Source organism: Maylandia zebra, linkage group LG6, assembly GCF_041146795.1.
Source record: "Maylandia zebra isolate NMK-2024a linkage group LG6, Mzebra_GT3a, whole genome shotgun sequence".
NCBI classification, from domain to species: Eukaryota; Metazoa; Chordata; class Actinopteri; order Cichliformes; family Cichlidae; genus Maylandia; species Maylandia zebra.
The window spans coordinates 15,113,618-15,252,674 of record NC_135172.1 but is presented as its reverse complement, the minus strand read 5'-3'; the positions used below and the strand labels follow the sequence as shown (position 1 = coordinate 15,252,674).

At 41.5% G+C, this 139,057-nt stretch overlaps 14 protein-coding genes and 2 long non-coding RNA genes across 27 annotated transcripts; 12 read left to right on the top strand and 4 right to left on the bottom strand.

The window, feature by feature from the left end:
* Window positions 1-10,510: 10,510 nt before the first annotated feature.
* Window positions 10,511-16,117, top strand: LOC101486373 (kelch-like protein 10). Its single transcript, XM_076885382.1, has 5 exons — window positions 10,511-10,719; window positions 11,808-12,291; window positions 12,704-13,318; window positions 14,225-14,374; window positions 15,755-16,117. Exons 1-5 carry the CDS (start codon window positions 10,568-10,570, stop codon window positions 16,115-16,117), a joined length of 1,764 nt encoding a protein of 587 aa, XP_076741497.1. The 5' UTR covers window positions 10,511-10,567.
* Window positions 16,118-21,682: 5,565 nt separating this feature from the next.
* LOC143419171 (uncharacterized) lies at window positions 21,683-23,527 on the bottom strand. Its single transcript, XM_076885468.1, has 5 exons — window positions 23,441-23,527; window positions 23,265-23,350; window positions 22,734-22,870; window positions 22,206-22,265; window positions 21,683-21,891 (listed from the first exon to the last, which is right to left on the bottom strand). The coding sequence occupies exons 1-5, from the start codon at window positions 23,501-23,503 to the stop codon at window positions 21,707-21,709; spliced, it is 531 nt and encodes a 176-aa protein (XP_076741583.1). The 5' UTR covers window positions 23,504-23,527; the 3' UTR covers window positions 21,683-21,706.
* Window positions 23,528-24,739: 1,212 nt separating this feature from the next.
* Window positions 24,740-26,563, top strand: LOC112435754 (uncharacterized). Of its 4 annotated transcripts, none has more exons than XM_076884741.1 (5): window positions 24,740-24,863; window positions 25,028-25,085; window positions 26,004-26,203; window positions 26,296-26,367; window positions 26,468-26,563. In XM_076884741.1, exons 2-4 carry the CDS (start codon window positions 25,056-25,058, stop codon window positions 26,309-26,311), a joined length of 246 nt encoding a protein of 81 aa, XP_076740856.1. In that variant the 5' UTR covers window positions 24,740-24,863; window positions 25,028-25,055; the 3' UTR covers window positions 26,312-26,367; window positions 26,468-26,563. The 4 variants fall into 4 exon arrangements, with proteins under 4 accessions (XP_076740856.1, XP_076740854.1, XP_076740853.1 ...); XM_076884739.1 differs by having other exon boundaries at window positions 24,973-25,085; window positions 26,022-26,203; XM_076884738.1 differs by having other exon boundaries at window positions 24,973-25,085.
* Window positions 26,564-26,578: 15 nt separating this feature from the next.
* On the top strand, window positions 26,579-33,429 carry LOC143412329 (leukocyte elastase inhibitor-like). The gene is made up of 8 exons (XM_076885381.1): window positions 26,579-26,589; window positions 26,683-26,794; window positions 29,462-29,579; window positions 31,471-31,613; window positions 32,399-32,476; window positions 32,622-32,711; window positions 32,783-32,963; window positions 33,091-33,429. Exons 1-8 carry the CDS (start codon window positions 26,579-26,581, stop codon window positions 33,315-33,317), a joined length of 960 nt encoding a protein of 319 aa, XP_076741496.1. The 3' UTR covers window positions 33,318-33,429.
* Window positions 33,430-33,780: 351 nt separating this feature from the next.
* Window positions 33,781-44,674, bottom strand: LOC112433492 (uncharacterized). 5 transcript variants are annotated; one of them, XM_076884728.1, is made up of 7 exons: window positions 44,638-44,674; window positions 44,415-44,527; window positions 43,297-43,496; window positions 35,357-35,513; window positions 35,114-35,221; window positions 34,968-35,001; window positions 33,781-34,856 (listed from the first exon to the last, which is right to left on the bottom strand). In XM_076884728.1, the coding sequence occupies exons 2-7, from the start codon at window positions 44,442-44,444 to the stop codon at window positions 34,111-34,113; spliced, it is 1,275 nt and encodes a 424-aa protein (XP_076740843.1). In that variant the 5' UTR covers window positions 44,445-44,527; window positions 44,638-44,674; the 3' UTR covers window positions 33,781-34,110. The 5 variants fall into 5 exon arrangements, with proteins under 5 accessions (XP_076740843.1, XP_076740846.1, XP_076740842.1 ...); XM_076884731.1 differs by lacking the exon at window positions 44,638-44,674 and having other exon boundaries at window positions 33,781-34,754; window positions 44,415-44,601; XM_076884727.1 differs by lacking the exon at window positions 44,638-44,674 and having other exon boundaries at window positions 44,415-44,599.
* LOC112429807 (serine/threonine-protein kinase pim-2-like) lies at window positions 38,359-40,587 on the top strand. Its single transcript, XM_024801668.2, has 4 exons — window positions 38,359-38,538; window positions 39,566-39,746; window positions 39,833-40,003; window positions 40,093-40,587. The coding sequence occupies exons 1-4, from the start codon at window positions 38,359-38,361 to the stop codon at window positions 40,182-40,184; spliced, it is 624 nt and encodes a 207-aa protein (XP_024657436.2). The 3' UTR covers window positions 40,185-40,587.
* A 4,618-nt stretch (window positions 44,675-49,292) lies between the features above and the next one.
* LOC143419170 (uncharacterized) lies at window positions 49,293-56,578 on the top strand. The gene is made up of 5 exons (XM_076885467.1): window positions 49,293-49,392; window positions 49,498-49,575; window positions 55,226-55,382; window positions 55,612-55,680; window positions 55,874-56,578. The coding sequence occupies exons 2-5, from the start codon at window positions 49,525-49,527 to the stop codon at window positions 55,981-55,983; spliced, it is 387 nt and encodes a 128-aa protein (XP_076741582.1). The 5' UTR covers window positions 49,293-49,392; window positions 49,498-49,524; the 3' UTR covers window positions 55,984-56,578.
* Window positions 56,579-56,710: 132 nt separating this feature from the next.
* LOC112433494 (leucine-rich repeat-containing protein 31-like) lies at window positions 56,711-62,103 on the top strand. Its single transcript, XM_076884726.1, has 5 exons — window positions 56,711-56,987; window positions 57,194-57,377; window positions 58,638-58,740; window positions 59,066-59,230; window positions 59,403-62,103. The coding sequence occupies exons 3-5, from the start codon at window positions 58,686-58,688 to the stop codon at window positions 59,564-59,566; spliced, it is 384 nt and encodes a 127-aa protein (XP_076740841.1). The 5' UTR covers window positions 56,711-56,987; window positions 57,194-57,377; window positions 58,638-58,685; the 3' UTR covers window positions 59,567-62,103.
* Window positions 62,104-65,774: 3,671 nt separating this feature from the next.
* LOC143418975 (uncharacterized) lies at window positions 65,775-68,419 on the top strand. Its single transcript, XR_013098920.1, has 5 exons — window positions 65,775-66,102; window positions 66,632-66,851; window positions 67,339-67,435; window positions 67,556-67,787; window positions 67,886-68,419. It is a non-coding gene; the product is annotated as an uncharacterized LOC143418975 (long non-coding RNA).
* A 59-nt stretch (window positions 68,420-68,478) lies between these two features.
* On the top strand, window positions 68,479-76,428 carry LOC106676165 (leukocyte elastase inhibitor). The gene is made up of 10 exons (XM_076885380.1): window positions 68,479-68,505; window positions 68,600-68,758; window positions 69,046-69,167; window positions 69,261-69,372; window positions 72,040-72,157; window positions 74,875-75,017; window positions 75,398-75,475; window positions 75,621-75,710; window positions 75,782-75,962; window positions 76,090-76,428. Exons 1-10 carry the CDS (start codon window positions 68,479-68,481, stop codon window positions 76,314-76,316), a joined length of 1,257 nt encoding a protein of 418 aa, XP_076741495.1. The 3' UTR covers window positions 76,317-76,428.
* A 2,899-nt stretch (window positions 76,429-79,327) lies between these two features.
* LOC112431919 (serine/threonine-protein kinase pim-1-like) lies at window positions 79,328-83,244 on the top strand. The gene is made up of 9 exons (XM_076884732.1): window positions 79,328-79,551; window positions 79,965-80,207; window positions 80,342-80,494; window positions 80,616-80,710; window positions 80,848-80,895; window positions 80,999-81,217; window positions 82,221-82,401; window positions 82,488-82,658; window positions 82,748-83,244. Exons 1-9 carry the CDS (start codon window positions 79,491-79,493, stop codon window positions 82,837-82,839), a joined length of 1,263 nt encoding a protein of 420 aa, XP_076740847.1. The 5' UTR covers window positions 79,328-79,490; the 3' UTR covers window positions 82,840-83,244.
* On the bottom strand, window positions 80,952-88,587 carry LOC112434910 (uncharacterized). 4 transcript variants are annotated; one of them, XM_076884733.1, is made up of 7 exons: window positions 87,295-88,587; window positions 87,075-87,187; window positions 85,955-86,154; window positions 85,791-85,862; window positions 85,571-85,690; window positions 85,324-85,477; window positions 80,952-81,163 (listed from the first exon to the last, which is right to left on the bottom strand). In XM_076884733.1, the coding sequence occupies exons 1-4, from the start codon at window positions 87,341-87,343 to the stop codon at window positions 85,847-85,849; spliced, it is 378 nt and encodes a 125-aa protein (XP_076740848.1). In that variant the 5' UTR covers window positions 87,344-88,587; the 3' UTR covers window positions 80,952-81,163; window positions 85,324-85,477; window positions 85,571-85,690; window positions 85,791-85,846. The 4 variants fall into 4 exon arrangements, with proteins under 4 accessions (XP_076740848.1, XP_076740849.1, XP_076740850.1 ...); XM_076884734.1 differs by having other exon boundaries at window positions 85,955-86,136; XM_076884735.1 differs by having other exon boundaries at window positions 87,075-88,587.
* Window positions 87,373-93,582, top strand: LOC101464608 (somatostatin receptor type 3; the record flags this gene model as incomplete). The annotated part of the gene is made up of 3 exons (XM_076885379.1): window positions 87,373-87,393; window positions 90,329-91,072; window positions 93,486-93,582. Coding segments are annotated over 3 exons (786 nt in total), but the record flags the coding sequence as incomplete, so codon positions are not given.
* Window positions 93,511-95,019, top strand: LOC112433801 (ras-related C3 botulinum toxin substrate 2-like). The gene is made up of 4 exons (XM_076885378.1): window positions 93,511-93,585; window positions 93,672-93,779; window positions 94,178-94,337; window positions 94,644-95,019. The coding sequence occupies exons 1-4, from the start codon at window positions 93,511-93,513 to the stop codon at window positions 94,772-94,774; spliced, it is 474 nt and encodes a 157-aa protein (XP_076741493.1). The 3' UTR covers window positions 94,775-95,019.
* A 5,883-nt stretch (window positions 95,020-100,902) lies between these two features.
* On the top strand, window positions 100,903-104,219 carry LOC101463836 (uncharacterized). 2 transcript variants are annotated; one of them, XR_013099147.1, is made up of 4 exons: window positions 100,903-101,019; window positions 103,294-103,527; window positions 103,801-103,938; window positions 104,025-104,219. It is a non-coding gene; the product is annotated as an uncharacterized LOC101463836 (long non-coding RNA). The 2 variants fall into 2 exon arrangements; XR_013099146.1 differs by having other exon boundaries at window positions 103,801-104,219.
* A 7,513-nt stretch (window positions 104,220-111,732) lies between these two features.
* LOC111501183 (perforin-1-like) lies at window positions 111,733-121,898 on the bottom strand. Its single transcript, XM_023154186.2, has 10 exons — window positions 121,654-121,898; window positions 118,886-119,172; window positions 118,720-118,799; window positions 118,337-118,382; window positions 117,842-117,966; window positions 116,757-116,895; window positions 116,579-116,659; window positions 112,996-113,492; window positions 112,804-112,897; window positions 111,733-112,185 (listed from the first exon to the last, which is right to left on the bottom strand). The coding sequence occupies exons 2-10, from the start codon at window positions 119,153-119,155 to the stop codon at window positions 111,973-111,975; spliced, it is 1,545 nt and encodes a 514-aa protein (XP_023009954.2). The 5' UTR covers window positions 119,156-119,172; window positions 121,654-121,898; the 3' UTR covers window positions 111,733-111,972.
* Between the last annotated feature and the right edge of the window lie 17,159 nt (window positions 121,899-139,057).

Genomic DNA, 139,057 nt, shown 5'->3' with positions numbered 1-139,057 from the left:
TCTTCGATGGATGTTTCCTCTGTAGAGATAAATATTATCATACGTCAGGTTCATACATTACTTCATAACATCACTGTGATTAACACTACAGGAAAACATTTTTAAAACATCATTCAACTAGACATGAGCTAATCTTTGATTGTTTAGCACAGTATAAAAGAGTGGTGAATTTGGTCAAATCTTGCAGATATATTGCTGTATTTATTTACAAATGTAAACCAATTTTGAACGATCATTGCAAAAAACATGAATTTCTGTATACATTCTAAGTTCTGTAATCTGTATACTATTTATAAAAAGAGTATTGACCAATGTATCAGTATCTAAATTTTTAACTCCTTTTTATTTATTTATTTATTTATTTATTTATTTATTTATTTATTTATTTAGGACAGTGCATGTTAATGAACATAAATGTAAAAAAAAATAAATTACATGAATGTAAACATACCAGATTATAGCCAAGGGCTAATTTCCATCTGTTGTCCTTAAGCATAAAAATAGACATAATAATTCATAAAAATTCATCATTCATTCATAATAAAAACTCCATCACCAAACTTACACATACACACCATTCTGTTCCCAAATAAAACATTAAAACTATACAACTTATACATGATCACACACTTGATTTGTCCATAACCAGTTTTTAACCTTTGCCTTAAACAAATTGAATGTCGAGCATTCTCTAACTGGTTGAGGAAGACTGTTCCACAGATGGCCACCCTGGACAGAAAGGACGTTCTGCCCAAATGCTGTCCGTCTGTGGGGTATAAACAAGTCTCCTCGGATTGTAGCTCGAGTGGTCCTGTCTGAGCTTTCTTTATGCCTAATGAACTGCTTTAGTGGTGGTGGAGCAAGGGAGTGTAAGACTTTATATATTAAACTCACTCTTTTAAGTTTCACTAAGTTATTGAAGTTCAGTAATTTATGTTTTTTTAACACATGACAGTGGTGGTGGGAAGTCGGTTTTTTGTCAAGTAGTTTTAAACTTCTTTTATAAATGTTTTCAATAGTTTTAAGTGTTGTTGGACAAGCAAGTGACCAGGACGTCAAACAATAGTCCATATGAGAGATGATCATTGAGTAAAAATAAGTTTTTGCAACATTCATATTTAAATTATTACGTATATGATTAAAATTTCGATTATTAAATTTAAGTACCTGGGACACTTTATTTATGTGACTCTTGAAGGATAATGTTGGGTCTAGAATGACCCCAAGATATTTAAATTCTGGAGCTAATTCAAGCTCTGCTCCATCCAGGAATATGTTTGACTGCTTCAAGTTTAAGGGGCGTTTTGAAAAATACATACCGACAGTTTTTGAGGTGTTCAACATTAGGCATGAGTCCTCCAGCCAGCTATGCATTAATGCTAAAGCAGCTGTAAGATCTTTTGCCACCTGCTGGACACTATTTGCTTGCGTATATATAACTGCATCATCTGCATACATTTGAGCAAATATATTTGGACAGACTTCAGGTAAGTTATTGATAAAAAGAGAGAGAACAATAAGGGCCCAAGAACAGATCCTTGAGGAACCCCTGTATCACAGTCTAAATATAGAGATTTAACCCCATCCAACACCACACACTGTTTCCTGTGTGAGAGATATGAGGCAAACCACTGAAGAGCCTGACTGGAGATATTAAACCGAGTCAATCAGTATCACCCTAAAGTTTTCAGTATTAGTCAGGTTCTAAAAATACTAAGAGAGCAAAATATGTGTATATAGCAAATGTAATTTAAGAAAAGGGATCACATACACAAAAATGCTGCCCATACAGCTAACAAATAAAAACAATCCACATTATGTTCTTTAAAAAAATATATCATATTGGGAAACATATAACCCTACTGATTAAGAGCCACGTCACTATGATAGACCTATATCAGGCCAATGATCCTGATCAACTGATCCATCAATCGGGCTCTGGTACATGTCAGCTGAGAGCTGGAAGATTAATTTGAGATGCAGCTCAGCACTGTGTTCAAATTTTGTTTTTTATATAGGCCAGCTGATTGTAGGCCTGTGAGTTTTAAATGACTACAAATTTAATTTATTGTAATGACGGTGGTTATCCAAATAATAAGCTAAAACATTCCTACGAATTTAGCTCAATTATGCATGCACACACGCACATTAGCTAGCTCCGTCTTATTTTAATATCAGGCTAACCAATGGCGGTGACAATATCTTAGCCAAACTAATAACCTGTGTAAGCAGACTGCTTTAACCTGCAATTTACTGCATGTTGTTAGGCTGCATGGTTCAACCACAGTCTGCTAACCACCCGTGGTGATCGAAGGTTTTGAGGTCTTGCTTGAGCTACTGATGAAGTTTTATCAAAGCTTGTTAAGTTTCCCAACCACATTTTATCCTGATGGTCCAAGGCTTACATCTTTATGCTCACAGACGTACTTCTGTAATTAATCAGTGACCGATTTATTACTTTAAGTTACAGTGTGAGGGGCATTAATGAACATAAATCAGATTTAACTGGATTATGTGTTTAGGTCAAGAGACACAGACCTTCATCTTTAAGAGGCTCTTCTTGAATGTCTAATCACGATGTTTGCCATGCAAGTACACTGGGCGGTTGTTTTTAACAGAATCATTTGATGATTCTGATGAAATGAAGTATTGTTTCAATGAGCTGTGGCACCATTCTTGCTTTAGCAGTGAAAGGAGTCAGGTAGGGCTCCATCAGGAAGAGGGCCCCAGAGGTCCTATCCCCCCGCCCACTTCCCTGGGGCTTGAACATCAGTGGATTTCCACTTAAGCAAAGCCTCATCAAGTTCCTGCAAACAGCACCACACACACACTATCATGTACAGAGTGTGGATGCTGTGTCTAAGACCACGATCATTGTGTTTCTACCATCTGGTGCAAGCTTCATCTGTCTCACTGTGTTCTCCTAAAGGCCAAGACAGCAGGACAGTGAAATCAATCTCACTTATAGGTGCCAGAAATCAGTGGATATGAGATTAATGGTGGTAATCAGGTTATGCATTTGTTGTCTTCTCAGCAGGTGGGAAACATCTCTCTTTATTTGTTTATGTACATGTGTATCAGAAATCTATTTTCCTGTACAGCTCAGGTTTAAGGCACAATGTTGATCTAATCTAATGAAGATCAGTGCCTTTTTAGAGTCAGTGAAAATATTGACATTAGTGACATTAACCCTTGACTAAGAGTTTCTTAGTCATTTGTTAATGGGAAACACATTTCCACACCACCATCTTCCAAGCTGTGATGCTACATGTGCAGCAGCAAACATTCAATTAGTACCGATCAGAAGGTTGGAGGTTCGATCGCTGCCTGATCTGGTCTGTATCTCAAAGTATCCTTGGACACGATACTGAACCCCAAACTGCTCTTTCATGTGTCCATCAGAGTATGAATGTTAGATAGAAAGAACTTAGGTACAGAAAAGTGCTTGTATGAATGGGTGAATGAGGTGTATAAAGTACTTTGAGTGCTTGAGTAGAAAAGTGCTATTTAAGAACAAGGATGTGCAAGAATTTGCTAGACACGCTCTTCTTTTTCCAAAACTAAAAATGTTATTTCAAATTTGGCAGCCTGTGTATCAAAGAGACTGAAGAGTAACTAAAGGGCAAAGTCCAGGAATACAGCCAAACTCAGGAGATCAGTTAGGAGCACAACTGAGCAAAGGTGATTCAAAAAAATGGAGAGAATCTCTGCCATGCAGTGCCATGCTGAGCAGACTGGTTTACAGCCACAAGAGAGACTCAGCGTTCACAGATCATAAAATCTTCAGGGAGCAAAGCTCTCAGAGAAGCTATAATGCAATCCACAGATAGAATACAGTCAATAAACTCCAAGTGAAATGTTAAACAGTGCATGGATAGCTTTTTGTTCAGCTTTTTCTTCGTATCCTTTTTCCCCCTTTCTAAAGTTTCTTCAGAGGCTTTGCAATTTGTCAAACAGCAGCTGGTAAAAAGGCTTTTGCAGTGAGGCAGGGAGCCTGTTCAAACCAGATTATGCTTGATTTGATGACTGCAGAGAACTTGGGGCTGACAGCTCAGATTAGGATCGGTTCTCCCTTGAAAAGGCATTAGTGTGTTCTGTCATGGCAGGATTTCTGTTCAATGTGCAGGTAGATTGAAATCAAAGGGCACCAAAGACACCCAAACCTGAGGGATCATTACGTGACACCCAAAGCATCTGAGCAGTCTTATTCCTTCATCTGTACCAAATTACTCAGATTCACAGACGTCGTGCACAGCAGACCTGCAATACAACGATGAATAACAGGAGTTACGCCTGCGTTTGACAGGTCAAAATGTCACAGGGAGCAGTTCAGTTAAGTTTCATTCCCCTCCAGAAATCACTTCATGCATAATTAACAGGAACCTTTGAGTAATGACAGCACTTAAATGAGCGTTTCCTTACCATATTCCACTTTGTCACCAAGTTTTAGGATGAGAACATTTTTTTCTATTTCTGTTGTATTTTATTCAACTTTTAATAAAACACAACTTTTATTCATCCGTCAATAGAAAAAACTTTTGCAGTTTTTTCTATTGACGGGTGTTTTCTTCAGGGACACCATATTATCATTATCTTTAAAACTGCATTTGAAACTTAATGCTGAGTTTTTACTTTCTGCAGTTGAAGTTATCTAAAGAAACTGTGTGTGGGTGCAGCTGAAAAAACGTCTTTTGGTAAATAACACAGAAATTCTGAAATCCTCTACTGCTTATATCAAACAGAATAAAAGAAACCAAAGCTAAACTCTAAAAGATTATTTATTTCAGCTTGTTTACAGTTATCCACACCTCACAGCTTTTTATGGGTTGATAGTTTTCCTGATCCAATCTGCATACTCAGGATCACAGAGGTCCATGAAGGCAGCCGGTGCTCTGCATACAAAGTCTGGATCTCCCACAAAAGAAGAGACCCCATAAATCCTGCCATTATGAACCACTCCTCCACCAGAGTCTCCCTGCAAGACAGAAATACAGTTTCCCAGTTTTATAAAATCTTTCTGTATTTTCAATGTTTAATAAATGCAGCTGTGAGCTGAGGGATCATGCAAACTCACTCGACATATATCTTTCCCAGGACTTTGTCCACAGAACCAGTGCTGATAGCTCCTGACTCGGTGGACCTCGGGGAATTTTTTCAGTAAAATATCATTGAGCTCTGTACAGCTGACAACCTCAGTCTCTGCACAGTGAAGAGAGGGTGATTCACCAGGTTCTAGAAAAAAGGGACAATTAGTTCAGCTTAAAGCACTTTTTTAAAAAAATGATGCAGATTTGTATTTTATGCAGAAATGCAGCAGAAAGAAATAAAATGGTCTGAGCTCACAGGAAAAGCTTGTTTTTGCTTTGAACACATTAGAAATGAAGCAAAATACAATTTCAGTACAAATATCTGCAACATCTCTTTACTAATAAAGTAACAGTTTGGATGGTTTGTTTTCTTTTTTCTTAATACAACAAATTTGTTAAAAACCATCTTACTTCTTTTCTCTTTTTTTTTTTACTTCTTTTCTCATTAGCTAGTCCAGTGGTGGCACCACAACCTGCGACCTCAACTCTGGAATGACACAAGAAGTGTTTGGACGCTTTTCTCTCCTTTTTTTGTCAGTTACATACAAATACATATATTGATTGTTTTGCACGTTAACTCTGAAATGTTGCCCTGAGGCCTGTACTATGAAGCAGGATCTCATCTCTCCAGGTAACTTCAGAGTTCTATATGAAGGATTTTGACTTCTTACCAGAGAAAATTGTAAGAGTAACCCTGACCTGCTGTTATATTAGTTATGTCCTTTATAGAGTTAGTCACCCCTTTATCATCACGCACCACACCTGGCTAGCATGCTTGCACTGTGCTTGCTCAACGCATTGGGAAACCATTCAAGCTCACTGCAGCACGTGCTACTTCCTGTTTTAAAGGGCCTTGTAGCAGCCCTTGTTACATGCGTGGGCACGGAGTGTGAAGCAGAAAGCACAGCTTAAAAGAGAAGTTGATATACCCGGCGGCGTGACACTGACTGGTGTTTTACACCCTTTTTGGCTCCTACTGTCACAGTCTGGCGAGAGCAGACTGTATGTATTGTGAAGAGTGGACCCAAAATGCAGACACCAAGGAACTTGGATCAAAACTTGAGTAACAAAAAACGAGCCGTTTAATGAGGCTGGCAGAAAAGGTACAAATAACGGGCAAGGCAAACAGAAATAGAACTAACATTAACCTAAACTGGGAGAACTAAACAAACAACATGGAAAAACCTGGACATGAAACCTAGAAACATGGCATGGAGAACATGGCGTGAACAACAGACGACCTGACAACCACACACTGAAAACAGAGGACTTAAATACACAGGAGGTGATTAGGGGAAGTGGAGACACATGAGGAAACAGCTGGCACACATGAACATAATGACGTCACAGTGGGAGAGTAAAACTGAACATGATGAACACAGAACACCAGACCTCTTCACAATAAAACAGGAAACATAATGAGACATAGACATGACAACCCGAACTTGACAACGTAAGACACAGACATGAAACGCAAGAAGAGCAGGGGAGATTTAACATGGTTGGAAACACGAGGGGAAAATAATAACTAGAAACACTTAGACATGATAATACAAACTTGATAACAAATGACACGCAGCATGAAACACGAAGGTTGAGGGGAAACTTAAATACAGGGGAAGAAAACACAAGGAGTCTAATAACCAAGTGAACTTAGATAACCTAATGAACAAAATAAACTCAAACTTAAAACGCTGGGTCAAAAGACCCAGGATCATGACACCTACCTCAAAGCACACTGTGCGCTGTCGATCTTACGTGCTGCACAATAATGTTTAATATTTAGTATTTACAGTTATATTCCCATATATCATCGTGATGTTTATTCTATTGCTCTCGTTTTCTTCTGCTTGTTTTCTTTTTTCATTCTCAGCAGGTGAAATTAAAAAATTATCTATTGTTAGCTAGTTTATTGTTTATTGTTTATTTATTGTGTCAATCTTTCTCCCTGTCCTATCCCCCAGTCATGTCTGTCCCGTCTTTAAAAAACGAAAATAAAATAAATACATAATTATAATAAAGGTCAATCAAATGGACCAATATGACAAGGACATGATGATCCACTTGGTAAAGTAAATCCACTTGGCATCTTTCTTGGCCTTCAGACAACAATTCTGATTGCTAAAGATCCAAACGGGACAACAAAAAAAACAAACAAAAACAAAACAAAAACATTTCTACGAAAAAAAACAAACCAAAAAAAAACACAGAAAACCGTACATTTGCACTTAATGCTTGAACTTAACACTGCTACTGTATTTGTTTTTGTCCCTGTTAGCCTTTATGAGCAGTGGCTCAGGAAGCACAGACCATCTCCATCCCAGTATCCAGAGTCAAATGCTCCTATAGGCCATAGCAGTGAATACCACATGGCACCATTCCTACCTCTTCATAGGAACAGAGACTTCTTCATTTCCAGCAAAGACCTGGGATATGAATACACCCACCTGCTAGATGCTAGTCAAAAGCTAGCAGAATCATTGTACCCTTCCCTCGACGAGTTGCGGGATGTGTGGCCGTGGCTGCTTCTTGCAGGGCTGGAGGAATTTTGACAATAGCTGCTGCGGTCCTAACTACAAAACTATGGTACAAAGGATCATCCTGGTTGCGTGCTAGAAGCTGGAAACATGCATTTGCTCTCCCTGAAAGACAACCACTTTTCCGGAGCGATGAAATAGAGGAGACCAACCAACATAACTACCAAACAACTATGTGAAGGCAAAGCCTGTCTAGCTTAGCCTTATCGATCTATGAATTTTAATATAAAAGCACAGTGAATTTTTACTTTGAACTATATGCTAACTAAAAACAACTTCTATGATATCTGATATTTCCAATATATTTAACTGTATTACAAGTGGGAATAAAAACCTGTGCATGCAGTAACTTTCAAAAATGGAAAAAAAAAATGTTCAGACCGCAGAGATCAAATGTAATATTAGTGCATTCCATAGATTATCAGCCAACAGCCTTGAAGACACACTTACTCTCTTTTAGTTTTCAGCCTAGAACGAGGAACCACCAGCAGGTTTCTGTCAGAAGACCTCAGTGACCTGCACCTTATAGATGGAAGCAAATGAAGTTTGATCTCAGCTTCATGCTCTTGTTCTGCTCGTGCTTGGATTTGAATTACATGTTCTACACACTTCACTGTATCTCACTGTCAGTTTGTCAATTTGTGACATTAATTCAGAGGAATATGGTGTAAACCAATGATTTATAAACCTAAAACAGGCCATGATCACTAACCAATGCTAACTTTGAGAAGCAATGCAGAACATATTGTGCCCTCTGTGTGGCTAATGGAGCTCTTAAGAGTTGAAGAGCAAAACAAAAGAAAAAAACCCCCTCACTCACGAGTGAGACTGCGTGCTGACAGAGAGCGAGTGGGTTACCTCTGTGTGACTTCAAGCTGCAGAGGGTAAGGCTCTGACTGTGGTCGGCGTATATGTGCCGAGCAGCAATTCAGAATACCCACCGTGCACAGTTTCTGTGAGGTTTGGCATAACTCGATGCATTAAATCATTTTCATATTATACAGACAGAATTATGCAGTAAGAACCAGCAGTTAAATATAGAAACTGTTGTTGAATACTCACTGATACACAGAGGCAAGAGAAGAGGCAGCAGACACAGTGTTCCTGCCATTCACCCTCAACAACTGCCTTTCTGTCTGAATGGTGACCATTGTATAGTCACCAGTGTCATGATGAAGCCTTATCATGCTGCATGAAAAGCTGCAATACTCCACACATTGATGCAAAGTTACTCATCAGCAGTTTTTGCTTTTGCCTTTCATAAAGTGCTGGGAGGGAAATGAAGCTGAGAAATGAAACTTTGAGTATTGTGTAAACCATCGATTTATTATAGAAGATCTACAGTATGAACTGACCATAAATGTACTTTGGTCAAGACCTGAATCAAGTTTCATCCAAAGGCTTGTGGCTCAAATTTGAGCAGGGCCTGACAGCTTCAGTAGAAAGACGCTGAGGGTCCTGTCACTGTTGTTGATGTCTCTGTCCTGAAAGATCACAGACTGCCCTGTGATTTGTGGTGTTTCTTGTGGACTCGTAAAATGATTTATTTATATGATATTGTCATGGTCCTGGGTCGTTGACCCAGCGTTTTGTGTTTTGTGATTATTTTCCTCTGTTCTAGTTATTCTGCGTCCTCCCCCCTTGTGTCCGGTTTGGGTTCTAGAGTTCCTGTTTTGTTCTGAAAGGCTGTGTCTGTTGTCATTGTGTTCAGCCTGTCTCCTCCGGTCCTCATGTGTATTGGGTTCAGCTGTTCTTCCCTCCTGTGTGTGATTAGCCGATTACCTTGTGTGTGTGTGTGTGTGTGTGTGTGTGTGTGTGTGTGTGTGTGTGTGTGTGTGTGTGTGTGTGTGTGTATTTAGTGGGTGTCGGTCTGTGTTGATTGTCGGCTCGTCTGCGTTCATCTAGCAGGTGTATGCCTTATACTGTCATCACTGCCACCCTGCTGCAACTGACTGAAGCATCCTGATGCCAGGCTGAGCATGCATGACGCATGATCCTGCGTGATCCCTTGCATGACCATCTGACTGTTCTTGGTGGAAGTGACTTGACAGAGCTATCGAGATGAAGTTCTCTAACCTGTACAACAACCCGGCCTGTGGCAGTTTGCGTGTCGCCTCCACATTGCCAGAAATCACTAGCATATCCAGAAACTTCCTTGGCCAGCATTTAGTGTTGATGTCTCTCCCACTGAATATGCCTGGGTAATTTTGGGCTGGCATGTTCATTAGAGGCAACCAGAACCCATTGCAGCTGGATGCTGCATTTATCTATGAATGGAAAGAAATTGCTCAACAACAGATCTGCAGTCTGTGCTCAGACAGGTGACTGCTTGCACCTGTCTGAGGTAATACTGTCAAGCACCGTCATTATAACAGTCTTGTACTATACATACAGTGTATATGTGTTTTGTTTCTTTCTTTCTTTCTTACTACTATTGTACATCAGTCAAGTGCAGGAGCCCATTTTTCCAACTAGATAAAAGTCTAATACAACCCAAGAAAACAGCTTAGCCATGAATCACACTTTGTAATATCTGTGTTTGGATATTACAAAGTGATTTTATTAAACAAAATGGCCTATTAAGGTTAAATATGAGCTAAATATGATATTGTAGTCCATTCATAAGAGTGTTTTGAAGTGCTTATTTTACTAGTTGACCTCTGTGAGGCAAACATACAAAATGCTGTATGCTATCTGTGAGGCTCATATGCAATTTCTTAAATCCGAATCAAATCAAAACAAAGCTTTTATGCAATGAAAGGTTTATTAAAACAATGTAAATATACATTTCAAAACAATTCTATGGGGCAACAGTTGCCAAGGCATGATGATGTCATAGGCTCCATTCCCCAAATTCCACAGTTAGGTTTGATTTTGTGATCTGAACACTTCAAGACAAACTTCAGACAAAAAAAACTAAGAAAAACAGTCACAAAACTCAAGATGAGTGAAGAAGGCCAGCCGCCATACAAGTCCAGCTCAATGTATAATGAACTCCGTTTGGAGGGACAATTTTGTGATGCAATCATCAAAGTGGAGGATGTTGAATTTCCGGTCCACAGGATCATCCTATGTAACTGTACGCCGTACTTCAGGTGAGTTGCTTACCTGATAATGTGAAGGACAGTTGACTGATTTATACCTGTGAAAAACGTAATTCATGGTCTTAGTTGGTGAAACAGTGCCAACAAAAAGGAACGGGTTGAATCATAAAACTTTTCTGATAGAAAGACTTTGTCACGGTCAACTGACAGATACACCCAAAACATAATGCAAACATTTGCAGATTTCATCTTTACCTTCACAGAGCTCCAGATTCCACTTCAGTAAATGTGCCATTTAAAAAGCACTGTGAATCACTTGGTGATTGTGTGAAGTCTAATTGAAGTGTTTTATTAAGTTACATTAATATCTTCCCCACTGTTATTGAGACAGTAAGACACACCAGACTTCCTGATACTAAAAAGGTTGAACTTTGTTATACAGTTATACGCTGAGCAAAAGTTTTGAGTTGCCTCTCATTTTTTTATATTTTGCTTTGAAACAGATGGTTTTTTAAAAGTCCACTTGAGCAATAGTTCTGTGTTTTTTTGAAGACTTATAAAGGTTTCGTTTGGACATTTTTCACCCTTTTTAGTCCAGTGCTTGTACCCGATCATTTTCAGAGGAATGGTTTCCTCATCCTCATCAGAAATGGTTTCATGGTTCATGTAAAACCTGTTAAAACCAATAAATAAATGTTAAGAAAACAAAAAGAAAAGAAATGGTTGTGGAAGGGAAACAGAGACTGTAATTAAGCAACATGCACTGGAACTTCCATAAGGAAAGGAAACAGACTGAGGTATGCCAAATTACGTAATAACTAGACTAAATATCAGGGTAAACTGGCCCTATGGAGTTGATTTCAATATTTGTCATAGAGGTACAACAGTGAGTGTTTAGAGTTAACTTTAAAGCACGGTGGAGGCTCTGTCATGGTGTGGGACTGCATTGTGTTTGGCAATAGCTTCATAAACATGGTGCCAATGTAATAAAGACATTGAAAACCCAACAATCAAGTGCACTAAACATGTACAAACTCTGTTTTGGAGTTACTTGGAGTACTTGTGCATGACATAGTTTATTATCTTGTTGCCTCCACACCTTTTAATATTCTCTACTCTGTCTCCATCTCTACCCTCAGGGCTCTTTTCACCCACTGCAGCGACCCAGACAAACAGGTCTTCAACATACCTGGCTTGTCTTCTGAGATGATGGCACTCATCATTAACTTTGCTTACACCGGCTCAGTTTCCATAGCAGGGGAAAATGTAGTGGAACTTCTCATGGCAGCTGATCAATTCAAAGCAATGGACATTGTGAAACTCTGCTCTGACTTCCTCGGGGAGCAACTGTGCCCAGAGAACTGCGTTGGCATTTGGCAGTTCACAAAAGTATGCTTATCACCCGAACTACGCGCCAAGGCCTACCACTACATCATCAGTAACTTTGAGCAGGTTGTTCTTGAGGAGGAGTTCCTGCAGCTAACTGTGGAGGAACTTACTGACATCCTTGATAGAGAGGACCTCAATGTGCAGTTGGAGACCACTGTGTATGAAGCGCTTACAAAGTGGATTAGCCATGTACCTGTACAACGGAAACAACACCTCACCGCTCTGTTGTCCAAGGTCTATAAACTTTCATTACTACATTTAGTTTGGACTTAAATCTTCAGTATTTAAGTCATAGATTGAGTCGATCCATCTGGGTATAAGGATGCTTTAATATCTTGAGATGTTGCTCTTTTCAGGTGTAGCCAAACCACATTTAAGAAATTCTCTTCAAGAGCATTAAAACCGTATCAGATCTCTACATACATACTATAGAATAAATTATATTTATTAAGTATAGTTGCTAGGGCTATGACTAAAAACTGTCCCTGTTGACGAAAAGGCTAATGGTGTCTGACTTTGGTCTCTCTCTTGCTAGCAATAAGAAAATTAAACAACATTAGGAGCATTATCCTAAAGAAGCTTGAGTTTACTAAAACTGATGTAGTTGAAATTCATAGTCACATTCTCTTCTGTCATCTCTCTATAGGTCCGACTGGGATTGATGACGTCAGACTACCTGAAGGACCATGTGCTGTCTAGTGAGCTGGTGGAGGCCAATTCTGAGTGCCTGTCCATGATAAGTAATGCCATCTTAGACATACATGATCTAGGAAGCAGACCCTTCATATCTGCCTTGTATCACCCTCTTGCTCGTCCGCGCCTGCCTCATTCCATCCTGCTGGCCATTGGGGGGTGGAGTGGTGGTGAGCCAACTAACGGCATCGAAGCCTACGATTGCCGGGCTAACCGCTGGGTCAACGTAACGAACAACCTCGAGTGTCCTCGTGCTTATTATGGAGCCGCATTCCTCAACGGGTACGTCTACTCCGTTGGTGGCTTCGACGGGGTGGAGCATTTCAACAGCGTCCGTAGGTTTGACCTGACCACTCGCGCCTGGAATGAGGTGGCGCCCATGCACTCCCGCCGCTGCTATGTGAGCGTGACTGTGTTGAACGGGTTCATCTATGCCCTGGGAGGCTACGACGGGCATGTACGACTCAGCAGTGCAGAGCGCTATCAACCTGAACTCAACCAGTGGAGTCTTATTGCACCGATGCACGAACAGAGGAGCGACGCCAGCTGCACAACACTTAACAACCGGGTGGGTGAAGTAAAAGAGTAGCAGAGAAATAGAGTAGGGTCTCAGGCACACAGGCCTAGAGACCTGTCAGCAACCTTTGGTAACAACCAGTTGCTAGGGAAAAATGTGTACTCCTCAGCTGGTTAGGCAGTGATTGTATGAAAGACTACAGATTTCTACAGCAAATAGTTTGAGTATTTGCAGACAAGTCAGAATACTCCATGCAAACCTCAACAGTCTGCTTACGACCAAAGGAAACACAAGGAGGCTTGTGGTGCAACACCTTCCTGGTTACAATTTCACAGTAGTGACAGCCATCAACCTCCAGCAACCACTTGCCAACCAGTCAGGGAATACACATTTTTACAGTGAAGCGAGGTGCAAGATAGGTCACAAACTGGTTTCTATGTTCATGTTTTCAAATTTAAAAGTATAGTTTAAAGTTGAAAAATATACTAATATATATCTATTTTGTTTCTAACTGATCACAAGTGCATCTTTGCATTTATGTACAGTACTTTAGTTGAGTTGACTTGTCAACTAAAATATAACAGATATTACAAAAAATTGTAAAACACATCATTCTTTTATTATATTAAGATCCCATATTACAGTTATTTATCTGCATTCCTGAACAGAAAAATTAGCCTTATTGATTGCATGTTATGTTTGATTCATTTCTGGCTTTCTGACTCAAAGAAGTCCCACATACTCAGGTAAAATTTGGGTACATAAACATGTTTTTATGAGAGGTAATTGTAAAACACACACATTTGTTAATTGTCATATTTTTCAGTTGGACACTTGGGTACTGAGTATCGGTCTTACTTCACAAATGATGTGGAAACATTTCACTTACAGGTAACATTGTTTCCAACTGAAATCTAAGAAATGTAAAAATTTTTAATGTCCCTTTTTTGTTTTCAGATTTACATTTGTGGTGGACTCAATGGCAACGAGTGTCTGCAGACAGCTGAATATTACAACCCAGAGAGCAACCAGTGGACGATGATCAGTCCCATGAACAGCCGCCGCAGCGGGATAGGTGTCATTGCATATGCGGATCATGTCTTTGCAGTAAGACCACAAAGTAGTGCTGACACTCACGTAACATACAAATCAAATCTGTAATGTGCTTTGATCAGTAAGGTTTAACACAGATTTGGCTGACACAGAATTTGGCTAACTTTGTTTTGTATTTATCAATGATCAGATTCCTATCCTGACCACAGGTTCAGAGAAGGCATTCTTACTCATTCTATGTATTAATTTAACTGATTGGTGATGTTTCTGCCTCTCTCTTTTTTTTTTTTTCATGTGCCTCATTCCCAAAATGTTGTGTCTTTGATGATTTCACATTTCACTCAGTACAACAGAAATACTTATTCAAAACCAACATTGTCATCCTCATCGTTCCATAAAGGACATATGTTAGAGACAATTTCAAACTTATCCTGCAATACCTTTAGAAAAATGAGGGAATAAGCCAAGTGATTAGAACTCATCCTCTGGGGACGGTAGGCATTTTAGCTGTAAATTTATCTTGCTATTTGCCTTAAAACCACTTATTTAGTTGTTTTGCAGCTGCACCCTTTGGTAAAAAGCAAAGATTTTAGTCTCACCTTCTGAGACACACTTCTTTATTTAGCTAGCTACCGTTTAGTATTTATTTTAGTCTCTATTCAAAAAAAGGAAAAGTTATCATCAGCAGAATGCAGTGACCTTACCCTGGTGCTGACCTCAGGGTCTTTGATCAGGCTTTTAGGCCCCAAGGCCTATCAGGGCTACTTTAATCTGTTATAGGAAGAAAGGACTGGAACTCAATGTTCCTTTTTGGACTAAAGGCAAAAGAGCTTTGAAGACATTTATACTGAAAACACAAATACTTTGTCGAGGGCTATTCATCTTTGTTGATAATAGCGTGGTGTAATAGACAACAGTGCTTTAATAGCTGTAGTTGAGGCTTGAGTGAAAAAAGGTCTCATACAGACTTCCACAACAGCTGGCTTCTACTTTATTTTACTTTTTCCTTTTAATTCAGAAGTCATTTTCACACACCACTGCACCCTGATCTTTTCTAGACATTCCCAACAAATGTGGGCCTGTGAGAATGCAAATACTGGGACGTTAATGAGCCTTTTTTAAACAACTTTTATGTGTAAACTCCATATAACAGCATGAGAATATGTCAGGTAGGTGTTCGCTTTATCCAGGTAAAACCCTAAACCAATCAGAGTATTTCCAGTAGTCAGATCACACCTAAGGTAAACAATCTCCTTGTATCTGCTACATATTAAGGGCAACTTGGGACAATATTGCAACTTAATTCTTCTGTCACTTTCTGGAGTATCTGTGCAAAAGCAGCTAAAGACATATAGCAGGTGCATTTTCTTACAGGGGTACGGTGAAGCTGGTTACACTTACATTCAATCATTTGAGCCACGTATTTACTTTTAGGTTGGTGGCTTCGATGGAAACAACCGTCTGCGCACCGCTGAGGCTTACAACCCGCATACCAACACGTGGAACCTCGTGTTCTCTATGCTGACCCCGCGCAGCAACTTTGGCATTGAGGTAATTGATGATCGCCTCTTTGTCGTCGGGGGTTTCAACGGCTTCACCACCACTTCGGACGTCGAGTACTACACCGCTTTAACCAATGAGTGGTATGAGGCGTGCGGCATGGATATTTTCCGCACAGCCTTGAGCTGCTGTGTGGTGTCCGGACTTTCCAACCTGACTGAGTACACCTTTCCTCGTGACTTCCTGCCACTTGAAAATGTTCTAGAATTAGCAATGGAGTCAGCAGAGTCCACGTAACATCTTTAAAGTGCAGTACTGCCATGTGTCAACATCTGAGTCTCCAACATGAAGGACTGAAATAAATCTTTAGAGCATTAAACTGCTGGTGAACTGGACATTTTTTGTATGTATCTCAAAAACTTTCAGTAGGAGAGCCTGCACTGTAGATACTGGGTTTTATTAAGAGAATGCAATTGCAACAATAACAAATTGAAAAGATTTTTTCATTCCCTGTAATGTATGGCTGCTGAGTAGCCATACCAGACATGCACACAGGGTGACCAGATCACAATAAGCCGCATGTCGGACTTATCAACTCTTGCTAGGTAAACACCATAAGAATAAAGGGAAGTTTTCACTCTCCCTTGTTATTTCAGCTGCGGTTCTGTCTGGTAACAGTCTATAGGTTTGAGTAAGGATGTATCCAATATTTTACAGTTGTACTAGCCAATACCCAATAAAGCAATTCTTACTTTTATACCAAACTAGTCAGTCTCAGCTTAGTCAATTTACTCTTTCACAGTAGAGCCTATTTTCTGAATAGTCTTCTGTCTAAACTCAACATATAAAAAAAAAAAAATCTTAAAATTAACTAAAAGCGAGGCTGTCTCTGCACTGCACAGACCAAACACAAAATGTCGGCATGTTAGCCAATATTATCGTGCACCCTTAATTATAACACTGGGCTAACCTGGCCAAATTACAAACAAAAATCAATCACAACCAACATGGACTGTAGTAGCCGTGGAAGGAGAGAGGAAGTGCTTTCCTATAGTCCATCTGACCATATTGGCTTTACTGGCCAATAAAAGCAGTCCACTCAGCCATGCCAGAGGGGCCGATGGCGCGATATGGCCACCTCGCTTCTGTCAGTCTGCCCCAGGGCAGCTGTGGCTACAACCGTAGCTTGCCTCCACCAGTGTGTGAATGCGAGAGTGAATGAATAGTGGCATTGTAATTAAGCAAACTTCCTGTCACCCACACCATTTCCTGTCACACACACAGCACGCAGCTTCTCAGAGCAGCTCAAGCTGCTTTTCTGTTTCTGCAGGCTAATCAAACTTATTTTGTATTTACAATCTACAAACCCTCTGTAATTCTACTAACTTTTGATCCAAAATGTAGCATCATTCACACAATGATTTCATAATCCTCTCACACCTTTATTTATCATTCAAAACCTTCTACTCACCACATTCACACACTTAAACTGTGACCAGAGTTGAGGAATATAACTCAAAACAAGCTTTCCTAAAAGTATTTTAGACATGCTTGTCATAATCAGAAAGAGCAAGTCAACAAAAACAAAGAAAAAAACGATTGAAACCTCTATTAATTCTCACAGCACACACAAGAAATTGAAAAAATAAAACACACCAGCAACTATTGCTGGAGAGAAGTTACTACTGAAAGTAATATGTTAATCTTAAGTATATACAATGCACTCACTATATTTATATATCTACATCCAAACTCAGTCAATTACTATACATCCACTACAGCAACTCAAAACTTTATTTATAGCCCTCTAATGAACATAAATGGTGTCTTAAACACACATTCAACAATGTTTGCAGCAGTATTTGTAAAACCAGCTGTGGCTTAAACAGTTCACTGCTTACTAATTTGCATTTTCACTCACACACACACAGTCTAAAAATAGCTCCAGCATTGCCTCAGACTCCTTTCACACAGAGATCTCTTATTTTATATTACAAAGACGTCTTATATTTACAACCACTGTCAGATCTGTCAGCTTCAGCGCCTAAACAATTTTGACAAATTTAAGTTAACGGTCCAACCGGTAAAGTCCAACTTTTTTGTGATCAATTAACCAGTATCAGACTAACTGTTTCTGGCCTCATCTCTAAAATCCCTAAGTTAATTTAAAAGCGTCAACCAACCCAAACTTTGCCTGAAGCTCTATTTTTTGGCGTTTCACAGCCAAGGCTTACCCAGAAGTTTTAAGTTAAAGTTACACGCCCGAAGTCCAACTTCTGCTGGCCAAAAAAGCGCAGACTACCGTTCCAAACGGTAAGGAGACTAACTCCTAGTTTAATTCCAGGATGCCCTGTACCCCACAGTCAAGCCAAACTGAACTAACCCTGTTCGCCGACAGGTCAATGTCGCGCGTCCACGACAAGGAGGGAGCGTAACCTCCGGGCTCTGCGCTTCGTAGCAGACTCTAACTGCCGTCCTATAAAAATTTATAACACTTTAAAACAACAATCAACACCCAAAACAAGTGTATGACAGAGGCAGATCTACCCTGATGGACAATGGGGACTCCAACCCACAAAATGACCAACAAAGGTCTGACCTAATGACCAACCAGGACTTTAACCCACAAAATGACCAAATTCCCTAAATCCTACGTGAGCCTCGAACTCACTTTCACTGTTTTCTTTTTCCTTGGGACTCCAACCCAATTTCTTAGCAGACTCTAACTGCTTTAACTTCTTCGTAGCAGACTCTAACTGCTTCAACTCATGAGATTTTTCATCAAAATCAAAACAGACATCTACCAGTAATTTCAGTGAGTAGACTTAAATTTTATCATGTCCAATTTGGCACACTTTGGAAATAATTCAACAGGTAGTGTCTTACCTTTGGATAAGCCGGCTTATGCCCACTCACTTCGACCACTGGCACTCATGTCTGCCCGTCCGACCACCTCAGACCACCGAATTTCTCCGTCTACACCTCCAATTCTCTCCCTCCTCAACCACCGGACGAAGCCCCCAAATCTTAAGGTTCACATAATTGAGGAAGGAGCGTACAAACAACCATTGGTCAAACAATTGATTTTAATGAATACACGCGTGGGAAGACCACTCTGTACGCAGACAGGGATTGATCTTCGACTTAATCAAAGCATACACAGATTTTTATAGCATCAGGGTTTGAATTAAAGACGCCCCTTCATACGTCACAGACAGAATATATATACCGGTATACGTCAAATCAAAACCACAATGACTTTTAACACGGTTTAAAAGAACATTGTCTTCTATCTCGTCTGAAACACGAGCCCCACATCCTGCCAGACGCTGTTCCTCTTTCCAGAGACAAACATGACCAACTTCTCACCTATACATGAGTCTCTCTGAGTGTGTGTGTGTGTGTCTATGTCATCCTCAAATGCTCTCTCAATTCACCCGTTGCACTTCTGACCTTTTACCAGACCAGAGGCTCATCCTTATGTGTAATAACCTAACTGAAACTACATGTACTATGTTGAATAAATGTTTTAATCAAGAACCTCTACTAAGAGCTTAATAAAAGAATATAAAAGTATAACAGACAATTTGAATAACCTAGTAATTCAAATAGCCTCGTCTAGCCTGCTCCTCAGAATAACTTAGACTCTGCTTTCACTTCTGCAAACTCTCTGCAACTTCCTGTCAACTCCTGCAACTTAGTCTTTCTGAAAGACACACACACTGTTTAAACCTCGGAATACAATATCAATGCTGCAGATTATATTATTAATGCAATGGTAATGATGATGATTATTTAACAATAGCAGTAAAATAATTTCCCTGCTCCACAGCGCTTTGGGTGCCTTGAAAAGCGCTATATAAATCCAATCCATTATTATTATCATTATGCTCTTCTTGTAAGATGATGTGAGATCTTTCTCATGGATTTTGTCCAAGAGAACCTCCGTCTGTATGACGGAAAGCAGAGTGGCTACACATTTTGGGTATGTAAGGTGAAGGGTGTAATAGTAGGCCATAAGGTATAAAGCACCCTCGGTAACCAAGTCTTTTGGAAATGTGGTTATTGGCACATCTCCTACCGCTAGGATGCAGTTGGATGGACTCACAATCAGGACTGGGCAGGAGAGAGGACGTTTCATCAGATAGGTATTAGGGTCTTCTTGGTCCTTTAACAGATAACACAGACATACTTTTGTAAGGATGATGCACTTTTGTTTCAAACACATAACTAAAGCTAAATTACAACAAAAGTTGAGGTTCTGAGAAAACACATCTGAAATTGCTACTTTTAATTATTCTCGATGGAATTACTGTTCACATCTGTCTAGCCTTCCTGAAAAACAGAAAACCAAGGCTACATTTAGTTAGGTATCATTGAGGTGATAAAAATGTGCTACCACGTAATGCATCCATGTTTGTATTTACTGGTCACAGAGATCTAACATGTGAGAACCCTCATTCCAAAAATGTGTTTTAGGTGCCTTTTGAAGGCTTAGAACATATAATATGTGAATATAAAATACTTTGGCACTCATCAGAAGCATTTTTTTAATACTGTTGTCCCAAAAAGAACAAAAACAAAAAACAACTACTACATTTTACACAACTCACCTCAAGGACATGCACCAGAGCCTCACTCGCATCCCGTGCCCTCTTTGGAGGAGCAGAGGTGGATGGGAACAGTGATGGCAGCACATGTAGCATCTCAAGAGCCTGTTCAGCTATACAGAAAAAAGAATCATCATCTCATTACCAAACTTAAACAAAATCCTCAAGATCAAAAAAACAAACAACAACAAATATTTGGCCAGTGACAACCATCGTGGATTGAAAAGGTGAACAACAAGACACTAGCACATGAAAGTTAAAGCTGTAATCCATAGTTTAAGCTTGTCACAGTAACCTAAAAAAATGCTAAATGGTGTAGATAATTGTAGTATACTGTGTTTACAGTAGGCTAATATGACTTATGCTTGAATGCTAACTACACCTACATTGGCCTACATTGCATTAATGTCAGTCTGTAAAACTTAATGCTCAAGAGGGGAGGGAGGGGGAACAAAAAGGGATTTATCTTACATTGTATGTTGTGTAGTGAGCCTACACAACAACCTTTTCCTAAACTGGCCTGTTGGTTTGTATTTTTAGCCTTTTGTAGTGTTGAGTCTGTTTTCCCTGCGCGTAACTAGCATCCAGAAATGCATATACTATTATATATTGTACATATATTTATTAGTTTCAGATGTAGCCATTCTTGTATTTTGCTTGTTTACATTATTGTATTTTGCACAACTCTGTTGCTTGTGAAGCTCGCACACAAGAATTTCACTCACATGTGCTGTACCAATGTACCTGCACATGTGATGTGACAATAAAAGTGATTTGATTTGATTTGATTTGATAAAGGTGCGGCTTTCAGCTCCTTCAAGAAGGAGAGGGGGAGTGGGGGATTAGGCCTTTAAAATTTCAAATTCTCCTCCTCCTGTCCTCAGTGACATTACTTTACAGACTACTGCTTTAACATGCTTAAAGATCCAAACTATACTCTGATGACCAATAACACCAAAACATCATTGCTTACCTTTATCCATTCCCATTGGGGGCTTCAGCGTCTTTTTCCATACACCAAAAAACTGCACCTTCTAGTCAAAAAAAAAAGAAAGCTTGCCATCTTCCCTTCAGTTCATTGATGAAGTTGGCATTTTCTTTATCCAAAATGTGATGAAGCTCCTCCATCACCTATAAAATATTCAGCATACCAATACAAACATGTCAATGCATCACTGAGGAGCAAGAAGTCGGTATGATAAACATTGTTTGGCTTGAATCACGTGGATTCAACAATGACTTACATGTCCAATGTCCTTGAAGCAAGGATATGCTTCTAGAAGCTTTTTGTGTCTGTCCTCCTCGCGAATAGTATTTGAATCAATGAATGCTCTTCTGGCTGAGAGACATCCTGGTGGTTTGTGTTTTTTCTTTTAAACAAAGTTTGTAGGGTCTTGTAGTGTTTGGCCAATGTTGCTGGACAGTGGGTGTCTGGACTGTTGATATCTGCAGGCTTGTTTGCTGCAAGACACAAAATTATAATGTCTCTCACTTTAAAAAAAAAACTCATGTCATTAAAATGACAAGTGTCAGAAATCTGCCATAAAAAAATATAGACTATACTTTAATGGAGTTAAATCTTAAAACCCCCCAAAAAACTACAGCTCTGAACTTAACTATTAAATACTTATTCATTTTTCAAAATATTTACCATGTAAATGCCAATTTACATATGGTCATGCAATCATATACAATTATATGTAGGCACACAAGTGCACCACTATAAAGATGTGCCCACACACACACACAGCCATGAGGCAGTTGGATGGACTCACTATTAGGACTTGGCAGGGTAGAGGGTTCTTCTTCAAGTAGGTTTTGTGCTTTCCTTTTTCCTTAAAGACATAGCAAAGAGATATTTTGTGTCAGGGTAATACATTTTAAAAAATTTGTTTGGAACCTAAATTAAAAAAACAGTTAAAAAGAGAAAAAAAAAGCCTCTAGTGAGGCACATTGTTTTTAAAAACATTACTTTACATGATATACTGAGTGGTTATAGACAGTGATGTTGCACAGACTTATACTATAAACACACCACAGTACCCAGCTCTTTAAATTTATAATATACTGGCTTTTATTAATACCAATACTTTAGTAACATTCATTTCCACAGAAATGTTAACAAACTGATGATAAAACAGGAAAAATGTGATGTAGTTATCATTTTCTGATGCCCATTTTAAAGCCTTTTACTTCTGTCATGTCAGGACTGCCATCTTGACTCAACATGCAGGTATATTTGTTTTATTTTTTTTATGATGACCACACAGTGACCGGTTTGTAAATGTAAAGTTGAAACTCACCTTCTAACTCACTTGTTTTACTGGCCGACTCTGGGCTGCTCCTCCCTTCTGTGGACAGATCCAGAATGATTGTTGAGTCACTTGAATCCATTTCTTCTACGTCACTTGGCTGATCAAGACGTCGCCTCTTGGCAGAGCTGCAAAGATTAGTCAGTTAATCAATTAGTTATCAACTATAAACTCAATCAATTCATATCTTTATTGTATAGCCATTTTCATATATACAAAGTGCTTCTTCCTTTCATGCTAAAACAGGTGAGGAAACTAAAGGCAGGTCACCAAATACTTGATTGATCATTTTGGATCACTTCTTTCTTTCCTTAATAAAATGCCCAAACATGATTTTAGCTTTTTTGTTTGTCCTCTATCGTGGAAATTAAAATTGTCAGGTTGTGGACAAAAGAAGACTTTTGGGGAAAAACTTTCACAACTTTCAGACATCGTACTGACTAAACATCTCATCAATTAATGAGGAAAATGAATAACAGAATTATCATTGCTAAAATTAAAATTAATTAGTTGCAGCCTTACCTCTTTGAATGTCTCCCATCTGGAGTGGCTTTTTGGGGGGATCTCACATTTTGCAGTCTTTTGTTTAGCTGTGTGTACACAGTAACCTGTATAGGACATTTAATACATTTTTCGAACCACTACTAAAATGTCCAACATGAAACACTTTGGTATTGAAGTGGATGCATTTCACTTACCCATGTATTCTTGATGCCTTGGTCCTGTAGCATAGGGTAGTACTGCACTATTCTCTTTGCCATTGCTGTAATTTCTGGTTTTGACGGGTATCTATCAATCAATCAATCAAAATCAATCAAAATTTATTTATATAGCACATTTTTAAAGACCGAAGTACACCAAAGTGTTTTCCAGTAAAATCATGATACAGATAAAAATCACAATATAAAATATAAATTACAGATATAAATAAAATATAAAATAATTACATAATCCAAATGCAAAGCCAGATGTAAATTACCCTAAATCGCCTTGAATGCCAGGTTAAACAAATACGTTTTTAAACGTGATTTAAAAGACTGAATGGAATCTGATGCGCGAATATGAAGAGGAAGAGTATTCCATAACCTGGGTGCAGCAACGGCAAAGGCACGGTCTCCTCTGGTCTTCAGCCGAGACCTAGGTTGCACTAAGAGCAGTTGGCCCGATGATCTTAGTGCTCTCTGAGGGCTATACAGACAGAGGAGATCAGCTAGGTAGTCAGGTGCCATATTGTTTAGAATTTTACAAGTAAACAATAACATTTTAAAATCAATTCGGTATTTAATAGGAAGCCAGTGTAAATTTTCCAGAACAGGGGTGATAGAATCGTACTTTCTAGTGCCGGTCAAGAGACGTGCTGCGGCATTTTGGACCAGCTGCAAACGCTGAAGAAGAGAAGATTGTAGGCCCAAGTAGAGAGAATTACAATAATCCAGTCTTGAAGTGATGAAAGCATGAATGAGTTTCTCCAGATCTTTGTGTGGTATGTAAGGTTTAGCCTTAGAAATTAGGCGTACTTGGTGAAAGCTGGTTTTTACCACAGTAGAGACCTGTTTATCTAGTTTGAAGGAACTATCCATGAAAACTCCAAGATTCCTAGCAGCATCAGTAAGGTGGTTAGCAACAGGCCCGAATGTGCCAGTCAGTTGTCCCAGAGGCATATTTCTATCAAAAACAATAATTTCTGTCTTCTTTTCATTTAAAGTAAGAAAGTTACGTCATAACCAGTTTTTGACATCGCTCAGACAATCAAACAGAGGATGTAGTGAAGATGAAACATCCCCAGTCTATGGAAGAAATATAGTATCATCAGAATTCAAGTATTTTTAGACATTGAATTTATGACACTGAATTTTTATCCTCCAAATTTCCCTGCAAAAATATTCACCTGCAAAAATTCACCTGCAAAAAATTCACCTGCAAAAATTCACCTGAAAAAAATTCACCTGCAAAAATTCACCTGAAGAAAATTCACCTGCAAAAGTGATGAACTTTAATGACCCAAGCCAGAGCAATCAGCACCAGATCGAGTCGAGTGGCTCTCAGCCAATTAAATTACGCTGTTTGATCACATGACACCGTTAGCCAGCAGTGTGTCTCCTAAAAGAGAGCTGTTTAAAGGTGAGTGATTAAGTTTTTCTCCTAAATAGAGATCATTACAGAACGCCTAGTCCTACTTAAAATCCCATTTATTATTATTATTTTTTTTTTATCATCTACTCGAACTAAGGAAAACGTTTGACTAACTCAAAGACAATTTCCACGCCTCCCCTGCCTGACTGCAGAGGCAGTTTTGAATTTAGGAGCGCCAAGATGGCAGCGGCAAACCCTGGCGGCTCTCCGGTGAGTATATATATATTTTTTTATCTTCAAGTTTGTCTTTTGAAACCTTAATTTTATTTAAATCCGTTGCTCACGTATAAAGTACACAGACGGGGTCTTTGCTCAACTCGTCTGAGGCGTGTCTCACTAAGCGCTACATGCTAGCATCCTGCTAACCGAGCTACCCTTTACATGCTGTGCTTTAGAAAATGGGATACTCGTTAAAAAAAATACTCCGCAGATATTGATAGATAGACGAACACTGCAAATATAATGTTGGAAACGAGAACGGCCTTTGGTGAAGGGGTAAAATACACCATGAATAGAGCCATAGAGTGAATGGCTGCCATGGTTGCAGAACAGCCTGATTTAATGACAAGAATGGGGAAGAGTGAGGTGAAGTGAACCAAAGCCACAAAACACGGTCAGACAAGGCGGCAAAAGGGCAGTGATCTGTCCGTCAGTATGAAGTTGGTGTGTGCTTTGGTGAACAAAAACTCCAGACTGGTAGCAGGAAGATGGGAGACTCGTGTTTCACTGGAATAGTGGTGAATTAAAACATCCTTTGTTGGGGACATTTCGGTGTAAATGCATCCATACAGGCAAGACAGAGGCAGACTAGACAGTGAAGAAAACAAGGCAAACATTAGAAATATAAAAACGGAAATATAGGATGAGTCGGGGATGAGTTCCTGCCCCAAGTGGAGGAGTTCAAGTATCTCGGGGTCTTGTTCGCGAGTGATGGGAGAAGGGAGCCGGAGATCGACAGACGGATTGGGGCTGCAGCTGCAGTAATGCGGACGCTGCACCGGTCCGTCGTGGTGAAGAGGGAGCTGAGTGTAAAAGCGAAGCTCTCAATTTACCGGTCGATCTACGTCCCTACCCTCACCTATGGCCTTTACATGACTAACGTCCCCTCTTCTCCCTACCTCACATTAGCCCCCATCTTTCTTCCAGGTGGAAAAGACCCGTCACCTTCTGGGAGAGGCGGCTCCCGTGGGAACAGCTCCCACCACCAAGTCCCTGAGCGAGTCTCTGTCCCCCAGCGTGAGCTCCAGCACTCTGTCCACGTCCACCTCCGCCTCCTCGCAGATCTCCAGCACCACCTTTGAAAGCGTGAGAAGGAGCTGGCCACCAAGGTGAGAAAAACGTGGGCTTAGTGGGCGTTCTTGTTGCTGCCTTCTTCCTTCTCTGCTCGGAGCTGATCGGTCTTGTTCCTGTTGTGTTGTAGTGCCTGCGCCTTCTGACACACACCTTCAATACTGAATACAACCAGCTGGTGAACAGCATCAGTGACTGCAAGGTGAGAAATAATACAAAGAAATAAAAAAATAGCCTTTCTGTGTCACATCAGGGAGTTCCTATATTGACGTCTACCTCATCCTGCTGTTGTTTCACTTCAGCTTTCTCTCATCTCACCGATCGGACGTGATCCATCCGTGACGAGCTTCAGCAGTGCCACCCTCACCCCTTCCTCTACCTGCCCCTCTCTCTCGGACTCCCGCTGTGGCTCCATGGGCCAGAAGTAAACATATTTTTAGGAACATTGACCTCGATCTGCAAACGGTTATTGACAGGTTATCCATTTGATTCTAACTTGGTGTGATTTGTGTTAAAGGACCCCTGAGAACAGCTCACGTGCCTCCAGTCCCTCCTGCTCAGACTGTGAAAACTTCCCGATGGTTCCCACTCTGGAGACCTCCTTCCTTGCGCGGGCTGCAAAAGAACGAGTTCCTGAACTTGGTGCCTGATATTGAAGAAATGCGACCAGGGTGAGTAATGCCATATTAACCCAAATACTGTCACTATGACATGTGTCTCACAGACCAAATGTAAGTCGACACTCATGTTCTCTAGTTCAAGCAGAAATGATGTGGATCGATTCAAATTCCTGAGCCTGGATGATTTCAGCTGGAAACAAACCAACTCTGCTTCTTCCTCAGATAATTCAATTCAATTCAATTTTATTTATATAGTGCCAAATCACAACAAAAGTCGCCTCAAGGCGCTTCATAGATAATAATAATGGATTGGATTTATATAGCGCTTTTCAAGGCACCCAAAGCACTTTACATTTACAAGCCATTATTCATTCACTCTCACATTCACACACACTGGTGGAGGCAAGCTACGGTTGTAGCCACAGCTGCCCTGGGGCAGACTGACAGAAGCGAGGCTGGCATATCGCGCCATCGGCCCCTCTGGCTAACACCAGTAGGCCGTAGGGTAAAGTGTCTTGCCCAAGGACACAACGACCAGGACAGAGAGCCCGGGGATCGAACCGGCGACCTTCCGGTTACAGATACAGAGAAAAACCCAACAATCATATGACCCCCTATGAGCAAGCACTTGGGCGACAGTGGGAAGTAAAAACTCCCCTTTAACAGGAAGAAACCTCCAGCAGAACCAGGCTCAGGGAGGGGCGGGACCATCTGCTGCGACCAGTTGGGGTGAGAGAAGGAAAACAGGATAAAGACATGCTGTGGAAGAGAGACAGAGGTTAATAACAGATATGATTCAATGCAGAGAGGTCTATTAATGCATAGTGAGTGAGAAAGGTGACTGGAAAGGAAAAACTCAATGCATCATGGGAATCCCCGGCAACTATGCAAGTTGTAAACAGTTGTAGGATTAAAGATTATTGAATGTACAGAATGATTATTTACACAGAGCTATACAGTAGTGCAGTTAAGATAAGTGAGGGTGTAGATAGTTTCTACAGAGGCTATATAAAGTGCTAGTGGTTGTGAGTGGTGGTTCACTCCATGTTATTATTGTGTGTTTGAGGGTACAGTTGTCCATTGTGGGTGTGTGTATGTTCAGTGCATGAGTTTAACGTGGGTCAGATGTCAGGAGGCAGAGTTCAGGAGTCTGACAGCTGTGGGGAAGTAGCTGTTCCGGTACCTGGTGGTCTTAGTCTGGAGGCTCCTGTGGCGCCTCCCAGAGGGCAGGAGGGTGAAGAGTCCATGTGATGGGTGACTGGGGTCTTTGATGATTTTCCCAGCCCTTTTCAGACACCGCTTCCTGTAGATGTCCTTTATGGCAGGAAGTGGTGCTCCGGCGATGCGCTGGGCAGTTTTCACGACCCTCTGCAACGCCTTCCGGTCCGAGGCAGAGCAGTTCCCGTACCAGACTGTTATACAGTTGGTCAGGATGCTCTCGATGGTGCAGCGATAGAAGTTCACCAGGATGTCTGAGGACAGGTGGTTCTTCCTCAGAGTCCTCAAGAAGAAGAGGCGCTGGTGAGCCTTCTTGACCAGCTTGGAGCAGTTGGTCGTCCAGGTGAGATCCTCGGAGATGTGGACTCCCAGGAACTTGAAGCTGCTCACACGCTCCACAGCCGTCCCCTTAATGTGGATGGGTGGATGTGGGTCAGCATTCCTCCTGTAGTCCACGATGAGCTCCTTGGTCTTCTCGGTGTTAAGCAGCAGGTTGTTTGTGTCGCACCACTCAGCCAGACGATCCACCTCCTCCCTGTAGGCGGCCTCATCGTTGTCACTGATGAGGCCAATCACCGTGGTGTCATCTGCAAACTTAATGATGGTGTTGGAACCATCAGCAGGTCTGCAGTCGTGGGTGAAGAGGGAGTAGAGGAAAGGGCTCATCACACAGCCTTGTGGTACACCGGTGTTCATTGTGATGGTAGATGAGCAGTGGTTATCCAGCCGGACATGTTGGGGGCGGTTGGTCAGGAAGTCCAGTAACCATTTGCAGATGAGGGAACTGATGCCCAGGTCTGTCAGTTTCCTGATGAGTTGTGAGGGGTGGATTGTATTGAACACTGAACTGAAGTCTATAAACAGCATTCTGGCGTAGGTGTTGTTGTTGTCCAGGTGTGAGAGGACAGAGTGCAGTGCGATGGAGACTGCATCCTCTGTGCTCCTGTTCTGGCGGTATGCAAATTGGTGGGGGTCCAGGGTGGGGGGGAGACAGGATTTGAAGTGTGCTAGGACCAGCTGCTCTAAGCACTTAGCTATTTACAGTTCATAACAAGAGACAAGGCACCATTTCTCTCCTTTGTGTTCCAGTCATCACAGCAGATTAAACTTTTAAAATATTTGCAAATAGTATAAAGAAATATATAAAGAAGTAAAACAGTAATTTATTAATACTTAGAAATACTAAAACTTACATTTGTCAGCAAAAACTGCTGCCATCTGAACCGAAACGTTACAAACCAGCTTACCCACAATCTGTGTATTTTTCTATGCTGGCTACTTAAATTGGCATCCAACAAGCTATTTGCTTTAATCTTTTATTAGACAAAGGCTGACTGGTTAGTTCAAGCTTCAACTGCATCCAAAGGACTGAAAATGTTTTAACACAGTGACTGAACTTGATTGAAGTCTCCGTAGTTTGTTGAATCTGTTTCGAGTGACTTATTTTCACAATTCCAGGAATTTTTAAAAGGCACCAAAAAGCATTACAACGCTGAGCTCGAGTCTGTGGACTTCAAAGGAAATGCAGAGGAGGCCAGGGTCCACATCAACAGCTGGGTGGAGAAGCAGACACAAGGTAAGCATAATGTAACTTTAAATGATCTCCACTGTAAATCCTTGGGGATCAGTTGTGTTGTGTTCAGTTGAGACATTATTACCGGATTGTCCACCGTCCACATTATTTTCTGTTTCCAGTTCTTCCAGTCTAATTTCTATTCAGTATTAAGCAGCACTATCTCTGGGTTTTACTGTTTGGTTTCATGCTATTAATAAAACCATCACAGCAGTATGTTGCTGTAAATAGCAGGCCAATTCTTCTATTCTTATTATATTATGTGATGGGTACTTCTACTTTGATCACTTGTGTCTTTAACATATTTTTATTTTTCAGGCCCATTTAGGATTGGCTGCTATTGATTCTATATCTTTATATTATCTTAAGTGCAGCAGGAAATTCATTCATTGTTTTTATAAAAGCGCGATACAAATACAGGCCATTTATAAATCTACCATCTATAATAATAGGATACAAGGACTTTCCATGAGGGTTATAGGACTGTGGTGCCACCTGCTGGAAATGAGACAATCTTAATCCCATTATTTTTGTAGGAGCCATTTTTGGGTTGATACCTCATGTTGCCGCTAGAGGTAACCTTTTTAAGTTTCTTTTTCTTTCTTTTTTTTTTTTTTACTTTATTTAACAAACAATGAGTATACAACATACGAACAGATGAAGTATACAAAACAACAGAACATGAACACAAAAAGCCAAGGGTAAAAGAAAAGGGTAACAATTATAAGAATACACATACATGTATTGTTTTGAGAGCCTTTGTGTTGGTGGAGTCTGATATTGATTGTATGTACATTTCCACATCCTTAAAATAATGACAGAAATATGGTGTTTTGTTAGTAAACTTACATTTATGGATAAAAAATGTAGCTAAAAGTATGAACAAATTCATCATAAAAAACATTTCTCATACTTCTTGGGGAACTTAAACAAACAGAATAAAACATTTTCCCATCGTAAAGAAAACTCCCTTAAAATATGGACAATAACAAACCTGCTAAATTCCTTCCAGAATCTCTGTGTAAAAGAACAGTACCAAAAAAGATGCGTCACAGTTTCTGGATGATCCCCACAGAAAGTACAATTAGTATTTATGTCCCTTTTAAATTTTACCATGTAGTGACTGGCTGGATAACATTTATGTAGAATTTTAAATGAGACTTCTTTCACCTTATTTACAATCAAATATTTATGGGGGACCATCCAGACTGTCTTCCACTTGATATCTGGAACATATCGGTTCCAATAAGATGTTATATATGGGAGAGAGACGATATCTTCTTGGAATAAACTACGTATTCTCTTATTGCTGTTACCAAGTTCCTGTGAAAAGCAGATTTTTCCTATTGGTGACTCAGCTGGATCAGGGAGAGTGACTGAGGTAGATATTGAGCTGTCAGTGTTTTTATATAACATTAAAGTCCCTGAGGGTGTGGCACCAAGCACCACTGAGGATTCCACCTTTTTAAGTTCCTGTATGGTAGGTTTATGTAAGGTATTTAAGGTGGACGCACGTAATCAGCGTCAGGTGTGTTGTTAATCATAAGAAGGCAAAACGTTTGTGACCGCTGCGCTTTTATCTTAAAATGTTTGGAACAAAGACCAAAAAGGACAAGATAAGTACTGCTGGAGTTATTGGACTGTTTAATTAATTCATGCATACCAGAAGCATCGCGTCACCCCCGCTAACAACCACCTCAGTGGCTTCAAGCCTACGCTTGAATTTTTGTTTTTTGTTCCCTGTTATACTGATCATAAAGCTTTTTCCCCCTTTTTTTAAAATAAAAACCATCTTGCTGTTGCCCTGTTTTCTGATTTTATAGCTGAAGATGTTGTACAGTAACTAGTGCATCTTTGGTAATAGTTAATAGTTTTCATAAATTCTTTTTACCAGATAAAATCAAGGACTTGCTAAGCCAGGATGCAGTGGGTAGCCTGACGAAGCTGGTTCTCGTGAATGCCATTTACTTCAAGGGCAGCTGGAACACGCAGTTTAAGGAGGAGAAGACTGCTGATGTGCAGTTTCGACTGAACAAGGTAACAGTGCAGAAAGGCAGCATAGGATGGTGCAGTTATACTTTGATCTGTCATACTACAAACGAGCTGTGGATTTTGCTGAATGAGAACATAAAGCGGCAGCACGGTGGCACGGTGGTTAGCACTGTTGCCGCACAGCAAGAAGGTCCTGAGTTCAATTCCACCATCAGGCCGGGGTCTTTCTGTGTGGAGTTTGCATGTTCTCCCCGTGTTTGTGTGGGTTCTCTCCGGGTACTCCGGCTTCCTCCCACCGTCCAAAGACATGCAACTTGTGGGGATAGGTTAATTGGATAATCCAAATTGCCACTAGGTGTGAATGTGAGTGTGAATGTGGGTGTGAATGGTTGTCTGTCCCTATGTGTTAGCCCTGCGACAGACTGGCGACCTGTCCAGGGTGTACCCTGCCTCTCGCCCTATGACAGCTGGGATAGGCTCCAGCACCCCCCGCGACCCTGAAAAGGATAAGCGGAAGCGAATGGATGGATGGATGAGAACATAAAGCCTGGAGCTCTGAGGGGATAAAATCGTGCTTTTAGGACGATCACTTTCCAACTTTATGCAGTTATGCAATGCAGTTTATTATTCATGTAATATCCAATAAGTTCTCAAATAAATCTCAAACAACAGCACATCACAAACTTCGGCTAACAAGAACAAATTGTGTTGTGACGTGTGCTCTACATCCAAATCCACTCAATGGCTGGAATAAAACCATGACAGAACTTTTTGAGATCATTTTGAGACTAAACACAAAAAACATTTCTCTTGTCTCCCCTATTTTTCAGAACGACACTAAGCCGGTGAAGATGATGCAGCAGAAAAGTAAATTTCCTTTTGCGACCATTCCTGAGGCCAACTGCAAGGTAACATCCATCACTTTCAGCTTATTACAGGATTTCACCAGCATGATCTAAAACTTGTCTTTTACAAATATCAGCCTAAATTTCTAGATTAGGAAGTCAGATCATCTTTGATGGAGTAATAAATAAAAACAATGTTTCTGGACAGATTCTTGAGATGCCGTATAAAGGAAATGACCTCAGCATGCTCATATTCCTGCCTAATGACATAGAAGATGATACCACAGGCTTGGAAAAGGTAAGATGCACTTACCAGTACTTTAATGTCCAGTTTCAATCAGACAAGCTAGTGACACTGTATCCACACAGCTGGAGAAGGAGCTGACCTATCAGAACTTTGTGGACTGGACTCGCCCAGACATGATGAGCCCCAACGAGGTTGATGTCAAGCTCCCTCGATTTAAGATGGAGGAGAAGTATGACTTGGAGAAAATCCTGACCAACATGGGAATGGAGAACGCTTTTGACATCTACAAGAGAGACTTCTCTGGTGAGAAATATTGCACCAATGAGACACACTGAATCAATTATACAGTTATATTGAGAGCACAAAAACTGCAAAACATCATCTGGTAAAGAAAAAAACACAACTGATTTCTGGGCTCTTCATCTACTAGGAATGTCTCCAGCAAATGACCTGATAGTGTCCAAAGTTGTCCACAAGGCTTTGGTGGATGTAAATGAAGAAGGAGCTGAGGCTGCTGCTGCCACTGGGGTTGACATGGAAGTCCGCTCTATAACGATTCCTGCTGAGTTTGTTGCCGACCATCCCTTCATCTTCTTCATCCGACATAAACCCACCAAGAGCATTCTCTTTGTGGGCCGGTACTGCTCACCCGAGTAAACACGAGCTGACATTGACATGAATTAAACATAAAACATTATATACAGTATAAGATTTTGTAAGGTAAACCTAGTTCATACAAATGAAGTAAAGAAAAGTTATTAAAACAAAACGTGCCTTGCTGTTTATTCTTTCAGTGTCCCACAGTAGCACATTTCCTGCTAGGAAAATGTCAGAAGTCACATCATTTCTGTAAATTGGGAAGTAACTGTAATACATCAAGTCACCTCTGTCTCTTGTTACCAGGACTTTTTAAAATGAATGGTGCAACATGGAAAGAGGCCCTACACAAGAGTTTAGCTTTGAGCTCAATATGCGATGATCCTTTCAGCCATGACATCTCTGACATGGGAAACCAGGAATTTGATTAGAAAATGGTGAAGGATTTTCTTTTCAGTTAGAAACTGGATTTGTGTAACATGGTGGTGAAAAGCCCCCAAAGAAACCAGCATATGATCAGTCGCTATATTGCATTTAATACAAACGTCCTTCGTGTATCCTTTGAATACAGAACAGATCATTTCTGATATCTATGAGTAAACCCAACCAGCACGTGTCCCAAAAGACCCCACAGTGTTTTTATCTGGCTTTTCCCTGACAGTTAGTGGACACTGACAGATGTGTGCTGAATATGAAAGGAAACAAAAGAACTAAAGAAGGTTTGCAGTGTTAAAAACAAGAACTACATGAAGGTTGTTTCATCCTGCTGTAACTTATGACAGAAGCATCTTTTGTTTTTTTTCATTTATTTACACAAAGACAGATGTTGAAATAACAGGAGTAACAGTTTAATTCAATTGAAATCAGTCCAATAGTCTATAATGAAATTATTGTTTTTCATTAGTTGGCAAAAGATGGGGGTTGTTGACGGCAATTCAGTGAATGCAACAGGGGAGGACGCCAGTTTGGATGGAGGGGAATCAGCAGGACAGATGAGATTTTGTTTAGGAGTCGAGTAGTTGTGTGAATGAGGAGAGGAGAGCACATTAGACTGCTGAGAGACGGGGAGGTAGTCAAGCACTGACCACATGTCTTCTTGGATTTCAGCAAAACAGATGGGCTCATCTCGGTCTTGAAATAATTCAACTCGGGGTTGAACTGATGCAGTTTGAGAGGCATCTACAGGAGAGGCAGGGGTGGGTGAGGGCTGCTGAGACTGCGCAGTGATGGGGAGGGGGTCGAGCTCTTCCAGCACTGACAGCAGTTCTTCCTCACTGTCTGCGACAAAGGCTTCCTCTGTCTGGAACTGAAGGGCTGCAACAGGGGAGTCCAATGAGGTGTCCTCAGGGAAATTCATGTGAGAGGCAGGGGAGACCTGATTTTCTTGACAGAGAGGTGTGTAGGGTGATGCCTGTGTGTTTGGCAGTTGCAAACACACTGGCTGCTGGCGAGGCACGCTGCTGTCATCTGGCTTTGTCTGTGGCTGCTCATGTGGCTCTGTCAGAAATGAATGAGAAGAAGAAGATGGCTGTGACTCAGCTGGCCTCATACGCAAGTTGTTGGCTTGTTGAACAACTTCTTCATGTACAGATGCAGATTCTGCAACGCAAACAAAAATACATTAAGTCTTCTTTTTTTCAACACATTTTTGTTTCGTTTTCATCACATTTCTTATGTAAGATGCTGTGATACCAAGAAATCTTCTTTCACCTTTTCTAAGTCTGATTCTCTTCCTCTTCTTGCCCTGAAAACAAACACAGAGTTTTCATTAGCTGAAACTCTGTGCAGTGACTGTTTCATCATTCAGTGCAGTGATGCACACATGTGTGAACTGCATGTTGGCACTTTGGACATACATCGTTTTCTTTGGTCGACCAGGCTGGATGCTCTTTGGCATGATTCTGTCTTTCTGTTTCAGCCTGCTTGAAATATCTGGCTTTCTGGTCGTTTGAAAGCGACTTCCACTGTGGACAGAAGATCATAAGAACACACTGTGAGCACTGCTACTACACATAACTACAGGACAGCTGGGACACATGCAAAAACATGAGCAGACAACATTAACAGATGCATAAATGTATGCAGAGTTACACACTTACTCTCTGTCCCACCACTGCATTTACGGCTGCACTTCCAGGGATGTTGAGTTCAGCAATGACCTTTGGCCTCTGCTCTTTGAGATAGAGCATGAAGGCATTTGGCGGCTTCTTGACGTATGGCCCATCTTCATCCTGCTGGGCTGGGCACTTTCTTTTTCTTCAGGAATAAAACACAGAGTAAGAGCACATGTTAGCACTGTGTACAACTGTGAGGGAAGCAGTTCAAAAACACGAGACAAGCTGTAAAACTGAATGAAATCAGGCACCATTAATGGATCATTACAATAATTCCTGCAGACATCTGCAAACAAATGACAGATACTTGCAGATCAGTGAACCAAAGCAGCAGAGCAAACTTAGTTTGGAGTGGAGGTGTTAGGTGGAGGAGCAGGAGTGACATAATCATACATCTGTACACCGTTCCTACACAGATGAAGGGAGACAGATATGAGATAACAGGAAGAAGTTATGAATATAGAGATGTTCAGCAGCTGTGTTCACTCCAGTGTTTGTGTGTTTTACGTACAGTACTCCAACAGGACGCAGGTTCTGGAGCACACAAAACACACAACAGGTGATGAGACAAGCTGCAATACTATCATCTATCCACTAGGTGGAAGAATTGATCAGTAGAAAGAGGAGATGTGCTCAAAACGACATTCATACATAGATTTATTCTTCTTAGTTAGTCTTAAGAATTAGGATTCACTGACAGTGAAGAAGTTTCAGACGTGCACTCGCGTTTCCCCTTTTGCCTTTTCCTGCTCCAGCCAAGTCCTCCGCCTGCTCGACATCTCTCCTATTACCTTTTATTACGCTTGCACTCATGCCTTTGCCTTTCACCACTTCAAAACTGCGCCTTCTTCAATATTACCTTCATATGCTCTCTTTGCTTTTCGCCTTCCTCACTACACTAAGTACCATTTTTTAACGCTGTGTACTCACTCTTGCTAAGTACATGTGAACAGATCTTGAAGAAAAAAAACAAAACAAAACATACTTTTCTTTTCTCTTCTGATACTATTGAATGATCCTAACAGAAAAAAACAGAGTTAACACTGACTTAATAAAAAAGTGTTATATTTTATCTCAGATAAACTAGTCAGTGTTTATTAGTGTTTGCTCAACTAGAAGTCTTCATAGTAGCATCCACACATCAAGTCTTTAAACAAATAATGAAAGGATAATGAAAGAAAGTTTAATGTGAAATTACTGAATTATATGAAATGCCAGAGTGTTTTTCTTTAAACTACTTGGGACACTGCCTTTTAGTGATGTCACTAAAAGGCAAGGTTCTAATGTTGTGTTGCCATAGACTCCGGAGTTTACTTTTAAAGCTCACTTACAGAACTGACTTATACAGCTTAGTTAGAAAAGTCAAGCATCCAGACATTTGAAGGACTATTCACTCATTAAGGTGACATTTTCTATTTTAAAAGTTCTCAAAAAATTAAGATGAAAAAGGAAACAAGAAAAGTTACGACTGAGGCAGATAAGAAAGATCCAGGAGATCAAAGTAAGTAAAAAAAAAAAAATCCCCCAAATAACAGAATGTACATTTCTAACAATGTTGAGGCTCTGTGTATAAAATGATTCATTTTTAGAGGATTTAAATCCTGGTTTTGATTGAAACTAACCTGAGTGCAACATGTCTAATCAAAGAAAGGTTACTGGGGCACTTTGTCTTTTGGTAAAATAATGTGACAAGTTTATTCTTGGACTGAGCAGTGAAAACAGAGCAACAAGTGTCATCAGTATCTAGACTTAGTAGACCTAATATGGACTCGTGTTGGTGTGTTTTTTTTAATCAAAAGGATAAACTTGTTGTTATATTGTAAGCAATACTAATTTAAAATTCAATGACATCAAAATCCTTCTAGTCCTGATGTCGAGCGCTCTTTTTCACTAATGTGTTGTTGTTGTTTATAGATTGTAAGAGCAGGATGGCTAAAAGAAAGGCCAGTCCTGAAAAAACGACCCCCATAAAAAGAAGGAGGGTCACTGAGCAGGCTGGTCCTTCCACCAGCTCAGATGCTCATGTGGTCGGGGGAGTTAAGCGAAAGGTCCAACAAGATGAAGCGGGGACAACCAATACAGCAAAGAAGCGTAAACTTCTTGAGCATGTGAGCGGTGACAAGGGGCAGGCATCTTCCTGGTTGGACACTGGTAAAGGTAGGCTAATTAGTTGAGTGAGGGGTAGATTAAGTGTACATCTGGTTGCTAGTTTGAAGATATTAGTGTTTGGGAGATATTTGTGTCTATTATCTAATAAGCTGACGTGCTTTTGGTGTTTTCCACATCTGCAGACTGCAGCATAGAGATTTCAGAGAGCTGCAGTAAAAACAAAAAGGCTGGCAAAAGGAAAGCTGCGGGAGACACCAGGGACCCACCTAAGAAAAAGAACGTGGACCAGGACAAAACCAAAACCGTTGCCAAAAAGTCAGTGGCTGAACAGAAACGTAAGTAGCAAGCAGCTTAGCTTTTATATTCAGGTGAAGAGCAAAATGAACATTTAGGGTACAGCAGAGAGTAATTTGTGTGACAGCTGTAGTAAAACCCAATTTGTGTTTGTCTGTTTAGGTGACTTCCAAGCGAGATACGTGGAGGAGCACCGGCTTGGAGAAGGAGGATGTGGAGCAGTGTTTTCTGGCTACCGCATAAAGGATCATTTACCAGTAAGTGTTCAGATGGTGGTAGTAAGACAGGCAGTAATGCAGATAAGGGATAATATCGTAAGCTGAGATGTATGCTGTTTTACACCTTTAATGATGTCATACTGAGGAAATGCTCATCAATGCCCTGTGTCTTTTAGGTGGCCATCAAACACATCCCAAAGGGGAAAGTGTACTGCAAAGTGAAGGTAAATGTGCAAGACTTGAATTGTTTTTACATTAGTGGATTGCATGCAGCGTTCACCTGTGGAACGTCTGTGCCTCATCATCCACTTTGTTGAAATATTTCAGGATGATAATGGGAAGAATGTGTCAGTGGAAGTTGCCATCATGCTGAAGCTTGCAGCTGAAGCAGATGGATCAGTGGAAACATCAGCCCCAGTGTCTCTGTTGGAGTGGTTTGACTTTGGCAGAGAGCTGATCCTGGTGATGGAGAGACCTGTCCCCGCTGTGGACCTGGATAAATACATAGAAGAAAATGGAGGATTTTTGCCAGAGGACAAGGCCAAGGCAAGTTGACTTGCCTTAGAAGAGTCTTAGACTGTACATCATTCAATCAAAGCACAGAGTATTAGAGAAACATTAACCCATTGATTGATTATTGTCTTTTTCATCGTTTCCAGGTAGGGCTGGGCTATATCATACCATTCACGGTAATACCGGTGTAATTTTGGGCAACGATAGGAAAATGAAATATCGCGCTAGAATAGGTAAAACGCGCATGCGCAGTGCCTATGTTTACATACGCAGATGGCGGTGACGCAGAAAGAGAAGAGCAAAAGTGGATCGTTGAATGAAACGGATGAACCAGAACTGGTTTGTAAAAATGCTGCAACTTTAGTGGTGTGGAACTGGTTTAGCTTTCGTCCGTCAGATACACAACAAAGCACGATTTTTGGTAGCGCATGCTAGCGGGCCGCCGTTATTACCGTGTTGTTTGGAAAATACGGCACACTTAAAATCAATCCTTTGATTTTTCTGAAACTCGACAGTGCCCCTTATAATCCCGTGTGCCTTATGTATGAATTCTGGTTGTGTTTACTGACCTCAAAACGATTTTATGTACACGGCGACTTTGCTAAGCTACAAAGCCGCACCGCTCGATGGATTGTCGGAGCATTACGGCTATCGTAGGCAGGCGCCTCGCGGAGTGATACGTACTGCACCTCAACGTGATATTACCGTATTGTGTGTGAATAACCTCTTTTTAAGCTTTGTGGATATTTTACATGGTTATGCTGAGGATATGTCGGCCAATTTCCACTGGAAATGCCTTTTGGTTAAACTGTCAGCAAGGAATTTGCATTTGCACTGTTACATTTTTATATAACTTTAATGCACATAAAAAAACAGCTGCTTGTTTAAGTGAAAATACATTTATGGGGTTTTTTGCACTAATAAAGTTGTGGAGTTGTAAAGTATTTTGTCTAGTGTCAGTTATATCGTCAGTTATATCGTCAGTTATATCGTTATCGCAACTTTTCAAATGTATATCGTGATAAATATTTTTGGTCATATCGCCCTGCTCTATTTCCAGGTCATTCTGAAGCAGCTGGTTGATGCTGCGAAGCACCTGGAGGATAAACACATCTTTCACCGGGACATCAAGAGTGAGAACATTCTAATTGAGACCGGCTCAGATGTACCGTGTGTTCGTATCATCGACTTTGGACTGAGCTGCTTTGTTAAGGAGCAGTCGCAGTACCGCGTCTTCTATGGTAACATATTCTGCTCTTGCTCTTCACAGATGTCACAATTTTCGCCTTTTGTTTTAGAAGAAATTGCAATTGTGTCTGTTTATTAGGTACAGAAATTTACTCCCCTCCCGAGTGGTACGGGCGCAGTTGCTACAGGTGTGGACCCACCACGGTATGGCAAATGGGAGTGGTTCTGTACGAAGCGCTTCATGCCGGGGACTTTAACACCACGAGCTTCCTCAAAAAGCGCCTGAAATTCAAAAGACATCTGTCCAAAAGTAAGAAAACGTCACACTTCAAGACTGACTGATGGCTTGGACCACTGGAACTATCATCTTCATGTTTTTTCTCTTTCCTTTCTTTCCAGACTGCCGGGATTTCTTGGACGCCTGTTTAACCAAAGTCCCGGAGACGCGGCCGACGCTGGAGGAGCTACAGCATCACACTTGGCTGAGATAAGCCTATCACACACACACACACAAACACACACAATTCAGACGTTATCATTTATGTGTGATGTATGAATTACCTTTCTTTTTTTCAGGAAATAATTTTTTTTAATTGGCCCACTTTAAATTTCAGTGTTTTGGAATTCCTGTAACCCCCCCCAGCCATCCCAGGAAAGGGGATCTCTCTTTGAATGGGCTTTCCCGAGGTTTCTTCCCGTCAGTCTGGCCCCCCCAGGGGAGTTTTTCCTCGTCTTCATAGAGAGCTTGGGCTGGCTCAGGAGCTCCATCAAAACTGTCTTTATTTAATTACTCTAATGTAATCATATACTTTAAAGTAATCAAATAAAAGACAGTAAAAATCTGAAGACTTGAAGTAAACTTCCATTAAAATAAAACTTGTTTAATTCATCTTTGCTGAGGATACTGTGTTATTACTATTTCAAGGATTATGTCAGAACACCGGATACTGGTACCCATCCCTACCCATCACTAGGGAACAGAACAAACCAGACATCAATTACAACAAAAATGACACTGACCCAGCCAGCATAACTTGTCTGCCTTAAGAAATGTTTAGCAATATTACAAATTGGGTGATATGCCTTAAAGTAGCTTCTCATGTGTTCAGCATTGTCAAAGGCTACATTTTAATTAAAACCACAATCTAGTAATGTTCTGTCTTTAACCTTCCTAATTTGTTTTTTGTCCTAACCTAACACTAAATTGCCAGTGAAAACAAAAGTTACATAAATAAAGAAGAGTAAAGAAAATTACGGTCTTTTTTATTGTAACAGTTTACCAGTGTACAGTTTGGTTTGTGACATATCTATCTAATAGACTCCAATTTGTGCATGTAAATGGAGAGTCCTCTTCACACACTGAGGTTAATTATGGAGTTCCACAGGGTTCAGTGCTAGGACCAATTCTGTTTACATTATACATGTTTCCCCTAGGCAGCATCATTAGAAGACATAGCATAAATTTTCACTGCTATGCAGATGACACCCAGCTCTATCTGTCCATGAAGCCAGATAACACACACCAATGAGTTACACTGCAGGAATGTCTTAAAGACTTAAAGACCTGGATGGCCGCTAACTTTCTGCTTCTTAATTCAGATCAAACTGAGGTTATTGTACTCGGCCCTGAAAAGTTTAGAAATATGGTATCTAACCAGATTCTTACTCTGGATGGCATTACCTTGGCCTCCAGTAACGCTGTGAGGAACCTTGGAGTCATTTTTGACCAGGACATGTCCTTCAACGCACATATTAAACAAATATGTAAGACTGCGTTCTTCCATTTGCGCAACATCTCTAAAATTAGAAATATCCTGTCTCAGAGTTCATGCATTTATTGTGTGAATGTGTGTGTGAATGGGTGGATGACTGGATATGTAAAGCGCTTTGGGGTCCTTAGGGACTAGTAAAGCGCTATATAAATACAGGGCATTTACCATTTATTACTTCCAGGCTGGACGACTGTAATTCATTATTATCAGGATGTCCAAAAAACTCACTGAAAAGCCTTCAGCTAATCCAAAATGCTGCAGCAAGAGTCCTGACAGGGACTAGAAAGAGAGAGCAGATTTCTCCTGTTAAATCCAGAATTGAATTCAAAATCCTGCTCCTCACATACAAGGTCTTAAATAATCAGGCCCCATCTTATCTTAATGACCTTGTAGTACCATATCACCCTATTAGAGCACTTCGCTCTCGCTCTGCAGGCCTACTTGTTGTTCCTAGAGTATTTAAAAGTAGAATGGGAGGGAGAGCCTTCAGTTTTCAGGCCCCTCTTCTGTGGAACCAGCTTCCAGTTTGGATTCAGGAGACAGACACTATCTCTACTTTTAAGATTAGGCTTAAAACTTTCCTTTTTGCTAAAGCATATAGTTAGGGCTGGACCAGGTGACCCTGAATCCTCCCTTAGTTATGCTGCAATAGACGTAGGCTGCCGGGGATTCCCATGATGCATTGAGTTTTTCCTTTCCAGTCTCCTTTCTCACTCAGTATGAGTTAATAGACCTCTCTGCATTGAATCATATCTGTTATTAACCTCTGTCTCTCTTCCACAGCATGTCTTTTATCCTGTCTTCATTCTCTCACCCCAACTGGTCGCAGAAGATGGCCCCGCCCCTCCCTGAGCCTGGTTCTGCTGGAGGTTTCTTCCTGTTAAAAGGGAGTTTTTCCTTCCCACTGTCGCCAAAGTGCTTGCTCATAGGGGGTCATATGATTGTTGGGTTTTTCTCTGTATCTATGAAGCGCCTTGAGGCGACTTTTGTTGTGATTTGGCGCTATATAAATAACATTGAATTGAATTACCTGAGGAAGAAGCAGAGTTGGTTTGTTTCCAGCTGAAATCATCCAGACTCAGGAATTTGAATCGATCCACATCATTTCTGCTTGAACTAGAGAACATGAGTGTCGACTTACATTTGGTCTGTGAGACACATGTCATAGTGACAGTATTTGGGTTAATATGGCATTACTCACCCTGGTCGCATTTCTTCAATATCAGGCACCAAGTTCAGGAACTCGTTCTTTGCAGCCCGCGCAAGGTAGGAGGTCTCCAGAGTGGGAACCATCGGGAAGTTTTCACAGTCTGAGCAGGAGGGACTGGAGGCACGTGAGCTGTTCTCAGGGGTCCTTTAACACAAATCACACCAAGTTAGAATCAAATGGATAACCTGTCAATAACCGTTTGCAGATCGAGGTCAATGTTCCTAAAAATATGTTTACTTCTGGCCCATGGAGCCACAGCGGGAGTCCGAGAGAGGGGCAGGTAGAGGAAGGGGTGAGGGTGGCACTGCTGAAGCTCGTCACGGATGGATCACGTCCGATCGGTGAGATGAGAGAAAGCTGAAGTGAAACAACAGCAGGATGAGGTAGACGTCAATATAGGAACTCCCTGATGTGACACAGAAAGGCTATTTTTTAATTTCTTTGTATTATTTCTCACCTTGCAGTCACTGATGCTGTTCACCAGCTGGTTGTATTCAGTATTGAAGGTGTGTGTCAGAAGGCGCAGGCACTACAACACAACAGGAACAAGACCGATCAGCTCCGAGCAGAGAAGGAAGAAGGCAGCAACAAGAACGCCCACTAAGCCCACGTTTTTCTCACCTTGGTGGCCAGCTCCTTCTCACGCTTTCAAAGGTGGTGCTGGAGATCTGCGAGGAGGCGGAGGTGGACGTGGACAGAGTGCTGGAGCTCACGCTGGGGGACAGAGACTCACTCAGGGACTTGGTGGTGGGAGCTGTTCCCACGGGAGCCGCCTCTCCCAGAAGGTGACGGGTCTTTTCCACCTGGAAGAAAGATGGGGGCTAATGTGAGGTAGGGAGAAGAGGGGACGTTAGTCATGTAAAGGCCATAGGTGAGGGTAGGGACGTAGATCGACCGGTAAATTGAGGGCTTCGCTTTTACACTCAGCTCCCTCTTCACCACGACGGACCGGTGCAGCGTCCGCATTACTGCAGCTGCAGCCCCAATCCGTCTGTCAATCTCCGGCTCCCTTCTCCCATCACTCGCGAACAAGACCCCGAGATACTTGAACTCCTCCACTTGGGGCAGGAACTCATCCCCGACTCATCCTATATTTCCGTTTTTATATTTCTAATGTTTGCCTTGTTTTCTTCACTGTCTAGTCTGCCTCTGTCTTGCCTGTATGGATGCATTTACACCGAAATGTCCCCAACAAAGGATGTTTTAATTCACCACTATTCCAGTGAAACACGAGTCTCCCATCTTCCTGCTACCAGTCTGGAGTTTTTGTTCACCAAAGCACACACCAACTTCATACTGACGGACAGATCACTGCCCTTTTGCCGCCTTGTCTGACCGTGTTTTGTGGCTGTGGTTCACTTCACCTCACTCTTCCCCATTCTTGTCATTAAATCAGGCTGTTCTGCAACCATGGCAGCCATTCACTCTATGGCTCTATTCATGGTGTATTTTACCCCTTCACCAAAGGCCGTTCTCGTTTCCAACATTATATTTGCAGTGTTCGTCTATCTATCAATATCTGCGGAGTATTTTTTTTAACGAGTATCCTATTTTCTAAAGCACAGCATGTAAAGGGTAGCTCGGTTAGCAGGATGCTAGCATGTAGCGCTTAGTGAGACACGCCTCAGACGAGTTGAGCAAAGACCCCGTCTGTGTACTTTATACGTGAGCAACGGATTTAAATAAAATTAAGGTTTCAAAAGACAAACTTGAAGATAAAAAAATAAATATATACTCACCGGAGAGCCGCCAGGGTTTGCCGCTGCCATCTTGGCGCTCCTAAATTCAAAACTGCCTCTGCAGTCAGGCAGGGGAGGCGTGGAAATTGTCTTTGAGTTAGTCAAACGTTTTCCTTAGTTCGAGTAGATGATAAAAAAAATAATAATAATAATAAATGGGATTTTAAGTAGGACTAGGCGTTCTGTAATGATCTCTATTTAGGAGAAAAACTTAATCACTCACCTTTAAACAGCTCTCTTTTAGGAGACACACACTCATGTGATCAAACAGCGTAATTTAATTGGCTGAGAGCCACTCGACTCGATCTGGTGCTGATTGCTCTGGCTTGGGTCATTAAAGTTCATCACTTTTGCAGTTGAATTTTTGCAGGTGAATTTTTGCAGGTGAATTTTTTTCAGGTGAATTTTTGCAGGTGAATTTTTTGCAGGTGAATTTTTTGCAGGTGAATTTTTGCAGGTGAATTTTTGCAGGTGAATATTTTTGCAGGGAAATTTGGAGGATAAAAATTCAGTGTCATAAATTCAATGTCTAAAAATACTTGAATTCTGATGATACTATATTTCTTCCATAGCAGAGCGCCCAGAGTCGGCGATTAGAAGAAGGTCATTGAAGACTCTTAGTAGGGCAGTTTCGGTGCTGTGACGCGGTCTAAATCCAGACTGGAATTTATCACTTATACCGTTTCTCTCTAAGTGGGTCTGTAGTTGCTGAAGCACTATTTTCTCTAAAACTTTTGACATGAAGGGGAGTTTAGAAATCGGCCTGTAATTTGCTAGAGTGTTACGATCAAGGCTACTTTTCTTGATAACAGGTTGCACGACTGCATGTTTAAAGACAGTCGGAACATAGCCAGATGACAGTGATGAGTTCATTAAAAATAAGATACAGGACCCGATTGTATTCAATGCATTCTTAATGATACGAGAAGGAATAATGTCATGCAGAGAATTTGAGCTTCTCAGGTTATTAATTATTTCCTTTAAAGTCGAGAATGACACAGGTTCAAACTGTTGAAAAACCGTTGAACATTCAGAAACTGGGGCTTGATTTACTACTGGAGAATGTGGGGCCCTTAACACCGAGATTTTATCTATAAAATAATTTAGAAATTTTTCGCAGAGGGCCGGGGAGGCACCCATCGAAACGTCAGAGCAGGGATTAACCACTGAGTTAAAGATTTTGAACAGAACTCGAGGATTGTGACTATTAGTCGCAATAATGTTTGACAAAAAAGAAGTTTTTGCCATTTTGGCAGCCTTCTGAAAGGTGTGTGTCAGAAGGCGCAGGCACTACAACACAACAGGAACAAGACCGATCAGCTCCGAGCAGAGAAGGAAGAAGGCAGCAACAAGAACGCCCACTAAGCCCACGTTTTTCTCACCTTGGTGGCCAGCTCCTTCTCACGCTTTCAAAGGTGGTGCTGGAGATCTGCGAGGAGACGGAGGTGGACGTGGACAGAGTGCCGGAGCTCACGCTGGGGGACAGAGACTCACTCAGGGACTTGGTGGTGGGAGCTGTTCCCACGGGAGCCGCCTCTCCCAGAAGGTGACGGGTCTTTTCCACCTGGACGAAAGATGGGGGCGAATGTGAGGTGGGGAGAAGAGGGGAGGTTAGTCATGTAAAGTCTGTACTCTAAGAAAAAACTTTTTAGAATAGCACTTTGTTCTTTGAGTTGAAAAGTCATTTTTCCCTCTACGATATTAAACAGATTTATTTCTTTATGAATCTTTTAAGGCCCCACCTCCTGCAGCTGCTCCATCTTCTCCAGCTCCCACTGGTGCTCTAGGATGAGGCTATCTCCTCTGGGCCTCCAGCCGGCCAGGTTCTCCTCTCCACGCACATAAGCCACTGATGTGTCCAGGACCTTCCTCCTCCTCCGCATCCCTGCTCAGGACATGAGCCCTCATTAGGATGAAGCTCTCCACAGAATCTCCGGTCAAACCTCACAAAATTTCAAGAACCACCAAACAGCTAAAACAGTAAATGAGAGAAGGAACACGGATTCTGCACAAAGACGTAAACACAAAGACCCGCGAATCAGAATCGGTGAGACGTCGCCTTTCTCACCCGACGGCACGACACTCGGGGCTGAAAGCAGACAGCTCGCTGATTCTGATGTTTCGGCGGCTCCGCGCTTTGTGTTTACGCCCTTTTTGCGCTGATTCTAAAGCTGTTAGTTTGATGTCTCTCCAAAACAATATTGACTGAACCAGCAGCAAAAGAAGATCCAAACTACGCTTCACAAAAACATCATCATGAATTCACTCTGACTTTTGCTGTTTTGCTTCCACCACACTTCATGCACAGCTCTCTCTCTCTCTCTCTCACACACACACACACACACACACACACACACACACACACACACACACACACACACACACACACACACACACAAGCTCAACGTTAACAAGTGGGAATTTTTCTGGATTTAAGAGAAGATGAATAAAAGTGAGCAGTATTTACTACATGCTTTGGGTGACTAAATGGAGGATGGATAGGTGACATGAAAACACTACTGACCCTTTATACTGAGCCAATAGCTCACACACTTCTACTAAATCTGTCTAAAGAGCCAGTAATCACAGAGGATAGATACTGGAAGCAAACTGAAATGTTAGGAGGAACTAAATCACACATTACAACACCAGTGGCAGCACCCTGCTGTCTCACACATCGGGATCACGGTCCTGTTGAAACGGGCTAATCGCTAAAGCCCACAGTTGCATTCCTCTATACTCAATATGATGGAAAAAACTATTTTAACAAACAATTAAAAAATGAACAAGTAAAAGATCTACTATAGCCAAAAGAAGACCATTTACAGACTATAGCCCTGTGAACAAGTATTTGCCGCCTTTCTCATTTCCTATCTTATTCCATATTTGTCACACTTACACCTTTCACATCAATACATTTATAACATTAGACAACAATGTCTAATATTCAACGGCAGTTTTCAAGGGCAAAACGCTATCCAAACATACTTGGTCCTATATGAAAAAGTAATCACACAGAAAACCTGATACCTTGTGTGTCACCTCTGACACCAACAACTGCAGCAAGCGTTTGGTGCTAGAGGTCACATTTGGACTCTGGACCTCTGTGGAGTGTGCACATGATCTCATTACTGTCTAAAAATCCAAGGAGTGCTGAATCATTGAAAAATACACAGTAACAGGTGTGTAGCATCGCTAACTAGGTAGCAACAAGCCTCTAACACAGTGTATGTATGCTAGCGGCTAATCTAGCAAACAAATGAACAGAGTGCTTTTAGCTGTTGCACAAGGATAAGATGATAAACTGTGTGTCTTTTTTATAATGACCTGCTTCAATTTACCTTAATCCAAGGAGTGCTCAGTGTGGGTAAATCTGCCATGAGCAGATAAAGTGGATGAGTGGGACTAGGTAGGTGTGCCGAAAACAGGCAACAAAGCTGACGCTGAAGAGTGTGCTGAGAACATAGTGGCGCCGCCAGCAGGTTTCCGGCTAGCAGGAAGACTTTGGCGCAGTAACACCTCCAACATTGGCAGTCCCATTTTGTGAAAGCCAGTAAAAAAAAATAGCTAGGTTTCCATGTGTCATTTGTGTGGAACAATACTGCACAACAAGCTAAATAGATTTTAAAAAACGAAAAAAATTGTTGAACAACAGAAGATAAATGTCCTTTTTTTCTATTTTCAACTGGCCGGCTGTGTGGTGCGCAGCGTTAAGAGGCCAGCATTCAGACCCCAGAGTTTAACGGCCAAGTTCGAGTCTCTGACGGTCTGTCTGCTATAGCGGGGTAGGCCGAGCGAAAGACGAAGCTCCGGGCTCCTCCTTTTTCCAGCTTTTTTTTTTTTCATTCACATTTATTTAGATATCAAGCTGCAAGTAAAAGCTCAGGGAAACACTTTTAAGGCGCCCTTTAAGGTACCCTATATATGTCCTTTCACATCTTATCACTTCATACAGTGCTATGGGCCAGTCTACACCTGCTACTTTCTGCACAAGCTTTTATCACACAAGACCTGCTGTTTACAGGTAAGAAACACAGTGTCAGTAATGTTAAAGTGGCTGTGTGGAGTAGCACAACCACTGCTAATATAACACTTTTCACATGCATTTCTACATATTACAGTGTCTTTTACCGTCTTTATGGTGCTAGCTTAAAGTCATGCTGTAAATGTTAGCTTGTAGTCAAACATATTCAGACCATGTTAGGACAGAAATATTGGCTTCTATCATGACTAGTTAACAGAGATGTTAACTGCCCACGCGTTACTGTAATCCGATTACTTTTTTCAAGTAACGTTACACACTGTTTACAGCAACACTGTTTACAGCGACAATACTGCACAACAAGCTAAATAGATTTAAAAAAACGAAAAAAATTTTTTGATTTAATGATTGTGTTTAGGATTATTGTGTGAATGTGAGAGTGAATGAATAGTGGCATTGTAAAGCACTTTGGGTGCCTTGAAAAGCGCTATATAAATCCAAACCATTATTATTATTATTTCAGAAACATGTTTAGAGGATCTTTGTAAGCCTGTATTTACTTTAAAAGAAGGGAAGCACTTCTTCATCCTACAGAAAAGGTGACACATTACAGATGAGTTCATAAAAAGTGTCTCTGTCACTCTTTCAAGGCTCTGTCACTTTTTCTTTTTTTACTGGAATAGCATGGTAAAGTAGGCCTAGGCTGCCATCTTGTGGCAGTGTGTTGTTACTACAACATATGACATTGTGTTTCTATTGGAAATATAATTCAGCACCACTGAGCCGCTCTCTGTTACAAACTGAACCTGTTTTTTTAGACGTATAAATCACTAAGTACAGTGAAGCTTTTGGTTTTGTAAAAGTGTTTCTTATTCTAAATGCATGTTGATTTTTATCAGGGTGAAGAGCAGTTAGCAGTGCATTCATGGACATCTTTAAACTATTAATTGAAGAATCTTTGGTGATGATGGCATGAACTAGAAACGTGAGCTCCAGGTGAGACTGCACAGAACAACAAGTGTCCTTAAACTGCATCAACTGATGACTTCTCACAATTTTATTCTACTGTGTGTTTTTATCATTGAACGTTTCTGTCTTCAGGTTTCTCTCAGACCAAGATTGAATGTGATGACAAGGGTGATGGATGGTGTGACATGTGCTGCTGGCCCACAGAACCAGGTGAGTATGCTGTCCATGTGCTCTGCAACAATGAGGACATCCAACACTCTCAGTTAAGATTAGTTTTCGTGATTGTTGCCTCAAGGCCTGAGATCATGGTGGTGGGCTTGTGATGGACACACATGGCTGAAACCTCTCCTGTAGAGGCTAAGCCCAGGCTTGAAGCCACTGGGCTGTTCGTTGGCGGGGGTGACGCGATGTCACTGGTATGCATGAAGTTATTAAACTTGATACAGTCCAATAACTCCAGCCTTACTCATCTTGTCCTTCAGATTCTTTATTTTCAGGATTTAACAGCAGCGCAGCGGTCACAAACTGTTTGCTTCCTCCCGATCAACAACACAGCTGCCGCTAATTACGTGTGTCTACCTTAAATATCTTCACAAACTCAAAATGTGACCTCTAGCACCAAACGCTTGCTGCAGTTGTTGGTGTCAGAGGTGACACACAAGGTATCAGGTTTTCGGTGCGATTACATTTTAATATGATATGAATGATAATGATAATGATAGAAATATTACTAACATGAGAGATGTGGTTAATGAGTTTAATAAATTCTTTGTAAGTGTTGGGCCAGACTTGGCTGAAACAATTCCTGATATAACAGATTCTGCAGAGAAAGAAACGAAACTCATTGACTGCAATCCTCATTCAATGTTTTTAACGGTGGTAGAAGAAAAGGAAATCATTGATATTGTTGGGAAATCACAAACAAAAAATTCTACAGACTCTGATGACATTGATATGGAAATCGTTAAGAAAGTGATAGATGGCATCTCCAAACCCTTAACACACATTTGCAATTTGTCTCTACAAACTGGTGCATTCCCAACACAAATGAAAACAGCTAAAGTAATACCACTGTTTAAAAATGGAGATAGACACCAATTTACAAATTATAGTGTTACGTTTCGGTGTTGTCAGTGTGTTGTTTTTGGCGTGACTGTTATGTGTTTCCTGTTTTACTTTGAAAGTCTGTGTTATCTTAGTCTTTTCAGTTTACGTTTCCCTGTCTCGTCAGTTCTGAGTTGCCCCAGCTGTGTTTCCCTCTTGTTGTCCATTTTCCTGATTGCTCCCTCTAGGTATTTAAACCCTGTGTTTCAGTGTGTCATGGTCGCGATCTCCCCCGTGTTGTAAATAGTTTGTTGTAAATAGATTTGTCGATACTTTCGTTTCGGGATTTTGGTGGTGAGCTTTAGTGGGGGGTTTTTGTGTGTGTGTGTGTGTTTTTTTTTTTTTTCCTTTATTTTTACTTTTTTCGTGTTGCACTCCGGTTGCCTAGGCCGGGGTGTAACATATGGGGGCTCATCCGGGATTGCCTTCGCTGGGGGGTCCGGGGACCGCCCCAGCCTTTGTCGTCGCTGGAGGGTCCGTGGGACCGCTCCAGCCTTCATCCGCCTTCGCTGGAGGGTCCGTGGGACTGCTCCAGCCTTCATCCGCCTTCGCTGGAGGGTCCGAGGGACCGCTCCAGCCTTCGTCGTCTGTTGGAGGGTCCGAGGGACCGCTCCAGCCTTCATCCGCCTTCGCTGGAGGGTCCGAGGGACCGCTCCAGCCTTCGTCGTCTGCTGGAGGGTCAGTGGGACCGCTCCAGCCTTCATCAGCTTCGTCTGCCTTCGCTGAGGGGAGGGTCCGTGGGACCGCCCCAGCCTTTGTCGTCGCTGGAGGGTCCGTGGGACCGCTCCAGCCTTCATCCGCCTTCACTGGAGGGTCCGTGGGACCGCTCCAGCCTTCGTCGTCTGCTGGAGGGTCGGTCAGTGGGACCGCTCCAGCCTTCATCGGCTTCGTCTGTCTGGATCAAACTTTTCACTTGGTGTTAAATGTTTGATTTTTGGGTGGGGGGAACTGTTACGTTTCGGTGTTGTCAGTGTGTTCTTTTTGGCGTGACTGTTATGTGTTTCCTGTTTTACTTTGAAAGTCTGTGTTATCTTAGTCTTTTCAGTTTACGTTTCCCTGTCTCGTCAGTTCTGAGTTGCCCCAGCTGTGTTTCCCTCTTGTTGTCCATTTTCCTGATTGCTCCCTCTAGGTATTTAAACCCTGTGTTTCAGTGTGTCATGGTCGCGATCTCCCCCGTGTTGTAAATAGTTTGTTGTAAATAGATTTGTCGATACTTTCGTTTCGGGATTTTGGTGGTGAGCTTTAGTGGGGGGTTTTTGTGTGTGTGTGTGTGTTTTTTTTTTTTTCCTTTATTTTTACTTTTTTCGTGTTGCACTCCGGTTGCCTAGGCCGGGGTGTAACATATGGGGGCTCGTCCGGGATTGCCTTCGCTGGGGGGTCCGGGGACCGCCCCAGCCTTTGTCGTCGCTGGAGGGTCCGTGGGACCGCTCCAGCCTTCATCCGCCTTCGCTGGAGGGTCCGTGGGACTGCTCCAGCCTTCATCCGCCTTCGCTGGAGGGTCCGAGGGACCGCTCCAGCCTTCGTCGTCTGTTGGAGGGTCCGAGGGACCGCTCCAGCCTTCATCCGCCTTCGCTGGAGGGTCCGAGGGACCGCTCCAGCCTTCGTCGTCTGCTGGAGGGTCAGTGGGACCGCTCCAGCCTTCATCAGCTTCGTCTGCCTTCGCTGAGGGGAGGGTCCGTGGGACCGCCCCAGCCTTTGTCGTCGCTGGAGGGTCCGTGGGACCGCTCCAGCCTTCATCCGCCTTCACTGGAGGGTCCGTGGGACCGCTCCAGCCTTCGTCGTCTGCTGGAGGGTCAGTGGGACCGCTCCAGCCTTCATCGGCTTCGTCTGTCTGGATCAAACTTTTCACTTGGTGTTAAATGTTTGATTTTTGGGTGGGGGGAACTATTACGTTTCGGTGTTGTCAGTGTGTTCTTTTTGGCGTGACTGTTATGTGTTTCCTGTTTTACTTTGAAAGTCTGTGTTATCTTAGTCTTTTCAGTTTACGTTTCCCTGTCTCGTCAGTTCTGAGTTGCCCCAGCTGTGTTTCCCTCTTGTGGTCCATTTTCCTGATTGCTCCCTCTAGGTATTTAAACCCTGTGTTTCAGTGTGTCATGGTCGCGATCTCCCCCGTGTTGTAAATAGTTTGGTGTTTTGTTATAAATAAATAGTTTGTTGAAAATAGATTTGTCGATACTTTCGTTTCGGGATTTTGGTGGTGAGCTTTAGTGGGGGTTTTTTGTGTGTGGTGTGTGGGTTTTTTTTTTTTTTTTTTTTCTTTATTTTTACTTTTTTCGTGTTGCACTCCGGTTGCCTAGGCCGGGGTGTAACAATAGGCCTGTTTCTCTACTTTCACAATTTTCAAAAATACTGGAAAAAGTTTTCATTAATAGACTTGACAAATTTATAGATAAACACAAAATAATAATGGACAGTCAGTATGGTTTCAGACCAAATAGATCAACATCTATGGCATTAATGGAACTAATTGAAAATATCACCAACAATATAGATCAAAGACTTTTGACACAATTAATCATGAAATATTACTTGATAAACTGGAGTACTATGGCATTAGAGGAGTGGTGCTAGAGTGGGTCAGGAGTTATTTGAGAGACAGGCAACAATTTGTGAAGATTGGTGAATATCAGAGTGCCTGGACATTGTTTGCGGAGTTCCACAGGGGTCAGTATTGGGACCAAAGCTGTTTATCCTCTACATCAATGATATATGTAAAACATCTGATATATTACAGTTTATTTTATTTGCAGATGATACAAATATTTTTTGTGCTGGAGAGAATTCACAGCAGCTTTTGGAAATTGTCACACAAGAAATGATTAAACTGAAAACATGGTTTGACAGAAACAAGTTATCACTAAATTTGAAAAAAACTACATTTATGTTATTTGGAAATTGTAAAAAAGATGCCGGAGCAAAATTGTTAATAAACAATGTTGAAATAGAGCAAGTTTCTGATACAAAATTTCTGGGTGTGATAATAGATAAGAAAATCTGCTGGAAACCTCACATAAAGCATATACAAGCTAAACTGTCAAGAAGCATCTCTGTACTGAGTAAAGTTAAACATTTTTTGCCTTCCAAATCACTCCGGGTACTTTATTGTTCACTTATATTGCCATATTTGGAATACTGTGTGGAAATCTGGGGAAATACATACAAAGCTTCACTTCAACCACTATGTAAAATTCAGAAAAAAGCAATCAGGATGATTACTAAAGCAGGATTTAGAGACCAACAAACATCATGTGCTTGAAATTAAAAATTCTGAAGTTTATGGATCTTATAAAATATAAAACTGCAAAAATTATGTACAAAGCCAGATACAATGTGTTACCAGGAAATGTACAGAGGATGTTTTTTGACAGAGAAGGGGACTATGAATTGAGGGGGAAATTAAATCTGAAGACTCTTAAAGCACAGACAAAGGTTAAAACCTTTTGTGTTACTATTTATGGGGTAAAACTGTGGAATAGTTTTACTGTGGACCTACAGCAATGCTCAAGAATTAGTCAGTTCATAAAGATGTTTCGAAAACTGCTTTTGGAAGAATATGAAACTGATAAAGTTGATCACCCATTGTATGTATAAATATACTAAATTCTATCTAAATTCTATCTATCACTGTAGCTATGTTTATACATGTTCTCCTTGTTTATTGTGTGGGGTAAGTGATGATGGGAATTAGGTGAATTATGTGGGATTCAACAAAATGTTGAGCAGGGGGTAGGGATTAATAAGTATGTTATACTTCTTCCTACTCCATTTCAGACCAAATAATTGTCATTTCATGTCATTTAGACTTTGTTTTATTTTATTTTATTTTTTTGTTTTATCTGAGCACATACGTGTGTGTGTGTATTTACATATATATTCGTATTTGTAAATGAAAGTATGTGTAGTTGTGTATATATTGTTTTTTTTTTCTCTATATGTCTGAAATAAAGAAAGATACAATACAATACAATATAGGACCAAGTATGTTTGGATAGCGTTTTGCCCTTGCAAACTGCCGTTGAATATTAGACATTGTTGTCTAATGTTATAAATGTATTGATGTGAAAGGTGTAAGTGTGACAAATATGGAATAAGATACGAAATCAGAAAGGAGGCAAATACTTGTTCACAGTTTCAACAGGACCGTGATCCCGATGTGTGAGACAGCAGGGTGCTGCCACTGGTGTTGTAATGTGTGATTTAGTTCCTCCTAACATTTCAGTTTGCTTCCAGTATCTATCCTCTGTGATTACTGGCTCTTTAGACAGATTTAAATGAACACATTCAGTAGCTGTTGTGAGATGAACTGGCATTTATAGTACATCTGTTCCAACACAGTGAAGTCACATGCAATTTAGATAGTCATCATGAGACGTTTTACCAAAAGCTTTTGTAATTCTTTTCAGTCTGTCAGTGTGGCATCTGTGTCTACACTTGGATTTGAAGTTTATAGAGGTTAAAGAGCACATTGTACACGGGCCTTGAAGAAAAGGTATGTAGTCTTAAGCCCGATGTTTTGGTGGAGTCAGGGGTCTGTAGCATTTTGCACTTCCAGCAGACTGACGTTTGGTCACCATCATCATCATCATCATCATCACTGAATCACAACATCTTCTCCTTCACCCTCACACTCTAACTCCACTCTGTTCCCTTTCATACATCATATATACTTAGTCTGCTACAAACCAGAAGGCGTAAAGCAGGATAAAGTTAAAAGTTTGACCCATTGTGTAAACTAACTTGAATGATCAACAACCAGGAGGAGGCAACGATTATGGAGGGACGGGAGGTGAGGACCACGCAGGTGGAGGAAGTGAGGAATGTGATGGAGAAGATTGAGCTCAACAAGGGACAGGATGACCCACTGAGCACTTCAGAGGGGCAAGTGGAGCACGCAGGCAACAAGACCAGCAAAGGTGATTTGTATGTTTGTATGTATTGTATGCTTTATATTTGGAGTCCAGGCTGAATTTTAGAGGAGTACCCGATGGCTGAAACGACAGTAATTTATGTTCCCTGACCAAGGATCAAGGAACATGTATTTTACACCAGCTGATACATGTACAGTCAAATCTATTGAATGTTGATATTATTACATTTAATGTAACCATTTAAAATGATTTTGTTTTTGTTTTTCTCCCAAAGTCACGTACGTCAACACAGGATCCACCAGGGGGAGAGTTTTTGGTGAAAGCCACAAAAAGACAAAGATGGGTATGTCATTGTTTGTGGAAGTATTTAGAATAGTCTGATACACTGTAGTAGAGTGTGTATGGAAGATTTGATTCAAGGAACATTATCATATGAAGATGAAAACCAAAGTTGTGCGATCTCTGAAAGTGTTTTGTTTATTTGCTTTTTGTTTGTTTGTTGTTTATGAAACTGGTGACTTGGCTGTGATCTTCAGTCCCAGAGGCATCAAGATCCAGACCTAAGAAGAAAAGACCACTAGTAAGTATGCTTTTGCTAATGCTTTTAATCACCACAGCTCATTCCATTCAGTACAAATACCTGTAGATATGTGATGATTCCAAGTTTACATTACACTAATGGCAGGAAACTGCATACATGTGTCACCTTATACACATACCACATACTATAGAATTCAGTCCCCTTTGCTTTTTGCAGTCTTATTGCAATATATAAGTACTTTTAACAGATGATGCAAGTACAGTTAAATGCATTCACTCCAGTAAAAATGCTTCTAACACAATGCTGTTGCAAGCAGCAGGTTTTCTTTTTCTGTTGTCGATGTAGATTAGATAGAACTTTATTAATCCCTCGGGTGGTTCCTCTGGGAAATTCAGTTTCCAGTATCAGGACACTGACAGAAGTTGCATATTACAGAGTTAGAATATCAGGACGGGACCAGGTTGGTGGGGGTCAAACAGCAGATCCAGTCGTGCAGTGATAATTCATATTTAATGCAGCAGATTTTGTTAGAAATGTGTAAACGATTGTATTCTAATCACATTGGCTAATTTTATATGCATATATAGAAAAAAGGTATTTTTATTATGTCAACAGTCCTCCAACAGCATCCAGGAAGTACTATCCTATTCCCATGCCTCTGTCCAAACCAGGCGAGTGTTTCCATGTCACTTCAATGTGTTCTTTGCCATCAATAATTTTATGTTGATTTTTTTTTACATAAGCTGCCTCGTGTGACCTTCCACTTTTTTCCCCTTGTCATTTCTCACCTCCTTTGGATATGTATGTATCTCTTATTTATATAATCCTCTTACCCAACTCTGTCCTCCTTCCTCTTCTTTTCTCCTTCAATCTCTCTCACCGTTCATCAATATCGCACATCCAGACTATACCCGTAAGATGGAGTTGATCCGCTAGCTTGTGAGCGGCTATATCTTTTTTTAAAGCGTAATGTTGCTCTAGCTGTGCTCACTGTGATCCTGAGCTCCTGTTATGTTTGCTGCAGGGGATCCAGCGGAGGATCACAGTGACCCTCATCCACGAGAAGGGCAGCGAGCTCCATTGGAAAGATGTTTATGAGCTGGTTGTAGGTGAGCAGCCTGCCTTTAGGGTCTAGTCGTGCTATACCTCTGTGTAGAAAAGAAAAACCCCAAAGCACAGAAACAATGTTTTATAGTGTTTGTGTGACAGGTCAAAATAAGTAAGCATATAAAACATGAAGTGTTTGTGAGGTTCATCTGCAGCACCTTTGTCTTTGTGAAATGTTTGCTGATTCAAAATTTTCCCTCCTAAACAGGAAGGAGTTTGTGGAGGCCTATGTGAATCATGCCTTCAACACATCAGTGGAGAGTCTGTTCCAGGAGTTCAAGCGAGGCTTCTTCCTGGTGTGTGAGCAGGATTTGGTGAGGCTGTTTCGACCAGAGGAGCTGCAGGGAGTGCTGGTCGGCCAGGACGTGCATGACTGGGAAAAGTTCAAACAGGTACAGTCAGCCAAACAGACACAGGCTGTAGTTTCACAGCTGTCCTGTAGCACAATAACTGTGTACTGCATACTGTCAAAAGCATTCAGTCGGCTGCTTTAACACAAATATGAACTTGAGTCACATCTCAGTCTTAATCCAGACTTTTGTATGATAGTATAATATAATAGTCAGCCCACCGTTCGCAGCTATAACTGCTTCCACTCTTCTGGAAAAGCTTTCCACAAGGTTTAGGTGTGTTTATGGGAATTTTTTGACTATTCTTCCAGAGGTGCATTTATGGTGTCAGACACTGATGTTGGAGGAGAAGGCCTGGCTCACAGTTGCTGCTCTAATTCATCCCAAAGATGTTCTATCAGGTTGAGGTCAGGACTCTGTGCAGGCTAGTCCAGTTCTTCTACACCAAACTCACTCATCCATGTCTTTATGGGCCTTGTATTGTGCACTGGTGCCCAGCCATGTTGGAACAGAAAGTGGCCATCCCCAAACTGGAAGCATGAAATTGTCTTGATATGCTGAAGCATTAAGAGTTCCTTTCATCTGCACTAAGGGGGCGACCCAACTCCCGATAAACAGCCCCACACCATAACCGCCCCTCCACCACACTTTACACTTGGCACAGTGCAGTCAGACAAGTACTTCTGGCAACCACCAAACCCTGACACATCCATCGGATTGCCAGTCAGAGAAGTGTGATTCGTCACTCCAGTAAACACATCTCCACTGCTTTAGAGTCCAGTGTTGAGATGCTTAAATCACTCCATCTGACGCTTTGCATTGTGTTTGTCAGTGTAAGGCTGGGATGCAGCTGCTCAGCCATGGAAACCAATGAAGTTTGGACATCTGTAACAACAGCAGACTGCAGATATTGGTGACTTAAGTGCACTATGAGCCTTAGCATCAGCTGACTCGCTGTCATTTCCAATTACTTCCACTTTGTTATAATATCACTAACAGCTGACTATGGAATATTTAATAGCGAGGAAATTTCATGACTGGACTTGTTGCACTGGTGCATCCTATCACATTACCATGCTGGAATTCATTCAGTTCCTGAGAGCGACTCGTCCTTTCACACATGTTTGTAGAAGTAGTCTGCATGCCTAGGTGCTTGATCTAATACACCTGTGTCCATGGAAGTGATTGGAACACATTAATTGAATGATTTGGATGTGTTAGGGAATACTTTTGGCAACATAGTGTATATGTGCCTGACCTTACAAACTCTATGATTATAACAGTCATTTTCACTGTTTTCAGAACACAAGTTATGGTTGGAGATATCATGACCGCCACCCCACCATACAGATGTTTTGGGAGGTATTTGATGAACTAACTGAAGAGCAGAGGAAAGATGTCCTTCGTAAGTACTTGCTGAAGCCTCCATTATGATATGTTACTGAAATCACACTGTATCATATAAAACATTAGATTTTTCTGCGCTTTACCAAGATACATTAGAGAGCAGCATTGTTCTGATTAATATACTGTAAAGCTGCTTCTAGCTGGTGGACTGAGCCGCCTCACCTTTCACCTGGCTCACGTCACACACCTGGAGAGACTCGACCTCCACCTGTGTTGCCTCACGCGAGATGATCTAGAGGCTCTGAGTCAGTTGCTACCAATCTCACACGCCGGACACTAATCGCATGCTCGCTGCAGCAGTCATGTGACTCGTTGTTTTTCAGTCCAGGTGCTGCCCTCTCTCACTGCACTGACCGAGCTTGATGTGTCATCCAATAAGGAAGTGGGAGGTGTGGTCCACCTGCTGGTCTCCGCCCTCCCTGCGACACAAATGAGGCGGCTGCCATTCAACAGCTGCTACATGAGCAACGAGTCCTTCACTGCTCTGGGTAACACACACACACACACACACACACACACACACACACACACACACACACACACACACACACACACACACACACTTGTTTATTTATAGAAGTTTTCCTTCAAGTCATTCTCCCCGAATACCTCTTCCACCCTCTAGCCTGAAATGGTGAAAACTTTGTGTTTATGCATCAGCCCTGGCGGTGTCCTATCTGCGCACGGTGGATATTTCCTGGTGTAAAGTGGTTGGCGGTCACTTGGCGCTCCTGCTGGATGCTCTGCAGCCATCAGTCGTCAGCGAGCTCCGTCTTTGCAGCTGCGAGCTCACCACTGATGACATGCTACATCTGGGTAACTAACACACAATGACATTATACTTTTTCTTTTTTGGTCTGTAGTGGATCATTAGGCTGCATAAATGTATATTAAGACAAGTAAAGCCTGAAGGAAATTGATATTTCTTTCATTTATTTCATGCTGCCAGCATCTGTAGCTGTCGTATAAAACAAAACAATGAAACTATTCGGTGTTATTTTTGTCTCCATCAGAAACATTGTGAACAAAACAGTAAAGTGAACAGGCATAAAGTGATCAGTTATCAATGGGTCCTCTTCCTCTGTGCAGCTGCCGTGTGCAGACGGGGCTGTCTCTCCTCACTCCGTGCACTGGATCTGTCCTACAACAGCTTGGTGGGAGACAACGGTTGGTGCAGTCTGTTTGCAGCAGGAGGTCTGGGCTCTCTGGAAGACGTAGATGTCAGTTTGCGACCTTCAACCTCTGCTCCGTGCTCAGCCTGGCTGCCCGCTCTGCTCCGAGCTCTGCCTCAAATGCCGGCGCTGGCTCGACTGGCCATGCAGAGGTGGACAGCTGGCTGTCAGGAGAGAGAGCAGCTGAGGTACTGTCTGAAAAAGAGGAGCGTCCTGCTGGAAAGGGATCCAGATTTACAAGACACATTATCAACATGTAAAGGGAACAGTCAGGAGAGCCTAGAAGAGAGTCAGCCTGAGGAGATTGGAGCGGACCGCACTGGAATTTACTGTCAAAGAGCGACCCACTTTGTTGCTTTATTATTATTTTTTTAAGTCTCTGTTACCACAAGAAGGTCAGTGTTGACGTCAGCTGCATCACGTCTGATGTAAACTGTGTCACACGTGATGGTTTCAGGGAATACTGGGAACTTACAGAGTTAAGCACAGCTGGTGTGGGTTATCATATTTGTCGTCTCTCACCTTGGCTGCAGGGTCTGGGTCTTTCCAATGCAGCAGTCCTAACACTTGAGACACACATGCCGAGAAGTGGGGATACCTGGAAATGGACAAAGGCTTTCAGCAGAGTTTTAAAGCAGCTATTCAGGAAAAGAGCTGTGAATTATCTGCATACCTTGTTAGGTAATCAGCTATTTTGGGGTTCTTTAACAAATCAACCAAAAGGTCGACTGAGTATTTTCTCGTCAGAGTACCATCACCGTTCACGATGATGTTGAGCACAAGCTGGAGCGTTTGATGGATGTTCTTTGCATCAAAGAGCTACGAGGAAATCCCAGAGAGTAGAGACAGGATATTATGTGAATCAGCATGAATGTTGTTTGTTGTTCAACAGATAAAAACGAGAAGAGAAAATAGAAACAAAGTAAAAAAGGAACAATTGTTTCTGCCGTTAAGAAAAAAAAATTGAGTCATGGCAGAGACCTGCAGAAGTCTTGAGTCTCATTTGATGACATTTTGTCAGATTGCCTTGTAATAAAAAAAAAACAAAACTGTTTTTTGAGCAAAAGTTCTCCAGGTTTTTTTGGAGTTCTTTCAAAGTTTTCTTATTTTTGGACGTTAGCTGCTTTTTCACTCTTTTTCAGTCCAGTCTGTGCATCTGAACATTTACAGAAAGATTTCTTTGTTTCGTCTTTAGACACTTTGTTAAACGCAGATCCCAGCAGAGTTCGCCTACCTTCTCTCCAACCTTCTCAGGTTTTGTGGATATTATACATGGTTATGCTGAGGATATGTCGGCTACTTTCCACTGGAAATGCCTTTTGGTTAAACTGTCAGCGAGGAATTTGCACTGTTACATTTTTATATAACTTTAATGCAAAAAAAACAGCTGCTTGTTTAAGTGAAAATACACTGATGGGGTTTTTTTCTATTCATGAACAGGAGTGTGATCAGTTTAATAAAAGAAAAAATAACCATAACCAAGATATGAGGGGAAATCTTGGACAAATACAAGCAGACTGGAGCAGCCAGCGTTCAAAACACCGACGTTCAAGGTAACAGAAGGTTCCCGAGCCACATCCACCCAGCTGGTTTCTGTGTTTCTTGTGTATTTGTGTACACTGTGACTTCATGGCTGTCTTGGGCTCCAGCTCTTGTTTTGGTGTCTCATTAATTTGATTTAATGTCCTGCTTAGTGATAACATCACTCTTGGCCTCCCTGCACTGGCTTCCAATTGAATTTAGGATTCATTTTCAAGTTCTTTTATTGGTTTTTAAATCTTTAAATGGTCTGGCACCTGCTGAAGCCCTATGTCCCCACTCGTTCGCTCCGGTCAGCTGAGCAGCTGTTGCTCTCAGTCCCCAAATCACGGCTGAAACTGAGAGGAGACCGAGCGATCTCTATCGTGGCTCCTAAGCTTTGGAATAATCTTCCTCTTCACATTAGGCAATCGACATCAGTGCTGGTTTTTAAATCCAGATTGAAAATGCATTTTTATTCACTGGCTTTTGACTCAGTGGTTGACTGACTTGTATTTACTTGTATTTTATTGTTTTTCGCTATGTTTATTATTTTATCGTATTTATTATTCTTATGGTATCTATTATGTTTCTATTGTTCAGCAGTTTGGTCAGCCTTGTGTGTTTTTAAAGTGCTATATAAATAAACAATGATGATGATGATGAACATAGTAACGTGTGTTGGGTTGCTCTGTCTTCAGACTCACTGTCAGACTGATTAGACAGTGAGTCTGAAGGTGAGAGTCCTCACTGCCCACGCCTGTCTTTGGGTCTGACCAACACCATTTCCTGTGTGTCATTCCCCCCTCGCCTTCCCCCCATCCGTCCTGTCTGCACTGACCTCTCCAATAAAGACAAAAGGCCTCATTTTCTGAAACTCTTCCTATCCCATCACCTTGCGAAGAATCACTTCACCATGTTGATTAATAAGGACGGTGGGAATGGTTTGAAGTCTCGTCACAGAAAATGTGCCAAAGGCAAAGAATCTGAGCTTGAAATAAAATGAAATGAAAGATCAGCCCCACACAGGGGTTAAATTCAGATGGAAACTCTTATCACACAAAGAGAACAAGCGAATAAATATATCTGAGTGTGGCCCCTCGACTGTCACAGTGTAGCTGACATTTGATCTTATCATGTGTTAAAGCTATTTTAATTACTGAAGAGAACCAGTGTCAAACTCAGCCCAAGTATGGTTGTACGTTAATCCTTAAAGCAACAACGTTTTTAAAGTTGCAGCGTCATTTTTACACCACACCTAAAATCCCACTAATCGTCCGGGCTCTTCACCCTATGACCACACGCTGGGGTATCTAACACCACATGACCCAAATGGAAACTATGTCAGCTGAAAGAAACCCATCGAAATGTGCAACACTTAAAACTTTGCCTGATTGGAGCATGGCTTCAAATACAGCCCTGAAAACAGACAGGCGGTCGTTGGCATTTCGCCCTCGTTCCTGAGAGACTACATCGATGTATCAGTCAACAAATGAACTACTGTGGCGTCACAGCTGGGGCCTTCTCTGTGTCGTTTATAACACAGAGAAGGACCCAGCTGTGACGCTGAAGTGGTATCTTTAAATTAGCTGTAGGTGTGAATGCTTGTCTGTCTCTCTGTTAGCTTTGCAACAGACTGGTGATATTCAGAGTGCACCATATGTCTGGTATTATTTCCCTTCCAAATTAGTGCTTCCTCTTAGTTGCTGGTCTAAATTTGTTTCCTTTCATGTTCAGGCCGTGTTAGTGTTGTCTCTGTGTGTAGCAGGTTTTGTCTCCATGTTTGTTTCACTGTCTGCCTGTCTGTCTCTGTATTCTGTACTTCTGATAGACGTCTAATTTTGCCAGTCCCTCTTTTTGTGCGCCTTGTACCTTGTCACTCTCTGTGACCGCGTCTCACTTTGCCAGTTCCCATGTATTTAGTCAGTTAATGGTGGTCTGAGTAACCCTCACCACTTTGTTCTCCAGTGTCTTTGTTCCTGTTCATCCTACATATTTTCCCCCATTTGTTATTTATTTCTGCTGTTTGCTATTTATATTTTATTCCTGCACAGTTTGCTTGAAGCACTCATATTTTGTCTATTCTATTCATGTGGATCTTATCTTTCTATTTCCTTGCTTCCTTTTCTGTTTACTTTGCTTCTTGCCCGTGTTTCGTCCTTTTGCGGTGTCTGTGTTTTTTTAATCCTATGGTCTCTTTTAAGTTTGTTTGTCTCTTTACTTCTTCAAACTGAATTCAAAGTGGAGCAAATGCTATATAACATTCTCATAGTCTCATTCACACTAACGTTGGTTCTGTATCTTGTAACCAAAGGAAGCTTCAGCATGCAGACTGGAGCCAGCGATCAAAACACGTGCTTCCTATTTTATTTTGTTGGTTATGTTGAGTTTTGCTGTAACTGTCTCGTTACTCCTGATTTGTCCCTGCCGTCTCCTCTTCCCTAATAACCGTCCTGTGTGTTTATTGTTTAATCTTCTCCTTTCGTCACCCAGCTTCACTGGTCATGTTTCCTAGTGTTATCCCCCAGTATAGGTTTCTGAGTTTCTCAGTTCCCTGTCAGATATTTCATATCATTCTCTCCGTCCAAAATAAACAGGCTGCCTTTAGTTTATCCTTGCCAGCCTGTGAGTCTGCATTTGGGTCTTCTTTTTTCATAACAAATGATCATACTCCCCGCAGATTGTGATAGTGACACCTCCAGGCCATGCTGCAACTCTCTGGAGCTTTCCGCTCTTCAGGAACTCTCTCTGCAGGAGGGGGAGATACAGGAGAGGTGGAGGAAGATCTCAGCCTGGGCGTCTATTGTCTTATGTAGTCTGGAAGATGAGTGGATGGTGGGGTGGGTGCAGTTTTCTCTGTGGTGGGGTTGGGTGGACTGTCCCGGGCTCTGTGGGGCCGGGAGGCGCTGCTGCACTGGGCCCCGGTCTGGATGGGCCTGGGCCCCCTTTCCCTGGCGGGGCGCGGAGTATGGGGGTGTCACCAGGGTGCAGAGGAGGCTACCCCCCCTCTGTCCCCTTCTGGCTGCCTCTGCCTCAATTTTATCCCACAACTTAGACATTCACATTACTCACACTCTCATTACACATACATATAGGATCTTGGGGGTGGGCACAATACATGGATACATGGATACACGATACATGTACACCCCACCCCTGGTGTCGTTGCCCACCTCTCAATTTTAAATACACGTAGACATTGAGGGCTATCAGGAGGGACTATGCGCTTACCTGCTGCTCTCTGGCAGGTAGCTCCATACCCTCCTGGGTTTTAAATGCACCTTAGAACACACATGCATCAACACTACAATGAGCGGGTGGAGGGAGGTTTGGAGTCTTCTCTCACCCCCATTCTCTGCGGCCTGCTGGAGCAGGGGGGCTAGGAGGAGGAGTTGGCCGTCCGACTGCGGTCTGGAGTGTGGGGCCTCCCTGCTGCTGCGGAGTTGGGGTGGTCTGCCTCTCCCCACCGCAGGGAAAAGGGTAACACTACCTGGGTCTGGGTGCAGTTCCCCCCTCCAGGGGCAACGGTACCTAGACCCAGTTCGTAGAGTACGCTTGGGGAGTGTGATCGTGTGTACAGCGTCTCTTTATGTCTGTCTCCACGTTGGTTGAGTGTGGAGTAAGTACATATGAGAGCATGAGGGTGGGAATGGATGTTTGTATCTGTGTGTGCCTGTATGTCTGTGTCTATATGTCAGGTTGGGTATCAGACGCCACCTCTCTGGGGACATCTCAGGCCCTCCAAGGTTTGGAGGCCTATCTCCCCCTACCACCACTTCCCCTGCCAGTGGCGGACTCCCTCAGACATCGGTGCGTTGGTGGTTCTTTGTGTCCGGGGATGGGCGTCCAGGTACACACCGGCTCACTCCTTGGCGGCCGCTTATCGGGGCCTGGAGCCTGGGGCTCGCTCGGGCCACTTCGGAGGTGGGGGTGCCCCCGGCCTCTCGGCCTGGGGCTCGGTCACTCAGGCACGGCTGGCTGCCGGCGGAGCTCACGGGCGCGTCACTGCAACTCCCCCTGGCTTCTGCTCCGCGGCTGCTGAGTGAGCCCTCATCTGGGACTCTCCTCAGCTCTTTCTGGGACAGTGGCGCGGCTGCCCCTCTGTTGGTCTTCCTTGGTCTCTTGTGTTCTGGGGGCCTCTGGATGTCTGGAGTTTTGATCTCCTCCATACCTGCTTCATGCCCTGGAGGATGGGGCTGTGGCCCCCCCACACCCTCTAGCAGATCATTACATGAAGGAACCTTTTTAAAAAACAAGCGCGTCCATGCTCACAGGTGCTCACACACACAAACTACACCCTTTTTGGCTCCTACCTCAAAGCACACTGTGTTCTGTTGATCTTATGTGCTGCACAATAATGTTTAATATTTAGTATTTACTGTCATATTCCCATATATCATTGTGATGTTGTTTATTCTATTACTCTTGTTCTCTTCTGCTTGTTTTCTTTTTTCTTTCTCAACAGGTGATCCAGGTGATTAATAGATGCATTTTTTTTCTTTTTTTTTTCTATGGCTTTGTGTCCAGATATCAGCGCTCACCTGGCTGGTACCAAGAAGGTTCAGCAAGTGCTCCCCAGACCTGGAGTCCTGGACAGATTCTTCCCAGACCAGCCTCAAGCTGTGCAGCAGATCCGAGCGACATTGGCTGACCTCTACACTCTAGACATGGTGAGAAAAAGGGCACGGTTTTTTCATTGTTTGGAAAATTTGGCATTAGATAATCCTCACCTGGGTGTTGCTGTTCAGTGTAAGCAATATCATTTGCATTTTATTCCTCTGATTTATTTCTCTGTGGCGTTTATGAACTCGTATTTCTTAGGCTGGCTTTTAAGGAAGGAGAAAAGGTATGTATCAGTTGGCTGGGAAGAAAGATGGAGGTGGAAAGGATGTGCAAGCTATGGGACAAAGTTGCCGAGACTAGGTTAAAAAGAGGTGAGGATCAGTGAGCAGGAGTGTGGCTTTGTGCTGAAAAGAGCACAACAGATTGTCTGGAGAGAAGGTGAAGGAAAGTCAGCTGAAGCAAGACAGTTTGTGGAGTTTGTGTTGGACTGTATGTTATGCTGGGAGCCTGGGGATTAGTGCACTTTGATTCCAAGTTAATACTAGCTAGTGTTTCTCACTGGTTTTTGGGCGGTGGAGTAAAAGGGATTGGTTGGTGGCTGTTTCTAATGTTAGCCTTTTCTTTGCTTTCTTACAGGCAGGGTAAAGACATGGTGATGAATGAGTGTGTGGGCCGTCTGCTGAGGACCAGGAGCTCAGGACAGTCAGACGGGGGCGTCGCAGCAGGAGTCACCGTGCTCGACAATCCTCTGCTGTTCTGAGATGTCACACTCCTGCCTGCACATACAAACCACACTGAAGTCAGAGTTCCACCTGCACCTCCACCTGTTCTTGCAACAGCATGAAAACTGACAGAGGTGAGACAGCAGAAAAGTTCTTGTCTATTTTTTTTTTTTTTTACTAAGTTAAGGAATTAAGTTAAGAAGAGTGATTAAATAAATAGTTTCTTGCATTTTTGATTTAGTGATTGTGTTTAGGATTATTTCAGAAACATGTTTAGAGGATCTTTGTAAGCCTGTATTTACTTTAAAAGAAGGGAAGCACTTCTTCATCCTACAGAAAAGGTGACACATTACAGATGAGTTCATAAAAAGTGTCTCTGTCACTCTTTAAAGGCATGGAACAGCATGGTAAAGTAGGCCTAGGTTGCCATCTTGTGGCAGTGTGTTGTTACTACAACATATGAAATTGTGTTTCTATTGGAAATATAATTCAGCACCACTGAGCCGCTCTCTCAGTTACAAACTGAACCTGTTTTTTTAGACATATAAATCACTAAGTACAGTGAAGCTTTTGGTTTTGTAAAAGTGTTTCTTATTCTAAATGCATGTTGATTTTTATCAGGGTGAAGAGCAGTTAGCAGTGCATTCATGGACATCTCTAAACTATTATTTGAAGAATCTTTGGTGATGATGGCATGAACTAGAAGCGTGAGCTCCAGGTGAGACTGCACAGAAGAGCAAGTGTCCTTAAACTGCATCAACTGATGACTTCTCACAATTTTATTCCACTGTGTGTTTTTATCATTGAATGTTTCTGTCTTTGTGTACATGTAATGAAGACACTAAAGCTGAGCCAGAACTTCATGCTGAAGAGAAGGATTCTTTTAAAATGCATGGGGGAGCAAGCGAGTCAGATACCAAGGGCACGAAGATGAAGCAGGTCTGATCGGAAACCGTTTATTTCCAGGCCAGGGAGCACAAATAAAAACACCCTTAAAAGGTTCCCTCCTGCTCAACCGCGTCACTCCCTACGGAGAGAAGATCTACATGACCTTATCTGCGTATCTGGAGGTCAGCCGCTGCTCCGCCGTGTTGTACCTGTTTGTACGTGTTTTTAAGTCTCTTGATGTCATCGTGTCTAACACACACCCTTTATCTCCTCTCTGCAGCTGGACCATTGCATCCAGCCTGCCATTATCACCAAAGACATCTGCACGGTCTTTTACTCCCGAGACGCCAAGATTTCCCCACCCCGTTCTCTCAAGAACCTCTTTGGGACTGGATACTCCAAAACTGCTGACTGGTAAATCTGGGCTGCTGCACTGTGGCCATCTCTGTTTCACAATCAAAGATATCTGCCCTGTTACAAAGTTTCCTTGTTCAAAACTTCTGCTTCATTATAACAACCGAGTGACTGGGATCTACGAGCTGAGCTTGTGTAAGATGTCTGACACTGGAAGCCCAGGTGAGCGGCCATGAAACATGTTTAAAGAACGGCAACTGTTTTATCATAATTCTGTGGAGAGCTTCATCCTAATGAGGGCTCATGTCCTGAGCAGGGATGCAGAGGAGGAGGAGGAAGGTCCTGGACACATCAGTGGCTTATGTGCGTGGAGAGGAGAACCTGGCCGGCTGGAGGCCCAGAGGAGATAGCCTCATCCTAGAGCACCAGTGGGAGCTGGAGAAGATGGAGCAGCTGCAGGAGGTGGGGCCTTAAAAGATTCATAAAGAAATAAATCTGTTTAATATCGTAGAGGGAAAAATGACTTTTCAACTCAAAGAACAAAGTGCTATTCTAAAAAGTTTTTTCTTAGAGTACAGACGTTACATGACTAACCTCCCCTCTTCTCCCCACCTCACATTCGCCCCCATCTTTCGTCCAGGTGGAAAAGACCCGTCACCTTCTGGGAGAGGCGGCTCCCGTGGGAACAGCTCCCACCACCAAGTCCCTGAGTGAGTCTCTGTCCCCCAGCGTGAGCTCCAGCACTCTGTCCACATCCACCTCCGTCTCCTCGCAGATCTCCAGCACCACCTTTGAAAGCGTGAGAAGGAGCTGGCCACCAAGGTGAGAAAAACGTGGGCTTAGTGGGCGTTCTTGTTGCTGCCTTCTTCCTTCTCTGCTCGGAGCTGATCGGTCTTGTTCCTGTTGTGTTGTAGTGCCTGCGCCTTCTGACACACACCTTCAATACTGAATACAAGCAGCTGGTGAACAGCATCAGTGACTGCAAGGTGAGAAATAATACAAAGAAATTAAAAAATAGCCTTTCTGTGTCACATCAGGGAGTTCCTATATTGACGTCTACCTCATCCTGCTGTTGTTTCACTTCAGCTTTCTCTCATCTCACCGATCGGACGTGATCCATCCGTGACGAGCTTCAGCAGTGCCACCCTCACCCCTTCCTCTACCTGCCCCTCTCTGTCGGACTCGCGCTGTGGCTCCATGGGCCAGAAGTAAACATATTTTTAGGAACATTGACCTCGATCTGCAAACGGTTATTGACAGGTTATCCATTTGATTCTAACTTGGTGTGATTTGTGTTAAAGGACCCCTGAGAACAGCTCACGTGCCTCCAGTCCCTCCTGCTCAGACTGTGAAAACTTCCCGATGGTTCCCACTCTGGAGACCTCCTACCTTGCGCGGGCTGCAAAAGAACGAGTTCCTGAACTTGGTGCCTGATATTGAAGAAATGCGACCAGGGTGAGTAATGCCATATTAACCCAAATACTGTCACTATGACATGTGTCTCACAGACCAAATGTAAGTCGACACTCATGTTCTCTAGTTCAAGCAGAAATGATGTGGATCGATTCAAATTCCTGAGCCTGGATGATTTCAGCTGGAAACAAACCAACTCTGCTTCTTCCTCAGATAATTCAATTCAATTCAATTTTATTTATATAGCGCCAAATCACAACAAAAGTCGCCTCAAGGCGCTTCATAGATAATAATAATGGATTGGATTTATATAGCGCTTTTCAAGGCACCCAAAGCACTTTACATTTACAAGCCATTATTCATTCACTCTCACATTCACACACACTGGTGGAGGCAAGCTACGGTTGTAGCCACAGCTGCCCTGGGGCAGACTGACAGAAGCGAGGCTGGCATATCGCGCCATCAGCCCCTCTGGCTAACACCAGTAGGCCGTAGGGTAAAGTGTCTTGCCCAAGGACACAACGACCAGGACAGAGAGCCCGGGGATCGAACCGGCGACCTTCCGGTTACAGATACAGAGAAAAACCCAACAATCATATGACCCCCTATGAGCAAGCACTTGGGCGACAGTGGGAAGTAAAAACTCCCCTTTAACAGGAAGAAACCTCCAGCAGAACCAGGCTCAGGGAGGGGCAGGACCATCTGCTGCGACCAGTTGGGGTGAGAGAAGGAAAACAGGATAAAGACATGCTGTGGAAGAGAGACAGAGGTTAATAACAGATATGATTCAATGCAGAGAGGTCTATTAATGCATAGTGAGTGAGAAAGGTGACTGGAAAGGAAAAACTCAATGCATCATGGGAATCCCCGGCAACTATGCAAGTTGTAAACAGTTGTAGGATTAAAGATTATTGAATGTACAGAATGATTATTTACACAGAGCTATACAGTAGTGCAGTTAAGATAAGTGAGGGTGTAGATAGTTTCTACAGAGGCTATATAAAGTGCTAGTGGTTGTGAGTGGTGGTTCACTCCATGTTATTATTGTGTGTTTGAGGGTACAGTTGTCCATTGTGGGTGTGTGTATGTTCAGTCCATGAGTTTAACGTGGGTCAGATGTCAGGAGGCAGAGTTCAGGAGTCTGACAGCTGTGGGGAAGTAGCTGTTCCGGTACCTGGTGGTCTTAGTCCGGAGGCTCCTGTGGCGCCTCCCAGAGGGCAGGAGGGTGAAGAGTCCATGTGATGGGTGACTGGGGTCTTTGATGATTTTCCCAGCCCTTTTCAGACACCGCTTCCTGTAGATGTCCTTTATGGCAGGAAGTGGTGCTCCGGCGATGCGCTGGGCAGTTTTCACGACCCTCTGCAACGCCTTCCGGTCCGAGGCAGAGCAGTTCCCGTACCAGACTGTTATACAGTTGGTCAGGATGCTCTCGATGGTGCAGCGATAGAAGTTCACCAGGATGTCTGAGGACAGGTGGTTCTTCCTCAGAGTCCTCAAGAAGAAGAGGCGCTGGTGAGCCTTCTTGACCAGCTTGGAGCAGTTGGTCGTCCAGGTGAGATCCTCGGAGATGTGGACTCCCAGGAACTTGAAGCTGCTCACACGCTCCACAGCCGTCCCCTTAATGTGGATGGGTGGATGTGGGTCAGCATTCCTCCTGTAGTCCACGATGAGCTCCTTGGTCTTCTCGGTGTTAAGCAGCAGGTTGTTTGTGTCGCACCACTCAGCCAGACGATCCACCTCCTCCCTGTAGGCGGCCTCATCGTTGTCACTGATGAGGCCAATCACCGTGGTGTCATCTGCAAACTTAATGATGGTGTTGGAACCATCAGCAGGTCTGCAGTCGTGGGTGAAGAGGGAGTAGAGGAAAGGGCTCATCACACAGCCTTGTGGTACACCGGTGTTCATTGTGATGGTAGATGAGCAGTGGTTATCCAGCCGGACATGTTGGGGGCGGTTGGTCAGGAAGTCCAGTAACCATTTGCAGATGAGGGAACTGATGCCCAGGTCTGTCAGTTTCCTGATGAGTTGTGAGGGGTGGATTGTATTGAATGCTGAACTGAAGTCTATAAACAGCATTCTGGCGTAGGTGTTGTTGTTGTCCAGGTGTGAGAGGACAGAGTGCAGTGCGATGGAGACTGCATCCTCTGTGCTCCTGTTCTGGCGGTATGCAAATTGGTGGGGGTCCAGGGTGGGGGGGAGACAGGATTTGAAGTGTGCTAGGACCAGCTGCTCTAAGCACTTAGCTATTTACAGTTCATAACAAGAGACAAGGCACCATTTCTCTCCTTTGTGTTCCAGTCATCACAGCAGATTAAACTTTTAAAATATTTGCAAATAGTATAAAGAAATATATAAAGAAGTAAAACAGTAATTTATTAATACTTAGAAATACTAAAACTTACATTTGTCAGCAAAAACTGCTGCCATCTGAACCGAAACGTTACAAACCAGCTTACCCACAATCTGTGTATTTTTCTATGCTGGCTACTTAAATTGGCATCCAACAAGCTATTTGCTTTAATCTTTTATTAGACAAAGGCTGACTGGTTAGTTCAAGCTTCAACTGCATCCAAAGGACTGAAAATGTTTTAACACAGTGACTGAACTTGATTGAAGTCTCCGTAGTTTGTTGAATCTGTTTCGAGTGACTTATTTTCACAATTCCAGGAATTTTTAAAAGGCACCAAAAAGCATTACAACGCTGAGCTCGAGTCTGTGGACTTCAAAGGAAATGCAGAGGAGGCCAGGGTCCACATCAACAGCTGGGTGGAGAAGCAGACACAAGGTAAGCATAATGTAACTTTAAATGATCTCCACTGTAAATCCTTGGGGATCAGTTGTGTTGTGTTCAGTTGAGACATTATTACCGGATTGTCCACCGTCCACATTATTTTCTGTTTCCAGTTCTTCCAGTCTAATTTCTATTCAGTATTAAGCAGCACTATCTCTGGGTTTTACTGTTTGGTTTCATGCTATTAATAAAACCATCACAGCAGTATGTTGCTGTAAATAGCAGGCCAATTCTTCTATTCTTATTATATTATGTGATGGGTACTTCTACTTTGATCACTTGTGTCTTTAACATATTTTTATTTTTCAGGCCCATTTAGGATTGGCTGCTATTGATTCTATATCTTTATATTATCTTAAGTGCAGCAGGAAATTCATTCATTGTTTTTATAAAAGCGCGATACAAATACAGGCCATTTATAAATCTACCATCTATAATAATAGGATACAAGGACTTTCCATGAGGGTTATAGGACTGTGGTGCCACCTGCTGGAAATGAGACAATCTTAATCCCATTATTTTTGTAGGAGCCATTTTTGGGTTGATACCTCATGTTGCCGCTAGAGGTAACCTTTTTAAGTTTCTTTTTCTTTCTTTTTTTTTTTTTTACTTTATTTAACAAACAATGAGTATACAACATACGAACAGATGAAGTATACAAAACAACAGAACATGAACACAAAAAGCCAAGGGTAAAAGAAAAGGGTAACAATTATAAGAATACACATACATGTATTGTTTTGAGAGCCTTTGTGTTGGTGGAGTCTGATATTGATTGTATGTACATTTCCACATCCTTAAAATAATGACAGAAATATGGTGTTTTGTTAGTAAACTTACATTTATGGATAAAAAATGTAGCTAAAAGTATGAACAAATTCATCATAAAAAACATTTATCATACTTCTTGGGGAACTTAAACAAACAGAATAAAACATTTTCCCATCGTAAAGAAAACTCCCTTAAAATATGGACAATAACAAACCTGCTAAATTCCTTCCAGAATCTCTGTGTAAAAGAACAGTACCAAAAAAGATGCGTCACAGTTTCTGGATGATCCCCACAGAAAGTACAATTAGTATTTATGTCCCTTTTAAATTTTACCATGTAGTGACTGGCTGGATAACATTTATGTAGAATTTTAAATGAGACTTCTTTCACCTTATTTACAATCAAATATTTATGGGGGACCATCCAGACTGTCTTCCACTTGATATCTGGAACATATCGGTTCCAATAAGATGTTATATATGGGAGAGAGACGATATCTTCTTGGAATAAACTACGTATTCTCTTATTGCTGTTACCAAGTTCCTGTGAAAAGCAGATTTTTCCTATTGGTGACTCAGCTGGATCAGGGAGAGTGACTGAGGTAGATATTGAGCTGTCAGTGTTTTTATATAACATTAAAGTCCCTGAGGGTGTGGCACCAAGCACCACTGAGGATTCCACCTTTTTAAGTTCCTGTATGGTAGGTTTATGTAAGGTATTTAAGGTGGACGCACGTAATCAGCGTCAGGTGTGTTGTTAATCATAAGAAGGCAAAACGTTTGTGACCGCTGCGCTTTTATCTTAAAATGTTTGGAACAAAGACCAAAAAGGACAAGATAAGTACTGCTGGAGTTATTGGACTGTTTAATTAATTCATGCATACCAGAAGCATCGCGTCACCCCCGCTAACAACCTCCTGAGTGGCTTCTTTCTTCTTTTTTTTTTGCCTGTCCCATTTGGTTCTTTAGCCGTCAGAATATTTGTCTGAAGACCAACAAGGATACCCAATGGATTTATTTTGCCAAATGGATCATCGCGGCATTGCCGTATTGGTCCATTTGATCGACCTTTGTTTTTATTATTTATTTTATTTTATTTTCAGTTGTTACAGACGGGACAGACATGAGTGAGGGACAGGAAAGGGAGAAAGAAAGAGGAAGGGGGAAAATAAATAAATAAATAAAATCTCCTGGATCACCTGTTGAGAGAGAAAGAATAGAAAACAAGCAAAAAAAACCAAAGCAACTTTCTAAACACAACACCATCGCATTAATCTAGCTAAGTGTAAACAGCAGTAAATACTAAATATTCAATGTTGTTGTGCAGCACGCAGGACAGACAGCACACAATGTGCTTTGAAGTAGCAGCCAAGAAAGGTGTAATTTAAGTCTACGAGCAGTGAACACCCGTGTGCACACCTGTGTGGATCAGCGCGCTTGTATTCAAATGGTTTCCACATGTAATGGTCTGCAAGAGGATGTAGCGAGCCATAGCCCCGTCCCCCAGGCCATGAAGCAGGCATGGAGGAGATCCAGGCCCCAGACATCCAGAGGCCCCAGAGTGTGAGAGCCCAAGGAGGACCACCGGAGGGGCATCCGTGCCACCCTCATGGGAAGGGCTGAGGATCCCCAGACGAGGCGTCACCCAGTAGCCACCGAGCAGAAGCTAGAGGGAGCTGCACCGGCGTGCCCGCCGGCTCTGCCGGCAGCCAGCTGTGCCTCAGTGGCTTCAAGCGTAGGCTTGAATTTTGTTCAAGCCTACACTTGAATTTTTGTTTTTTGTTCCCTGTTATACTGATCATAAAGCTTTTTCCCCCTTTTTTTTAAAATAAAAACCATCTTGCTGTTGCCCTGTTTTCTGATTTTATAGCTGAAGATGTTGTACAGTAACTAGTGCATCTTTGGTAATAGTTAATAGTTTTCATAAATCCTTTTTACCAGATAAAATCAAGGACTTGCTAAGCCAGGATGCAGTGGGTAGCCTGACGAAGCTGGTTCTCGTGAATGCCATTTACTTCAAGGGCAGCTGGAACACGCAGTTTAAGGAGGAGAAGACTGCTGATGCGCAGTTTCGACTGAACAAGGTAACAGTGCAGAAAGGCAGCATAGGATGGTGCAGTTATACTTTGATCTGTCATACTACAAACGAGCTGTGGATTTTGCTGAATGAGAACATGAAGCCTGGAGCTCTGAGGGGATAAAATCGTGCTTTTAGGACGATCACTTTCCAACTTTATGCAGTTATGCAATGCAGTTTATTATTCATGTAATATCCAATAAGTTCTCAAATAAATCTCAAACAACAGCACATCACAAACTTCGACTAACAAGAACAAGTTGTGTTGTGGCGTGTGCTCTACATCCAAATCCACTCAATGGCTGGAATAAAACCATGACAGAACTTTTTGAGATCATTTTGAGACTAAACACAAAAAACATTTCTCTTGTCTCCCCTATTTTTCAGAACGACACTAAGCCGGTGAAGATGATGCAGCAGAAAAGTAAATTTCCTTTTGCGACCATTCCTGAGGCCAACTGCAAGGTAACATCCATCACTTTCAGCTTATTACAGGATTTCACCAGCATGATCTAAAACTTGTCTTTTACAAATATCAGCCTAAATTTCTAGATTAGGAAGTCAGATCATCTTTGATGGAGTAATAAATAAAAACAATGTTTCTGGACAGATTCTTGAGATGCCGTATAAAGGAAATGACCTCAGCATGCTCATATTCCTGCCTAATGACATAGAAGATGATACCACAGGCTTGGAAAAGGTAAGATGCACTTACCAGTACTTTAATGTCCAGTTTCAATCAGACAAGCTAGTGACACTGTATCCACACAGCTGGAGAAGGAGCTGACCTATCAGAACTTTGTGGACTGGACTCGCCCAGACATGATGAGCCCCAACGAGGTTGATGTCAAGCTCCCTCGATTTAAGATGGAGGAGAAGTATGACTTGGAGAAAATCCTGACCAACATGGGAATGGAGAACGCTTTTGACATCTACAAGAGAGACTTCTCTGGTGAGAAATATTGCACCAATGAGACACACTGAATCAATTATACAGTTATATTGAGAGCACAAAAACTGCAAAACATCATCTGGTAAAGAAAAAAACACAACTGATTTCTGGGCTCTTCATCTACTAGGAATGTCTCCAGCAAATGACCTGATAGTGTCCAAAGTTGTCCACAAGGCTTTGGTGGATGTAAATGAAGAAGGAGCTGAGGCTGCTGCTGCCACTGGGGTTGACATGGAAGTCCGCTCTATAACGATTCCTGCTGAGTTTGTTGCCGACCATCCCTTCATCTTCTTCATCCGACATAAACCCACCAAGAGCATTCTCTTTGTGGGCCGGTACTGCTCACCCGAGTAAACACGAGCTGACATTGACATGAATTAAACATAAAACATTATATACAGTATAAGATTTTGTAAGGTAAACCTAGTTCATACAAATGAAGTAAAGAAAAGTTATTAAAACAAAACGTGCCTTGCTGTTTATTCTTTCAGTGTCCCACAGTAGCACATTTCCTGCTAGGAAAATGTCAGAAGTCACATCATTTCTGTAAATTGGGAAGTAACTGTAATACATCAAGTCACCTCTGTCTCTTGTTACCAGGACTTTTTAAAATGAATGGTGCAACATGGAAAGAGGCCCTACACAAGAGTTTAGCTTTGAGCTCAATATGCGATGATCCTTTCAGCCATGACATCTCTGACATGGGAAACCAGGGAATTTGATTAGAAAATGGTGAAGGATTTTCTTTTCAGTTAGAAACTGGATTTGTGTAACATGGTGGTGAAAAGCCCCCAAAGAAACCAGCATATGATCAGTCGCTATATTGCATTTAATACAAACGTCCTTCGTGTATCCTTTGAATACAGAACAGATCATTTCTGATATCTATGAGTAAACCCAACCAGCACGTGTCCCAAAAGACCCCACAGTGTTTTTATCTGGCTTTTCCCTGACAGTTAGTGGACACTGACAGATGTGTGCTGAATATGAAAGGACACAAAAGAACTAAAGGTTTGCAGGGTTAAAAACAAGAACTACATGAAGGTTGTTTCATCCTGCTGTAACTTATGACAGAAGCATCTTTTGTTTATTTTTTTATTTATTTACACAAAGACAGATGTTGAAATAACAGGAGTAACAGTTTAATTCAATTGAAATCAGTCCAATCGTCTATAATGAAATTATTGTTTTTCATTAGTTGGCAAAAGATGGGGGTTGTTGACGGCAATTCAGTGAATGCAACAGGGGAGGACGCCAGTTTGGATGGAGGGGAATCAGCAGGACAGATGAGATTTTGTTTAGGAGTCGAGTAGTTGTGTGAATGAGGAGAGGAGAGCACATTAGACTGCTGAGAGACGGGGAGGTAGTCAAGCACTGACCACATGTCTTCTTGGATTTCAGCAAAACAGATGGGCTCATCTCGGTCTTGAAATAATTCAACTCGGGGTTGAACTGATGCAGTTTGAGAGGCATCTACAGGAGAGGCAGGGGTGGGTGAGGGCTGCTGAGACTGCGCAGTGATGGGGAGGGGGTCGAGCTCTTCCAGCACTGACAGCAGTTCTTCCTCACTGTCTGCGACAAAGGCTTCCTCTGTCTGGAACTGAAGGGCTGCAACAGGGGAGTCCAATGAGGTGTCCTCAGGGAAATTCATGTGAGAGGCAGGGGAGACCTGATTTTCTTGACAGAGAGGTGTGTAGGGTGATGCCTGTGTGTTTGGCAGTTGCAAACACACTGGCTGCTGGCGAGGCACGCTGCTGTCATCTGGCTTTGTCTGTGGCTGCTCATGTGGCTCTGTCAGAAATGAATGAGAAGAAGAAGATGGCTGTGACTCAGCTGGCCTCATACGCAAGTTGTTGGCTTGTTGAACAACTTCTTCATGTACAGATGCAGATTCTGCAACGCAAACAAAAATACATTAAGTCTTCTTTTTTTCAACACATTTTTGTTTCGTTTTCATCACATTTCTTATGTAAGATGCTGTGATACCAAGAAATCTTCTTTCACCTTTTCTAAGTCTGATTCTCTTCCTCTTCTTGCCCTGAAAACAAACACAGAGTTTTCATTAGCTGAAACTCTGTGCAGTGACTGTTTCATCATTCAGTGCAGTGATGCACACATGTGTGAACTGCATGTTGGCACTTTGGACATACATCGTTTTCTTTGGTCGACCAGGCTGGATGCTCTTTGGCATGATTCTGTCTTTCTGTTTCAGCCTGCTTGAAATATCTGGCTTTCTGGTCGTTTGAAAGCGACTTCCACTGTGGACAGAAGATCATAAGAACACACTGTGAGCACTGCTACTACACATAACTACAGGACAGCTGGGACACATGCAAAAACATGAGCAGACAACATTAACAGATGCATAAATGTATGCAGAGTTACACACTTACTCTCTGTCCCACCACTGCATTTACGGCTGCACTTCCAGGGATGTTGAGTTCAGCAATGACCTTTGGCCTCTGCTCTTTGAGATAGAGCATGAAGGCATTTGGCGGCTTCTTGACGTATGGCCCATCTTCATCCTGCTGGGCTGGGCACTTTCTTTTTCTTCAGGAATAAAACACAGAGTAAGAGCACATGTTAGCACTGTGTACAACTGTGAGGGAAGCAGTTCAAAAACAAAAGCACACAAAACACACAACAGGTGATGAGACAAGCTGCAATACGATCATCTATCCACTAGGTGGAAGAATTGATCAGTAGAAAGAGGAGATGTGCTCAAAACGACATTCATACATAGATTTATTCTTCTTAGTTAGTCTTAAGAATTAGGATTCACTGACAGTGAAGAAGTTTCAGACGTGCACTCGCGTTTCCCCTTTTGCCTTTTCCTGCTCCAGCCAAGTCCTCCGCCTGCTCGACATCTCTCCTATTACCTTTTATTACGCTTGCACTCATGCCTTTGCCTTTCACCACTTCAAAACTGCGCCTTCTTCAATATTACCTTCATATGCTCTCTTTGCTTTTCGCCTTCCTCACTACACTAAGTACCATTTTTTAACGCTGTGTACTCACTCTTGCTAAGTACATGTGAACAGATCTTGAAGAAAAAAAACAAAACAAAACATACTTTTCTTTTCTCTTCTGATACTATTGAATGATCCTAACAGAAAAAAACAGAGTTAACACTGACTTAATAAAAAAGTGTTATATTTTATCTCAGATAAACTAGTCAGTGTTTATTAGTGTTTGCTCAACTAGAAGTCTTCATAGTAGCATCCACACATCAAGTCTTTAAACAAATAATGAAAGGATAATGAAAGAAAGTTTAATGTGAAATTACTGAATTATATGAAATGCCAGAGTGTTTTTCTTTAAACTACTTGGGACACTGCCTTTTAGTGATGTCACTAAAAGGCAAGGTTCTAATGTTGTGTTGCCATAGACTCCGGAGTTTACTTTTAAAGCTCACTTACAGAACTGACTTATACAGCTTAGTTAGAAAAGTCAAGCATCCAGACATTTGAAGGACTATTCACTCATTAAGGTGACATTTTCTATTTTAAAAGTTCTCAAAAAATTAAGATGAAAAAGGAAACAAGAAAAGTTACGACTGAGGCAGATAAGAAAGATCCAGGAGATCAAAGTAAGTAAAAAAAAAAAAATCCCCCAAATAACAGAATGTACATTTCTAACAATGTTGAGGCTCTGTGTATAAAATGATTCATTTTTAGAGGATTTAAATCCTGGTTTTGATTGAAACTAACCTGAGTGCAACATGTCTAATCAAAGAAAGGTTACTGGGGCACTTTGTCTTTTGGTAAAATAATGTGACAAGTTTATTCTTGGACTGAGCAGTGAAAACAGAGCAACAAGTGTCATCAGTATCTAGACTTAGTAGACCTAATATGGACTCGTGTTGGTGTGTTTTTTTTAATCAAAAGGATAAACTTGTTGTTATATTGTAAGCAATACTAATTTAAAATTCAATGACATCAAAATCCTTCTAGTCCTGATGTCGAGCGCTCTTTTTCACTAATGTGTTGTTGTTGTTTATAGATTGTAAGAGCAGGATGGCTAAAAGAAAGGCCAGTCCTGAAAAAACGACCCCCATAAAAAGAAGGAGGGTCACTGAGCAGGCTGGTCCTTCCACCAGCTCAGATGCTCATGTGGTCGGGGGAGTTAAGCGAAAGGTCCAACAAGATGAAGCGGGGACAACCAATACAGCAAAGAAGCGTAAACTTCTTGAGCATGTGAGCGGTGACAAGGGGCAGGCATCTTCCTGGTTGGACACTGGTAAAGGTAGGCTAATTAGTTGAGTGAGGGGTAGATTAAGTGTACATCTGGTTGCTAGTTTGAAGATATTAGTGTTTGGGAGATATTTGTGTCTATTATCTAATAAGCTGACGTGCTTTTGGTGTTTTCCACATCTGCAGACTGCAGCATAGAGATTTCAGAGAGCTGCAGTAAAAACAAAAAGGCTGGCAAAAGGAAAGCTGCGGGAGACACCAGGGACCCACCTAAGAAAAAGAACGTGGACCAGGACAAAACCAAAACCGTTGCCAAAAAGTCAGTGGCTGAACAGAAACGTAAGTAGCAAGCAGCTTAGCTTTTATATTCAGGTGAAGAGCAAAATGAACATTTAGGGTACAGCAGAGAGTAATTTGTGTGACAGCTGTAGTAAAACCCAATTTGTGTTTGTCTGTTTAGGTGACTTCCAAGCGAGATACGTGGAGGAGCACCGGCTTGGAGAAGGAGGATGTGGAGCAGTGTTTTCTGGCTACCGCATAAAGGATCATTTACCAGTAAGTGTTCAGATGGTGGTAGTAAGACAGGCAGTAATGCAGATAAGGGATAATATCGTAAGCTGAGATGTATGCTGTTTTACACCTTTAATGATGTCATACTGAGGAAATGCTCATCAATGCCCTGTGTCTTTTAGGTGGCCATCAAACACATCCCAAAGGGGAAAGTGTACTGCAAAGTGAAGGTAAATGTGCAAGACTTGAATTGTTTTTACATTAGTGGATTGCATGCAGCGTTCACCTGTGGAACGTCTGTGCCTCATCATCCACTTTGTTGAAATATTTCAGGATGATAACGGGAAGAATGTGTCAGTGGAAGTTGCCATCATGCTGAAGCTTGCAGCTGAAGCAGATGGATCAGTGGAAACATCAGCCCCAGTGTCTCTGTTGGAGTGGTTTGACTTTGGCAGAGAGCTGATCCTGGTGATGGAGAGACCTGTCCCCGCTGTGGACCTGGATAAATACATAGAAGAAAATGGAGGATTTTTGCCAGAGGACAAGGCCAAGGCAAGTTGACTTGCCTTAGAAGAGTCTTAGACTGTACATCATTCAATCAAAGCACAGAGTATTAGAGAAACATTAACCCATTGATTGATTATTGTCTTTTTCATCGTTTCCAGGTAGGGCTGGGCTATATCATACCATTCACGGTAATACCGGTGTAATTTTGGGCAACGATAGGAAAATGAAATATCGCGCTAGAATAGGTAAAACGCGCATGCGCAGTGCCTATGTTTACATACGCAGATGGCGGTGACGCAGAAAGAGAAGAGCAAAAGTGGATCGTTGAATGAAACGGATGAACCAGAACTGGTTTGTAAAAATGCTGCAACTTTAGTGGTGTGGAACTGGTTTAGCTTTCGTCCGTCAGATACACAACAAAGCACGATTTTTGGTAGCGCATGCTAGCGGGCCGCCGTTATTACCGTGTTGTTTGGAAAATACGGCACACTTAAAATCAATCCTTTGATTTTTCTGAAACTCGACAGTGCCCCTTATAATCCCGTGTGCCTTATGTATGAATTCTGGTTGTGTTTACTGACCTCAAAACGATTTTATGTACACGGCGACTTTGCTAAGCTACAAAGCCGCACCGCTCGATGGATTGTCGGAGCATTACGGCTATCGTAGGCAGGCGCCTCGCGGAGTGATACGTACTGCACCTCAACGTGATATTACCGTATTGTGTGTGAATAACCTCTTTTTAAGCTTTGTGGATATTTTACATGGTTATGCTGAGGATATGTCGGCCAATTTCCACTGGAAATGCCTTTTGGTTAAACTGTCAGCAAGGAATTTGCATTTGCACTGTTACATTTTTATATAACTTTAATGCACATAAAAAAACAGCTGCTTGTTTAAGTGAAAATACATTTATGGGGTTTTTTGCACTAATAAAGTTGTGGAGTTGTAAAGTATTTTGTCTAGTGTCAGTTATATCGTTATCGCAACTTTTCAAATGTATATCGTGATAAATATTTTTGGTCATATCGCCCTGCTCTGATTCCAGGTCATTCTGAAGCAGCTGGTTGATGCTGCGAAGCACCTGGAGGATAAACACATCTTTCACCGGGACATCAAGAGTGAGAACATTCTAATTGAGACCGGCTCAGATGTACCGCGTGTTCGTATCATCGACTTTGGACTGAGCTGCTTTGTTAAGGAGCAGTCGCAGTACCGCGTCTTCTATGGTAACATATTCTGCTCTTGCTCTTCACAGATGTCACAATTTTCGCCTTTTGTTTTAGAAGAAATTGCAATTGTGTCTGTTTATTAGGTACAGAAATTTACTCCCCTCCCGAGTGGTACGGGCGCAGTTGCTACAGGTGTGGACCCACCACGGTATGGCAAATGGGAGTGGTTCTGTACGAAGCGCTTCATGCCGGGGACTTTAACACCACGAGCTTCCTCAAAAAGCGCCTGAAATTCAAAAGACATCTGTCCAAAAGTAAGAAAACGTCACACTTCAAGACTGACTGATGGCTTGGACCACTGGAACTATCATCTTCATGTTTTTTCTCTTTCCTTTCTTTCCAGACTGCCGGGATTTCTTGGACGCCTGTTTAACCAAAGTCCCGGAGACGCGGCCGACGCTGGAGGAGCTACAGCATCACACTTGGCTGAGATAAGCCTATCTCACACACACACACACAAACACACACAATTCAGACGTTATCATTTATGTGTGATGTATGAATTACCTTTCTTTTTTTCAGGAAATAATTTTTTTTAATTGGCCCACTTTAAATTTCAGTGTTTTGGAATTCCTGTAACCCCCCCCAGCCATCCCAGGAAAGGGGATCTCTCTTTGAATGGGCTTTCCCGAGGTTTCTTCCCGTCAGTCTGGCCCCCCCAGGGGAGTTTTTCCTCGTCTTCATAGAGAGCTTGGGCTGGCTCAGGAGCTCCATCAAAACTGTCTTTATTTAATTACTCTAATGTAATCATATACTTTAAAGTAATCAAATAAAAGACAGTAAAAATCTGAAGACTTGAAGTAAACTTCCATTAAAATAAAACTTGTTTAATTCATCTTTGCTGAGGATACTGTGTTATTACTATTTCAAGGATTATGTCAGAACACCGGATACTGGTACCCATCCCTACCCATCACTAGGGAACAGAACAAACCAGACATCAATTACAACAAAAATGACACTGACCCAGCCAGCATAACTTGTCTGCCTTAAGAAATGTTTAGCAATATTACAAATTGGGTGATATGCCTTAAAGTAGCTTCTCATGTGTTCAGCATTGTCAAAGGCTACATTTTAATTAAAACCACAATCTAGTAATGTTCTGTCTTTAACCTTCCTAATTTGTTTTTTGTCCTAACCTAACACTAAATTGCCAGTGAAAACAAAAGTTACATAAATAAAGAAGAGTAAAGAAAATTACGGTCTTTTTTATTGTAACAGTTTACCAGTGTACAGTTGGGTTTGTGACATATCTATCTAATAGACTCCAATTTGTGCATGTAAATGGAGAGTCCTCTTCACACACTGAGGTTAATTATGGAGTTCCACAGGGTTCAGTGCTAGGACCAATTCTGTTTACATTATACATGTTTCCCCTAGGCAGCATCATTAGAAGACATAGCATAAATTTTCACTGCTATGCAGATGACACCCAGCTCTATCTGTCCATGAAGCCAGATAACACACACCAATGAGTTACACTGCAGGAATGTCTTAAAGACTTAAAGACCTGGATGGCCGCTAACTTTCTGCTTCTTAATTCAGATCAAACTGAGGTTATTGTACTCGGCCCTGAAAAGTTTAGAAATATGGTATCTAACCAGATTCTTACTCTGGATGGCATTACCTTGGCCTCCAGTAACGCTGTGAGGAACCTTGGAGTCATTTTTGACCAGGACATGTCCTTCAACGCACATATTAAACAAATATGTAAGACTGCGTTCTTCCATTTGCGCAACATCTCTAAAATTAGAAATATCCTGTCTCAGAGTTCATGCATTTATTGTGTGAATGTGTGTGTGAATGGGTGGATGACTGGATATGTAAAGCGCTTTGGGGTCCTTAGGGACTAGTAAAGCGCTATATAAATACAGGGCATTTACCATTTATTACTTCCAGGCTGGACGACTGTAATTCATTATTATCAGGATGTCCAAAAAACTCACTGAAAAGCCTTCAGCTGATCCAAAATGCTGCAGCAAGAGTCCTGACAGGGACTAGAAAGAGAGAGCAGATTTCTCCTGTTAAATCCAGAATTGAATTCAAAATCCTGCTCCTCACATACAAGGTCTTAAATAATCAGGCCCCATCTTATCTTAATGACCTTGTAGTACCATATCACCCTATTAGAGCACTTCGCTCTCGCTCTGCAGGCCTACTTGTTGTTCCTAGAGTATTTAAAAGTAGAATGGGAGGGAGAGCCTTCAGTTTTCAGGCCCCTCTTCTGTGGAACCAGCTTCCAGTTTGGATTCAGGAGACAGACACTATCTCTACTTTTAAGATTAGGCTTAAAACTTTCCTTTTTGCTAAAGCATATAGTTAGGGCTGGACCAGGTGACCCTGAATCCTCCCTTAGTTATGCTGCAATAGACGTAGGCTGCCGGGGATTCCCATGATGCATTGAGTTTTTCCTTTCCAGTCTCCTTTCTCACTCAGTATGAGTTAATAGACCTCTCTGCATTGAATCATATCTGTTATTAACCTCTGTCTCTCTTCCACAGCATGTCTTTTATCCTGTCTTCATTCTCTCACCCCAACCGGTCGCAGAAGATGGCCCCGCCCCTCCCTGAGCCTGGTTCTGCTGGAGGTTTCTTCCTGTTAAAAGGGAGTTTTTCCTTCCCACTGTCGCCAAAGTGCTTGCTCATAGGGGGTCATATGATTGTTGGGTTTTTCTCTGTATCTATGAAGCGCCTTGAGGCGACTTTTGTTGTGATTTGGCGCTATATAAATAACATTGAATTGAATTACCTGAGGAAGAAGCAGAGTTGGTTTGTTTCCAGCTGAAATCATCCAGGCTCAGGAATTTGAATCGATCCACATCATTTCTGCTTGAACTAGAGAACATGAGTGTCGACTTACATTTGGTCTGTGAGACACATGTCATAGTGACAGTATTTGGGTTAATATGGCATTACTCACCCTGGTCGCATTTCTTCAATATCAGGCACCAAGTTCAGGAACTCGTTCTTTTGCAGCCCGCGCAAGGTAGGAGGTCTCCAGAGTGGGAACCATCGGGAAGTTTTCACAGTCTGAGCAGGAGGGACTGGAGGCACGTGAGCTGTTCTCAGGGGTCCTTTAACACAAATCACACCAAGTTAGAATCAAATGGATAACCTGTCAATAACCGTTTGCAGATCGAGGTCAATGTTCCTAAAAATATGTTTACTTCTGGCCCATGGAGCCACAGCGGGAGTCCGAGAGAGGGGCAGGTAGAGGAAGGGGTGAGGGTGGCACTGCTGAAGCTCGTCACGGATGGATCACGTCCGATCGGTGAGATGAGAGAAAGCTGAAGTGAAACAACAGCAGGATGAGGTAGACGTCAATATAGGAACTCCCTGATGTGACACAGAAAGGCTATTTTTTAATTTCTTTGTATTATTTCTCACCTTGCAGTCACTGATGCTGTTCACCAGCTGGTTGTATTCAGTATTGAAGGTGTGTGTCAGAAGGCGCAGGCACTACAACACAACAGGAACAAGACCGATCAGCTCCGAGCAGAGAAGGAAGAAGGCAGCAACAAGAACGCCCACTAAGCCCACGTTTTTCTCACCTTGGTGGCCAGCTCCTTCTCACGCTTTCAAAGGTGGTGCTGGAGATCTGCGAGGAGGCGGAGGTGGACGTGGACAGAGTGCCGGAGCTCACGCTGGGGGACAGAGACTCACTCAGGGACTTGGTGGTGGGAGCTGTTCCCACGGGAGCCGCCTCTCCCAGAAGGTGACGGGTCTTTTCCACCTGGAAGAAAGATGGGGGCTAATGTGAGGTAGGGAGAAGAGGGGACGTTAGTCATGTAAAGGCCATAGGTGAGGGTAGGGACGTAGATCGACCGGTAAATTGAGAGCTTCGCTTTTACACTCAGCTCCCTCTTCACCACGACGGACCGGTGCAGCGTCCGCATTACTGCAGCTGCAGCCCCAATCCGTCTGTCGATCTCCAGCTCCCTTCTCCCATCACTCGCGAACAAGACCCCGAGATACTTGAACTCCTCCACTTGGGGCAGGAACTCATCCCCGACTCATCCTATATTTCCGTTTTTATATTTCTAATGTTTGCCTTGTTTTCTTCACTGTCTAGTCTGCCTCTGTCTTGCCTGTATGGATGCATTTACACCGAAATGTCCCCAACAAAGGATGTTTTAATTCACCACTATTCCAGTGAAACACGAGTCTCCCATCTTCCTGCTACCAGTCTGGAGTTTTTGTTCACCAAAGCACACACCAACTTCATACTGACGGACAGATCACTGCCCTTTTGCCGCCTTGTCTGACCGTGTTTTGTGGCTGTGGTTCACTTCACCTCACTCTTCCCCATTCTTGTCATTAAATCAGGCTGTTCTGCAACCATGGCAGCCATTCACTCTATGGCTCTATTCATGGTGTATTTTACCCCTTCACCAAAGGCCGTTCTCGTTTCCAACATTATATTTGCAGTGTTCGTCTATCTATCAATATCTGCGGAGTATTTTTTTTAACGAGTATCCTATTTTCTAAAGCACAGCATGTAAAGGGTAGCTCGGTTAGCAGGATGCTAGCATGTAGCGCTTAGTGAGACACGCCTCAGACGAGTTGAGCAAAGACCCCGTCTGTGTACTTTATACGTGAGCAACGGATTTAAATAAAATTAAGGTTTCAAAAGACAAACTTGAAGATAAAAAAATATATATATATACTCACCGGAGAGCCGCCAGGGTTTGCCGCTGCCATCTTGGCGCTCCTAAATTCAAAACTGCCTCTGCAGTCAGGCAGGGGAGGCGTGGAAATTGTCTTTGAGTTAGTCAAACGTTTTCCTTAGTTCGAGTAGATGATAAAAAAAATAATAATAATAAATGGGATTTTAAGTAGGACTAGGCGTTCTGTAATGATCTCTATTTAGGAGAAAAACTTAATCACTCACCTTTAAACAGCTCTCTTTTAGGAGACACACTGCTGGCTAACGGTGTCATGTGATCAAACAGCGTAATTTAATTGGCTGAGAGCCACTCGACTCGATCTGGTGCTGATTGCTCTGGCTTGGGTCATTAAAGTTCATCACTTTTGCAGTTGAATTTTTGCAGGTGAATTTTTTTCAGGTGAATTTTTGCAGGTGAATTTTTTGCAGGTGAATTTTTGCAGGTGAATATTTTTGCAGGGAAATTTGGAGGATAAAAATTCAGTGTCATAAATTCAATGTCTAAAAATACTTGAATTCTGATGATACTATATTTCTTCCATAGCAGAGCGCCCAGAGTCGGCGATTAGAAGAAGGTCATTGAAGACTCTTAGTAGGGCAGTTTCGGTGCTGTGACGCGGTCTAAATCCAGACTGGAATTTATCACTTATACCGTTTCTCTCTAAGTGGGTCTGTAGTTGCTGAAGCACTATTTTCTCTAAAACTTTTGACATGAAGGGGAGTTTAGAAATCGGCCTGTAATTTGCTAGAGTGTTACGATCAAGGCTACTTTTCTTGATAACAGGTTGCACGACTGCATGTTTAAAGACAGTCGGAACATAGCCAGATGACAGTGATGAGTTCATTAAAAATAAGATACAGGACCCGATTGTATTCAATGCATTCTTAATGATACGAGAAGGAATAATGTCATGCAGAGAATTTGAGCTTCTCAGGTTATTAATTATTTCCTTTAAAGTCGAGAATGACACAGGTTCAAACTGTTGAAAAACCGTTGAACATTCAGAAACTGGGGCTTGATTTACTACTGGAGAATGTGGGGCCCTTAACACCGAGATTTTATCTATAAAATAATTTAGAAATTTTTCGCAGAGGGCCGGGGAGGCACCCATCGAAACGTCAGAGCAGGGATTAACCACTGAGTTAAAGATTTTGAACAGAACTCGAGGATTGTGACTATTAGTCGCAATAATGTTTGACAAAAAAGAAGTTTTTGCCATTTTGGCAGCCTTCTGAAATTTAGACCGGCTCATATGCAGGATGTCAAGGGACACCTGAAGTTGATCTTTTTTCCATCTCCTCTCAGCTCGACGACATTCACGTCTAAGAGCGAGGGTGGATTCATTTAGCCAAAGTTGGCGAGAGGTTTTACGGCGTTTGGTCTTTACTGGAGCCACAGTGTCCAAAATAGAAGAACATGTAGAAATAAAAGAGTTGACTACGCCATCAACCGAGAGAGGTGCATTACTGATGTCATCATAACAGAAAGAGTTAGCAAAGGCCGCAGAGAAAAGGGCAACAGCCTCAGAATTAATCAGACGCGATAGGCTCAGTGGACCCTCAGAGTTCAGTTCCATATTGCATAACTGAACAATATGAATACAAGCATGCTGATCCACACAGGTATGCACACAGGTGTACACACGGGTATTCACAGACGCGGACTACAGCTTTCTTGGCTGCTGCCTCAAAGCACATTGTGCGCTGTCTATCTTGCGTGCTGCACAATATCGTTTATTATTTAGTATCTACTGATATCTACTGCTAGCTAGTTTATTGTGATGGTGCTGTTTTTTTTTATTATGTTGCTCTTTGTTGTTTGCTTTCTCTTGTGTTTTTTTTCTCCATACAGGTGACCCAGGTGTTTTTTTTTTGTTGTTTTTTTTCTTTCTCCCCCCCCTTCTCACCGTCTCTTCTCCCCTTTGGTTTTCTTTCTCTCCCTCTCTTTCTTTCATTCTTTCTCCCTGTCCTATCCCCCAGTCATGTCTGTCCCGTTTGTAGCAACTGAAAATAAAATAAATTCATAATTATAATAAAGGTCAATCAAATGGACCAATATGGCAAGGCCATGATGATCCACTTGGTAAAATAAATCCGCTTGGCATTTATTTAATTTATATAGTATTGTTGTCTAGATGTCTAGATGCAAAAAAATGTCACTTGTGAGTTTTACAGAGAACACATAAACACTAAACATGCAGCAAAAGTCTCCTGCCCACTTGAAACCAAGAACAATACAGCACTTGAGTGCCGGCTGTCTCCAGGCAACCTCAAGGTAACAAGACTTCCCAAGTTGCTGTCTATCCAATAATAATTTAAAGTCCATACTAGCAAAGAACAATCTAAGACGTGATGGGAAATCTGTTACCTTTACACAGTCAGCCTAGATGTTTCCTCTAAAACTCTAAAACACAATTATAATGCAGTTTAGTTGGAGTTTCATGGACCTGGATTAACGTTACATTAATGATAATCCAGGTGCTAATCTAAGCTAAATAACACCTAGCACCTTTCTTACTCCTAAGGGTTTTACATAAATTCTATACTTTGACAAAAACTATTATTATGTACTATATTTATATTTTAAAGTTAAGCAACAAGTTTGCTGCAGTGTGTATAATTGCATGCAAACTGTGTGCTGTGTGTATTCCACCATGTAAAGCGGGGTTCCCCAATCCCAGTCCACGGGGGCCAGTGTCCCTGCAGGTTTTAGATCTCACCCTGGGTCAACACACCTGAATCACATGATTAGTTGATTACCAGGCCTCTGGAGAACTTCAAGACATGTTAAGAAGGTAATTTATTCATTTAAATCAGCTGTGATGGATCAAGGACACATCTAAAACCTGCAGGGACACCGGCCCTCGTGGACTGGGATTGGGGACCCCTGATGTAAAGGATGCTACAAAGGATGAAGCATTTTCTCCAACAACAGATCTGCTCAAACAGAAACTGAAAACAGAACTCAGGAAAGGTCCCAGAACAAACTTTATAGCTTTACAGACACATTTCAGTGGACAAACAACCAACACGGCTGATTTGTTGGAAGAGTTGGTTAACTGGACATCTCCAAAATGTTAGAATACACCTTTAATGCATTAATTGCTTTATATTTCATGTCCACATGAAGTGTGCTAAATTAATTAACTTTGCTTTCTGTAGGGCTGCTGATCTTCTACTGATGTGAGCTTACCAACAACTGTTGCCTGATAGTCGTTAACGCCTCAATGGAGCTCATCCAGTTTGTTTGCTGCCTCAGGAAGTCCCTACAGCTACCTGGAGCAACACCTCTGCCCCCTCCTACTCTCATTTCCTGCTCCTTTCTGCTCCCTCCAAACCGCTTCACAGCTTCAACCAAGATGACACTTCGTTTCTCCTTAACAGCTCCTGTCAAAATTGCACCAAAAGTAAACCAGGATCCCTCCCTGGCTTGGCTGGAATCTTCATCCCACTCATTTATTGCATCGTTTGTGTCATTGGCTTGGTGGGAAACACTCTGGTCATCCATGTTGTTGTCAACTACACAAAACACGAGTCAGTCACAAACATCTACATCCCCAATCTAGCCATTGCAGATGAGTTTTTCATGCTGGGCCTACCCTTCTTGGCGGTACAGAACACTTTGCTCTCGTGGCCTTTCGGCTCTCTGATGTGCCGAGTGGTTATGACAGTGGATGCCATCAACCAGTTTACCAGCATCTTTTGTCTAACTGTGATGTCAGTGGACCGATACCTGGCTGTGGTGAATCCCATCCGCTCTTCTTGGTGGCGGCGCCCCCACGTGGCTAAGGCTATCAGTGGCACCGTTTGGGTGGGGTCCTTTGTGGTGGTGCTGCTGGTAGTGGTGTTTGCGGATGTGCTGAAGGATGATGGGAACTGCAGCATCGTATGGCCTGAACCAACAGAAGTGTGGAAGACATCGTTTATTGTCTACACGTGCACTGTTGGATTCTTCTGCCCCCTGCTGGTCATCTGCTTGTGCTACCTGCTGATCGTCATCAAGGTATGACTTTTAGAGTAACACTGAAATAATTTGAGCTTTTAAGATAAAGGAGGAAGTTGGAGACATTTTTGAGAAAGTGTAGTCTATTCAATGCTCTTTTCTAAAAATATTACATAGTCTAACTCAGATGGGCAATAGTGAAGTAGGAGCCTTTTATTGTTGATTAAAACACCGCAGCATTAGTGTCATGGCCAACTTAAATCAAACTAGAATCCACAAGTAAACCAATTTCAGCTGCAAACTGTTTTAAGAGTATTGTGGCTTCAGTCAACTAATGTTGATCTACTTGATTGACATTTTATGATTGAGATTTAACTGTTCATCCACTGTCTAAAAAAAGCCATTTCCTTTAAGGCCACTCTTACACCCTCAGGAAAGGGCTAGGGGATGAGGGGATTAACAATGATAAGCTCAGGGGAGAGATAACGAGTCAACTATACTGTTATATCACTCCAACAAAGGATGTCAACAGACTAGAATCTGCTGAAAAGACAAGAAATGGTTAATCAAAGAAAAACTTCACTCTCACATAGGGCACTGGCTGCTCACTACTAGCTCAAACACAGCGCTAAACTCATCGTCAATACGTCAAAGCACATCACTACACAAGCCTCTGCAGGCTGGGAAACAAACACCTAAGGTCACCACAGTACTGACACTGGCGTACACCGAGAAGCTCTCCACAAGCTTGTATCCAGCTATACACTGGCTCCTCAGGAGAAATGGGCGGCAGCTGAACCTGTGGGAGCCTGCTAGGGTTATAACAGCCATCCTCACTTTAAGCCAGCTTTCTTCTGTTCATTATAAACAGGTTGAAAAGCAGTGGTGAACCAGCAACAGGGTCATGTGCAGTGCATGAGGCTGCATAGCTGCAGACCAGTCAGGGTGCCCATGCTGACCTCTGTACATTCATGAAAGCACCAAAAATGGGCACATGAGCATCAGAACTGAACCACGGAGCAACAGAAATACATGGCCTCTATAGCTGTGCCCTCTTTCAGCAACGCAAACATGTTTCAGGACTGGTTTAAAGAGTACAACAACATGTTTAAGGTTGAGAAGCTCCGAGGCCCCACCTCGCAACTTCCAGAACTTAAAGGATCTGTTGCTAGAATCTTGTTGCAGATACAGCATACCTTCAGGGCTCCAGTGGAGTCCATGCTTCAGGGCTGTTTTGGTATCAAAAGGGGGACCTGTGGCCTGTGGTCATAATGGTATCCCTGATCGGTATCTGCATCAGTGTGTGTATACACTGTTACTGTAACTTGTTTTTATGTAAACAAGGTTATAACTTTTCATCTTCCACTTTCACAGTTGCTAATCTTTTTGCAGTCATGATTAACATTTCTCATGTTGACTCATTGTGAATCATGTTGCTGCATCTGTGGTAAACATAATTGAACTTTGGGAACATAATGGCTCCTTCCACACTAAAACTCTGTCTCGGTTATTTTTGTTTAAAAAAAAAAAGAACCTCACTCCTCTCCACAGTGACGTCCTCCTAAACTTACATTACTCAGAAAATCTGCCAACATATGCATAGATGTAAATGGACTACACTCTGTTAATATCACTAATGGCACAGGAGGATGAGTGTATTTAAGTAGTATTTGCACAGACCTAATGGAAAAGCAGAGTGTGCCATGGTTAGCAGGTGTTTCTACATTTTGGGAGAAAAACAGCAATCAGACTGCGTGAATGTTGTTCTTCCAGCAATCTGAACTCTTAACTCTATAAATATGTTTAAACAACAAACAGAATCACGTATATCCTCCCTAACCACCAGCAGGATCTCAGATAGTGTTGACTGTTTGTCATAGTTGTTCTATGTTTGACAGTTTACGTTATTTCAGTGACTTTTCTATTTCAGGAAATCCATCCATCTTTTTAACTACTGGGTCATTAAGTAGGCTGAAGCCCATCCCAGCTGTCATTAGGCAAAGGGCGGGGTAGACCTCGGACAGGCCATAAAACAGGATTAATCTGGTACACTAGTCTCTTTTTTTCTTTAAAAAAAAAAACAAATGTGTCTGCAAACATTTGTGTTATCAGTTTCATTTGAGCCTGAATACATTTTGGATGAAATTTCTCAAGTTTTTAAAATTGAGAAATTAAACTGTTATTCTACTATGAGACCACACGGGGGCAGCCCTGCCTTATTATGTATTATTCTCTCTTACTAGACATGGTTAGGATGGCTTTTGTGTCAAACTAACCAAAGTAATGTTGTTGGTTAATGTTTTTGTGAACAGTGGTATTTCAAGTATGGTCCTGTTTTTTTCTCCATTACAGGAGTTTCACTGGTTAAACAATCAGTGAATTGAAAGATTGTTGAATGAATGAATAACCAATGAAATGAAAGGTTGCCTATGACTTGTTGGCTGATCGCTGACCTTCTCTACTCTCTCCACAGATTCGACAAATATTCAGCTAATGTGATGGTGGACAGCAAGCCGGTCAACCTGGGCCTCTGGGATACAGCTGGACAGGAAGATTATGACAGGCTCCGCTCCGTACAGACTCACACATGCACACACAATAACTAATGGACATAAAGTTACACAGACAGAACTTATATAACATGTCAGCTAATTAAAACTGCAGCAGCTATTCTAATTCTTTGTCTCCTTGTCTCTCCATCCAAGATGTTTTCCTAATCTGCTTCTCCCTGGTTAGCCCGGCATCCTATGAGAACGTCAGAGCTAAGGTGAGTTTTGGCTGTTTTTTATGAGGCCTGTCTCTCAGCTGCCAAGGAACAAAATGTAAAAAAGAACAAACGGAACAAAAGCAGTAATTTATTATAGAGAAAAATAATAGGTACTTGGATTACAAAATGGAGAAAAAGCCTAAACAGGTCTAATAATTGATGTGAATGAATGATTGATGCTGTGGGTGAAAGTTGGATGATGTATTTCTCTCATCTTTAATAGCTACAGCATATCATTTGTTTTTCATGCCTTCATCCACCTTTCTGTAACACCTAGCATCAGAGCTTCATCTCCCTCCACCTTTGATTCTGTTTTTTACCTCTAACACGTTCCTTGATTTTGCGTGTTCCCCTTTCTTGCCTCTTATTTAGTTTTCCTTTACTCTGTATTCTGCCAGTGGTACCCTGAGGTCCGTCACCACTGCCCCTCCACGCCCATCATCCTGGTTGGCACTAAGCTGGATCTGAGGGATGAAAAGGATACCATTGAGAAAATGAAGGACAAGAAGCTGGCGCCTATCACCTATCCACAGGGCCTAGCTCTGGCTAAGGAGATAGGTCAGTCACTCTTACTTTATTTGCTTGAAAAGCACTTTAAGATTTGAAGCTCTCCTCACCAGTGAAGATATGAAACTAGCAGATGAAGATGCTAGAGAACTTTGTAGCCTGACTGCCTCTGCAAATTTTTGTTATTCCCCTCATTTCCTGGCATCACAGTAAAAGTATAGTACCTGTAGTTGACTATAGTGTTCTTTGAAAGTTGAACTTATTCTTCTCCACTACCAGCAAACCTTTCTTCTCTTACTTTGTCTTTGTAGTTCTTTCTCTTCTTTTATTAACGTATATGTGTCTTCGCATGTATAGATGCAGTCAAATACCTGGAGTGCTCAGCCTTGACCCAGCGTGGTCTGAAGACTGTGTTTGATGAGGCCATTCGTGCCGTCCTCTGCCCTCAGCCCGCCAAGGTCAAGAAGAAGCCCTGCTCGCTGCTGTAAACGGTACGACTGAATAAAACACAGAGGAAGAGGAGGAAGAGAGATTAGACGTTTGAGAGAAGAGAGAAACAAAGTGAACTCGCTCATTAAATGAACACATAAAGTAGAGTAGAGGTTTGAGGGCTTATTTTCTTTTCTTTGAACATAAGTCTGAAGCTATTCAATCAAGCCTTTTATTTGTCACATGCAATGTTTACATCTGCAGTGAAATTGGACCCCCCCCCCCCCAAACATACATACGTATCAGCTCCAGCCTTGAGACCACAGCTGACACCGATATGGTAGCTGCATGAAATGATGGTGGTTTTCCTTTAGTGCGAACAACTGCATGTCAATTTCACAGTTGGTCTAACAGTCCGTCACTGGTCTCTCGATCTCCCGTTGGAGAGCTTCTCTGAGATGTTATCAATCTTGTACTCAGAGAGCAGAGACTGCCGTGAGCTTCTCCAAGATCCTATCCGTGCTGCGTTCAATGAGCCCATTTTGAGAAGTCACGACCCGTCCCATCATTTCCATCATAGCGGGCAGCCTTGTGGGGTTTTGAAAAGTCGATTCCGCTTTCCTTGATAAGCCAGGGCCAAGCCAACTCCGAACAGCAAGAACCCTGTTATCATGGTTCCGAAAAGGTAGACGTCTACAGGGAGTGCAGAATTATTAGGCAAGTTGTATTTTTGAGGAATAATTTTATTATTGAACAACAACCATGTTCTCAATGAACCCAAAAAACTCATTAATATCAAAGCTGAATGTTTTTGGAAGTAGTTTTTAGTTTGTTTTTACTTTTAGCTATTTTAGGGGGATATCTGTGTGTGCAGGTGACTATTACTGTGCATAATTATTAGGCAACTTAACAAAAAACAAATATATACCCATTTCAATTATTTATTTTTACCAGTGAAACCAATATAACATCTCCACATTCACAAATATACATTTCTGACATTCAAAAACAAAACAAAAACAAATCAGCGACCAATATAGCCACCTTTCTTTGCAAGGACACTCAAAAGCCTGCCATCCATGGATTCTGTCAGTGTTTGGATCTGTTCACCATCAACATTGCGTGCAGCAGCAACCACAGCCTCCCAGACACTGTTCAGAGAGGTGTACTGTTTTCCCTCCTTGTAAATCTCACATTTGATGATGGACCACAGGTTCTCAAAGGGGTTCAGATCAGGTGAACAAGGTGGCCATGTCATTAGTTTTACTTCTTTTATACCCTTTCTTGCCAGCCACGCTGTGGAGTACTTGGACGCGTGTGATGGAGCATTGTCCTGCATGAAAATCATGTTTTTCTTGAAGGATGCAGACTTCTTCCTGTACCACTGCTTGAAGAAGGTGTCTTCCAGAAACTGGCAGTAGGACTGGGAGTTGAGCTTGACTCCATCCTCAACCCGAAAAGGCCCCACAAGCTCATCTTTGATGATACCAGCCCAAACCAGTACTCCACCTCCACCTTTCTGGCGTCTGAGTCGGACTGGAGCTCTCTGCCCTTTACCAATCCAGCCACGGGCCCATCCATCTGGCCCATCAAGACTCACTCTCATTTCATCAGTCCATAAAACCTTAGAAAAACCAGTCTTGAGATATTTCTTGGCCCAGTCTTGACGTTTCAGCTTGTGTGTCTTGTTCAGTGGTGGTCGTCTTTCAGCCTTTCTTACCTTGGCCATGTCTCTGAGTATTGCACACCTTGTGCTTTTGGGCACTCCAGTGATGTTGCAGCTCTGAAATATGGCCAAACTGGTGGCAAGTGGCATCTTGGCAGCTGCACGCTTGACTTTTCTCAGTTCATGGGCAGTTATTTTGCGCCTTGGTTTTTCCACACGCTTCTTGCAACCCTGTTGACTATTTTGAATGAAACGCTTGATTGTTCGATGATCACGCTTCAGAAGCTTTGCGATTTTGAGACTGCTGCATCCCTCTGCAAGATATCTCACTATTTTTGACTTTTCTGAGCCTGTCAAGTCCTTCTTTTGACCCATTTTGCCAAAGGAAAGGACGTTGCCTAATAAATATGCACACCTGATAAAGGGTGTTGATGTCATTAGACCACACCCCTTCTCATTACAGAGATGCACATCACCTAATATGCTTAATTGGTAGTAGGCTTTCGAGCCTATACAGCTTGGAGTAAGACAAGATGCATGAAGAGGATGATGTGGACAAAATACTCATTTGCCTAATAATTCTGCACTCCCTGTACTTTTGATTGTCACAGTGTTATTTGGGCAGCTGCCTGCCTAATATAACATAACATCACCACAATATTTTACATTAAATGAGGAAATGTATCTTTGTTTCCTCAGCTAAGACTGCTTGGCTGCTGTAGCTTGTGTTTATGTTGAGAGTGACATCTGATTTAAAAGCAAGAAGCAAAAGCCACTGAGCACCATCAGTCAGCACAGAGGCAATGCTACAAATTTAAGGAACGAAGGTCAATTCTTTGTGTGTGTACATGCACAGAGCACATGTGCACACGGTTGTGCAGATTAACTCACAGATGTATATGACAACTCACGTTTGTGGCATTGACATTGTTTTCCAATCTTAACCCTTGTGCGCCCTGGACCAAAAAAAAGCGCGGACCCAGGTCTTGTCACGAAACAGGGCACCGGTTCGTGGTGGGGGCAGATGGGGGTCAGGCGGACCCCCGGCTATAGCGGGTCTCGTCACAGCGTCGGACAAAGGCACCTAATTGGTTGTAACCCTCCATCGATCGCGTAAGTTACGATGGCAAACCTTGGGGTCTGGAGGGACCCCAAAGCGCCACGGCAACAACTCTCAACTTCACATCATCATCATCATCGTCTCCTTCTCGAGAGTGTTCGCGTACACCGGCCTCAGTGAGGACCTCGGACTCTCCGTTCCTCCTCGATCTCCTTCCTCCTTCTCCCCCGTTCTCCTGCTCCCCGCAGGCAAGCGCTTAGCCGGATGGGCCCCGGGTTACGCGTAAACCGGCCCAAGTGGGGACCGCGGGCGCTCCATGCTCCGTGGGTACTCTGTGACCCCTTAGTGATCATGATGGGGTATTTCGCCACCCCGAACCACATTCGTAAGTTACGATGGCAAATACTGGGGTCTCAAGGGACCCTGAACCACCGGAGCAAACATCTCTCAACTTCATATCATCATCATCATCATCATCGTCTCCTTCCTCCTTCTCTTTGGTCCTTCTATCCTGCGCTTGCAAACGCTCAGCTTTACAGAGGGTAGTCTTCACGTAAACCGGCCTTCTCCTCAGTTCTCCTGGGCCTCGCTGTTGGACGCTTGGCTTTACAGAGGGCAGAGTTCGCGTAAACCGCCCTCCTTGAGGGCCTCAGACTCTCCCTGCTGCCTACCTACCTCCTTCTGCTCCATTCTCCTGCTCGGGTGGGCCCCGAGTTACGCGTAAACCGGCCTAAGTGAGGACCGGGGGTGCTCTCTACTCCGTGGGTACACTGTGACTCCTTAGTAATGGCGATGGGGTAATTCGCAACACCAATGCTCATTCGTAAGTTACGATGGCAAACGCTGGGGTCTGGAGGGACCCCGAACCGCCGGAGCAAACAACTCTCAACTTCACATCATTATCATCATCATCATCATCATCATCAATTTCTCCTTCTCGGCAGTGTTCGCGTAAACCGGCCTAAGTGAGGACTTCGGACACTTCCTGCTTCCCCGTCCTGCGACCTCCTTCTGCTCCGTTCTCCTGCTCCTCGCAGGGGAGGGCTTAGCCGGACGGGCCCCGGGTTACGTGTAAACCGGCCTAAGTGAGGACCTCGGACTCTCACAGCCTCCTAGTTCAAAGAACAGTAGTTCAAAGCGGTTACTATTTAAATGGTGTCTAGACAGAAATATTGACTCCTGTTATGACTAAGTTGCTAAGTTACTAGTTAATGAAGTTACCAGTAACATGGTTAATCGCATCCACAGATTCACAGTAAAGATCCCGATTAGCTTCAATGGATCTATAATAAATTTCTGCGCTTCATTTAAACCGTATGATACTCATACTTACCCAGAGTCAGTGTAAAATAAAATTCTACCTGTGTGAACAAAGTCTGGCTCCTTTAATCCTGCATGACAAACTTCAGGATGCAGGTTTATTGACCCTCTTTCCTGCTGGCACACCTGTGACACCTGAGAGTCAGCTAGAAACTTACAGGAATGTTTACATCATGCAAAGACTGATAGACTCTGTAATACTGTAAATGATCAGTAACTTAGGTTAATACTAAACATTTGTGCCTCTCTGTCTGTGCTGAACCATTTAGAATCAGGTTTTGAGTCAGGCTGCATTGAGTGTGGGACTTAAAAGCATTAGGCTTGAAGATGGTATGAAAATCTCTACTTACCTTCTACGCTATATTTTTGTTACTGATTTATTAATACATTTTACATTGTTTCTTTTGTTTATCAGTAGAGAGAACACAGATTTCAGAGGCGCAAAGAGAAGCACTGTTGCTTCATACTTAATACTTTAAAGCTGCATTAGGGGAAGACAAGAAGCAGAAGTACTTCCAGGCACAGCCGCAGTGAGGGAGCAGACACCTTACACTGAGTTCAGAGAAGTCAGAATTTCAAGAAGCGTCTGAAACAGCTCAGGTTTGGAAAGAAGCCTTTTATGTTGGGTGTTATAAAAAATATACACATATTTATAAATACATTTTATAACAACAACTATAATATTATTATAAATAGTAGTTATTCTCTTATTATTATAAATAAATATCAAACATTTCAGTTGATTTTCTATCACATATATTGTGTTAGCCCTGTGATAAACTGGCAGCCTGTCCTGCTTTTGCCCTGTGGCAGCTGGGATAGGCTTCAACCTCCCACTGTCACGATCCTGGGTCTTTTGACCCAGCGTTTTAAGTTTTCTCTCTCTTTCTCTCTTTTAAGTTTTAAGTTTTAAGTTGTCTGTTGTTCCATGTCTCCAGGAGTTTCCATGTTTATGGTTTTTGCAACGTTCAAGGTTTTGTTCTTTGCCTTTTGTGTTTAGCATTCAGTTTTCCCAGTTTAGTTCTAGTTAGGTTCTTTCTTGTGTGCATCTGCCTTTTATCAGCCACATTAAACGGCTCGCTTTTAACCTGACCATGTTTTACCCAGCAGACATTTATTTCAGTGACTCTTTGGAATGTAACGGACTTTGGATTATTTCCTGTGCAGGAGGAGGAGAAGGAGGCTATTCAGATGACCCGGATAGCCACGGCTAACCCAAGGTTTCTGGATTTTTTTGCCTGATGATTTAAAGAACTTTGTTACTGCCTCAACCTCAGTAGTAATATAACTTTTTAACTAGTTTAGGAGCATTTCACTTTTCTTTTGTGCTCTGAAAGACACAGAGGCTAATAGTTTTTAAAACAGAGTACCACAAACAACATGTATCCCTTTAGAAATAAACTTTTCTTGTGATACTTCTAAAAACCACATATTCTTAACTAGCCACAATAGCACTGTATCGACGCCCCAATGTTCCTTTAATGCAACCTATAATTGTCTAGTAGCCACACAAACGCACTGCAACAGTAAGACTTGATGATTAGACAGAGGGGGTTACAGGTAGGGCCCCAACAGTCAGCAAAACAAGTCATAAAACAATAAAAGCTGCATACTTATCAAGAGCATCCCAGCACACACATCCCAACTGTAGTTCCATAGTTTTTCACCTTTTTTCTTTACAAACTGCTCTTTTCATCTCTCCATGTCAGAGGTCAACTGAAACCAAGTCCACCTATATAAAAACACCCCATCAGACACACAGTATTTTCCTCAGCACTTCACAACTTTCGCAAGGTATATCGTTTTAACTTTTTTTTTTCGGACCCCGGACACAGCGCTGTGAGGTAGTTAGCACACAATTTGGCCATGTAGAAAGCATCGTTTGTTTGGAACGCGTCATCACTGTTCATAAGAGTTTAATTTAATCAAACCTCATTTTAGGATCTACGTGGCTCCTCATCACTCGCCGATTCATCATTTTATTTAAATATCTGAATGTTCGGAATGGTGATCTAAGCGGGACACAGGCTGCTAGTTTTAACGCACCAGAATGCCGCAAATATAAATAAAAGCCTGACTGTCCCGAGAGCCTAGCCGCAGCGACACCTTTCTTTCAAATGGATACCTGCAGGTGCGTTGGAGCCGACTTTGCTACCCGCACAGAGCGTTTCTGACAGTCGGGCGCTGCTTATGCAATAAAGAAAAACAACAATACAGCATGTTTCTCTGCTCCAAGACATCCGCGGTCCTTTCACACGGTAAGCATGTCTGTTATACCCAGCGCATAAATGCCTGTATGTCAGCGCTGATTATTCAAACCCTGTTTAAAATGTGACACGTTTGTTGTCCAAAAACATTTCCTCTAAATTTGCAAAGTTACTGATTTAAAATCTGCTCTAAGAAATATTTCCTGTGATCTAAAATTTGGCACATTTATATTTGTGTCTGGTAACAACAGCAGCAAATGTGCTGTACAGCTGATTCTTTTGAGGGTGTAGCACCTTCAAAGGTTGACGTAGGCACCATGTAGAGTTATAAAACGGGGTTTATTCTGGTCTCGATGACCCGGGAGAACTGCTCAAAGAAGAAAACGATTTTTTTAAAAACATCACATCAAAATGGATTCTTCTACTTTGTGTAAATCAATCACAACGTAATCAATCACAGAAAATAAAACATTTAAAGAACACAAACAAAGTAAGCTGACCTCCAGGAGGGGCTAAATAGTCCTTTGTGGCCTTATTATCTTTTTCTATCACCCTCCTGGGTGATAAGTTAGCAGCGATGCAGGTGGATGCTTCTCTGGTGTCCTGGATTGTTGATTACCTGACAGGAAGACCACAATATGTACGTCTCCCACAGTGTGTGTCTGACAAGGTGATCAGCAACACAGGGGCACCACAGGGGACTGTCCTCTCCCCCTTCCTCTTCACCCTCTACACCACAGACTTCAGCCACTGCACAGAGACCTGCCATCTTCAGAAGTTTTCTGATGACTCTGCGGTGGTTGGATGCATCAGCAGGGATGATGAGACAGAGTACCGGGCTGTGGTCGACTCCTTTGTCACGTGGTGTGAGCAGAATCATCTGCAGCTCAACGTGGCAAAGACCAAGGAACTGATCGTGGACTTCAGGAAGACCAGGAAACACTTGACCCCAGTTTCAATCCAGGGGGTCAGTGTTGACATTGTGGAGGACTATAAATACCTTGGAGTACACATTGACAATAAACTGGACTGGGCTAAAAACACCACAGCACTTTACAGGAAGGGCCAGAGTCGTCTCTATTTTTTGAGGCGACTGAGGTCCTTCAACATATGCCGGAAAATGCTGAGGATTTTCTATGAGTCTGTTGTGGCCAGTGCGATCCTCTATGCTGTTGCATGCTGGGGGAGCAGGCTGAGGGTCGCAGGTGCCAACAGACTTAATAAACTGATCCGTAAGGCCAGCAATGTTGTGGGGATGGAGCTGGACTCCCTCAAGGTGGTGTCGGAAAGGCGGATGCTGTCCAAGATAAAGACAATGTTGGATAACACCTCCCACCCACTCCATGACATGCTGGTCAGTCACAGGAGCTCGTTCAGTGAGAGACTGAGATTACCGAAAAGCACCACTGAACGACACAGGAAATCATTCCTGCCTGTGGCCATCTCCCTGTACAACGCATCCACTTAACACACTGTTTGCTGCTACAACTACACATGTTTTTTTTTCAGCTATTTATTTATGAGTGACTTATGTATGTATGTATGTATATATATGTATATATTGTACTATTCTTAGTTAGTGTATTGTCTGTCTTGTCTTAATGTTGGTTTATAATGGAGCACTGTAACAAAAAATAATTTCCCCCAGGGATCAATAAAGTATTCTGATTCTGATTCTGATTTCTTGCACTTATTTAATTTTGAACATTACTTTTTCCATGTGTGGAGCTAACGATGTGTGCTAGCAAAAAAGGGGTTGGGTGGAGACCCAAAAATGCAACCAACTCTACATTCCACTGTTCATCACCAGATGGTGCAAAAGCGCAAGATCCAGACATAAAGCATCAAATCCAAAAGTCCTTTACAGAGGGTTTTTATCATTATTATTATTTATTATTTAACTAACTTTTTAAATGTTTCACACATTAAACATTAATGCATGAATGGATGTGTATTTTAAAATGAAATACTTACAGAAGACATTGTTAATTATTAACAGCTTAATTATTGTGCTTTATGCTACATGTATATATAGTACATGCAGTATGACAGGAACACAGAGGTTTAGTGCCAGACTTCACATAAAAAGTATCAACTATGTTAGGATCCATGGTTATCATGTGTGGTGTTAGTTTACATTAGTGGCTCCTCTCATGAAGGTGTGTGGATCTCTCACCTCTCTCCAAATTGTGGTTGTGTGTTTGATGCTGAAACAGATGAAGACTGCTGATTGGCTGAAGTAGGGTACAATATATATTTTTGGTTTTTGGTTTGGGCAGTGCTCACCGCTACATTAAATAAACTGCTGCTCGTGTGTGTTTGTAGGTTCTCAGTCATCCAGCTCATGGTTGTCTAAGGAGCCTGGAAACACTTCAGCCACCTGGAAATACCCAGCCTGCAGAGTACATCATATGATTTATTGATTTATTTTGTGTTCATGTCACATGGATGGATGTGAAATTAATTTATGATTGTTTTGTTTTTTGTCTGTTTCTAGAGGAGACGTCGTTCAGGTTGCAGGATTTGGTGGTTATAGAGTAAATGCCACCGGCCACACACGTAAGACCATATTTTGTTTGATTATTTCACAGTTAATGCTAGAATCTGATTTCGGTTTCGGTGACTGTTTTATACTTACATTTATGTTTTTGTTTAATACTGAATGAAGAACAAGTTTTTTCTTTTTGTAAATTTTGGAGTAGATATACTGTGCGCCAAGTTCCTTGTTTAAAAATCATTTGGAAACATAACAAAAGATGAAACATCATTCTACTCAAAATTTTAGCTTTTGAAAGATTATGAATAACTTTTGTTCTTTTCCTTTTTCTCTAGTCCCTGATGAACCACCTAATCTTCAGTGTGCAGACGTGTGTTGCTGACTGTGAGCCTACCAGATACTCTCAGTGTACTGCATATGTGCCATATAACAACAGGCTGTGTCTGGAAGAACATCAAGTAGATGCACGTGGGGTTGGTTGACTGCTAATATTACTGTATATCATCTGTGTTTGTTTTAGATATTTTGGGGAGCACAAACTAAATTTCTCTTCTCTCAGGGTGATTCTGGTGGTGGAGTGATTTACAACAACATGATTTATGGTGTAATCAGTTCTGGTTTTGAACGTGTCTGTACTGGACCAGCTGTTACTGTGAATGTTTGTTCTGACATGAACTGGATAAATCAGAAAATTGCTCAAAATAATGGAAAATAACTGAATGAAAATAACATCCAGAATAAACAATCATCTCTACATGAAACTTGTGTGCTGTGTGTTGTTTCTACTCTAGAATATCTTCATGTTAACTGCAAATTGTGAACCTTTTTCTTTGGTCTAAAATATTGTGTCAGATTTGCAGCTTGTGTGTGTTTGAATGTGGTGTCAGGTGTGTAGCAGCTCATCCTGTTGTTCAGAAACTCTCAGACTCACACTGTGAAGATGCAGAAAGGCTTTCTGATCAGACATGCCACCAATCAGCTGCAGGGCCTGAACATGATAAACTTCATAAATCTGAGTTGATTGTTGGGGGTGGAAATGTTTACGTGGAGGCTGTTGGCCTCCGTGCACTGAGGGCATTAAAATAAATACAGTAACCATCAAAATACGTTTTGTTGATAAAATACATTTCTTGAAACCGTCCATTGTTTTGTCCGAACTCTAAACACTGAATCCAATTTTCAAACTAAAAGCAGTGCTTTCAAAATTTACACTAAAGCAAAAAACCTACAAGAACAAAAAATAAACAAAATAAAATTATAGTACATAGCGACATATGTGTTTTATTTCTCATAACACATCATTTCCATCTTGTCTTCAGTCCTGCATTTTTATACTTCTAAGAGCAAAATGAAAACTAAACTCTTCATATTCACAAACACTATTTGTTTCAGGATTTCATCATGATTCATTTTCCATATGAGGCAGTGCTTTCAAATTACTTTTGAAGTAGTACAGAGAAATTACTCTTCTCCTCGTCTTTTAAATTGCATCAATATTTTCCAACTGAGCAGTAAAAGGACACGGAACTCAAACATGAAGCATCAACGTGATGTTTAGATGTCGATTAATATTACAATAAGAGACTAAAGTAACTCGCTTTGAACACTTCAGTTTTCTCTCTTGATGCTGCTGTTTGTTTCCTCCCCCACTTGTATTTTTCTGCACTTCAGTGAATGTGCATAGCGCCCTCTGTTGTATGTTTGGGAGAACTGCACTGCACTGTCATCAAATGAAACTGTGCAGAGGTGGAAAATGAGCAAAGGAAGCACATCAACTGAAGAAGCTTCTTGGATCAGAAGTTAAACATCATCCAGAACCTTAAAGAAGTAAAGTCGCTTTCTTTCCAGGCTCCTTAGACAACCATGACCTGGATGACTGAGAACCTACAAACACACGAGCAGCAGTTTATTTAATGTGGACCTGAGCAGTGCCCAAACCAACAACCAAACAATTTTTACTGAACCCTACTTCAATCAGCAGTCTTTATCTCTTTCAGCATCAAACACAAACCACACCTTGAAGAGAGGTGACAAATCCACAAACACCTTCAAATGTAAACACACATCATACATGATGAACATGGATCCTAACATAGTTGATACTTTTTTTTGTAAAGCCTGATACTAAATGTATGCAGGCCACCTGAACTGCTTTGTCTCGAGTGCCGCCCACTGGGTTGGTCACTAGAACTGTGTGTTGCCATCACTGGAGCTGTGGTTGGTCTTTTAGATTATTTAGACTGGGACTGTTTTTTGTTGATTAGGCGGCATGGTGTCCTGACGGCTGCCTCTGTTGTTTTTTTCCCAGGAGGAGGAGAGTGGAGCACAGGTGGACAGCAGCCATGGGAGCAGAGAGCACAGAGTTTTGGGTGAAGACATGACACAGGAGTTGAGGGAGCTCAAGGGATTATTGTGTTGTCTTATTTACTCCACTGTAAATAAAGAGCACTGTCCATCGCACGGAGTTAGAAGTTAGCAGGAAGCTAGCGGAAGTTAGCTCGCTAGTTTCGCTAGTAAGCATGATATAGCATGTTCTGACTGAGAGATTTCTGAAAAAATTCAAACGTACAGCTCTGCTATCACTTCCAACATAAATGAAGACAGGAAACTAAACAGCAGTGACGTTTGTAGGGTTACTGAAGTTGGGCTAGCTGGTATATAATGATGTGCTACGTGATCGCTAGCGACACAGCTATGTTAGCATAACATAAACAGTGAAGCTGGAGGACGAACACTAACACTTTTCCACTTATAAAAGTTAACGTGAAGGTTCCTCATGGTTAGAGACAAATGCAATCGCATGGCAGGATGCTGTAAACGGACCAAACTTCAGTCAGGAGAACAACTGAGATAATCCATCCACAATACGAGGTTAGTCATTAATATACTGCAACAACATGGGAATAGCTCAGCTGCCAGAGAATTCAACATTAATGAATCAATGGTACAGAAGTGGAGGAAGCAAGAAGAATGAGTTTAATAAAGTTTGATTTATCTGACTGCTTTGTTTCGCTTAATGTGCCTTATAATCCCGTGTACCTTATGGTCCGAAAAATGCGTACTGCACACTGCAGTTTAATGTTGCAAAGCACCTCTTTTTAACTTCAGTGGATATTATACATGGTTATGCTCAGGATATGTCAGCCCATTTCTACTGGAAATGCCTTTGGGTTAAACTTTCAGCAAGGAATTTGCATTTGCACTGTTACATTTTTATAAAGCTTTAATGTACATAAAAACCAGCTTCTTGTTTACGTGAAAATAAATGGAAGGTTGTCTTTTTGCGCTAGTAATGTTGTGGAGTTGTATTTTGTCTCGCATCAATTATATCGTCAGTTATATCGTTATCGCAAATTTTCAAATATATATCGTGATAAATATTTTTGGCCATATCGCCCTGCTCTAGCAGAGAGCACAGAGTTTTGGGTAAAGACATGACACAGGAGTCGAGGGAGCTCAAGGGATTATTGTGTTGTCTTATTTACTCCACTGTAAATAAAGAGCACTGTCCATCGCACGAGTCCTGCTTTTGGGTCCTCCTTCCCCACTTCACAAACACTGAAACTAATTATACAGGTAATAATAAAGGAACCAAAAGTTCACATCTATAGCTTTAAATTTGGATAAATCTGTCAACACAACCATCAATAATAGAATAAAATACAAACAAACACTGAAACTAATGAAAAATTACACATGATATATGAACTGTGGAAACTAACTGAACAATAAAACTCAGAATAAACAAATTCAAACATTATATGAAAGGTATAAACTGATTTGCATCTTATTGATTTGCAGGCTCACTTTGCTCCAGGACTTGACGACTGGCCCAACCCGTACAGTCTTTGGCTCTTAATACTGAATGTTGAAAACTGATACTCATGGACACCTTATTTCAGCCTCTTTACTTTGCATAAGAGACCCAAAGCATTACATCAACATGATGTTGTCTAGTGGACCAGCACGTCCATTACATGTTTTGCCGTTATTGCTGTTTGTTACGAGTTCAAATATTGAGGGTGAGCACAAAACAATAATGGTCCAGAAGAGCTTCTGTCAAACAATGATTTTAATGAACACGCGCGTGGAGAGATGAACACTGCCCACAGACAGCATCGATCTCCGCCCAACGATACACAAGCAGTTGTTTTATACCATCAGGGTTTACGTTTATGACGCCCCCTCATGCGTCAAGCAGATACAACACATGCATAAGTTTCAAAACCACAAATGTTCTGTTGACGACTTTGGACACATTTAAAAAGACATCTTCTCTGTCTCGAGGCCAGGTGCTTCCTATTAATCTTCTAACTCTCGCTTATCTCCTGGAACAAACTGTCCCTTAGGCAGACACAATTTTGCAGTCACAAGCTTTTGCAAACTATTATTTGAACTCTTACCTAAATATGAGTCTAACTACTGTTTGTGTGTGTGTGTCTCGACCTCCAACGCACTCAGCCTCACCCCGCCCGTTGATGCTTCTAACCTTTTACCAGACTGAAGCTCTCTGTGATAGGTGTAATAATCTTAACTAAGAACATGTGTAATCTATTGAATAAATGCTTTGATGAAATGATAATTAATGTAATGGTAATGATGATGGTTATGAATAGTAGCAGTAAAATATTTCCCTGATCTCCACACTGAGTTATTCATCTTAGAGCAGTTTGTGTGTGTTTAACAACTCCACAACATTAATAGATGATTCCTTTGCTCTAAACTGAAGATTAGTTTATTTTGGGTTTTGCACATTTTGTTTCTGAATAATTGTTTGATTTGTAAATTCTTATTTCTGTGTTATGTAGAGAAATGACACTATACATATTTGAAATCACAGACTTTGACCATCTGCATCCACTGAGGAAACACAGCACTACAAACACAAAAGTAGATTTGGTGGAAATTTCAAACAGGACTGCCTCATAGTGTGTATGGCTGTGTGTGTGACAAATAAAATTTGAATTTGATAACAATAGAGCTATTTTTCTGAAATCATAAAAGGTAGTAAAAGTCAGCAAAACAGCAATTGTTGAAGCTGCTGCCTGTTTGAGGGAACTGGCCATTCAACCACTTTGACTGAGTGTGCTTTAAATGACCCTTTTCAACAATAAAGCCCAGGAATGACACTCAATCAACATGAAATTCACATTTCTCACCTTTTAAATTGAGATTTTTTTTCTAGGAGACATTTGATCGGTTTCAGATCAGGGAGGCCGTTCCTCCCAATCACGCCCCTCCAGGTCTCGCTGTCATTATCCACGTGAGCATTGAAGTCTCCCAGCAGGACAACAGAGTCTCCAGGTGAAGCACCTTCCAGCACCCCACCCAGGGACTCTAAGAAGGCTGGGTACTCTGAACTGCCACTCTGCGCACAAGCGCAGATGACATTCAGGACCTGTTCCACGACCCTAAGGTGCAGGGAACAAACCCTCTCATCCACCGGGAAGAACCCCAACGTACCGGCAGCAAGCCGAGGGGATATTAGAATACCCACCCTAGCCCGCCGCCTCTCACCAGGGGCAAATGCAGACTGAGACAGAGTCCAGCCCCTCTCCAGGAGACCGGTTCCAGAGCCCAAGCCATGCGTAGAGGTGAGCCCGACTATATCTAGCTGGTACCTCTCAACCTCACACACTAACTCAGGCTCCTTCCCCACCAGAGAGGTGACATTCCATGTCCCTATTGCCAGTCTTGGCAGCCAGGGATCAGTCCGCCAGGCCCTCCGCTCCTGGCCGCCGCCCGGCACACAATGCACCTGACCCCTATGGCGCCTCCTGTGGGTGGTGAGCCTGCGGGAGGATGGGCCCATGTCCCCTTTTCGGGCTGTCCCCGGCCGGGCCCCATGGACTAAGGCCCGGCCACCACCTTTGTTTCCTGATTATTTTTATAGCCTCTACAGAGACACATTTCTCACAATCTTCTGTTCCTGTGTATTACAGTGCATGGTGTGTGCATGTTATTGCAGGTGATTCTTTCTTATTTTGAATTGTGTATTAAAGCAAGCATGGGGTTGATCTTCCTCAATAAAGTTGAGGGTGCAAACATGTATGTATGATGTTTGTAGGGCTCTACTGTAGTTGCCTGGTAATTTCGCTTCTTTTTGTTCTTTTAAATATTGTCCTTACAATGTTCAGTCATGGGATACTCTTTTAAACATGGAGCTAGAAATGGTTACAGGACTACATCAACAGTTTACAGTGATAATAATATGATTTGCATGTTTCACTCAACATGTTTCCTACCTTCCAGTCGATGCTGTTCTGGTTGGTGTATGCTTCAACCAGTGAGCTGTAGAGAAATTATTTTGTTTAATTCCCCAAAATATTCCAATAGGAATTAAATGCATTTTCAATTTCTTGATGCATGCTCAATCATCCAGGTAAGTAAATCCCCAAAGTTCGATTCTGTTCATCTGGGCCTAGCGTTGTCAGAGGGAGAAACGTTTCGTCACTCATCCAACTTCTTCAGTCTCAGCTGACTGCAGGTTTCCCCAATTTTATAAACAGTACATTTGTATAATGACTGAAACTAGCACCACTAAAGGAACAATTGGCTGGGAGGTCAGTTCCTTGAATATGCAAATTTTCATGACCATTGATCAATGACCACTGATCAAAACTCATTGTACCGTAAACCTACACATATGGATGAGTATTTAAGGTTTGACTCTCATCATCCACTGGAGCATAAACTGGGTGTCATCAGGACGCTACAACAGAGAGCGAACGCCATTCCCACAGACACAGTGGCCAGGGAAGCAGAAGAATATCACATCAAGAAGGCCCGGAGTAAATGTGGTTATCCCAGCTGGACATTTGTCAAAGCTGGGAAGGCGCCTATAGAAAGCTCCAGCCGTTCCAGGAGAGAAGGACAACCATGGATTGTTGATCAACCACTGACAATTTGCATATTAATGATCAAGGAACTCCCCTATTTTTCAGACCATAATGTGCATCGGATTATAAGGCGCATTAAGTGAGTGAAACAAAAGAGTCAGATAAGTCAAAGTTTACTCAACTCATTCTTCCTGCTTCCTCCACTTCCGTACCGTTGATTCATTACTGTTGAATTGTCTGGCAGCTGCTCTATTCCCATGTTTTTGCAGTATATTAATGACTAACCTCGTATTGTGGATGGATTGTCTCAGTTGTTCTTCTGACGGAAGTTTGGTGCGTTTACAGCATCCTGCCATGCGATTGCATTTGTCTCTAACCATTGGGAACCCTGGCGTTAACTTTTATAAAGTGGAAATAAGTTAGCGTTCATGCTCCAGCTTATGTTATGCTAACATAGCTGTGTCACTAGTGATCACGTAGCACATCATTATATACCAGCTCGTCCAACTTCAGTAGCCCTACAAAAGTCACTGCTGTTTCGTTTTCTGTCTTCGTTTATGTTGGAAGTGATAGCAGAGCTGTACGTTTTAATTTTTTCAGAAATCTCTCAGTCAGAACATGGCATATCATGTGTAGGTGGAAACTAGCGAGCTAACTTCCTGTTAACTTCTAACTCCGTTAAATTTAATAAATTCTGTTTTCATGGATGCCTGGATGTTAAACTTAATAGTTACACCTGGTAAAGCAGCAACGCTGATCATTTTATTAAAGATGAAAGAATTTGGACAGTTTTTAACTCTCAGTGATGTAGCAGTGTTTGTTTGACTTTGGGACCTGAAGCTGATGGACTTTGACCCTGATTACTCCGCAAGGCTACTGACTATATTAGCCGTAATGCTTCGACAATCCATCGAACGGTGCCGCTTCGAAGCTTACCAAAGTTATTCTAAAACTTTTTTTGACAGATTTTTGAGAGCCGTGTAACACATAAAATTGGTAAGCACAACCACAATTCATATGTAAGGCACACCGGATGTAAGGAACAAGGAACAAGGAAAATTAAAGAATTTTACGTGTGCATTATAGTGCGGTAAATACTGTCTGTAAGTCATAAATAGTTACAATTGTTGACTTTCTGGCCCTGTCACATCCCAGTAAGACATGATGATCTGAAAAAATGAATTGCATTATTTATTTTGTATTTTTATTACATTTATTGCATATAATACACACAGTTAAACATTTGAACACACTAATCCATTTAATTAATGAATTAATTAGAGGTCTTATGTGAATTACAGTCCTTTAGAGGTTTCACATACATTTTTACATTACTGAAACTAGACTCACAAATTAGTAGGAATACAAACCAGCTGATGTAATGGGTTTGGATTTATAAGTCTATATTTATCATTTTAATCTGTTGAAACCAAAAGAAAAAAGATTTTTTAATTTTTTTTAAATTAAGCAATATTAGGGTATAGTAAACCAAATTCATATGAATAAAAAAAGGGTGACTAAACTCTAACAAATATAAAAGAACAAGTGGAATATTGTTATGTCTTAGTAGTAGAAAAATAAATGCATAAACTGACAAGTATCACATTAATCTTTACAGTTCATTAGAGCAACAGAACTATTATGAAGATAACATACAAAATATATTTCTTATTTTGCAGATGGTTTGTAACGATTACACCGATCTCCAGCCAGATGAGGGTCACATGCCAGAGTGTACCGGACCTCAAAACCACCTCTTTTAGCTGGACAGGTAAATGTGTGTGTCCCCTGCTGAAGATACTTGAAACATGATCCCAGACGGTCATCATGCCATACATCCTTGTCCCAAACTTCAACCTTCAAACCCAAGTGTGTGTCCACCTTCATGAGAAAATTAATCAAACAAGATTTAATATAGTTTTATCCTACCAATGTTAATTTTAGCACTAGTGAAAAATAAACACAAACGAGAACAATGAAATAGGACAAATCCATAAACCATTTGTACATGCTTAATAAGAGCAGCATTTAAAACTGGGCCATAGGAGTCATTAACTGTGTGAAAGACACAGCGGTGGATTCGAGGGAGATTGATTATTGGAATCAATTTAAAGAATGGCTCTTTGAATATGAATATGCATATATGTTTATGTATATGTTTGCTAAACCACTACCTAGCTAACATTACTTCTTCCAAGTCAACTAACATACATGGTATTTGTCATTACAACGGTTCTAAAGCTCAACTTAAAAACAGAAGTTTAGTAGTTTAGTAGTAGAGTCTGATTATTTGGATTGATGATGAGGTAATGCTTTTGCATTTTTTTAGGTATTAGCTAAACTATGGCTTTGTGTGATATATTGTGTCGAAAAAACAAACAAGAACAAGAAAAAAACCCGTAGTAAACTGTTGATAGGCTTCAGGTTTGAAAAGTAAATCAACTCTGCTGACTGTGAGGCCAAACAATTTATCATGATCTATAATGAGGGTTTACTGACCTTGCCTAAATCATAATTCGCGTTCCACCAGGGATTGTTTGACCGAATCCAACGAGTCTTCCGATAGAAGGAACCAAACCACATTTTAGCATAGCTGTGATCAGAAGAAAAGAAAGAAGAGCAGCAGAAGAATTATTAAGTCTGCTTGATATACCACACCAGCCAGATCTTAATAGACAAGAGTCTATTCACCCCTCAGTTTTTCCAACTGGATCTCCTTTCAAATTCCAGGCTCGCACAATGGTAACCCTTAGCGTCCCCCTCCAGGCTTGCAGAGGACAGCAGTTGGAAGCCAGATTAGGAATGTGCCACCCACAGTTTGGCTCATTGGGTGACTTTCTCACAGCGTTATCTTCCAAGTACTCCTCTATGGCAGCTTTCATCCCTGCCTTTTGTGTGCCATTTGTCATCAGGCTATAGATTGGCCGAAGGGAGTAGGAAACAACATCTGGGTGATCTTTCAGGGTGCTCAGCCAAGTTAGAAAGCCGAGGGAGTCATTCTGGGTGAGTGCAAACTCTCCCAACCAACCATTGCCTCCTACCACCTCTGTGTAGTGTTGGTGGAGTCCAGTGCTGTACATAAACGAGAGACCCTGGTTTTGTAGGACCTTGTTGCAAGACTGTCTGTTACTGGATAATTTCAATTTTCCCAAGCCGACAGAGAAACCCAGTGATAAACAGGAGTGGACCTGCAGGACAGGAAGGGAAACAAAATGTCAGTGTCTATCAAGGGCATTTTCTCTGCATTTCTAGCTGTACTATAAATATATACAGTGGTGTGAAAAATTGTTTGTCCCTTCCTGATTTCCTTTTTTTTGTTTTTTGCATGTTTGTCACACTTAAATATTTCAGATCATGACAGAAATTTAAATATTAGATAGAGATAACAAAATAAACACAAAATACACTTTCTAAATGAAGGTTTTTATTATTAAGGGGAAAGAACTTGCATGAACCTGTATGAGAAAGTGATTTTCCCCTAAACCTAATGACTGGTTGGGCCATCCCTAGCAGCAAAAACTGCAATCAAGGGTTTGCGATAACTGCCAATGATTCTTTTACAGCGCTGTGGATTAATTTTGGCCCACTCAGAATTGTTGTATTTCAGCCACAAACTCAGCCATTCAGGGTTTTTGAAATTTTTTTAAATTCATCCCACATCATTTCAATCAGATTCAGGTCAGGACTTTGACTGGGCCACTCCAGTCTTCAGTTTGTTTTTGTTTTAAGCCATTCAGAGGTGGACTTGCTGGAGTATTTTGGATCATTGTCCTGCTGCAGAAGTCCGCTTCAGATTGAAGTCACAAACAGATGACCGGACTGTCTCCTTCAGCATGTTTTGGTAGACGGCAGAATTCATGGTTCCAAATACCACAGCAAGTCTTCCAGGGCCTAAGGCAGCAACATAGTCCCATACTATCACAAAACCACCACAATGTTTTACTGCTGGTGTGATGTTCTTTTCATGAAATGCTGTGTTAGTTTTATATCAGATGTAACAGGACTCAAGCCTTCCAAAAAGTTCAGCTTTTGCCTCATTAGTCACAGAGTATTGGGGATCATGAAGATGTTTTTTGGCAAATGTGAGACGAGCCTTTATGTTCTGTTTGTTCAGATGTGGTTTTCTCCTTGAACTTTCCCATGGATGCCATTTTTGCCCAGTCTCTTTCTTATTGTTGAATCATGAACACTGACCTTAACTGAGACATACGAAGCCTACAGTTAATGTTGTTCTGGGGTCTTTTGTGACCTCCTGGATGAGTATTTTTGGAGTATTTTTGGTCGGCCGGTCACTCCTGGGAAGCCTCACCACTGTTCCAGGTTTTCAGTTGATGTATGATTGCTCTTATTGTGGTTCACTGAAGTCCCAAAGCCTTAGAAATAGCTTTGTAACTCTTTCTTGACTGATAGATGGCAGTGACTTTTGTGTTTCTCAAGTACTTATTTAGATTGTGGCATGATGTCTGGCTTGTTGAGATGCTTTTTACCTTGCTTCACTTTGTCAGACAGGTTCTATTTACGTGATTTCTTGATTCAACAGGTCTGCCAGTAATCATGCCTGAGTGTGTTTAGTTAACCTGAACTCAGCTTTTCAAATAGTGTGGTTTATCACAGTAACGCATGATTTAACAAGAGGAGACAATCACAATTTTCACACAGGACTAGATAGGTTTGGATAACTTTGCTCCCTTAATCAATAAGATCATCATTTAAAAACTGCATTTTGTATTTACACACACACACACACACACACACACACACACACACACACACACACACACACACACACACACACACAAAAACACAAACACAGTTTGTGAAGATTTTGCGGGGCTGTCTGATCACGTCAGTTTCATAAACATGTCAAAGCTGTTGTATTAAAACCAACTTAAATCATGCATATGCTCTTCTCTTAACAAAGCACACAAGCAGTCTTGTGGAGAGAGAAGATGATGACATTATAAATGAAGATGATAGAGTGTATGAAGGACTGTCAAACCAATTTTGAAAGATGAGAGAAAATAGGTGTTTACATCCAGACTCAGATTTAAAAAAAATATCCAGTTCATCAAGATGTGTGCCACATGTATGTCAATTTTAACTCTAAAGACTGTTCTACTTACTTCTCTGTTTTCTATTGTCTTGTGTAAAGTCAACCATTTGAGCATTAATCTAAATTTTGGCAGCATTATGTAATGTTATGTCTCAAAAATTGGGTTAATTAGCCCTGCGTTAGGCTGACAACCTATGACCCTATGATAGCTGTGACTCTTATAAGGATAAGTGAAAGAGAACGGAAGGATGGATGGACAGAAAATTATGGTGACGAAATATGTAGGCTACAAATTATGTCACTAAGATATTAATCATAGCTTTATTGATCGAATACTTAATTACAGGATCAGTAAGAGTCTGGACTAAAGAAAAACTGAAGTTTCTAATAACTAAGATAATATTGGACTATAGAAGTTTATGTAAAACAAAGCAAAAACAACAACAAAAAATCATTGGCATTATTGTTCAGTATGGCACAACTTTAACAGAGTTAACTTTGGCCTTTCATGACAGAGGTACTGCCCTGTATGTATAGAAATATGTAGTCTGGTAACTGCAGGCACATGAGCCAACATACTATACAGAGCACGTGTCTCGCTATGCAAAACCCACACACACGGTTTTAGATGCAAAATTCAACTTTAAGTCTAATTTACTAAGCCCAAAATTAACCCAGGCAGTCTAGAGGCACTACAGCGGGCCAACGAACTCAGCTCGGAGTCTAACCGGCGAAAGAACTTAGCCCCACTGTCAGGCAGACTGTCAACTGTAACAGTTGACAATCTCAGCTCAGAATCGAGCCAGCAAAAGAACTTGGGCCCACTCCCATACAGGCTGTCACCTGTGGTGAATTTAACTACTCAATTTCAATCGAGATGCAACCTCTCGCACTTTCACATACACACGCACAGCCTAGAGGCGCTGCCCCCTTCGCACAGAATCTAGCCGGCGGAGAAAATTGGGCGGCCCCCTTTCATGTAAGCCTTTCAACTGTGGCAGGGATCCCACACCCTGTCTGGTTCTTTAGGATGTCCTCAGTTCCCAGGTTACCACCCCAGTCCTCCCTTCCCATGGGTCTCGCCCTCGCGTCCGCGAGCGAGTGGGGCAGCCAAGCCCAGAACAATTAGTCTTACTCTTACATTTTCAGTCGCTATTTTTGAGATAAAATTATTTGAAGTGCCTCAGTAATGCTATGCTTTTAATAAGTGTTATAAAGTACCTCATTTGAGGACAGTCCATTCAGTGAGGACAGACAGGTTCGTGCAGCTGTGACTCGCCTCAGTCGACCACCAAGGTGAATCTGCAATGTGGTGCAAAGTCGGTGTTATAAATCATTTTTTTGAAGAAATATAATAATAATAAGGAATAATAAGAAAATTCACAGCATGTGCTTTAACCTGGCGGATGTAGTGTGTGCCGTAGGTGTGTATAAGCTCACTGTACTGAGCTCTGGTGGAGCTGTTGTAGAAATGTGGTAGCTTGGTTAAATCCTTACTGAACTCAGAGCTGAGAGACGGACTGTTTGATACTCGGTAACTGGACACAAAGAGACAGATTAGTAAATGATCTCAACCGAAGCTTTTCAAACAAAGATTGATTGATTGATTGATTGAATCTTTATTTTGAACATGTTGAAAAAGTATTAAAAAAATAGAATTAAAAGAGACAAATGAACAAAGCAAACAAAAGGAAAACGAGCAACCACAACTCCAAATAACGTCCATGTTCAAAAAGGAGCAGGAAGAAGCATAAGCTTATTTAATCCCACCCCTTTTCCACTATCTAGTATCAATAGACTACAGAAATACCTCCTTGCAATTACATTATATGTTATGTGTAATTTTTTTTTTAAAATATATACACATATATGTTTCTATCTATCCATACATACGTATATACACACATACGCACATATACACATTTTCAATAACCCCATTAACACCTCAAGGATACACAGCCTACAATATATATATATATATATATATATATATATATATATATATATATATATATATATATATATATATATATATATATATATACACACACACATGAAAATATTCGACAAGAACACCCTATCAAATCTCTACCTTTTCCCTGTACCCTGTAAAAACCATATCCTTAAACCGCTTTTTAAACTGCGCCATGCTTGGACATTGCTTCATATCTTTACTTAGTCTGTTCCACAGCTTCACTCCACACACAGAGATGCAAAAACTTTTTAATGTTGTACGGATACGAGGATGTTTTAAATTTAATTCCCCCCTCAAATTGTATCCCCGTTCCCTTTTAGAAAACATTTTTAGAATATTGTCAGGAAGCAGGTTATTTATTGCTTTATATATAATTTGTGCTGTGAGAAAATGAACCAGATCTGTGAATTTTAGAATTTTTGATTTTAAGAATAGTGGATTTGTATGATCTCTGTAACCAGCAACATAACCCAAATTTATATGACTATTCTGAGTTATTCACAGCCTACCTGTAATGGTTGCAGGTGACCCTGTGTGTGCTGAAGATGTGGCGGTCCTCTGCGGCCCTTTTTGATGCAAAGTTATACACAGCAGATTGCTTTCCTCCCACAAATATCCCTAAATCTAGGCCAGTCTGTTATGAAAGATAAGAAAAAGAATAAATAAATTAGTGTGTTCAACTGATTGATTTTTTTTTTTGCCAGCCAATAATGAGACATTATTTGATCTATCTGTCCCAAATTACAGATCTCGATTTATGTTCAAACATGGCCTCAGTTTCAAAGTGCAAAACACATGTTGGTGGTGGGACCATTATTCAAAAATCTGAAAAAGTATTTAAAATATGAGGTTAAAACTTCCTAATAAGACTTAAGACCATATACTTAAAAAAAAAAAAAATCTATCTATATTGACATGTTTATCATTATTGTAACATTGACATTATTTGATAATACCAAAATATGTTAATTTTATGTAAATAACTGTTGTGAAATGTGCCCTACCTTCCAGTCAGTACTGTCCTGGGAGGTGTAGGTGTCAACCAGAGAGCTGTGAATACAATTCACAGTAAAGAATCACAGATAAATTTCAGTTTGATTTCAAAGGTGATTTCCATTATTTTAAACAGTTAGTATTTACAGATGAGGACCTGTTTTTGTAATTAGATTAGCTCTGAATAATATGATGAAGAGAATAAAGATAATTTATACATCAGAAAAGGTGTCTAGCAGTAAAAATCCTTGAATTTCATCACTGCCAGAGACTGAACTAATCAGATATAGATTTTTAGATAGCGACTCAACTGTCACACAACATTTAACCTTCTCTCAGTAAGACACTAACTGTGAAGCAATCATAATAATATAACATAATAATAAGGCTATACCTAACAGAGGTGTGGATGCTGCTGTAAATATCGGCACTGCATCGGCTGAATGCACGCCAGTCCACTGCAGAGACTGGCAGCTGAAAATGAAGACAGATCATGAACATGTACACATAAAGTGTGTGCTACTGTTCAAATGGCTCTTTGTTGTTGCATCTTTATTTACTTTCTGCAGCATGTTGCCTTGAAGCGGGTTGGAGCAGAGAGTACATGTTTCACTTGGTGTGAGGTAGGTATTCACATCAATCACGTAGGCTCCCTTTCGTCGCAGAGTGACCACATCAAATCCCTCCCCCACCAGGTTGTGACCTGGTATAAAAGGAGCAGCCTTACACTGGCTGTAGTTTCCAGTCTGACAGGAAAGAACAGCGGAGTTGCAGGACAGAAAGAGAAGGAGGCTCAGGTAGAGAGGAGGTGGGGTTAAATAAGACAGCATAGCTGCAGTGAAAATGACTGATATTTTGGAGAGAGAGAGAGAGAGAGAGAGAGAGAGAGAGAGAGAGAGAGAGAGAGAGAGAGAGAGAGAGATAAGTGATCGTCATTAAAGTTCTCAGTAAAGTAAAGAACACCAAATTTTTGCAAACATGCAGCCTCACCTGACTGCAGGGTTCCCCAACCTTATAAACAGTACAGGACACAACAGTGTGCGTATTAGTGATTTGCATAATATTATAAGCTTGAGTAAACCTGCAGTCAGCTGAGACTCGATGGGTGAGGAAATGTTTTTCCCACTTAAAATTCTGTGACTGGATGAACAGAATCAACTCTCTGTGATTCCTTACCTGTATTTAAAAACATTCATTAAGATAGTGTGCTTTAAAAAAAAAAAAAAATCTGGATACCTCTTTCGCAGTTTTTCCATGGCAGAGATTTCTGAAATTTGTTTTAATCATCACTGATCAAAAATGTAATTTTCCTTTTTATTAAAATGCTGTGCTTGTAATATGGTTTCAATATCATATACTGTAGTATCTTGTGTGAGAAGCTGTAGTCAATAAAGTATTGTTAGTTGACTCAAGTCAACATTTTTCATATTGACTTGACTCACATGTAAAATGATCTTGACTTAAAAGAAGATAAGAAAAAAAATCACTAAATTGAAATGCAAGCACACATACATAAACAAATAAAAGGAGAGGCTTTCTTTAAACACTGTATCTCTGTCTGTCTTATTAAAATAAAGTTAACAATAACTTTGTGTACCATTAAAAAATGTTTCTACCTTTTCCAAATACTGTTGAAGTTGCTGTTCCTCTGTCAGTGATGCAATTCAGACAAAAGCAGGACAATGAGCCAACAAGACTTGTTCAAAAACAGACAGAGAAGCACAGCTTTTAAAGAATAAGATGGGTACACGTGCTACAAATCAACAAAGATAAGGATCGTTAAACAAACCAACAATGGCTTTTTGGACCCTGGATTAAGGAAGTGTCCTTGGAATAACTTCCTTGTCAATGCTGAGAAGCTGTTTGAGATTATCTGCCCTCTTAACAATAGATGTAACTGTATATGTGTAAGAGAAAGCGGGCTGTCAGCCCCCAAACCACAAAATTCCAACAACAGAGATGCCACACATGCACATTTGGTTCAAATATCAAAAATGATTTGGACCATGTATATTTTTATCTTCATTGCCAAATCTATTTATTAAAATGTTTTTTTAAATAACTAACACAATTAACAATATAATTAAATAATAAACAGACTGGCGACCTGTGCCCCAATTGTACCCATATGGCACCTTGGATACGCTCCATCCCTCAGCCCTGCGACCGTGATAAAGATAAGCAGAAGAGAATGGATGAATGGATGCCAAATTTAATAATAAATGTTTAGGTAACAGAGGCGTTATCAGTGTTGTACTGCTGGCTCTGTAGTCACTAGATATAAAGTCTGTCTTCATTCTGGGTAAATGTGTCACGTTTATTATTGCGGCTCTGATTGTTTTCCCTGTTTCACTCCTTTCTTCAGTTGTTTTTCTTACACCCACAGGTGCCCTTGGACTTTAATTGCTCCTAGTGTCACTCACGTGTTTGGCATTACCTGAAGCAGCTTTGTGTGTAAACATACCTGAAATCTTTTACTAGTTGTTTTCAGCAGTGAAATGAATACATTACCTATAAATCAACTTCCTTTTGCACATTTGTATTTTTCATTTGTAAACTTGTTATGTTATTCACTATAAAACATGTTCCATCACTACCTAGGCTTACAATTTCAATTAATATCCAGACCTTTAAGTAGTCGGGCTATTCATTTTCAAACTGTAAAAACATTGCACACAGACAAAGTCTCACAAAGAGACTCTCAAAAGAGACTTAGTGTTGTGTTTGAAGTAGTATACCTTGCCTGTAGAGGTAAACACAAAGATCATTAAGCATGCATGTTATTAAAGTATCTTCCCCCCTTTCAGCTGCTCAATGGATTCATACCATGGATAATCCTCTATTTTAAGGTACAGTATGGCCAAGATTTTTTTTAACAGTTTTTACAGAATTAAATTTCATCTCTGTAATATTCTGAATATTTATAATTGAGCTATTTGTATATAGTAGAGCTATTTCCCAATTTTGTGAACTTTGTAATATATTGTATTATTTAATTTAATTCAGTCTGTTACTGTTCTTATTGTCTTGGAGCAACTGTAACCACATAATTTCCTCAGAGTTTAATAAAGCATTCTGAATCTGCTGAATCTGATGATGAGACAGCTTTGAGCTGATAGGAAGGTGACAATAACTCGCATAACCACTCATTAAAACCAGGATGCTGTCAGGGTTCCTGGGCCGTTGACCCGGTATTTTCAGTTTGTGTTCATTGTTCATTCTCTGCATGTTCTACTTCCTGTTTTATTGTGTTAGCCTTACTCTGTGCATTATGTTCTAGTTCTCTTCCCATTTATCATTAGTTCATTATGTTCAGCTGTTCACTCACCTGTCTCTAATCACTCATCATTCCGCCTGTGTATTTATGTTCCCCAGTTCCACCAGTCCAGTGCCGTGTCATTGATGTTGATGTTGCCATTATTGTCGTTCCCGTCTGTATTCAGTTATTCAGCCAGCCAGCCAGCCATTCAGTCAGTCAGTTAGTCTTGCCGTTCCTGCTTTGTTCATTCACCCGCTCCAATAAATCCTCGTCATTCTGCACCGTGAGTCCAGCGTTTGGGTCATCTCTTCCTCGCCTCCACACACCACAACCCCTGACAGGTACACAGAAGAGCATCTCTGAGCAAACAACATGCTGAACTTGCGGATGAGCACACCAGTCATGCACTACTGCAAGCTAACCCGCTATGCCAAATGAGTACTACTGAATACCTGAGTATCGTTGCCGCCCATGTCTATCTGTTTTTGATCCCAGTGTACCCATCTTATGAAGGCTGCCTCCACAATAATGTGTTGTCTCACAAAATTCAATTCATCTCAAGCTGGTTTCTTGCACATGATAATGATTTAGCTTTACTCAAATGGTCTCCACAGTCACCAGATCTCAATCCACTAGAGCCTGATGGGATGTGGTGGAACAGGAGATTCACATCATTGATGTGCTGCAACTTTGTGATGCTGTCATGTCAGTATGAACCAAAAACCTCTGAGGAACATTTCCAGCACCCTGTTTAACCAATAAGAGCCAAGACCCATTTTTACTGTCAGGAAAACTGGGAGAGTCAATTTTGAAACTTCAACAGAACCTTTCCTCAATGTGTACAGGGGCATGGGTTCTTATGGGTAAATCTATGCCACGAATGATTAAGGTAGTTCTGGGATCCAGGCTATTATTAGCAAAGTGTACCTAATAAAGTGAGTATAAACAATGGAAATGAGTGTCTTTGTTAAATCCAATCCAGCTGTATGTGCTAAAAGTACATTTTAGCATGATAATCTAATCTGATACCTGCTAAATATTAACTTATTACTACTGCCTTTACAATTATCATGCTAACTCACTTTACCTTTCTTTACTTTGCATGATTTATTCCAGACATGTCTCACAAATCTATTCTGGGCTTCAGACCAGATTTTATAACAATATCACCACTAATTTGTTGGGTTATTGGAGCAGCTCATGGTGTCCTTTTCTTCATTTTGGATTAATTTAGTCTTGTTATGTTTTTACTTGAACTGTGATTGTCAGTAAGTGACTTTAATTGAGAGCAGCTACAAAGCTCGCTACCATAGAGAGTATAAAAGCTTGACTATTGTGATGTCACATCCACAAATGTGAATTTGTGATTTTGCTGAAATAGAGACTCAGTGTGGTTGCAGCTTGTTGCTATGTCAGCTTACATCAGTCATGAGATTTGGAGGTGCAGCGTGTCCGTGGACCACGGAGGGTTAACATCCAACCACCTGTGTAAAATCCGAAATTCCCATGGTGTTGTTCAAAATGTGCTTTGAAACAATCATAAGCATCGCTTGTTACTGAAAACAAGAAAAAAGCTGGTCCTGCTATGGGCTGAACCATTTGTTACTGGTGCAGGGGGAAACACTATGCAATATATTCAGTTTTAGCATTTATATTCACTGTTGACTGTAACTACGCTCAAACTGTTAATGCTACCTTATTTTAATAAACAACACTGTCATATGCAAAACTGGGGTGGCACTTGGGGTGGCAAGGGAGCATTTTAGGGTGGCACTTGCCACCCCATGCCACCCTTCTAGATCCGCCCCTGGATCTAAGGGGAAAGGAGTCCAGGTCGGCATCAGCTTTCAAGCTCTGCAAAGCAGCCTGTACAGGAGCACAAGGGGATGCACAAACTGTGCGTGAACAGGGAAATGATTTGTTCTCCGTGTTATACGGAAGAGGCGCTGAGGTGGACACCGCGTCAGCCTCCCTTCCTTTCTCTCTTTCATTAACATGCACTTCTCTAGGCAATTCTTTCAAAGCTGCTTTCGTTTCCCTCCTTTCTGCTTCTATCATCCACATTTTCAAACATTCTTTCTCCTTGCTTACCCTACACAAATCTACCGTCTTAACTTTCCCTTTCTTTAACAGCTTTTCTTCCTCTTCCCGCAACTGTTCCTCTACTTTCTTTAACTGGTTAAAACTCAGCGTGTCACGGTTCTGGGTCCGTTGGACCCAGTATTTTGAGTTCATTATGTTTTGGTACTTTTGCATCATGGATTTTCCTTTATGTTTCTCTGGTACTTGGTGTTTCAGTTATCTTGGTGTTTTTCTATATTATGATTTATGATCTGATACTGTTGTGATTATGATTATCATTTAGTAGCCTTTGGTCAGTGTCAAGTCTGTCTCTGTCTAGTCTGTGTCTTAGTAAAGTGTGTTTTGTTTCCTGTTTTACTTTGAGGGTTCTTGTTCCTGTCTGATGTTAGTGTGTGCAGCTTTGTTCCCCCTGTCTCGTTAGCCCTGATCTCTCCCAGCTGTGTCTCCCTCCTGTTGCCGATTCCCCCGTTACTACCCTGTGTATATAAGCCCTGTGTTTTCCCATGCTCGGTGTCGTGTCGTACCATCAGATTATGCCTGTGTGTCCTTGGTCTCAGTGGTCCATCATCACTTCATGTTTGTTTTCCTGCCAGCAATAAAGCTGAGGTTTTTGAGTTTCAATTCTGTGTTCGAGTCCTGCATTTGGATCCTCATCTCTGCCTGCCCGCACACAGAGCCCTGACACAGCGATTCTTTTTCAGGAAACCCGTTTTCTTTTTGCCACTTAACAACATATTTCATACACCCAAACCCACATTTCTAAACCATACTGTCAAGTATTAAGTTTTGTCCCTGGCCGCCCGGTGGAATGTCTGCCGCCTTACTGGATCTAGATCCCATATTTACATTCAGAGCGTCCCCTCCAATGGGCTTCTTCCCTTCCCAGCAGAAAAGTAATAAAAAACCATCACTTCACGCACTGTAGTATGCAGAAATAATTATCAACAGTGGACTCAAACCACTGTCCCCTGTGATGGACCAGAACCAAACACAGGCCTGGGGACTTGAACCCCAGGATTTTCCCTTCGGAGACTCGAACTCTGGAGTCAGCAGCTGCTTCCCCCTCGGCCAGGCACAAAACTCTCGTGACTTGTATATAGGGTAGATACAGCTCACTGTTCTGCAGGAGTTTCCCCTCGATTTGTCAAGATGATCTTGGTGGTCTCTGAAACACGGCCCTGCAACTCCGCCTTTTTCTTTGCTTTAACCAGCCGGCAGGACCGAAGCGTTTAGCTATCTCGGGGTGATCAGCCGTCCCAGAGCCGTCCTTCAGTGAGAACACTGGACCATCCTGTTCGTGATGTCACTGAACTGTTGTGGAAGTTCACTAACAAAGCCTCCAGACATGATGAGCCATTAAAAAAAACAACACCTTTATTTCCCATGCATGAGGAGAGACTTCAGTCAGGGGGCACTGAGAGTCGTCTCAGTCAATGAACAGTTCAAGTACTCTTTTAAAACCGTTGCAGTACAAAAGCTTTCACAGTTCTCTTTCACACCTTGAGTCTAACATTTATTTTGTTTCTCACAATAAATCAGTTTATAAAGTAAAACATACAGAGAAAAGAATGCAGTGTTTACTGTAATAACCACACGGGTTAATAGCTTTTTGGGGGGCACAGTCTGATTTGTTTTTTGCTTACAGCCCTGACACTTTGTGTGTGTTTGGTTGACTTTTAAGATTTCTGGCAGTTTTTGTCAGGAGGTTTGTTCCACACACTATCTAGCAAAGTTAGAAACTATAACAGTTCATTTCATCTTTGAATCATCCTCTGCTGAGCAGCCTCTGAACCATGAAAAAACTTTCCCTGAACTTTATCTTGTAGCACTGAAATTTTGTTTTACTCTGACTGTACAGATTGGTGTTTGTCAATTCAATGCTGGGCTGTGCTAAAATAGTTATCCTCGGTCAGAAGGAGAGGCTGACATCCAGGGAGAAGATTGTAAGAGGTGTGGTTTATTTACATTCAGATTGATGGTACAAGGAGGTATGGCATAGTGTAGAAGGATGTGATGGGGTGGTGTGGTTTCTGTGATCAAGAACAGGAAACACTTAGATCGTGAATAAAGATTTAAGGCTATATCGCTAGCATGGAATTCCTTCACTACAAACCTGCTAAGGAATTGCATCAATCTACAGTTTTTCTGAATTGATAAAACACTAAATCCCATTGTAAAAACTAAACTGTAAACTACCAAAACTCGTTCATCAAATCAATCCCACAGTTGTTAAAATTTTAAACACTATTCATCTGGTTAGGACACAAAACTCTAAACACATTCTCAAACACAAAACACATTTAGCAGTGTGGTGCACTTGTACCCAGAATGGTGCACACAGGCTACAGAAGTTTAACACAACTAACACACTGTTTTCATCATTTACACACTACCACTCAAAATTGAAAACACGTGTCCAATCAGTGAACTCAATTAGTAAACAGTATATAAGCCTAGTAAAATGCAAATTCAACTGTCAGAGATCATGTTCTGGTGCATGGTATGACTATAAGGGAGGCAGGGCAACGTATGCAACCAAACCTAAGCAGGTTCTCCGTGGCTACTATAATCTGGACCTTCAGAGAAGAAAACAGGTAAAAAGTATACTTGTCTCAGTAAGGGGACAATGAAAAATAATTTCTCCATGGTACTGCTTGAAAACATTTACTGAAAACATAGGTGTGTGTGTGTGTACTTATAACTAAATAATGCAATTCGACTGCGTGAATTTCAAGCTTAACCGGCCTCTGTGCTGCTGTAGCTTAAAGAGCAACCAGCCATATGATGTTGATTAACCTTCTGTCCACAAGGTGTCACTGTTAGGCTTCCCAACATGGATGGTAATGGACAGATTCAAGGTTTTCGATGGTTACAGCCTCGTGCAATAAGAAGGATGCTCTGGATTGAATATGAATTCTGACTGTATGGAAATTTATCAGAAAATGACCACTTGAAATAGTGACAACAGTAAGTAAGGAAACTTACTGTTGTTGATGTGTTTATGGTCTCAAATACTAGTTTCAAGTGTCCATCAGTAGAATATAATGCTTTTTTTTTAAATGTTGTCTCTAATGTTAGGTGTCATAGTATTTTCTACTCAAACTATGTGTGTGTGTGTGTGTGTGTGTGTGTGTGTGTGTGTGTGTGTGTGTGTGTGTGTGTGTGTGTGTGTGTGCGTGTGTGTTTTATGTACATGTACTGATGGTTCTGCAGTAAATATTGAATATAAATTCAAATTAAACAGGCTTGACCTCTTTCACAAGCTGTTTTCTCCCTTGAAAATAACAAATTATAACTGTTCCCTTTACATATTTAAGCATGCATTACAACATGTAATCTTCTTTACTACTTTTAACTAGCATAGGCCTAAAATTTAAAATGAGGTCCAAAGATAGTATTTTTTTCTAACTGATCAGGCCATTGAAAACCATTACATACAGAGGCTTAGAGGCTGAAATGGTTTGTTGTATCAGACTGTATATAAAAGATATAAAAGATAGAATTAAAGCACACATTTCAGATCTGAAACACGAAACCACTGAAAATGTCTTAAATCTGCATTTTGCTTCCTACAAGGGCGTCCTCTGGATGTAGGTGGAGGATTTACATTATTCCTACACATTTCCTTGCGGTTAGAACTCAGCAGCCCCAAGCACAAAGAAGCTATCGCATGCATTGCTGCTGTTTCATGTTCTCACAGGTAGCTCTCTGCACTCGGAGAGAAATCCTGCTTGCAGAATCAACTCACTTTTGACTGTCTGGAGCAGTCATTGGTCTGGAGGCGGAGCCCAATAAAGGACGGAGTCCTAATGTGATTGGTCAGTTTGATGGCAACTTCAGGTTAATGCGTACTGAGAGTTACACTGTGGCAGTGACAGCTGCTTTAAACCATATTTGTTCACAATTTGAAAAATAAAGTTTGTCGAATTAATTATAAACAGTTATTGTTTGCTGTACAGCAATGGAAGTACTAACAGTTTAGGTTGCTGCTATCATGCAGTGTAAATCTAAAAGAGTCTTATAACTATATTGCCCACCATGCTTGTAGCTGCAGTGTGCTGAGTGTGCTAAGTTTTTATGCTTTGTGGTTCCTCTGTGCAGCTAACTAGTGGATTAACTTTTGTTATGTCTGTTGTTGATCCATCACTCAGCTCTCCAGCCCCGAACCTGCAGACCACAGGGAAAAAACACACATCTACAGTGGGGCAAAAAAGTATTTAGTCAGCCACCGATTGTGCAAGTTCCCCCACCTAAAATGATGACAGAGGTCAGTAATTTGCACCAGAGGTACACTTCAACTGTGAGAGACAGAATGTGAAAAAATAATCCATGAATTCACATGGTAAGATTTGTAAAGAATTTATTCGTAAATTAGGGTGGAAAATAAGTATTTGGTCACCACAAACAAGGAAAATCTCTGGCTCTCACAGACCTGTAACGTCTTCTGTAAGAAGCTTTTCTGTCCCCCACTCGTTACCTGTATGAATGGCACCTGTTTGAACTCATCATCTGTATAAAAGACACCTGTCCACAGCCTCAAACAGTCAGACTCCAAACTCTGCCATGGCCAAGACCAAAGAGCTTTCGAAGGACACCAGGAAAAGTATTGTAGACCTGCACCAGACTGGGAAGAGTGAATCTACAATAGGCAAGCAGCTTGGTGTGAAAGAATCAACTGTGGGAGCAATCATCAGAAAATGGAAGACATACAAGACCACTGATAATCTCCCTCGATCTGGGGCTCCACGCAAGATCTCATCCCGTGGGGTCAAAATGATCATGAGAACGGTGAGCAAAGATCCCAGAACCACACGGGGGGACCTGGTGAATGACCTGCAGAGAGCTGGGACCAAAGTAACAAAGGTCACCATCAGTAACACACTACAACGGCAGGGAATCAAATCCCGCAGTGCCAGACGTGTTCCGCTGCTGAAGCCAGTGCATGTCCAGGCCCGTCTGAAGTTTGCCAGAGAGCACATGGATGATACAGCAGAGGATTGGGAGAATGTCATGTGGTCAGATGAAACCAAAGTAGAACTTTTTGGTATAAACTCAACTCGTCATGTTTGGAGGAAGAAGAATACTGAGTTGCATCCCAAGAACACCATACCTACTGTGAAGCATGGGGGTGGAAACATCATGCTATGGGGCTGTTTTTCTGCCAAGGGGACAGGACGACTGATCCGTGTTAAGGACAGAATGAATGGGGCCATGTATGGTGAGATTTTGAGCCAAAACCTCCTTCCATCAGTGAGAACTTTGAAGATGAAACGAGGCTGGGTCTTCCAACATGACAATGATCCAAAACACACCGCCCGGGCAACAAAGGAGTGGCTCCGTAAGAAGCATTTGACAGTCCTGGAGTGGCCTAGCCAGTCTCCAGACCTCAACCCCATAGAAAATCTGTGGCGGGAGTTGAAAGTCCGTGTTGCTCGGCGACAGCCCCAAAACATCACTGCTCTCGAGAAGATCTGCATGGAGGAATGGGCCAAAATACCAGCTACTGTGTGTGCAAACCTGGTAAAGACCTATAGTAGACGTTTGACCTCTGTTATTGCCAACAAAGGTTATGTTACAAAGTATTGAGTTGTATTTTTGTTATTGACCAAATACTTATTTTCCACCCTGATTTACGAATAAATTCTTTACAAATCCTACCATGTGGATTCATGGATTATTTTTTCACATTCTGTCTCTCACAGTTGAAGTGTACCTCTTGGTGCAAATTACTGACCTCTGTCATCATTTTAGGTGGGGGAACTTGCACAATTGGTGGCTGACTAAATACTTTTTTGCCCCACTGTATCTGCTGTCTGTTGTCAATGTTTTCTTGAAATTCTTTTACTTTTTTGTTTGATAAGTTTATTATTCATTTATTTACAAATCTTAATAGTGCTCATAAAGTAGGGTGACCATATTTTGATTTCCAAAAAAGAGGACACTTGGTCCAGTCATGAAGAACTTTAATAATACTGTTTACTTAAAGAAAACTTTACCACATTTAAACAATGCCTTCTCTGTGCGCTTCATGAATTCATTCATTCATTCATGAATGGTGAAATAAAAAATGTCATATAGACTTTTACAAGTCAACAAGTGCAAAAAAAGAGGACGGTTGGTCACCCTATCATAAACAGACTAGTTGATTTATATTGTATATTAATCTACAGAGGATTAGAGTTCATAAGAGTTCATAATAAAATGTTTTCATTTGGAAATAATGAAATATTTCCATTTGTATAGTTATTTTTTATGAAGAAATTTTAAAAAGTCAGTATGAAAGAGTTGATCTATGCTACACATCAATCTTGAGGATGTGTTGACTTTTTGAAAATGCAGTTTACCAGTTTACCTACAGCTTTTATTTCTTCTCTGCACTGGTGGGTGTGCTGATTTATGACTGGCTTGACTTTAAATTAAAATAACTACAGAGCATTTTCAGTTGACCATTTCAAACTCAAAAACTTTTAGAACAGAAATTGTAAAATTTTTTACACAATTACAACAACTGCAAAACTCCATAAGCGGTGAATTGGAGGCCTAAATACAGGTTCAAAGCTGGAAACAAAACATAGTGGTGTCAATAGGTGTATTGACCACCCTAAAAAAATTCTGTTTAAAATAGTGCATAAAAATGGCTGTAATTCATCAACACTTATTAAAATATACAGCCTGTCAAATTACAGCTGCACCTCAGCTACTCTACGAGCTAAAATTATGAAAACTGAGTCATTGTCCAAACTTTTCTCAGCTGTATGAGTAGTAAAGTAGTAGTAACATACCCTGCACAGTATGTACCACCGGCAGATAGAGGAAGTGGCTGACATCCAGAAATACTACCAGTGGCTGGACAAAGCTGGACTGAAAGACAGCACAGACGCACTAATCATGGCAGCACAGGAACAAGCTCTGAGCACAAGATCACATTCATAACCTCGCACCTCCTTACCTTTCTGACCTGTTAAGCACTACCTTTTCTGCCCACCCACTTTGATCTTCTTCTTCTATCCAGCTTTCTGGGAATTTATTATTATCATTATTATTATTATCCATAGAAGCTGGGGTCCTTCCCACTAGGCAAGACCCGAGGTGCAGGCTGTGTAAAGATGCCCCTGAGACAATCTAGCTCATAACAGTCGGGTGCAAGATGCTAGCAGGCAGGGCATACATGGAACGCCATAACCAAGTGGCCGACATAGTATTCAGAAACATCTGTGCCGAGTATGGCCTGGAAGTCCCGAGGTACAAACAGGAGACGCCCCCAAGGGTTGTCGAGAATGACCGAGCTAAGATCCTGTGCGACTTCCAGATACAGATGGACAAAATGGTGGTGGCTAACCAACCGGACATAGCAGTGGTAGACAAGAAGAGGACGATAACCGTAGTGATAGACGTAGCGATGCCGAATGACAGCAACATCAGGAAGAAGGAACACAAGAAGCTGGAGAAGTACCAAAGGCTCAGAGAAGATCCTGAGAAGATGTGGAGGGTGAAGGTAACAGTGGTCCCAGTGGTAATGCGAGCACTCGGTGCAGTGACTCCCAAGATAGCCGAGTGGCTCCAGCAGATCCCAGGAACAATATCCGAGATTTCTGTCCAGAAGAGCAAGACCGCACTCCTAGGAACAGCTAAGATACTGCGCAGGACCCTCAAGCGCCCAGGCCTCTGCTGGAGGACCCAAGCTTGAAGGATAGACCGCCTGCAGTTCCTGGTCAAAATTGACCGGTCTGTTTTAACAGCTCTTAAATTAGCATAACAAACATTTTTCACAACCAAATTCAGTTCAGTGGGTCGTTCAGTGGTCTTTCAGTGGGCCATTCAGTGTGTCGTTCAGTAGGTGGTAAAGTGGGTCTTTCATTTGGTCATTCAAATTACCAAATGAAAGATGTCATTTTGGCGACATTTGGGCAATCATGGCTCAAGAGTTGGGTGCTCGTCTTGTAATCGGAAGGTTGCCGGTTCGAGCCTCGGCTCGGACAGTCTCAGTTGTTGTGTCCTTGGGCAAGACACTTCACCTACCGCCTACTGATGTTGGCCAGAGGGGCCGATGGCGCGATATGGCAGCCTCGCCTCTGTCAGTCTGCCCCAGGGCAGCTGTGGCTACAACTGTAGCTGCCTCCACCAGTGTATGAATGTGAGAGTGAATGAATAGTGGTATTGTAAAGTGCTTTGAGGGGTCCCGAAAAGCGCTATATAAATGCAATCCATTATTATTATTATTATTATTATTCAGGGGGTCAGAGGCCAAAGGGTGGTATGGGGGGGTGGATTCCCATTCATTTCCTATGGTGGTCACTTTTGACCGAGAACACCACAGGGTACACACAACACAAGGTTGACTAAAACACTCAAAATTGAATGAAAACAAGTGCTCATCACTTTTGTATGTTCAAGTGCATAGTGTGGAGGATGTCCTAAGGCCTTGGGGCAATCGGATGTAAAACACAATATTTATGAGTGTTTTAAGTTGTAAATCGGACAGATTTGCCCTGGGCAGGGATCACACCAGCAACCCTCAGATTAGTAGATTACCTGTTCTACCTCCTGAACTACAGCCATCCCATCTGCAATTGTCTTGTACAAATGCAATAACTTCTGGAAGGAATAACTCAGTGCATTATTAATCTGAAAATTCAGGGATTCAAACAAGAACTTGTTATGTATGTATGTAGTGTACTGTAAACTGTAGCTACTGTGCGTAAAACATTTTCACTTTCTTTTTTTCATGCAGACACACCTGTCTCAATGGTTAGATAAGGTTTAACTTGCCAGTCAAGAATCTTAGTAACTCCTTTGTTATTTAATTCAAAAGAGAATTAACAATAGAATACAAGGGCGTAGATTTGGTTTTGACATTGGTGGGGACGGATGATTCAACCAACGAACCCTGCCCTGCTTCTTATTTGCTGCTTGATTAAAAAAAGGAGAAATATACTTGCCTACATATGCTATTAAATTACTATTAAACAAATGACTGACTAAGTATTTTAGACCAGCGGTCCCCAACCCCCGGGCCTCGGACCAGTACCGGTCCCTGAGTTGCTTGATACCGGGCTGCGAGACTTGAGGCTCAGGTGTGTTATGAATAAATCTTCTTTTTTTCGGTACCGGTACTAGTTTTATTTTGTTGTATTTATCCGCGACACATTAAAGGCCGGTCTGTGAAAATATTGTCGGGCATAAACCGGTCCGTGGCGCAAAAAAGGTTGGAGACCGCTGTTTTAGACTTTAGTTTACTTCAGCCATATTCCATATAAAAAGTGAGACATGTCAATTCAGATTCTTTGTCAAATTACATCAGAAGCCCAACAGTTGTCATGATAATAAATACTAGTTAATCAATAGTACCAAATCATGAGTCAGTCACCTGTGACCTTGCCTCTTCACCTCTGTCCGAGCTACAACATGGCAGAGCTTACTTGGCTTTAAGTGACTTGCAGGTTTCTTTGAAAAATACTTTCTTATATCCCGGTTCTTCCTTTGTGCTGCCATCCTCCAGCGCAGGCTTGCCGCTGCTAAAACTAAACAGAACTCCCTGAAAGGCTCAGCCAATCACATTGGCCATATTTGTCACATGAGGTAGGACTCCAGTAGAGAACTTATTTATCTCTTTCTGCACCGCTGGGTGAATGAGACGTTGAAAGATAGTTTTTTTTTTCTCTCTATCGGGTTTGTTTTTCTTTACTCGAAGAGACCAAATTATTGGTGGGGACAATTCAATAATCGCTGGATATTGGTGGGGACATGTCCCTTCTGTCCATGCTAAATCTACGCCTTTGATAGAATACATAGAAATCATTTCTTTAACCAGGCTACTACAACCCTAAAACTAATTTAGCTTTGCTAAAGTAACATTAAGACAACTAATGTCTGTAAGCATGGAACAGAAGCTCATTAACCACAGGTCCTAACAGACTGACTGGATGGGTCACTTTATAACAGGTACATTCATTTGTAGAATTCCTCATTCAACAGTCATTTTGAGGAGACCAGCTCCTACAAATATTACACACATTATAACAACATGAGTGTGCTCAGTCATACGTTACATCTTTGCTTAAATGGGACCTAGGCTCTTTTCACTGTTAACCTGACAATCCGTTAAATTCTGTTAATTCTATGTACTGTCTTACTCAACTCGTAAACACAACTTTTTGTCAAAGGAGGCTTGCAGCCTGCAGTGCACATATAGGATATTCCTCTTAGCCTACAGTAATATCACCAACCTGAGATAAACACTCTAACGCAAAAGTTAGCACAGGCTTTTACAGTGTTTCTCTAAAAAATATGATTGGAACAGCAAAATATTTGCCATTCTTGCAATGGACAACATTTCACGCATCATATACAAAAACTAAGAGCACACTGAAGAAGTATTTGTCAAATAGATATAGTTGATTTTGAAATGTCATGTAAACAAAAAACAATTCTATTTTTTCACTGAAAGTATCACAGGGCGGTCATCATGTGAGCCCTTTTCATGGAATGACATTTATGTCATAACAAACATCCTCTGTGATACAAATGTACCCTAGGATTCCACAGCTTTTAAGATGGTTTTCAGTATCTCCATTTTGGATTTTCACAGGATGTCAAAGCATTTTAGTTGCCAGCCACTGAGCAGTCCCACATTATATTTATTATATATTTCTGAAAAGTGAAAGTCATGAGGCCACCCAAACTAGCTGAAAGCTAATAAATGTCAAACAAAGATCTAACTAAGATTTTATATTATATAAAAGGTTTCAAAAAATGGCTATAGATACATGTGTGTTTATGTTTTAGGTCAGATGTAGAAGCCTTTTGAAGACGCCCTTCTTTGCTCTCAAAGTGGGAGAGATGAGTGGTCCTGTCTTTACTGACTCTGGAGTCCACATCATCTTGACAGGAAGACTTCACATGTTGTAATTTTCTATTTCATCATCAAGCGCACACAAAGAAAGTCCTTTATTCCATTTACATTATTGGTGTCCACCACCCTAATAAACAAAGCTTCAAGCCTGCATTGCATTATTATTTTATAAATTGACACTTAAATTGAAAAAGTATTCCATATTATTCTTTAAGACCATAAGCTCTTATTAACCGTTGAAGCAATCGTGCCAATGAAACAGTTTCATATGACTGAGGTTTAATTTAAAAAAAAAAATCTTGTTGGTATGTGCATCTCTTCAAAAGGACTACTATCTTTAAGTTTTCCTATAAGATTTTCTGTTTATATTATTTGTGTGCCAAAGCATAATGTTATTGTATTGGAGAACAGATTAAATGATTCTTCTTAAGATAGCAGCGCTCAACAGATAGAGAAAGCTCAGTGGTGCCAAATTTTTTAAAACATGTTTTATTTCATAATTGTAACAACTTAATTGTTTTTTTTCCATAATTTAGTAAGTTTTAAAAGATGAGTCAGAGTTATCACACCTTCACAGTCTTACAGCTTGAAGGTTAATCATTAGAAGCTCTTAAGCAATTACAAGCAGTAACTGTCTTATCTATTTAAACCCCTGACTTCTGCAATCACTTCTATGGTTAAAAACATAGCTTCACAAATTAAGTCAAGAACCCTGTCAAGGAAATGGGACTATCATTGTTAAGGTCTACAATCAAAATAATTATTCATAAATTTGACTGGAAAGTGCAAACCACTGGTTCCACTGAAGAACAAGAAGGCCAAATTAGAATTTGCCAGAAACATCTGAAAGAGTCTGCGCTGTTCTGGAAATCTTTTTTGGACAGATTAAACTAAAATTAGAATGATGGGAAGAGGCAATTATGGAAAAAGTGACAAACAGCTCATGATCTGAAGCATACCACATCAACTGTTAGATGTGGTGGAGGCAATGATATAGCATGAGCATGTATGGCTGCCAGTAAACCTGTGTCTGGTTGCTTGTTGATGGTGTGGCGGCAGGGTGTACAGGGCTATACTCTCTGCTCAGATTCAGCCAAATGCTGCAAAACTGATTGGACTGGGCTTCACAGTGCAAATGGATAATGCCATAAAGCAAACTGCAAAAGCAACCCAAGAGTATCTCAAGGGAAAGATGTGGCCAACAGAAGAGAGGAGCGTCATAACAGTTAAACAAACCTGAAGAATATATCATAGCTAGCATGAAGATTACAAACAGAATACTGAACTGTACAATTGCAAGCCCACGGTGTAGTGACTTGTATGTTGAGTAGCACTGGTTCACTGATTCTACAACAACATGAAGCATCTTGTTGAACAGGTTAAAGATTTAATGACATTCTAATTGACCTGCAGGCTTATGCACAAAAGAGAGAAAAAGAAAGTGAAACTGTGTGACTCAATTTGTCTTATATAATTACTCTTTGAGACAAAACAATGTACGCTTTGTCAGGATGACAGTTTCCAGTGTATCTTTTTAGTTTTAGCAGGAACAGTTTTGTTAGTTGAACAGTTTCAATTGGGAAGAAGACTAATCTAGGTGTGCTGGATAACCTCACTTCTCACACTGTGTTAAAACTCACCCTGCAGTGTGCTTAATTTAACTATCACTGCTTTACTAATTTTAATCATAGTAGCTGATGTGTCATCTACTGCCCCTTTTAAGCTGGAACAAAGCTTTCATCCAAGTAAAATTACCTGCAAATATCCACTTCTTGCTTTTTCAACTACAGTTTAAACACATATCCAAGCAATATATTTGGTGGTATTACTGTTGTTAATAGCTACAATGTCAAATAAAGATCTGCACACCAAGCTTTATGCTTTTAATTCTTTTGCCAATAAATTGTGAAAGTCGGATGTGAGACATTTACAAAATGAAAGAAATATATATATTACTGTGAAAAACTCACATTTGGGACCATTGCTGTTTTGACATATGTCAGGTTTAAGTGTTTTAGCATAATTGTCAATGCATTTAAAATAAATTTAAACTTTAATAAGTCAGACATGCTGACAAGCACTGCCTGATTTGTGCAAAAATAAAACCACACTGTCATAGTCCCAGATTTGTTGTGATTATTTTGAGTTTTGATTGTTTTTTCTTGTCTTCCCTGTGTCTCCCTGCCGTTGCCTTTCTTTGTCATCAGTGTGTTTGTTGAGTCCTCTTCCTGGTTTTTATTTGTAGTTGCTTTCCCTGGCCATTTCTGCCTGTTTCTCAACTTCTCATTTTATTTTCCCTACTTTGTTATCGCCTTTGTGCCACTGTCACTTGTATGTGTGTCAGTTATTGTCAATTTAACAAATGCAATAATAATAATAAACTGACATAACATTGGCATGTATGGCTGCCAGTGAACCTGGGACTGGTGGAATTTCAAAAACAACCCAAAAGTTTCTCAAGGGAAAGTCGTGGCCAACAGAGCAGCATCATAACAGTTAAACAAACATGAAGAAAATATCATAGCCAGCATGAAGATTACTAACAGAATACTCAACAGTGCAACTGCAAGCCCACAGTGTATTAACCTGTATATTGAGTGGGACAGTTTCACTGATTCTACAACAACGTGAAGCATCTTGTTGGACAGGTTGAAGATTTAATGAGTTGAACAGACCTACAGGTACACAAGAGTGAAAAAGAAAGTGAAACTGTGTGACCCAAATTCCTTATATAATTACTCTGTGTGACAAAACAGCTTACACCTTTTCAGCACGACAGTTTCAGTGTATCTTCATAGAAGCAGTTTTAGTAGGAACATTTTTGTTAGTTCAGTTTTATTAGTTCAATAATAAAAAATAAAAACAAAATTAGGGGAAAAATACATTCAATAGAAATTTAACAAAGTTTCAGGTACCTACTTACATTAGCGTTCTTATAAAGTTCTTTTGAAGTGATACAGGTCACATCTGCATGTAAAGGATAAAGGTCTCTCTTTCGAGGATGCCAATGTTCACATTTTGGACAGAGAAGACATATGTTTTGAAAGAGGAGTAAAAGAAGCCATTTATGTCCACACTGAACAACCATCCTTGAAACGAGGGGGTAGCGTACGACACCAACTGTCCACCACCTATAATCCAGTTTTGAGATCCCTTCCCAGATGCCTCAACGCCCACTCAGACCATGTGTCAGCTCATCTCAATAAGTCACATGACAGAGTGAGGCAAGGTCTTGTAGGTTTCAGCTGAAGCTGTTGCGGTACTGGGTCTGTGACCCAGTGTTTTGCTTGTTGATTAATTTATATTCTTTGATTTAATGTTATTCATGGTTTTGGCTCTCCTTATTGTTATCCATGTGTTATATTCTTAGTGCCTAGTCTTTAGGTTTCTGTTACTATGTTTAATCATGCTTGTCTCCATATTCCCTCTTTCTCTTGGTCTCTTGGTTCCTGTTTTACTTTGAAAGTCTCGTGTCCCATGCACAGTGTTTTCAGTTTTGCTTCCTCCCTGTGTCGTTTTGTCTTATTAGTCCCAGCTGTGGTTCCCTCCTTTTTCCCCATCCACTCGTTGCTCCCTTTTGTATTTAAGCCCTGTGTTTTCCTCTGTCTGTTGTCGCTTTGTATTACCCCATGTTGCTGTGTGTTCAGGTGTTAGTGTTACTGTTATCTCTGAGCTTCTCGTTTCCCTCTCACTATTCCTACCTCCTAGTGTCTTGTTTTGGTCCCAGTCTCTAGTTTTCAGTATGTAGTGTTTAGTGGTTGGTTCTTGCATGTACAGCAATAAAGCTGCCTCCTTGAGTTTACTTTTCCATTTACGAGTCATGCAATTTAGGTCCTTCATTCTGCCTGCTGTATCACTGACCTTGACAGAAACCTCTGCTGATAATAACCCACACCCATTTTCACACCTTGGCTCGTGTGATTAGGCACCCAATCAACAGTGGGTCAACGACCCTCTTAAGGGACCACTCGCAATAGGGCTTAAAATCTGTGACTCTTCTCCCACTTGGTCATAAGATACAAAAAGCTTCTCGGATGCACTGCAAAAAAAGGATTTTCAAGAAAAAAAACAACAACAAAAACAAAACAAAACAACCACACAAACAAACAAAACCCTTGTTTCTTGTCTGAAAAGAAAACACAGGCAGAGGCATGGCAAATCAATTTCATAAAAAAAAGTTTATTAAAATAACTACAAATAATATAGAGCTGAAGAAAAGAAAATTAGGGGGCAGGACTTGCAGTACATAACCTTTAATTAAAACACTTTAGTAACAAACATTGCTTAAAAGAATGAGATTCACTGCCACTATGTTGCTCTAGTTAAAAAGAAAAAAGGGAAAAAAAGCACTTCAATAAAATAGTTAAGCAATATGGCTACGGAAGGAATGAGTGCCAAATGCCAGGAGTCACTGAGTAGGCCACAGCTGCTCCTTAGAACCAGCTTCTGATTAGACAGCTAAGGGAAGAGTAAATGTTCATGCTGCGTTCACAGACACCATGCATGAACAGAACATCTCCTACAAAATCTAATCCACTA

Coding starts and splice junctions, on each gene's coding strand:
- LOC143412329 (XM_076885381.1), top strand. Junction 31,614..32,398: donor TGCAGTTTCGACTGAACAAG/GTAACAGTGCAG, acceptor CCTATTTTTCAG/AACGACACTAAGCCGGTGAA. Junction 32,477..32,621: donor TTCCTGAGGCCAACTGCAAG/GTAACATCCATC, acceptor GTTTCTGGACAG/ATTCTTGAGATGCCGTATAA.
- LOC143419171 (XM_076885468.1), bottom strand. CDS start 23,503: ATGGCAAAGAGAATAGTGCAGTACTACCCTATGCTACAGGACCAAGGC. Junction 23,351..23,440: donor AAGGCATCAAGAATACATGG/GTAAGTGAAATG, acceptor TGTCCTATACAG/GTTACTGTGTACACACAGCT. Junction 21,892..22,205: donor TACCCTGCCAAGTCCTAATA/GTGAGTCCATCC, acceptor TGTGTCTTGCAG/CAAACAAGCCTGCAGATATC.
- LOC143419170 (XM_076885467.1), top strand. CDS start 49,525: ATGACAAGGGTGATGGATGGTGTGACATGTGCTGCTGGCCCACAGAAC. Junction 49,576..55,225: donor CTGCTGGCCCACAGAACCAG/GTGAGTATGCTG, acceptor ATCAACAACCAG/GAGGAGGCAACGATTATGGA. Junction 55,383..55,611: donor AGGCAACAAGACCAGCAAAG/GTGATTTGTATG, acceptor TTTCTCCCAAAG/TCACGTACGTCAACACAGGA.
- LOC112433492 (XM_076884728.1), bottom strand. CDS start 44,444: ATGGCAGCGGCAAACCCTGGCGGCTCTCCG. Junction 43,497..44,414: donor CAAACCCTGGCGGCTCTCCG/GTGAGTATATAT, acceptor ACCTCACATTAG/CCCCCATCTTTCTTCCAGGT. Junction 35,002..35,113: donor GGTCGACCAAAGAAAACGAT/GTATGTCCAAAG, acceptor GTTTGTTTTCAG/GGCAAGAAGAGGAAGAGAAT.
- LOC106676165 (XM_076885380.1), top strand. CDS start 68,479: ATGACTTTTCAACTCAAAGAACAAAGT. Junction 69,168..69,260: donor TGTGGCTCCATGGGCCAGAA/GTAAACATATTT, acceptor TTTGTGTTAAAG/GACCCCTGAGAACAGCTCAC. Junction 75,018..75,397: donor CGCAGTTTCGACTGAACAAG/GTAACAGTGCAG, acceptor CCTATTTTTCAG/AACGACACTAAGCCGGTGAA.
- LOC112434910 (XM_076884733.1), bottom strand. CDS start 87,343: ATGACACCGTTAGCCAGCAGTGTGTCTCCTAAAAGAGAGCTGTTTAAA. Junction 87,188..87,294: donor TAAAAGAGAGCTGTTTAAAG/GTGAGTGATTAA, acceptor ACTCGAACTAAG/GAAAACGTTTGACTAACTCA. Junction 86,155..87,074: donor CAAACCCTGGCGGCTCTCCG/GTGAGTATATAT, acceptor ACCTCACATTAG/CCCCCATCTTTCTTCCAGGT.
- LOC112429807 (XM_024801668.2), top strand. CDS start 38,359: ATGCTGAAGCTTGCAGCTGAAGCAGATGGATCAGTGGAAACATCAGCC. Junction 38,539..39,565: donor TGCCAGAGGACAAGGCCAAG/GCAAGTTGACTT, acceptor CTCTATTTCCAG/GTCATTCTGAAGCAGCTGGT. Junction 39,747..39,832: donor GCAGTACCGCGTCTTCTATG/GTAACATATTCT, acceptor TCTGTTTATTAG/GTACAGAAATTTACTCCCCT.
- LOC112433801 (XM_076885378.1), top strand. CDS start 93,511: ATGGTGGACAGCAAGCCGGTCAACCTGGGCCTCTGGGATACAGCTGGA. Junction 93,780..94,177: donor ATGAGAACGTCAGAGCTAAG/GTGAGTTTTGGC, acceptor GTATTCTGCCAG/TGGTACCCTGAGGTCCGTCA. Junction 94,338..94,643: donor AGCTCTGGCTAAGGAGATAG/GTCAGTCACTCT, acceptor TCGCATGTATAG/ATGCAGTCAAATACCTGGAG.
- LOC101486373 (XM_076885382.1), top strand. CDS start 10,568: ATGAGTGAAGAAGGCCAGCCGCCATACAAGTCCAGCTCAATGTATAAT. Junction 10,720..11,807: donor AACTGTACGCCGTACTTCAG/GTGAGTTGCTTA, acceptor CTCTACCCTCAG/GGCTCTTTTCACCCACTGCA. Junction 13,319..14,224: donor GCACAACACTTAACAACCGG/GTGGGTGAAGTA, acceptor TTTTGTTTTCAG/ATTTACATTTGTGGTGGACT.
- LOC112435754 (XM_076884738.1), top strand. CDS start 24,815: ATGACACCGTTAGCCAGCAGTGTGTCTCCTAAAAGAGAGCTGTTTAAA. Junction 24,864..24,972: donor TAAAAGAGAGCTGTTTAAAG/GTGAGTGATTAA, acceptor ACTCGAACTAAG/GAAAACGTTTGACTAACTCA. Junction 25,086..26,003: donor CAAACCCTGGCGGCTCTCCG/GTGAGTATATAT, acceptor ACCTCACATTAG/CCCCCATCTTTCTTCCAGGT.
- LOC112433494 (XM_076884726.1), top strand. CDS start 58,686: ATGTTTTGGGAGGTATTTGATGAACTAACTGAAGAGCAGAGGAAAGAT. Junction 58,741..59,065: donor GCAGAGGAAAGATGTCCTTC/GTAAGTACTTGC, acceptor GTTGTTTTTCAG/TCCAGGTGCTGCCCTCTCTC. Junction 59,231..59,402: donor CGAGTCCTTCACTGCTCTGG/GTAACACACACA, acceptor TTTATGCATCAG/CCCTGGCGGTGTCCTATCTG.
- LOC112431919 (XM_076884732.1), top strand. CDS start 79,491: ATGAAAAAGGAAACAAGAAAAGTTACGACTGAGGCAGATAAGAAAGAT. Junction 80,208..80,341: donor CTGGTTGGACACTGGTAAAG/GTAGGCTAATTA, acceptor CCACATCTGCAG/ACTGCAGCATAGAGATTTCA. Junction 80,495..80,615: donor GTCAGTGGCTGAACAGAAAC/GTAAGTAGCAAG, acceptor TTGTCTGTTTAG/GTGACTTCCAAGCGAGATAC.
- LOC111501183 (XM_023154186.2), bottom strand. CDS start 119,155: ATGCTGTCTTATTTAACCCCACCTCCTCTCTACCTGAGCCTCCTTCTC. Junction 118,800..118,885: donor AAGGCAACATGCTGCAGAAA/GTAAATAAAGAT, acceptor CTTCATTTTCAG/CTGCCAGTCTCTGCAGTGGA. Junction 116,896..117,841: donor GTCACCTGCAACCATTACAG/GTAGGCTGTGAA, acceptor CTTTGTGTCCAG/TTACCGAGTATCAAACAGTC.